Below are 144179 nucleotides of genomic sequence, written 5' to 3'. Positions count from 1 at the left end.
TATCAATATGAACTTATGGTTTCTGATTTTAGTCAATGGTTTATAATGCATTACTTTATTTATTTATTCTTAATCTTCCTGCAGTCCACTTGGCTTTCTTTGGTGTACAGTTCCATGAGTTTTAATATAAGTGTAGACAAGTGTACCCAACCTAAAAATGAAGGTACACAGCACTTCCACACCCCCCAAAATTCCTTCATGTTGTCCCTTTGTAATAAAATCCTCCCCCTCCTCCTAGCCACTGGAAATCACTGAACTTGGTCCTAAAGTTTTGCCTTTTCTAGAATGTCCTATAAATAGAATCATGCTGCCTATAACCTTTTGAGACTTGAGTGTTTCATTTGGCATAATGCCCTTGGGAGTCATTCATATTGTTTCCCGAATAAGTTTCCATTGCATGAATGGATACAATTTATTTATCCATTTGCCCATTTGTTATATCAAATTTTCCTTATTCACATTAATGGAGCTTTCCATCTTCAGACAGGACCCTCACTGATCGAGAACACGGGGGCGGTGATTCTTCATTTCTGACACATTTCCAGGCGATGCTGAAGCAGCCGGTCTGGGCACCCCACGTGCAGTAGCAAGGCTGTAGCCAGCTCACCAGAACATGGATCATTGTGAGGGGCTGGGCTGCAGGCAGGGACAGTGTCTTCAAAGGAGGGGATTGTGCTAATACAGGTGACAAATCATGAGGGCCTGAGCCAAGCTGGTGGCAGTGGGACAGACAGTGGAGACAGACGGTAGAGACAGTTAAAAAGAAAGAAAGGGGGACCCACAGCAGGACGGGAGTTGATGATGCGGGGTAGCAATGGGCTCCCTTTCCGTCGTTCAGTGTGAAGAGGGTGGCGGGACATCAGGTAGAACTGCTGGGTAACAAGCTGGCCACAAGTGTCAGCGGCTCAGAGGAGAGAGAGGCCTAAGCTGCAGGTGATAGTGGGTGTGGGCTATGACCCCTGGGGGAAGGGCAGTGGAGGGAAGGACAGAGCGGGGGAGAGCGTGCCTCCTCCCTGCTGCTCTCCAGCTTCCGTGAAGGAGCCCACCCCACCCCACCCCAGGCTGCCTGCCTGCCTCTATTTATTTTTTATCAACAGTTGAGCTCAGAGCCTAATCTTAGCATCTCCACAATTTGCTCTGAGACAAAAGGAGGCAGCAATGCCTACAGGTCTCCAACATTAGATGCAGAGTTTTTCAGAGGAGAATTCTGACCTTGGCCACCTCTTCCCCTGGCTGGGTCCCAGGAGTTCATTGCTCCCTCTATTTTAAAGGCAAAGATGCCGCTAAAGCTCTTTTCTGTTTCTTCTTAGCACAGGGTAATACCACAACCATGCATTTTTTGTTTGTTTGTTTTGTTGTTGTTGTTGTTGTTTTTGTCTGTTTGTTTTGAGACGGAGTCTCACTCGGTCGCCCAGGCTGGAGTGCAATGGTGCGATCTCGGCTCACTGCAACCTCTGCCTCCCGGGTTCAAGCGATTCTTCTGCCTCAGCCTCCCGAGTAGCTGGGATTAAAGGTGCACACCACCATGCCTGGCTAATTTTTGTATTTTTAGTAGAGATGGGGTTACACCATATTGTCCAGGCTGGTCTCGAACTCCTGACCTCGTGATCCACCCGCCTCAGCCTCCCAAAGTGCTGGGATTACAGGCGTGAGCCACTGTGCCCGGCCAATTTTTTTTTTTTTTTTTTTTTACCACTAAGCTAAAGGAAGCAACTACAGAAATATGCATTAATTAACAACAACAGTCTAATTTCCAAAATTACAGATTCTAATCCAATTGACACCACAAGAAAACAACGACAAGATTCCAAGGCTTCCAATTGCCTCATTCCATGAACAGCTTATTCTATGCAGAAGGGCTTGCGGTGGCCACTCGGTTTCTTCTGCACCAGTGCTGCCCTTCCAGAGTGGACAGGACTACAAAAAGGGTCACTTCATTTCCCTTCAAGACAATGAGTCTAAAGGAACATCTTGTCTGCTCCTTGGACTAACTAGTGTTAAAGGCTTACTAAAAGTAAATCTTAGCAGGTCTCAGTGGCTCACACCTGCAGTCCCAGGTACTTGGGAGGCTGAGGCAGGAAAGCTTGAACCCAGGAGTAAGAGGTTACAGTGAGCAATGATAGTGCCACTACACTCCAGCCTGGGAGACAGAGCAAAACTTTATCACTAAAATACATTTTTAAAACGTTTTTATGTAACTTTTTTCATTATATATTTTTAAGTTAAAAAACTCACAACCTTAGATTAAGTAGGGTCCCAATTTTGCAATCTTATGTTATATAGGCACTAAAAAGTCTGGAAGACTTAGTGAACATCTTTGGGAGAGTGAATTATGGATGTTTTTCTTTTGTCTTTGCTTATCTGTATTTCACTACTGTCTTCTACAGTCAATGATGATTACGCTTTGCCTCTGTAAGAAAAAGTCAATGAAGTTTTTTAAGTATTAAGAATTCATGGCCAGGCACAGTGACTCATGCCTGTAATCCCAGTATTTTGGGAGGCTGAGGTGGGTGGATCACTTGAGCCAGGAATTCAAGACCAGCCTAGGCAACATGGCGAAACCTTGTCTCTATGAAAAAATACAAAAAATTAGCCAAGTGTGGTGGTGCACGCCTGTAGTCCCATCTACTTGGGAGGCTGAGGCAGGAGGATTGCTTGAGCCTGGGAGGTTGAGGCTTCAGGGAGCTGCGATCATGCCACTGCACTCCAGCCTGGGTGACAAAGCAAGGCTGTTTCCAAAAAATAATAATAATAATAATAATAATCACACTACTTAGATTATAATAATAATCACACTGGGTACTTGTTAATTATTTGAGTGAGTGAGAGTGAATGAGAATAAATGAAAGACAAGAGAACAGTCGTGCCATAGGTCCCTGCTCATCTGATGGATGGCTACCTTATTCTGTGCCTGCAAAGCAGTGACTTCAACACAGCTCTAGGCTTGCCTTCTGTAACCCACAAACAGATCACTCACAGAAGAATAACACTGCGGAGAGGAGTGTGCTGAGAGGGAAGTTGTTTGTCATTTGTGAATCAAAAGCAAGACTGTGAAGGCCCCACCACTAATTAATTGCAGGGATAAAGGTGAGTGTCTCATAGTGTAAACAACCTGAAGCAGCTGGTAAAACAAGTCCCCCAAGGACCAGATCCCAGCTAGCTAATTAGCAGATGCTCACCTGAGCAGACATCACACTCAGGGTCTTAAGGAACCTACCAGTATTTTAAAAATCAGCTGTGTTATGAGTTATTCTTCCAAGTCAAACAAGATAGGATCAAACTGTAGGGACCTAGTTTCAAAATTCAAGCTGTACCTTTAGAAGAAGGGTGGAAAATCACACTGCAGCAGAGAACAGGGACTAATTACAGTAAGTACAGTATTTGCTAGTTCAGATGTAGTTATTCTACTTTCAGTTGTATGATTTTGTAAAAATCAAGAGCATGCTTTGATTACAGTAAATATTCTTCTAAATTCATTCATTCGACATACATATATTGGCACCTGTTTATATGTTTAATTTAATTTTATTTTATTATTATTTTTTCGAGACAGAGTCTTGCTGTGTCGCCCAGGCTGGAGTGCAGTGGCATGATCTCAGCTCACTGCAACCTCTGCCTCCTGGGTTCAAGCAATTCTCCTGCCTCAACCTCCCGAGTAGCTGGGATTACAGGTGCGTGACACCACACCAGGCTAATTTTTGTATTTTTAGTAGAGACAGGATTTCACCATGTTGGCCAGGCTGGTCTGGAACTCCTGACCTCATGATTCACCCGCCTTAGCCTCCCAAAATGTTGGGATTACAGGCATCAGCCATTGCGCCTGGCCATAAATTTCATTTTAGAAGGCAAGTGTCACAGCACTTTATGAGAAGAAACTAATCTTTTCCACTTAAATGGGAGTGATATGCAGACAGTGGTGGGGTGCTGGAGCCAGTTTGTACTAGCCCACGGGAGCTGATTGTTAAATTTTCAGGATTTTGCAAGCTGGTTGTTAAATACAGCTATTATTAAAAACTAAAATGACGGGCGTGGCAGCTCATGCCTGTATTTCCAGCACTTTGGGAGGCCGAGGCGGGTGGACCACGAGGTCAAAAGTTCGAGACCAACCTGACCAACATGGTGAAACCCCCGTCTCTACTAAAAATACAAAAATTAGCCCAGCGTGGTGGCGGTCACCTGTAATCCCAGCTACTCAGGAGGCTGAGACAGGGGAATCGCTTGAACCCAGAAGGCAGAGGTTACAGTGAGCCGAGATCGCACCACTGCACTCCAGCCTGGGTGACAGAGCAAGACTCTGTCTCAAAACAAACAAACAAACAAAACCCTAAATTGTATAAAATTGCAATTAAATTGTATTAAAAACAAAGGTGATAAATACTCAAAACATCTCTTTCTAATAATTTTACTACATTTTGTTATTACCTATGCTCTGGGAGTTATTTTCTTCTATTGGACCTGTATTGTCAAAGTACTACATAATGATATGTATGCACATCTCTTCCGGTCAATGTGCTCAGTAATGTCACGTTGGAAATCAGCCATGCAAGGAGTATTTACACCACAAAAATTGGCAAACACTAAAAGTCAGGGCTTTGTTGTTGCTTGTCTATACTTTGAAAGGTGACAGGAAAAGTTAATGATGCAGATTCAATGTAAAAGTGTGTCATAAAACAGAAAAGCTGATCTATAGCTGCTAGATTGTGAGTAGCACCAAAAATTGAGGAAATATTCTTCCAGTATGCAAAAATACTGGGAGAGCCAATTCAAAAATACTGATGATCTAATTCAGTGCTGTTACTCATACTGACTAATGAATGAAGTTTCCACATCTTGATGGTTTTCTTTCTGTTCATTCAGAATAAACAAAAACATCCATCAGCATTCATGTTAGAACTACACTCATTTGTTAATGCTTTGAGTGACTTTGCTGAATGGGATAGTAATCAAACGTTAGTTCATAGTTTGATTTTTGTCAAATCATGGTTGGATTAGAACCCCAGGTTGACTATGGATACAGTAATTCAGCAGAAATCAACAAAAGCCTTTTGTAAGAATCAATTGGCTATTGAAATTTATAATCAAGAGTATTGCCTACTTTATACTTATTTGTGAATTGTGTGCTACACACTTTACATCAGTAAAATTTATGATAAATATATGTGCTTATATATCTGCATACATATCTTTCCTAGAAAGCTAGTTGTTGAACAAACATTTACCAGTGCACCACTTTGTGTGAGGCTCCAATAAAGGCGAAGTAAGCCAATCCTGCCAACTTCAGCTATATATCAACCACCAAAATAAAAATGACTTAATATATCCTGAAAATGCCTGTGATTGTTTAAAAAATGCCAGACAACAGCCATAGATGGAACAAGCTATAACAAGGCACATGGTAGGCTGGCTTAACTCAGTCATTTCCAAGCTTTCAATATTACCTGGGTATAAGGGGAAACGTTCCCCTTCCTTCCCGGGGTATATTTCCTCCACCTCTTCATTCCTGTACACCATTGTTCTGGAATCCGAAATGTTTCCTAGTTTAAGCACTGCTGAAATCTCACATTATTGTACGCCTAGTGACAACCTCTGCTTGTTGGTGTTGGTCATTGTTGCCAATAAAACAAGCAGAGTTATCTGGGGATGCTGGAAAAAGTGTTAGAAAAATGTGTTCTCAATGTAGTGGGTGAGTTATAGGGTGGAAAAGCCGATTGCACAGAAGGCCCAGTACCAACTGTTGCCTCCCTAACTAGCTGTATGATCACAAAGAAGTCACACCAATGGAGGATAGCTTGGCCTCCTACTAGAGGGCAAGGTGCACATGGGCAGGGACCTGGCTCTGTTCACTGCTCTCCCAGAGCCTAGCACAGTGCCAGCCCACAGTGGGCACTCAATTAGTGAATGCTAAACAAATTGGGTAATATAATTACAAATGCTACCTTTCATGGCTGGTGTGAAGATCAAATCCATTTGAATGCATGTAAAGTGTTCTGCAAACTCAGTTCTTTAAATTATTATTTGATGAATTACACCCACGAAAGAACTGCTGTTTGGGTATTGCTGCCTCACTCCCTACTTTGATTTCTTCTTTCTAACCAGGAGCATCTTTGTGGACATGATCGCTTCTGTGCTCCCAAAGCAGCTTGAGCCTCACACTGCAATGGAACAGCTGATTGACTCATCTACCCTTTTCATGAACCCATGGGCTCCTTCAAGGCAGCAATCGAGTTTATTCATCTCAGTATCCTTACCTCCCAGCACAGTGGCTGGAAGAGGCTGTATGCTCAAAGAGTGAGCAAAAGACAAGTGGACTCTACTTGATCCAGCCCATTCATTTGGACCTAGAATGTGTGCCAGACCAGTAGGGATAAGTGGGCCGGGGATAACCCTTTCCAGAGTTCAGAGGCTGCCACTGCTACAAAACAAATGATATAGAATGTGTTTCCAGTAGACCAACGAAGCAGCAGCTGTGCGGCTCAGCACTGCGTGGGTTAAATAAGCATTATGGGCTAGGCTGGGAACCTAAATACACTTTAAACAGCTTTTTCCGGGCATTTTGCAAATAACTCATGTGAAAGACACTGCCTGTTCTACTAAAAAGCAAAAACAAAAAAACTTGCTACCCCACCCAATCAACCAGGCCCAAATACAGATATTGGTTGGCTTTGAGTGGTTCAAATCAGAGGGTTTCAAAAATGTACATTTTCACTTCCTGGTGTGCAGAAATCTGTGTTTAGTTAACTAAATAATAGCACAGCAGAAAGAAATCCATTTGAATTCAATGCAATAGGTTTTCTGGGCATTATTTTCTTCCATTGAAATCAACATGCCCATTAACAAGCACAGGTTCTAGGCTCTTCTGACATTTTTGGGCAGGAACGCTGCAGGGGAGTTATAAGAGCCCCAGCTGACATGGACAGGATCACCCTTTCCCCAGGCAGATTCCCAGCTCCCTGACTCCACCCTCGATTTCTTCCATAGTGCTTTGCTGGGACCTTCCTGAGCTCACTCAGTGAAGCATCTTCTGTGTTTTGAGAAGCAGGGAGCTATTGGAACAGCCTCCAAAGAGAGGAAAGGTTGGCTTTAATTAAGTATTTGTATTAACTTCTCAGAGCAACAGAGATGTCTGCCTAATGACAGAGCACATAAAAGGCAGAGCCAATAATTAATCTTCATGGACCGTCCAATTCTTGGCAAGTTTAATGAGCTGATGTCCACCCTGCACAGCTACATGGCACTCTCTAATTCCTCCACACATCAAATAAAAACTACATGAAGCCAAAGTGTGGGAAATGAGCATAGTCCATAGCTCAAACCTGCAGGATTATGAGTACAAGGATGGAAAGCCCCCAGGGTCTCCTGAACAGGTGCTGCAATAGCAGGAGGCATGCAAACTGAAAGAAAATGGTTATATCGTTCTAATTGTGTGGCAGAGCCATTTGCTGCCTGACCAGCAGAGCAACTGCACAGAGATAGTTGTTGTTTGCTTTAGCAAAATGGAGTCCCTTCACTTCCTACCATTTGTTTGTGTGTGTGTGTGTGTGTGTGTGTGTACAGTCCTGTGCAAGAGATCACCCAGGTGACCACAATCTACACACGCTTTCTTAGCTCTGCTTCCCTGCAAAACCTAGGATATCAGAGGATTGATAGAAAAGAGGGCATCTTCTTATATTTGCAGATGTTCACCAAATCCCCAGGTCTAAGTGTGAAGAAAGCTAGGGTCTATGGTAGAAAAGGAAAGCCAGACTCCCTTGAGAGCCCTTCTAGGGAACAGATTGAGTCCCATCTGCACGAGCAATGGTGAATCAAAGGTGGGACTCAAGTTCCCAAGTCTGCTCCTTCACTCTGGGCAGCCTATTAGATTCATGTGCTTCTTGACAGCTTTGGACAAAAATGATCATGCCCCTCCTGATAGCACCAGACAGGTCAATGTGACATGCAGCCATCATGCCTCTGGATTTGGAGGCTCCCCAGAAGAAGCAGCTCAAGCCCGGCTTCGACATCCTGAAAGTGTTTCTGTGCCACCCCACAAGCTGCTGGTTGGTCCATCTCAACTCCCCTCATTCACCTGCTCTGCCCTGCACTGTTTGGTAATCCAGCATTCTCTGCCACTCATTCTACATGCCTATCCACCCAGCCCAGCAGTCTAACCATGATGCTGGTGGTAAGGAAAAGAGAGAACAGGGGCTTTCAAGTGGAACTTGTATTGCTGTTAAATAAGAATCACTCTCCCTTAGATGTGTATATATGAATCTGTAATATGGACATAGATGGACAGAGATGTCTCCTTCTCCCTGTTCTAGCATTTGAGGCCACCTCCAAGCCCCACCCATGGTAAAGTGGAGAAGCACAGGGCCAGCAGTCTACAATGGACGTCATGGGCATGACTATGAGAAGACTGAGCAGGAGAGAAACCCCAAAGACAACGCTGCTCCCCGCAGCATAACTAGATGGCACAAGGAAGCACTGAGTTAATACTGGGTGTTGGGGAAAAGGTACGAAGGTGCAAGGGAGATACTCTAGAAAGGATACTGACTCTCTGAGATACTCACCAACCCATGTCAGCCTAACAAACTCCTACTTAATCTTTGAAGCCCAGTTCATAATGTCCTTTCTACACATTTCTGTAGCCCCATCTACCAGGACCTTCTCACAGATTTTTACTTTCTCCGTGTTCCTAAAACAGAAACAGCCATGATGTCTCAGTCAACAACAGATCACATATACCAAGGTGTCCCCATAAGCTTGTAACAGCATATTTTTATTGTATCTTTTCTGTATATAGATACACAAATAAGTACCATTGTGTTCCAATTGCCTACAGTATTCAGTACAGTAGCACGCTCTACAGGTTTGTATCCTGGAAACAATAGCCTATACCATATAGCCTAGGTGTGTAGTAGGCCATACCATCTAGGTTTGTGTAGGTACACTTTATGATGTTCAGGTAATGACAAAATTGCCCGACGATGCATTTCTCAGAACATATCCCCATCACCAAGTGATGCATGACTGGATCTTGATTACCTGAATTTTACCAACATCTTAAACGCTGACCCTAGAACTAAGTCCACCCTCAAATTATCCCCTAGTTATTTTTGTGGGTCCCCAAGGGCTCTCATAAAGGAGCTCAGCAACACCTCCATGGGTGAACTTCAGTTTTTGATACCCATATCTCCTTGAGGAGGTGCCCTTCTCTGCCCAGTGGCAGATGCCCTTGTGAAAATTCAACACTTTCTGGTCCAAATTGCTTCCCCGGGCTGCTGTGGCCTATGGCAGACCATGGGAAAATGGCTCTCCTTCTGCTCTGTGCCTTATTAGGTTGCAAGAGCCTTGAAACACTCCACTATGTGTACTCCAAGTCTTATTGACCCTCCTTTACCTCTGGTTGTATTTCCTCTCACTGTAGGTCCAGCCTCTCAGACCAGGCAGCGAAGGGAGCCATGCCTTCCCCTCCACACTCCTGTCTTTCTCTTCAGCATCCTGGGAACCACGCATAAGCCTTTCCTCCTTCTTCCAGTCTGAAACAAACCAACAAAAGCAACAATGCCCCAACCTCTGTAAATTAATGACCTGGTCAGGGAAAGGTAACTAGCCCCATTCATACAATCTCTGGTCAGACTGGGTTGGAGACACACACCTTTGTACATTCCCCTGCCACATGCCCTAAGAACCTCTAATATAACACTTGTCACATTCACTGTGATTACGTCATCAAGGCTAGACTCCGAGATCTTTGAAAGCAGAGACCATAGACTATTCATCTTTGTGCCACTCTCCAATTCTGCACTCAATAAATAATCATCACGTCTAATATTTAATGAGTACTTAAAATGGATGAGTCAGTGCAGGCTAGGACTTCTATAATAAGAGCTCCCCATTCCTCCTCGTCTGAGTTCCTAAATAAGTGTTTTTAGCTTTAAAAGCTTAGAAGGGTGAGCAATTAACCTTCAACTCCTTTCCCTACTCCTGGTATAAATTGTCAAACCTCCCGCAAACAAAAACAGTGCATAAAACCATCAGAGCTTGTGAGAACTCACTCACTATCTTGAGAACAGCATATGGGAAACAGCCCCCATTATTGAATTACCCCCCCACAACATGTGGGGATTGTGGGGCTTATAATTCAAGATGAGATTTAGGTGGGGACACAGCCAAACCATATCAGTTCAACAAACATTTCATTATTTGATAATTCTCCTTAAAAGAAGTTGACCGATTATTTCAGTTACCTCTCCAAGTGCTCTAAATTAGAAATGAGATATGTAGAAATCATCACTACAAATTTGACTACAATACAGCAATTTGTAAGGTGGGGTATTTGGGTGTGGATATTTGAAGGTCAATCATTTCTACCCTCTGCAGGGTGTAGAATGCATGGAGTTTTACCCTATGTTGCTTAAAACATCTGCCAGACTCCCATGCCCACCTTCTTGATTTGGTTTTCTAGTTTGGTAGCAGTCCCAGCAAAGACCACAATGACTAATATTACCATTATTAAAAAGAGAGTTCCATGATCTTCTGGAACCATAAAATCTTTTTTTTTTGTTTGTTTGTTTGTTTGTTTGTTTTTGAGACAGAGTTTTGCTCTTTTTGCCCAGGCTGGAGTGCAATGGCACAACCTCGGCTCACTGCAACGTGCGCCTCCCAGGTTCAAGGGATTCTCCTGCCTCAGCCTCCTGAATAGCTGGGGCTACACGCACGTACCACCATGCCCAGCTAATTTTTTATATTTTTAGTAGAGATGGGGTTTCACCATTTTGGTCAAGCTGGTCTCAAACTCCTGACCTCAGGTGATCCATCCACTTCAGCCTCCCAAAGTGCTGAGATTACAGGCGTGAGCCACCATGCTGAGCGGGAACCATAAAACCTTATGGTTTCAGATCATTTAGTTCCACTACTCCTCTGATACCTGAGTCTCCCAGTCCAATCCCTAATTCTCTAACAACAGTCTGCAGACAGCTGCCTCTGAATCACCAAGGAGCTTATTATCAAATAGAGATTCCTGGGACCTCCTCCTGGGGACTCTGGTTCAGTATGTCTGAGAGAGGACTAAGGAAAATTAGTTTTTATGATTAAATGCCTTCCATGATGTGCAAAGCAATCCAAAACTACTTCAGACAATTCTGAGATTTTTGTCAAGCTGAAATTTTTGCCTCCTACCTTCTACCAATTGGAAAGTTCTTTGGAACTAAACTGAACTAGTCTAATCTTTCTTCCACAGACAGCTCTTCAAATATTGAAGATAAGTGTGAATGATTTCCTAGGGCCAGTGTCCTCTAGATTATAAAGGGCTAGTGTCAACAGTTCTTCCTTCAGTCATGGTGCTTTTTGGTCCAAATCTAGATTATGAACTTCTGAAAGGCCGGGACAATGTCTTATTAATCTTTTATCACAGTACCCAATTCTTAGATATGCTTGATGCCCATTCATTTATTCAGCTAACATTCATAAACCACCTACTGTGTGCCAGGCATTCTTCTAGGCCCCCGAAAATACAGCAGTGAACCAAACAAAAGTTCCTGATCTCATGAAGCTCACCGTCTCATCAGGGCGAGAGACAAAAGGCAAATAAATAAATACGGATGTTCCCCAACTAATGATGGTTCCATTTACAATTTTTTTTTACTTTGAAGTGTTGCAAAAGCCATACCCATTCAGTAGAAACTTTACTTTGAGTACCCATACAACCATTGTTTTTCACTTTCAGTACAATATTCAATTAATTACATTCGATATTCAACACCTTATTATGAAATAGGCTTTGTATGAGATAATTTTGCCCAACTACAGGCTTGTAGAAGTGTTCTGAGCATGTGAAGGTGGGCTGAGTTATAATGTTTAGTAGGCTAGGTGTATTAAACGCATTTTTGACTTATGATATTTTCAACTTATGATGGGTTCATTAAGTCAAGGAGCAGGGATGGATATATGTCAGATGGGTGCTAGGAAGAGAAATGACGCAGGTAAAGAGTGAAGAGTGCATTCATTAAAAATTTGTTAATTTGAAATCCAAATAAGCCTTTCATTGGTGGGGGGTCCAGATGAGCATAATGTGCCCATTGAATATTTGTGCATGCAGGTCATTATTCTTTGGTCCTCGGGGAGAGAACGATCCATGTTCCAGCCAATAGAGGGAGACTGAGAGCAAGACATAGCTCCGCGGTGCCGAGCTCCTAAGCAAACACCTGACAGGGCAACGTGGAGTCATCCCCAACAATTGCCAAGTGAGTAAATTACCCAGTAACTCTCAGCCAGGAAAAACTTCTTAATAGTATTTTTTATTATTAATTATCACCAGGCCATAGAATACTTTTTCCGTTGAGGATTTTCTTTCCTTGCTCATGCAGAAACAGTACTCTTGAGTGATGGGCAGAGTTCAGTTGGGGCACAAACGTGTATTTTTTTTCCCCAGGACTTATCAGTGAGGCTGAATCAATGAGCTAGCCATACAGAAATAAGAATTCTGTGACTTCTCACAGCATAAAGAGCATTTATTTGGAATGTTTGCATGATGATCCTCTCACACTGAATTAACCAGTGATTTGGTTCATGAAGTAGTCCATTGCTTTAACATAATGTACGTCCAGACACAGTAGTTGTTGAGAAAATGGGGTCTAAGAAAAGAAAGTTTGTTGCTCAGGGGCAGGGAGGAAATAATAGATAATAAAATAATAAAAATAATATTTTTTTTGGCCGGGTGCAGTGGCTCACACCTGTAATCCCAGCACTTTGGGAGGCTGAGGCGGGCAGATCACCTGAGATCAGAAGTTCCAGACCAGCCTGACCAACATGGGGAAACCCTGTCTCTACTATAAATACAAAATTAGGTGGGCGTGGTGGCGCATGCCTGTAATCCCAGCTACTCGGGAGGCTGAGGCAGGAGAATCGCTTGAACCCGGGAGGTGGAGGTTACGGTGAGCCAAGATCATGCCATTGCACTCCAGCCTGGGCAACAGGAGCGAAACTGCATCTCAAATAATAATAAATAATAATAATAATAATAATAATATTTTTTAACACCCCCAACCTACAGCAGTGACCCTCTTGTTTAAAAAAAAAAACTCTAAAATTCAGAGTAGATATCTAGCCCTATCTGGTTCAACCAGCATAAATGAGGCTTCAGTAAAGCTCAAGAACCAGAAAATCACTATTTACACAAGTGCCTCATGCCCCCATATGGCCCCCATAATGTCTAATACACATAGGGAAAGCTCAAAACCTATTTTTTGCTGCCAGAAGTGTAGGGTGGGCATCCAATAGGCATTCTCTTAACAGGCTTGCCCTTTTCCTGGGGTAGACAGAATCAACATCTCAACAGTTTGCCATCCACAACCCTCACCCAGAGTCATTACTGTTGCCTACTGGCTTTACCTCACCGCAGGTGCTGGATAGAAAACCCACACCTCTGGCCAGGTGCGGTGGCTCACGCCTGTAATCCCAGTACTTTGGAAGGCCAAGGCTGGTGGATCACTGGAGGTCAAGAGTTCGAGACCAGCCTGGCCAACATGGCAAAACCCTGTATCTACTAGAAATACAAAACATTAGCTGGGCGTGGTAGTGAGTGCCTGTAATCCCAGCTATTTGGGAAGCTGAAGCAGGAGAACTGCTTGAACCTCGGAGGCACAGGTTGCAGTAAGCAGAGATTGCGCCATTGCACTCCAACCTGGGCGACAGAGCAAGACTCTGTCAAACAAAAACAAAACCACCTGCACATCCCACATTAAAGCATAACGATAACTTCAGAGCCACGTATTGAGCACTCTCTATGTACTATTTTACATCATTCACACATTGTACTATCTAGTTCCCCTCCCTCCCTGCCTCCCAGTTAATCACGTGGACGTTCAGACCCATCTTAATATGATAGAGGTTCAGAAAGTTTCAGCAAGTGGTTGGAGAGGTGGCAGAGCAGAGAATTCAGGCTGTACATAAAAAGTTGTAAGCCGTAGACTTTAATCACTTCCTAATTCTTATTTGGCAGAATTTTCATAGCAGGAATGTTTTGAAATACATAGCTTCTGTGGAAAATGACGGGCATTATAATTTGAAGAGAGTTTTTGTTTTTATGGTTTGGGGCTTTTTAAAAATGCTTGCTTTTATCTACATAATGTACTCATTACTAAAACCATGCTTCAGAAAAGAAACTGGCAATCCACTTAATGGTAGGGTATTTTGTGTCATTTTTTCTTTTCCTTTCTGAACATAAAACAACCATTGATGACCTCTATTTGTTCCCAAGACTTTATATTTCTCACACTGTACAGGAAAATAGCATCAAAGGCCACTAGACCATGTGAGCACCTCGAGAGCTAGGAAGCACGTATTGATAAGACATATATAACATCAGCATTACCCCATCTCATCTTCCCAATGTCCTGCAACACTTGAGAAGGCTATTTGGAGCGAGTTGCAGTAGACAGAAGCTTCCTTGGCCCCAGGGAACTGTCCAGGGAGAAGCTGGGAGGAATCTGTGTTTGGCTCAGTGGCACCCCCATCTGGAGACCAAGAGAAGCGCCGGCTGACTGTCCTGGCTTCCTTCCTTAAAAGGATTCATTAGGCTGGGCGCGCTGGCTCACGCCTGTAATCCCAGCACTTTGGAAGGCCAAGGCGGGCGGATCACGAGGTCAGGAGATCGAGACCATCCTGGCGAACACGGTGAAACCCCGCCTCTACTAAAAATACAAAAAAAATAGCAGGGCGTGGTGGCAGGCGCCTGTAGTCCTAGCTACTCGGGAGGCTGAGACAGGAGAATGGTGTAAACCCAAGAGGCGGAGCTAGCAGTGAGCCGAGATCGCGCCACTGCACTCCAGCCTAGGCAACAGAGTGAGACTCCATCTCAAAAGAAAAAAAAAAAGAAAAAAAGATTCATTAGTAACTGGGGCAGAATCTATTCCCCAGGGTGCGCACAAAGCCCTTTTCACTTTCACAGCCAACAAACACTTTGATGTCCAAAGCCTCGCCAAAAAAAAGCAGCCATTTCCTCTCACAGCAATAATATCAATTCCCCACGTTTTAATGGAACTCTGCACTTAACAAACACTGTCACACCCATTATCATCTCATTAGACTTCAGTGAAAGAACGAGTAGAGCAAAAGCAAAATAATTCTTTTCTCAGAAATAACTGTGAATGAGCCAGTGGTTTATGTTTGCCAGGACATTGCACCGTTCATAATTAACGTCATCTCCGTTATCAGCCTCTTGTGGTCCTCAGTGCTTCCCCAGGGAGAAAGTGAACTGTAAAGAAAACCAGGTTGGGGAATCGAGCCCAGCTTAGTGTCACCTCATTGATGTGACTCAATGCCTGGTGGATACACGTGTTTCTCTGGGTCACCCAGATTTGGTCAAATGCTCTTGCTGGGGGTTCTGCCTTCAGCAATCAGCAGCAGGGTAGGACATAGAACTCCCTGAGAAAACAAACAAACAAACAACAAAACCTGTTACATGGTATATGGAAAGATATATTTGAGAGATTTGGTAAAGAGGCTCTGTTGCCGACCACACCAAGGTGCCGATGGGCTTCTCCCTGGTCTATGTGCCCTTTGGGCACCAGCTGCCTCCTGGCCCACCACCCATCCTCATGCAGGGACTCCTGGCCTCTGGCCTCCCGTATCCTTCCTTCTGGCTCTCTCTACATCCCATCCTTTCCTTTTCCGGGCCTTGCAGTTTTTTCCTGCTTTCTCCAACCTTGTCTCCTCACACTTATTCATTCGCTCGCATTTATTGAGCAGCTGCGATGTAGCAGACGCTGCTCCAGGGGCTGGAATTACAGCAGGGAACAAAGCAAAGCCCCCACCCTTATGTACTTTATGCTCTAGCCAGAGAGATGGATGGCAAACAGATATACAATGCACTGCTACTAGAGAGTGAACAGGGGCGCGAAGAGAAATAAGACAGAAATAGGAAAGAAGAGATGGGAAGGGGAGATTTGAGATAGGCCAATGGCTCTCATCCAGGGGAGATTTTGATTGGTGTCTGATTCATAAACACCTTTTGGCTAAGGCTTTGCACAAAAGTAAAATTAAAAATCCTCACATAAAAGAGTGCCTTGGACATCTGTACCTGGATGTGATTTCAGTTCTGCCACTTACTGATAGTTCCTTTACTTCTTCAGTCTCCATTTTCTTAACTTGAAATGGGAACTTGGCCTCTTCTGCAGGGTTATGGTACAGATTAGGTGAGATGATGTGTCCTGTGTGCACAGTGTCCGGCACACAGGAGCGCTGATGTGTGGTAGCTGTGACAACAGTGATGGTCCAGATGATGGCAAGACCAATAATCCAATAATAAGCAGGTACTTATTAGACATATTCGGGGCTCTCAGCCCCATATCAGGCACTGTTCAAAAAATGGTGGGGAAACTATGACCTTTGACTTAAAAATACTGCCCCCCCCCCAACACGTGTGACACAGCTTTCTAGGCGCAGAATGGGGGAGAGCTACCTTTGTCCCCGTCCCACCCACTTCAGTTTCTCATAGCCTCAAAATCAAAATCATAGAGGTAGGAAAGATCTTAAGATCAAGTCTCACCCATCCATGTTATAGATGAGGAAGATGAGGCCCTGAGAGCAGAAGTGATCGCATCCTTGGTAGAAGTCTGTGGATAGTGGCCTGATTATTTCTTTTGGGCATAGTGGTGAGGAATGCTTAAGAGTAGAGGCCACCGGGCATGGTGGTGCATGCCTGTAATCTCAGTTACTCGGGAGGCTGAGGCAGGAGAATAGTTTGAACCCAGGAGGCAGAGGTTGCAGTGAGCTGAGATTGTGCCACCACACTCCAGCCTGGGCAACAGAGCAAGGCTCTGCCTCAAAAAGACAAAAACAAAAAAGTAGAGAAGTAGAGGGAGACTGCATAGGGTGGAGGGCTACTAGAAGATGGAGAGGCAGGAGATGAAGGGGGTCCAATCAGCACTCCCTCCCCAGGTAGGTTCCTGGCAGTGGACTACCCAAACACATCTTATTTATGTACTGTTTCTTTCTTCTTTTCTTCACCTACTAAGATAGAAGCTGTGTGAACTCAATCAAGCTTCTTGTGTATCTGGTTCTCCTCTATAGCCCTAGTCCTTAAAACTTTCCCCACACTCCAACAAACATATGAAAAAAAAGCTCATGATCACTGGTCATTAGAGAAATGCAAATCAAAACCATAATGAGATATCATCTCACGTCAGTTAGAATGGCGATCATTAAAGTCTGGAAACAACAGATGCTGGAGAGGATGTGGAGAAATAGGAACACTTTTACACTGTTGGTGGGAATGTAAATTAGTTCAATCATTGTGGAACATAGTGTGGCAATTCCTCAAGGATCTAGAACCAGAAATACCATTTGACCCAGCAATCCCATTACTGGGTATATACCCAAAGGATTATAAATCATTCTACTATAAAGACACATGCACTCGTATGTTTATTGCAGCACTATTTACAATAGCAGACTTGGAAACAACCCAAATGCCCATCAATGATAGACTGGATAAAGAAAGTGTGGCACATATACACCACGTAATACAATAGTATACAATCAGCCATAAAAAAGAATGAGCTCATGTCCTTTGCAGGGACATGGATGAAGCTGGAAACCATCATCCTCAGCAAACTCAAGCCAAACACTGCATGTTCTCATTCATAAGTGGGAGTTGAACATTGAGAACACATGGACACAGGGAGGGGAACATCACACACCAGGGCCTCTCGGGGGTTGGAGGAAAGGGGAGGGAGAGCATTAGGACAAATACCTAATGCATGTGGGGCTTAAAACCTAGATGACGGGTTGATAGGTGCAGCAAACCACCATGGCACATGTATACCTATGCAACAAACCTGCACATTCTGCACATGTATCCCAGAATTTAAAGTAAAAATAATAATAATAAAACTTTTCCCTACACTGAGCAGGTGCTCAGTAAACCCAGAAGAAGTGCTCACCACCTGCACAGGCTCAACTGCTCCCTCAGAGATCATGATGAAAACCCCATCTCTCCCTGCCTGGGAACCTCGGTACCTCCAATCCAGACAAAAATCCCCATGACAGTCAAATCACAAACACTTTTAAACAGCAGCTACTTATTTTTATTATGGCTTTTATCAGTAACAACAGTAGTATTTTAAAAGTATATGGAGGTTGAGCGCGGTGGCTTATACCAGTAATCCCAGCACTTTGGGAGGCTGAGGTGGGCAGATCACTTGTGGTCAGGAGTTCAAGACCAGCCTGGCCAACATGATGAAACCCTGTTTCTACTAAATATACAAAGATTAGCCAGGCATGGTGGTGGGTGCCTCTAATCCCAGTTACTTGGGAGGCTGAGGCAGGAGAATCACTTGAACCCAAAAGGCAGAGGTTGCAGTGAGCAGAGATCATATCACTGCACTCCAGCCTTGGCAACAGAGTGAGACTCAGTCTCAAAAAAAAAGTGTATGGAGATCAACAATAAGCCAGTGTTTTCATATGCGTTATTGGACTCTTTCCAATGTATCACCAAACTCTTTTTAAATCATGAACATTCTCCTGTTAACCACCCTATTGGCTGGGCCTTTTGTCTTATTCCATTTCAAAGAGTTGGGCTGAACCTGGTAAAAATCTCCACCAGAGGGGGCAGAATTAGTTTAAAAGGGTCTTGGGACCAAATATAATCAGAATGATGTACACTCAGGTGACTTGAAGGTACAGCCAGGAGACAGCCAAGATTGTTATTCCAAGGTCACAGCCAAGAGCTTGCAGTGCTTTGCATCAAATCCCAAAGAAGAAAGGATGTCAATCAGAGAATGAACAGCACTGTTGGTGACTGAGAGGGTCCAAATAAAATGTCACAACTGAGCACGGAAAAGGGTTCAGCACGGATTTGTCAACGTAGTAAAGCAATCTGTTTGGTGCCTGTACCAAAAGTCTCAGAATGCGAGCTTAAAGGAGATTATGGAGTGGGCCCCTGTGGGTCACTTCCCACTTCTCAGGCTCCAGGTTAAAGGAACGTGGAAGAGATATGTTTTGGTGGAGGATTAAGTCTGACGGGAGCATGTAGCCTTGGTCTCTGCAGCTCTGTCATCATTTGCTTTTAATTTCACGAAGAGCTTTAATGTGGGGTGAAAGCAGTGTAAACATTCAATAAGTGGTGTGTCTTTGTCACTTTTAAATAATGATACTAAAGCAATAAGCTTCTTGCTACGGAAAATGGAGATGATATAAAACGGGCAGTTGAGATGATTCCCTAAATAATTTGGGAAGAAACAAATAACCAGCTACTGGGAAGGAAGTGCTTATTAAGTCTAAGGTGTATTGTCCAGTTTTGTACACCTGTCCTTTCATTCAACAAGTATTGACAGTTCTCTAAACACCTGCCTCCACTAGATAATTCTATTGCATTTCTCTATTCTGCTTGTGCAGACACAATCCTTTCTCTCTCCACAGCCAAGAGACTTGCCAATTGCCAAGTTCAGCTACAAGGAGGTCTACGCTGGTGACTGAGGCCCTCGGAATTACATTCTCACTCACTATGGGCAGTTCTCACTCACGATTTGGTGAGGTGTCCAGCTCCTTATCAGTGCAGCCCAGGAGGCAAGATGGAGATACTCCCCCAGCCCTGGAGAAGAATCACCAATCAGAATGGCTTGAAAGCATCTCTCAGTTGCTAAGTAATAAATGCTTCTGTTGGCAGTGCCCTCACTCTGATTTTGACATAGGGAAGAATGAGAAAATCAAGGCTCCCACCCTGGTAACAGAATTACTGCCCATGACCCCAGCTATACTCAAGTAATTGGTTTTTACACAACCTGCTTAAAAGAGGACACATGACAGATCTCTCAAAGGCCCGTGGAAACAGGCACAATCTGTTTTAAAACCTCAGCAAAGAAGAAAAAAATGCCTTGGAGTAAGAGAACATGCAAGATTAATGATCTCCCTGCACTGTAGGGAGAAGTCAGCACCAGCTGGGGATAGATCTGTCAGAGGCAATGAACGCGATGAAAAAAGGCAGCTGATAAGTTCATTCAGTGTAGAATTTCAACTATGATCTATGGATACACACTGCAAGTACAGGAGCATCATTTTTTGCAGAGTATAAATACCCCAGAATACACACGAACCAGCTCTAGTTCTCATTTTGTCCTGACCCTGCATCCTGTTGTAAGTCATATTAGTCAGAGGCAACAAACAGGACAATTATGAATATTCAGTTTTTTTAAATGATGGTGGAGGAAATGTGTCTGTAATATGCATTTTCATAATGAAACCAACTCAAGAAGTCAACTTCTTATTTACAAGGATACTTGTTTATTCTAATATTTTACAGGTATAAATATACCAAGTGTGGTGGGGTGTAGTGGCTCACATCTGTAATCACAGCACTTTGGGAGGCTGAGGCAGGAGAATCACTTCAGCCCAGGAGTTCAAAACTGCAGTGAGCTATGATTGCACCACTATTCTCCAGCCTGGGCTACAGAATGAGACTCTGTCCCTAAATACCAAGTATGTATTATTTCCATGTAATGCATAATATTTTGAGTATATTAAAACTGAAGCTCATGAGGGATTCTGGTTTAAGCTCAGTTGTTATGTTGGACGGCACATGGCCCCAGCTTCCTCACTATGTAGGGCAAAAATTTCTACAGTGACGACCGTAAGGAGAAAAGATAATCAAATTATGTGAGCGGGTCTCATTTCAATGATGTCAGACTCATGTAGCTGATTTTGTAACATTTTTACTAGATGTTTGATTGAATTAACTTTAGAATTTCAACCCACAAATAATCTAATAAAAGTAGGGTTTGAATCCATAAGTCATCTAAATTCAGGCGGCATTGAATTTGCTTCCCCAAACCTTTTACAGAAGCTTATGTCTTCAACGCAAGGCTCAGCTGTCGCTTCCCATCCTCTGCAGGTGATCACAAGCTGTCAAGAGATAGAGGGGCCATTGCCTAAAAAGGACAGTGAGCAACAGCAAGCTGACAAACATACCCTACAAATTAGGGCGGCTCTGCCCCAGTGAGGGTCAGTCAGTGTCCAAGAAGCTTGGAATGCAAGAACTAGGTGATCATTTGGAGATTCAGTCCAGAGCTGCAAAATTCAGGGATCCAGATCACCCAAATGGTTGATGGATTGAAATCCTCTTCTGCTAATTCCTCTCCCAAGCTCTATTGAAAGATGCTGGGTTTAAAAACAAAAGCAAAACAACACAACCCCAAACTGGAAATATGTAGCTTCTAAACCATGAGTCAGCTCTGGTTCCAACTACCGCCCATCTGGCATACAGAGCATAAATCCACATGTTTCAGAGGCTTTTCTAGTAACAACACACAAAATTTAAATCCCAAATCTGTGATTTTAGCCTGAAAAGTTTTTTAAAACCAGAAAAAGAGAGAACGACTTTATACTTAGAAATGAGGAGTACCACAGCTCATTTATATATACACGGGTCGACTAAAACCTGGAGCTGGGTGTTTTTAACCTGAATTTTTTATCAGAAAATGAGAAAAAGAGAAACTTTCCAAAGCACCTGCGGTTTCCAGATCTTGGGGAGAAGGTAAAGCATTTTAGAGACGTTTCAGATAATATTTTCTCATTTTAAAATATGAGTTATAGCTTTAGGGCATGTGCATAGAGAGAGAGAGAGAGAGGAAGAGAGATTGAAACAAAGAAATTGAGAGAGAAAGAGGAAGGGAGACAGTGAGAGGGGCTTTTTCTTGCCATCATTTCCCAATTCTTTTCCATCTCTGTCTCGACCGGGCCAGCTACAACTCCCTACCTCTATACCAACAGGTCCACATCTATTTCTCTTACATGGCTATGAACTAGAAATAATGAGCTTTTATAATTTATTTTGGGATGTGAATAATTTTTCAAAAAATCTTATACTGTGGTCGGGTGCAGTAGCTCACGCCTGTAATCCCAACACTTTGGGAGGCTAAGGCAAGTGGATCACTTGAGATCAGAAGTTCAAGACCAGTCTGGCCAACATGGCAAAACCCCATTTCCACTAAAAATACAAAAAAATTAGCCAGACTTGGTGGTGCACACCTGTAATCCCAGCTACTTGGGAGGCTGAGGCACAAGAATCACTTGAACCCAGGAAGTGGAAGCTGCAGTGAGCCGAGATCACACTACTGCATTTCAGCCTGGGCGACAGAGTGATATTCTGCCTCGAAAAAGAAATCTTATATGGTGATTTTTTTTTCTGCCTGTGGTTTCAGTGGCCCTTCATAGAAACAGGTTCCCCACCCTTCACTCTGCTGAGGATACATCATGTAAAAACCCTTCAGTGGTGACAAAATTAACTTCCCTCCCTTAGAGAAGAGAAAAATTGTCAAGTATTGTAACTTCAGTCTTCTGTTTACATACACAATGGTTCTGATTCCTTGCTTTTGTCTCTGGTCATCTTAACCTTGAGTCCCCACTGCTTACATGCTGACACTTGAGCAGGGAGGGAAAGATATGCCAAGCTGTCCCCGTGATCATGGTGACAGGGGTGAATATTTAAGGTACAACAGAAGTCGCTCCCACCAAAAGAGAAGTACTGAGATGAGGGTTGGTTTGAGGGTATGCCCCATGAGGGGTCATCATTATACTTCCAATTCTGAAAAAAAATCCTGTCTGGAAGCACACAGATTTTTTGAACTCTGTTTTTCTTGACTGTGGTCTAGTATCTACAAATTCCTTCGAAGCATGTACTTGTCAGCCAGTGCATACTTCAAGAATTAGCTTTAGAAATATGTCTGGGTGCATATACACATTAAAATATGTGCATTCTGTTTTCAAAGTAGTACAATGAGAGGCTGATGAGCTTAGCTAGAGAAGTTGTACGATGTCCTGTCTGTCCTCTCATGAGCCCATGACCCAGCAGGCAGTTTTAATACAGAAAATCAGCAGAAGAGAGGTCTTACTGTCATAGAAGAACAACTTGATGTTAGGATAAATAACTGCAACAACAACCCCCAAATCTCAGTGGCTTGGTACAATATAGGCCTATTCCTTACTCAAATCACATAGAAAGCAGCTTGGTAGCTCACTTCCAGGAGGTGACTCAGGAATCTAAGTTCCTTCCATCTTATGCTGCCACCATCTTAAACACGTGGACTTCCACGTTGTCACAGAAGGGGAAGAAGGAGCATGTTCGGGTTTTTATGCCAGGCCCAGAAGCAGCTTGAATCTCTCCCAGCCACATTCCACTGGCGAAAACCCAGTCATCTGGCCCCAGCCTAAGTAGAATGGAATTTGGGAAATGCAATCTCCCAGGGTGCCTGGAAGAGAAAACAGGATTGATATTTAGCCAACCCCTGCCATAGGTGATTTTTCTTCAGTCTATTAAGTTTTTAAACTTTGAGTGTGCTAAATAAGCAAAGGTAACAAAGAAAAAGCTAAATAAGAGCTTTGTATGTCTGATAAAATTAGACCTCTGATCGGACCCAATTTCCCCAAGTGGCAGACCAAATGGAGCTACACCAGGGTAGAACATCCAATATACAGACCTCAAAGTTACTTTTTATTCCAACGTGTATAGACACCACACCTTGCAGGAGCTGTCTTACCCAAAGGGCATCCCAAGATAGGGAGTCCCGTTGCAACACTACGACGATCCGGCCTCGAGGTGGGTGTATCCATTGGGCCCTAGCTGAGGAAGGAGGGACAAGCCACTCCTGAGAATTATTCTACAACTGTGCTATTCCCTAGTGAAATGAGGACAAGCGAGGGACAGAGGGCTATCCAGTGAAGTGGGGGGTCCAGGACCATTCTTAGCAGGGTGGGGGACCCCAACAGGAACCAGATCATACTGTGCACCTCCACACACACCATGTGCCCATGCTGTGTTCCCTACCCCAGGGAATGCCACCACCATCCACCCATTTCCCCAAGCCAGGCTCCTCTCTCTCCTACCTCCTACTACACAACATTGCCACTCTGTCGACCTCACCTCCTGGCTCTCTCTCCAAGGCATCCCACCTTCTTAATCTCACTGCCTCATGACCGCTCCCTGGTCTTCTGCCGCAGCCTCCTACCTGGCCTCCCTGCCTCCAGAGAGGCACCAACGCTTCAGGGGGCAGAGTACTTGCTCTAAAACATAAAGCTGCTCATGTCATCCCTGTTTAAAATCCCTAATATAGCTGAAGTTCCCATTGCCTTTAGAACAAAACTCAGAATCCCTGGCATGACCATCAAAACCCCACATAATTGGTTTCTTGCTTGTTCACCCAGCCTCGGCTTTCTCCATTGCCCCTTCTCCCGAATGCCCCCATGCACGCTACAACCAGCCAAGCATTACCACTTGCAGTTCCCAATATGGGCTCCTGCCCCTTCCTCTCCCTCAAACTCTCACCCTCTCACCTTCTCCCTCCTCGCCAGGTGACTTCCCACTTGTCTCCAACAGGACAACGAACAAAATATTCCTCTGTTCCGACTCCAGAAGGAATGATTGGAACATGGTACCATTCGTATTGAAGAGGGAATCTGACTAGACGTAGCATCATAGCCCCAGGTCATTGTTTGGCAGAGATTTGGGTCAAAGTATTGTTATCAGAAGAAATCTGCCTTCCTTCATGCAAACTAGATTGGGAGTTCAGCCAGAGAAGCACTCTCCAGGGTGGACTCCAAGTCTTCTTGTATGCACTTGAAAAGCACCCATGGCCCCACATTGCAGGTGAAGAGGAACCTCCCTGAAATGGAGGTGCCCACAGGCACCTTGCTGTTGTTCCTCTCTCTGACCCCATCTCAGTCCTCTCTCTGGAGAAGTCATCAGGAGCCAGGGCAGACAGAGACAATATGGAGTCTCGTCATGTTGCCCAGGCTGGTTTCGAACTCTCAGGCTCAAACAATCCTCCTGCCCCAGCCTCTCGAGTAGCTTACAGGTGAAAGTCACCATGCCTAGAAGGACAGAGACACTAGTGACATTGACTGGCAGAATTCGTAGCTTCTCGAGACAGCCTTAGGACTGGAGCTCATCAGTTATTCCATGGGGGAGCTTGTGAGCTGATGGAGAATGCAGGGACACCAGGCAGCCAGGGTTAAAGGGGCTGTAGAATGGCCACGGGGAGGACTGGGGGAATGAGAGTACTCTGAAGGTGTAGTCAGTGAGTCCTCTGCTGATGCCCCAAAGGGGAGATTCAGAGGCGGCAAATGCATCTGCACTCTACAAAAGGCGCTGCACCATCTACGGAGGACTGCCTATGGGTCCCCTAAGCCAAGTGTGTGACCTCGAGCCCAGGGCTGCCTGCAGGCTCTGCGCCAGGGGTGAGAGTGATCAGGGAGCAGGTGCAAGGCAGGATTCCTGATGGTCTGGAGGGCTGGGTGTTCCCTCACCCATGTTACGAAAAGGACGGGGGTTCCTGAAGTCAGGTGAAGGGGTTTTTAGAGAAATACTTGCAGAACATGATGTGGCCCCTGGAATCTGGAGGACCCAGAGAGAGAGGGTGCCTGATCTCAGCCTGTCTGTAGCATTCTGAAAACAAAAGTCTGACCTGAGGCCCCCTTGGGTGTAGGGTGGGAGAACAAAGTATGAGCAGCCTGCTTTTCCGAGTGCAGAGGGGTGAATGTGTGCTCCCCATGAACCAGAGCAATTGCTGCAGAAGGTCATGAAGCTTGAGCTGTCTTGAAAGGGTCTCTCCCAACAGGTCCACCTGCAGCCGGAAGTGACCACAAATGAAGAGACTGTGAAGGGTGGATCTCCAAAAGTAGAAGCTGTGATGCCTGTGAGGCACCACCTGCACAACTGCACCCGTGAACCATGCAGGGGGCATCACCTGCACCATTGCACCCATGAACCATGCAGGGGACATCACCTGCACCACTGTACCCATGAGCCATGCAGGGGGCTTCACCTGCATCATTGTACCCATGAACCATGCAGGGCATCACCTGCACCATTGCACCCACGAACCATGCAGGGGGCATCACCTGCACCATTGCACCCGTGAACCATGCAGGGGGCATCACCTGCACCATTGCACCCACGAACCATGCAGGGGGCATCACCTGCACCATTGCACCTGTGAACCATGCAGGGGGCATCACCTGCACCATTGTATCCAGGAGCCATGCAGGGGGCATCACCTGCACCATTGCACCCATGAACCATGCAAGGGGCATCACCTGCACCTCTGCACCCATAAGCCATGCAGTGGGCATCACCTGCCCCATTGGACCCATGAGCCATGCAGGGGGCATCACCTGCACCTCTGCACCCATAAGCCATGCAGTGGGCATCACCTGCATCATTGGACCCATGAGCCATGCAGGGGGCATCACCTGCACCTCTGTACCCATGAGCCATGCAGTGGGCATCACCTGCACCTGTGAGTCATGCAGTGGGCAGGGGACTCCAACGGGGTTCCCCAGGGGGACACTTTCACAGAACTCACCATAATCAGAGCTAGCATTTGGGCCCTGTCTCCCCTTCCTGCACTTTATCTCCCTGCTCTTCCTCTAGGTAGAGCAGGTCTCCCCATGGAGAACAAGTCAGCCTAGGGGGTGGGAGATGAGTGTAGGGTGGGAGACAAATCCTGAAGAAGCAGACCACTCTGCTATCTCCTCCAATGTGGGTTTCCAAGACTAATGCAGGTCAACACTGGACTGAGGGCAAGAAGCTTTAAATGGGAGACCCTAGAGCTTTCATATTAGATTAAATTAGACTTTTTTTTTAACCCTAAAAAAATGAGACTGCTTATTAGGACCTAAACCTGGTCAAGAAAGCTGTTAATTGGATAGATATATGTGTTGGTGAGTTGAGGTAATGATGAGGAGCATCAGTTTTTTTGTTTGTTTGTTTGTTTTTTTGCTTACTCTGCATCAAGTCTAGCTCATTTGATGAACCAGTGATGTCAGCTACACTGGGGCCACATTCTCCATCACGGAAACCTTGGACCCACGCATGGATAAGGGAGCTTTCAGAAGTCTTGTGGGCTTTGGGTAAACTAAAATTTTGGCCAGCAAACAGACACAAAGCTGCACCTTAAATCCGTCTAACCTTTCTTAAAGGTTGGCCATCCTGAGTGAAGGGGACCACTCTGGTGTTGACTCTCCTGAAGCCACCAGGGCTGCTTAGGCAGGATTTATGATCCTGCTCAGGGAGTACTCATCTGTTCACGTGGAGCCTGGCATCACCCTGCACTGGTTCCAGGGGCGGGAAGGGAAGCCACAGCCAGGCAGCCCAAGGGCTTCTGTGCTGACATCCTGGGAATTCATTCTGCCTTCCTGGTGAGGGCTGTTGATTCCAGGCACAGACCCAAGAACTGGAAAATGTCAGGCTTTGCTCGGCAAGTCCCTTCTGTGATTGAGAGAAATGGATGAGTTGGAAGGGAATACAAATGGGGGAAGCACGTAAAACAGCTGAATAAACCTGACAGCCTTTCTCCAACCTTTTAGAGGGAGCAGAGAAAGAGAGTAGGGAGGCAGAAATTCCTTCCAAGGGTCTCGCCCTCGAGTAGGGGAGACGTTACTTTTCTGGGCATATGAATACTTCAGTATTTCTCCCCCTTAATGTTGTTTTCATCTTCTTTTTTTTAAAGGTGGAAGAGTGTGTGTGTTGTGTGTGTGTGTGTTAGAGAGAGAGAGAGGGAAAAGGTATATTAGTTTTCTAGGGCTGCTGAAACAAATTGCTACAAACGATGTAGCTAAAACAACAAATTTATTCTTAAAGTTCTAGAAGCTAGAACTCCAAAAATCAAAGTTTCAGCAGGGTCATGTTCTCTCTCCGAAGGTTCTAGGGAAAATTTCATTGTTGCCTGTCTAGTTCTGGTGCCTCCAGGCATCCCTTGGCTTGTGGCAGCCTCACTCCAATCTCTGCCTTCGTCTTCACATGGCCCTCTCCTCTGTGTGCCCCTATCTTCTCTTCTATCTCTTATACCGATACTTGTCATTGGATTTAGGGTCAACCTGAATAATCCAGGATGATCTCATCTTGAGGTTTTTTTTTTTTTTTTTTTGAGATGCAGTCTCATACTGTTGCCTGGGCTAGAGTGCAGTGGCACAATCTCAGCTCACTGCAACCTCTGCCTCCCAGGTTCAAGCGATTCTCTTGCCTCAGCCTCCCTAGTAGCTGGGACTACAGGCATCCGCCATCACGCCCAGCTAACTTTTTGTATTTTTAGTAGAGACGGGATTTCACCATGTTGGCCAGGCTGGTCTCAAACTCCTGACTTTATGATTTGCCCGCCTCGGCCTCCCAAAGTGTTGGGATTACAGGCGTGAGCCACCGAGCCCAGCCTTTCTTAATTATATCTGAAAAGACTCTTTTTCCAAATAAAATTACAGTCACAGGTTCCTAGTGGATGTGTTTTTTGTTGGGGAGGAGGACACCATTCAACCCACTGCAGAAGACCAAAAGACAGCAATGAAATGATAAACTGTTTAAGGTCCAGGAATAAGGAACTGGGGTTCATGGGAAAGCTCTTCCATTTTAGGGATATGTGTCCAGCCCCTCCTTATCTCCACACAGCACGTGCCAGGCGGGCCTCCATACCATTGCCTCTCTTGGAATCTCTGGTCTGGGTCAGGTGGGGGCATTGGGACCAAGAGGAGATAGCTGTGCTCTCCCCAGGGCTTTGTACCAAGAGCATGCCTCTGTTTAGTGGCACACAACGGAAGCATCAGTGTTAGTAAGGAGTAAGAAATGACTTATCTTTCTTAAAATAAAAAAAATCAATTGCCTGTAAGGAAGCCAAGGCCTGTTTCTCCAGGACCAGCTCTTTAAATGCATACGACTCTCTTGAGGATAATTAAAAGTCCTTTGTAAATTTTGAAGAGCTATATAAACATAAGACTTCTTCATATCATCACCATCATTATTCCAAGGAAATAAACTCTAATGACAGCAAGTACCTTCTGTATATTGAACACATTCCACATACTGCACATGGACATGCATCACGCTCCACATTTTACTCCCATAGCCTCAGTTAGTCTCATGTCTCATTTTTCCTTTTTTTTTTTTTTTTTTTGACAGGGTCTCACTCTGTCATCTAGGCTGGAGTACAGTGGTAAAATCATGCCTCACTGCAGCTGTGACCTGTCGGGCTCAGGCAATTTTCCCACCTCAGCAATTCTCCCACCTCAGCCTGTAGTTGAGACTACAGGCATGCACCACACTCAGCTAATTTTTGCTTTTTGTTTTTTGTAGAGGTTTTGTCATGTTGCCCAGGCTGGTCTTGAACTCCTGGGCTCAAGCGATTCTCCCACCTCTTTGTAATACCAAAATGCTGGGATTACAGGCTTGAGCCACTGTACCCAGCCTCATTTTCCTTATTTTTTAAATGGAAATGAAAACACCTCCTTCTCCAGTTATTCTGAAAATCACGTAAGTAAAACAGCTTACCCAAGGTCATACAACCAGAGAATGATACACTGGGGACTCAAATCCAGATTTTTCTGATTCCAAAACTGCTGAGCTGAAATCCAGTGTTTTTTTCCCATTTGTGTGACTTTTTAAAAGGGGTAGTTTCTGCCACAGGGGCCAGGGATGGGGGGCGGGGGGGGGGGTGCTTTTTGGCACTCTTGGGAATTATCTTCTCCTTTCTTCACCTGTGCAGACTTGCAAGCACCTTTTAGAAAAATGAGGGACAGGTGGATCCTCAGAGGGTTAGACTTGGTGTGGAATGGCCTATTCTGGGCTAAGGAACTGGGCATTTTCTGACTTTCTGATCCCAAGTCTCTAAGCTATGGTTCTGCTGTACCTCAAATAGATCTTGTGGAAAACCGCAGGACTATGGCATCAGGCTGCTCTTCTGCAGGTATTTATGGAAATCCCGGTAGAGGAAGGATGCCTTCATGGAGGTTCAACCTGGCTGGGGAGAGAGAAATCTGAGCATAATCAGAAGAGTGTAAAATCGAGTGTTAGTAGGAGAGCAAACTGTAAGTAACAGGGTGCCAGGGAAGTGGACAATCAGAAAGATGTAAGGATGTGCTTTGTTCAAGTCATAGCTCTGGTCCACCCACCTCCGTGAAACTGACTTCAGGCCTGCGGCTGGCCCCCTTTCTGATGGCAGGAGGCAGGAATGACGTCCTGTCCCCTTTCGCCAAGAATCTGAGCCAGTGACTGTAGGGTAGTACTGTGAGCACACGGAAGCGTGAAGAGTGGCTCCATGGATCTGCCTGACACCGAGGTGTCCCAGACTCCTCCACCCTTCAAGGCTCACATGCTCAATAATGCCCTGAAAACAGCGGTCCAAGCCCGGTACTCCTGGGACTCCCCCAGGAATGCTGTCCTCACTGTGAGGGTCACCTCATCAGCCATCTGGCTCTCTGCCCAAGCTTGAACCCTGCACTACTTGTTAGTTCTAATTATAGATTGTAATGATTAAGTTTTGATGACATAAATACGTTTTGATGGGGATAACAGGAGGTTTGGCTACTCTTGGAGCCCAGGGGACAAGCCTTCTTCAAGGTCCCCACTAGACACCATTCTCTGTGGTCACAGTGAAGAGGCCAACTCGGCTCCCAAAGAACCATGTCTCTCCAACTTTGAGTCCAGGCAGATATTTTCTGAGGCTCCCATAGAAGAAGAAAAAAAAGTTGTTTCTAGGAGAAAAATCATCTGAGATGTGCAATTCTGCCCTCAATGAAGACATATTAATTTCACAAAATTTGTATATCCTTGTTGTCTTAAACCACTCTATTCCAGAAGATGGTCTGGGGTATACGCGTTTCATAACCCAAAGGTTTATTAAAGTGTTATTCTGCAATTAATGATGCCTGTCCTCTATCTCTAAAGAAACAGACACATAATAGGCAGGTTTGGAAAGAGCAGTTCCTTCCTATGTTGATTTTTTTTAGGAAAAAAAATAAAAAGAACTAGAGCCATAAGAAAAGAGTAAATAAATGGAAAGAAAGAAGAATGGAGGGAGGGGGAAGGAAATAAGAGGGGGAGGGAGAAAGCCTCCTTAGATGCTGGCTTTTCAAACCATTAGCTGTCAGCTTAGTTACAACTCCTTAAAGCCCCGGTTCCCTCATCGTCTTGGGGACAGATTAGAAAAAAAGAAAAACTTCATCCCTGAGAAGTGCAAATTCTCTATGAGACCTTTGAGGTATCTGAATAAGGTTAAAAAGAATGTATCTATCTAAAAACTCCTTAATTCCTCCAAGACATGGAGTGTTCGCTACACCAGGTGGCTGGTTGTACCTGATACAGTGGCATAGACCTCACAGTTAACTGTTCCTCATCGTGAGTAATTTTCTTTTAAATTAAGAATTTAAGGCATGCAATGATCCAATTGCGATGGCTTTCTCTTAAAGATAATATCCCTTAAAATGGCATTACAAATTAGGAATCTAATTTGTAGCAATATTTTTAAAAATTAAACTTCTACACTCAAAATTAGCATCTTCTTACATTAAACTATCAAATGTGACTCAGCTTAATCTTGGCTCACTGGTTTACGTTATTATCCCGAATCTTTAGATCTGTAATTTCTTAGTAGTACCATTTCTTTGAGGCTCCATAGATTTATATGTTTAAGAAAAGAATGAAAGGAAAAGGGAAGTGAAGGAAAGGGAAGCGAAGAGAAGGGAAAGGAAGGGTGAGAGGAGAAAAAAAGAAGAAAAGGAAAATAAATGGAAAGAGAAAAGAAAAAGCAGAAAAGAAAGGAGAAACAAAAAGAAAAGAAAAAAGCCTCTTGATTTAGTAGGGTGCTATGTTACTTCTGCTTCCAAGTCCTACCAATTAGCTCCAGCACATGGTTTTTCTTGGCAGCTTTCTGCTTCCCATCCCAGATGGTATGGAAAAGTCTGGCTGCTGACTTTCTGGCTCTTCATTCCTACTTCCTCTCCACACAGCTAATTTAAGAAAGTCTACACGATACCAGGACAACTGTCGGCCCTGCCTCATTTCCCCTGCCTCTGCCTTCTTCAGCCACCCACAGCCACAGCCGCGGCTGCCCCCCTCTAGCACCTGAGCCTGATTTGACAGCAACAGGAAATAAATCAGCATCCTTGGCCACATGGCGTGGAATTCAGCTGCACCCCCTTCCCCATGAGGATCGAGTGACCCATATATACTTCTGGGCTCCGGCAAGCTCCAGCTGCCCATGGGCATTTTCTTTGCTGCCAACCATATCTGGGTGCTAGTCAACGAGGCAAGACCTACAAGCTTTCATACTGAGCATGCCTCGCCCTTCCAGTGTGGGTCCACTCCATGGACCTAGGCTACTGCCTGGGCCTGATTAGCAGGACAGTCCTAGTATCTACTGTTCATAGCCATATCCTGGTTCTTCCCACCACGCCCCATGGGGGGACCACTCATTTCTCAATGCCTATCGAGGATAGGCAGGATTTAACAGGCCACATATGTGGACCCCATTATGATTATAGGCCCTACTGGGGCCAGCATCTCTGCCTGGACATACTCCTAATCCACATGCTCACTTCCTGCACTTGGCTTTCGGAACGCATGTGGAGGCAATGAGACAGGGACTCCCTACTGATGGCTGATGTGACAGAACCCCACTGCTGCCAGGGAACAGCCAGGCACCCTGCAGTTGCTGGGTACTCAGGAACTCAGCTGTAACTGGGCCAGGAGTAGAACCTGCTCAGGTCAAAGGAGCCTTTGTGAAATTCAGCTCTGACCTATCACTCCCTGGCTCCATGATTTCTGATGCTTTCTTATTGCCTGCAAAATAGCTTGACCCACAAATTCCCTTACAATCTGGGATCATGGTTTTCCAGCTTCACTTCCCAATGCACCCCTATACAAGTCCTTCCTCCAACCACCCAGAGACTAGCAACTATTCCTTGCACACACCAGGAACTTCAGTAGCTTTGGGCCCTTGTCCATCTCTGCGTACTCCCAGAATCCTGTTCCTGTGTCTTAGCACATTTCATTGTAATTAGCTGTTTACCTGCCTGGATTTTTGATGTCCTCAAAGACACATTCAGTCTCTTAATCATCTTTCCATTGCCAATCTCTGCAAAGTAGTGGGAACACTGTAAGCCTTCAATGCATATTTGTTTTTAAAAAGTTGGTCCAGAAAGTTGATGACCCACGTCAAAGATGAGGGCTTAGGGTGTGAACCATGGTCAGGAATGAACAAGGAGACACAAGTTCAGAAAGTCATAATGAAGCTGCAGAAATCACGAAGGGCTTCATCAAGAAAATCACATTTGCATTGTGCCCTGGAGGACGATGAGATTTCAGCAGGTAGAGATGTGGAGGGTATTGCTGTGGTAGAACTCCTTAAGGAAAAGCAGAGAAGTGGGAAGGTGCAGAGAATGTTCAGGAAGAGTGGATACAGTTTTCCTAGAACAGAGACTAAGTGAAGGTGGGGTGGAGCAGGTGCTGGGAAGGCAGCAGGGGCCAGATCATTGCAAGTGGCAACGCCAGCCTCAGCGCCATGGGTGTTTTCAGATGCTGTGGTAAGCCGTGGGAGGCGGTCTATGTGAAAGGGTTGGGGAGTGATGTAATGATTGAGGTTGGGCTGTCACTTCTGCCTTTGCCAGGAAAGTTATTAGAGTGAGGTTGCTAATGTGGCAGTTGTGAGGGGTGAGCTCACTGACGCAAGAGTGAATTAAACATCCGGGATGGGCCCGGGAAGCCACCTTCACTATCATTCATTGCCAAACCCTAAACGGGGCCACAGATCTGACTGCTTCAGTTTCACTTATTGGTGTCATTTAGATACTGTCTGATAGAGGAAGTAGAGGAAAATATTTCAAAAGCTGAAAGACCAAGACAATGGCTATGCCTTAGTCTTGGCAGCAAATGCAAGCGAACCCAAAGATGGGCAGGATGTCATCAAGTTAGTCCTCAGTGTGAGTAGAAAGGCTGTGCTCAGGCTGCTGGGGCTGCGGTGCACACCTTAGCAGGGACCCGAGGGCTGAGCTTTCAAAGGCCCCTCTTCCGGAGGCTGAGGATCAGTCTGTCCTACAGCCCTGCACTTCCAGCCTCTGCATCACTCCTGTCAGTGTCTGCAGAAACCTCAGGGAAAGGAAGAGCCGGGGCCCCTGTAAAGAAAGCACTCACTGAGAGGCAGAGGGCTCGCAAATAGGGCTGCTGCCTACTTTGTTCTTCTAACTCCTTCCCTTCCCCACCCTTCATTGTTTTTCTTCCCTTAGTTCAGTCTCAGATATGATTGTGAATGCAGAGCTCCAAACAATGCCCTTTTCAAGTGATTTGCCTCAGCCTGGAGCATCCAGGGAAGAGCAGATCCCCATCCCACCACTCAACAGCTCCCCTACTTTCCCCAAGCCTCACTCACCACAGCTGTTAGCAATGCGGTCCCCATGGCCTCCCATCTAAGGCCTATACCTTCTCTGCAGATCAGACTGAGAGCTCCTGCAGGCAGGAGCTGGGCAGGCTTGTTTTCTGGGCTCCCCACTCCTGATTAGTATGGTCTTCAGGCACTGGTGGTCCAGTTTTATGGACCAGGGTGAGATGCAGGCAGAAGTGTGCAGGCATTTGCATAAAGCTCTGCACATAGAACACTCAGCACCGCTGTTTTGGGATCTAGGACAAAGCCTGCCCCACCGTGTACAGCCCCAGGGAGCAAAATGGCAGCGTGGTGCTCCACTCTATCCCGGTTTTATTCCCAGCTGGGTTCTGAAGCCCCGGCTGCAGCCAGTTTGATATGATTGAAGCAGAGCTTCAGGGAGGAGAAAGGAGGCAGAGGACTAAATATCCCATAATATTTCTTTCATTAAAGTCTTTCAATGAGGGAAAAAATCAACAAAATGGTTTTTCCATTTTGAAAAAGAAAAAGACAAAGACAAACCCAGCAGGAGATTGAGAAAATGAATGAAAGGCTTATTAAGCAGGGAAGTATTTTGTTTACTTCCTGCAGGCTGCATTCCACAATTACTACCTTTCTTCTATTAACAAAAATCACGGCCAAATGATGGGATAAATTGTCTGCCTGAGCCTCGTAAGGATTTACTGAGGCAAAACCTCAAAAAAAGAGCATGTGGCGGGGTGCTGCTTCTTCCAGCAACACTGTAGGTGGCAGGTGATTCCAAGGGCTATGCTGATCCCACTGCCCAAGATAAAGCATTTGGGACATTACAGCCTCCCTCCATCGAAACGAAAATAATGAAGACTGATGAAAAAACAACAGCAACAACAACACTGTATTTTGACCCTTAAGAGCCAAGGAGGTGCCGGGCACGGTGGCTCACGCCTGTAATCCCAGCACTTTGGGAGGCCGAGATGGGTGGATCACCTGAGGTCAAGAATTGGAGGCCAGCCTGGCCAACATGGTGAAACCCCATCTCTACTAAAACTACAAAAATTAGCTGAGCATGGTGGCAGGTGCCCGCAATCTCAGCTACTCAGGAGGCTGAGGCAGGAGAATTGTTTGAATCTGGGAGGTAGAGGTTACAGTGAGCCGAGATCATGCCACTGTACTCCAGCCTGGGTGACAGAGAAAGACTCCGTCTTCAAAAAAAAAAAAAGAGCCAAAGAGGGATGCCTACCTTGTGAGCAGTAAGGCCACACTGGCTCTGCCATTCTGAAGCCAGGAGCTCCTGGGGCCACACTCTGAGGACGGCCCATCCTGGGTGCTAGAACAAGAGAAGCGGACCCTCCCCAAGGTCTGCCATTCACTGCACTACCCGATTCAATCCTCACTCCAGTTCGTTCTCACACTGCTATACAGATACTACCAGAGACTAGGTGATTTTTAAAGAGAAGAGGTTTAATTGACTTACAGTGCCACATGGCTGTGGAGGCCTCAGGAAACTTAAAATCGTAGCAGAAGGTGAAGGGGAAGCAAGGCACATCTTACATGGCAGCAGGAGAGAGACAGCATAGGGGAAGCTGCCACTTTTAAACCATCAGATTTCGTGAGAATTCCCTCACTATCACAAGAACAGCACAGGCGAAACTGCCCCCATGACCCAATCACCTCCCACCAGGTCCCACCCTCCAAACGTGGGGATTCCAATTCGAGATGAGATTTGGGTGGGAACACAGAGTCAAACCATATCAGTGATTATCTCCATTCTTCAGATAAGAAAACAGAAGTCCAGAGAGGTTAAGTAACCTATCCAAACTCACACAGCTAGTAGAATTTGAAGTCAGGCCTGTCTGAGACCAAGGCTTGAGGCTCTGACCTTTTTCAAGCCCTGCCAGTTGCTCACTTCAGGGTGAGGGACCAAGGGGAGGAATATCAAAAGCTAGAGCCTAAGTATTGGGGGAAAGCATGGACACAAACCATATCCTACCCACAATTCCAGAGATATCCCAACCCAAACCCCACCTCTCCCAGAACTCTCAGGAATGATCCCACATCCTATAGATCCATCCAGCCATGGATAAGCTTTTGCCCCAATATTCTGGATTATTACAAATATAAAACAGAAACATCAGGCCTCATGACTAGCAGCTAAGACAACAAAATTAATCTTCATGGCCTCTTCCTTTCCCTCCTTTTTGGTCTGTATTGGAACGAGCAGGAGGAAAGGCAAGCATATTTACTAATGATGGTGTGTTTCTTCACCTACTCTATTATTCTGTATTCAGCTACCTGGAAGGTTAAAGGGGTGAGAAATGTCAGGGACAAAGTAAGTATAAGAGGATGGCATTTTCAAATGTCTAATCATTTTTGAAAACCAGTTGCAATGTCCAGTGCATAGACCTACATGCCTTTGCTACACTGCACCACACACTCCATTCCCGGAAACCTCTACCCAGAGACTGGCAAAGCTTGGTCTCAGCTTGGTGACCTACTGGGCTGCCCCAAGAGGGAGAAACACCTTCTCCCACATTGCACAAAATACTCACTGTTAATGGTGTGCCCAATTTGACACAAAGGATTTATGTAAGAAATCAGACTTAATGGCTGGGTATGGTGGCTTACGCCTATAATCCCAGCAGTTTAGGAGGCCAAGATGGGCAGATTGCTTGAGCTTAGGAGTTCAAGACCAGCCTGGGCAACATAGCGAAACCCCATCTTTACAAAAAAAAAAAATACAAAAGATTAGCTGGGTGTGACGGTGTGTGCCTGTGGTCCCTGCTACTTAGGGGGCTAAGACAGGAGGATCACTGAAGCCCAGGAGGTGGAGGCTGCAGTGAGCTGTGATTGTGCCACTGTACTCCAGCCTGGGTGACAGAGTGAGAGAGGAAGGAAGGAGGGAGGGAGAGGGAGGGGAGGGGAGGGAAGGAGGGAGGGAGGGGAGGGGAGGGAAGGAGGGAGGGAGGGGAGGGGAGGGAAGGAGGGAGGGAGAGGAGGGGAGGGAGGGAAGGGGAGGGGAAGGTTAACTAACACAAGGTCTCACACTTAGCATTTTTGTTTTCATTGGTCGAAGGAGTAATGAAACATGGTTTCCTCATTTGTGTGATTAAACCCTAGCAAAACTTCTTTGTAATCTGTCTCCTGTATGACTTTCCAAAAGCTTTGAGAGAAGGCTCCAATGATGCCAAACCTTTCATCAACTGTCTCGGGCATTGGTTATACAGTGCTTGGCAGGCTTTGTTCGGCAGGGTGGGTGGGAAGACAAACAGTGGCTTCTCCTTCCTGGGGGCAGTGGAGTGTCAGGATGGCTCAGTAGCTGGCTGTACTTCCACCAAAGACCAAAGCCATAAAAAGTCACCTTGCCTCTGTATGCCATTCATCCCAAATAAGAAAACACAGACTCTGGGAAAACCAACTACAGAAAAGCTCTCCGAATGCACAGAACCAAGAAACATACCTCCTTCTGAGCAGCCATATCTTATCTGGTGGTAAGCTCAGCTGCTCCTGCAGTCCTGCACGCTGCCTCTGCTTCTTTCCAGTGAAAACATACTAGGACACAGTGATGCTCCCTCCCTGCTATACATTCAAAAAATTAAAAGAGCACCAAAGAAAGGAGAATTTTGGAAAGGAAGTAAGCAGCTGTCAGAATAAATTTATATGAGACAAACACTCAAATATTGATCTACTCCCAAGATTTCCAAAACCTATCTATAAGCCTGCAGTTGAATTGCTTGTGAAAGCTTTTTGCACAAATAAGCGCCGAGTAGGAATGTCAGTTGGCAGTAGAAAAAGATCCTTAAGAGACAAATGATGATCTACAGATAGACAGAAATAATTCACAGCACTATTTTTATTAGAACTTACCCTATGCAGCCCTCCTTGAGTCAGTTGGTGAGGAAGTGGATTGCAGTATTTATTTGTGGCAGACACACACTTTTGGTTTGCACTGCATGACCTTTTTTTTGGGAAATGCCCCTCTCCACCCTCTGTGATTTCCTGGAGCTGTTGTTCCTGGGACTTTACCCTCTATGTCCAGCAGTGAGCACAGACTGCGTCCTTGTTGTCTAAGGGAGGCAGCTTCTGAGTGTGCCCCACAGGGGTCCTGCCTCCTGGCATTCACACCCTCGTGGAGCCCCTGCCTACAATTGACCACAGCTGCTCTAAAGTGACCAATAATGGCAGAAAGGATGGTATGTCATTTTCAAGGTTAGGTTTTACAAGACTGCAGCTCTACGATGGGTTCTCCTTGTCTCTTCTCTTTCCCTCTTGGATATGCCATTCTGGAAAATGCCAGCTGCCATTTGAAGAGGACACTCAGGCAGCCTGTGAAGAGGCCACATGGCAAGGTGCCCAATAGCCAGTGAGGAACTGAGGCCTGAAAGCAGCCATGTCGGTGAGTGTGGACGAGATCTTCCAGCCCCCATTGAGCCTTGAGAAGCAGCCCTGGCCAACAGCTTGACTGCAGCCTCATGACAGGCCCTGAGCCAGAACCACCCAACTAAGCTGCTCACAGATTCCTGACCAGAGAAATTGGTTTAGGTTATACATATTTGAAGTTGCTAAGTTTTGGAGTAATTTGCTCAGGAGCAATAACTATACATTGACCAATCACACTCTGGCAAAGCCCTTTACACATTAAAGACTGTGATTGGCTCAGGGGTGGAAACATAAGCCCAGCAGAGCTCATCAGAATCCTTTTCAGGAATTGATATAGACAGTAGGTGATAGAGAATCAGGCCATCTTCTCTGGGATCACAACCGTGGGTATAAAGTCAGCCTAGAGTTGTGGCTCTCAATTAGAGGCCATACTGCCTCCCTAAGGGGCATTTGGAAATGTGGGGGACGTATTTAGTCCCAATGTATGAAGGCGCTGCTGGCATTTGATACCCGGAAGCCGGGGATGCTATATATCCTGCAATGTATGGGACAGTCCCACATAACAAAAAAGTATCCATTCCACATGTCGTTAGCATTCACAATGGGAAACCCTGGCATAGGACCTTCTGTGGCTTTATTATTAGTCCATATGGAGAGAGCTTTCATGAGAATGACACAAATCTAGGTGACAGAAGAACCAAGACACACTGAAAGATCAAGCCCCCATGATAGAATTTGAATCCCTGCATAGACATGCCTGAAGCTAGAACTACCCTTAGAATGTCCCAATTTTCAGGAGCCCAAATATTTTCTCTCATGCTTAAAACCAGTTAAATTGGTGTAATGGACTGAATGTTTATTCCTCCCCAAATTCGTTATGTTGAAAGCCCAACACCCACAGTAATGGCATTAGAGCATTAGAAGGCCCTTTGGGAGGTGATTAGGTCATGACATTGGAGCCCTCAGGAATGGGATTCATGACCCTATAAAAGGGGTTCCAGAGAGTTCCTTGCCTTTTCCCCCACAATGGTATGGTGGAGGTTATCATCTATGGACCAAGGAGGTAGCCTTACCTTAGATGCCAAACCTGCTAGCACTTTGACCCTGGACTCCTAATCCTCCGGAGCCGTGAAAAATGTTTATAAGCCACCCAGTCTGTTATTTTATCATAGAAGCCCCAGAGCCATAACTATTTCACCATCCAACTACGTGTAGAATTGATAGGTCCTTGATCTTACTGACTTAAAGAATAAAACCACAGATCCTCACAGTGAGTATTACAGTTTTTAGAGGCAGCGTGCTAAGCATTCAGTTCCTTCTAACGTTTGTATGTGTTCAGTTTTTTCCTTGTCTGTGGGTTCATGATCTTACTGGTGTTAACAGTGAAGCTACAAACTTTCCCAGTGTTACAGCTCAATAAAGGCAGTATAGACCTAAAGCGTGAACACCAGCAAAACTTATTGCACAGCAAAAGAACTAAAGCTTCCTCAACATGAAGCAACACTTAAAGCAGATTACTACTGCTTGCTCTGGCAGCCTGCTTTTATTCTCTTATCTGGCCCCACCCACATCCTGCTGATTGGCCCATTTTACAGAGAGCCCATTGGTCTGTTTTACAGAGAGCTGATTGGTCTGTTTTGACAGGGTGCTGATTGGTGCATTTACAATCCCTGAGCTAGACACAAAAGTTCTCCACCTCCCCTCTAGATTAGCTGGATAACAGAGTGTGGACTGGTGCATTCACAAATCCTGAGCTAGACACAGAGTGCTGGTTGGTGTGTTTACAAACCTTGAGCTAGATACAGAGTGCCGATTGGTGTAGTTACAATCCCTTAGCTAGACTTAAAGATTCTCCAAGTCCCCACCAGACTCAGGAACCCAGCTGGTTTCACCCGGTGGATCTCGCACTGGGGCCGCAGTGCCTGTTAGTCCTGAGCTCTGCGCCCGCACTCCTCAGCCCTTAGGCCATCAATGGGACTGGCCGCTGTGAAGCAGGGAGCGGCGCTCATCAGGGAGGCTCGGGCCACGCAGGAGCCCACGGCGAAGGGTGGGGGGAGGCTCAGGCATGGGGGGCTGCAGGTCCGGAGCTGTGCCCCGCGGGGAGGCAGCTAAGGCCCGGCGAGAAATTGGGCACAGCAGCTGCTGGTCCAGGTGCTAAGCCCCTCACTTCCCGGGGCTTGCGGGCCGGCCGCTCCGAGTGCGGGGCCCGACGAGCCCATCCCCACTGGAACTCGTGCTGGCCTGCAAGCGCCGCGCGCAGCCCCGGTTCCCGCCCGCGCCTCTCCCTCCACACCTCCCTGCAAGCTGACGGAGCCGGCTCTGGCCCTGGCCAGCCCAGAAAGGGGCTCCCACAGTGGAGCGGTGGGCTGAAGGGCTCCTCAAGCACGGCCAGAGTGGGCGCCAAGGCCAAGGAGGCGCCGAGAGCGAGCGAGAGCTGTGAGGGCTGCCAGGGCTGCCAGCATGCTGTCACTTCTCACAACCATCCATTCATTCAAACAATGTTTATTGAGCCTTGACTATGTGTAAGGCGCTGGTTTATATCCTGAAGATACATAGTTAAAAAAGACATTCCAGAATGACAAAGAATTAACTAGCAATTACAATACAAGATACTCTCCACGCTGCCCTTTAATGCTATGGAAATACAAAAGAGGAACATCAGCTGAGTCTAATGGTAGGAGGTAGTCAGGGAAGATCTCAGATTAAAAAAAAAAAAGGAAATTGATAACTTATAAAAGATTGTCCAGAAATGCCAGCAAAAAGAGTAGAGGAGTCTTGTTTGATAAACAAGTGACTCGTTGCCCAGGCCAAAGCTTTTAATATATACTACTTCTGGCTATTGAGACTGAGATCACAGTGATTCAAGAATCACAGGCTATTTGGGAAAACACAGATTAATAAGACAAAGAGGCATTGATCCAATAAACTGTCCCTTATAAAGCACTCGGGTCATTTTCTTTCTCTACTTCCTTATGATCTCTAGTATTTCATCACAAGAAATAAGTCTCTATTATGAAAGGAACTCTGCTTTTTAAAAGTGATGAGGGAGGAAGATATTTTTCCCCCAACCAGACTCAGGTCAGAGCAGTCAAAATCATTTTCGTTTGCTCCTAACATTTTTACATCTCCTTCACCAGTACACAGAGTTACAAGAGGGGAACTCCACACTATTAATTAGTGCTGTTGCAATCACACTATTTCATAGCACCAGAAAGGATATAAACAGTCCTCTGTGTCAGGGAGGCTCTCAGTCTCCAGTGAGCACTGGGGTCTAGGGTATACGTGGAGAAAGGAGTAGCCACTGAATTTCTTTCCAGATATCTCTAAACATTTCCCAACTAGCTCCCCTAACCCTGAAATTCACACGCCATCAATCGATCACATTATAATATCGACTAAGGCATTATTCCAGGCATATAGGAAAACAGAGGGAAAGAGACACAGTCCTTGTTCTCAAGGAAGCTACAATCTAATTGAGGAGACACTCAAGAAGTGACAAGAATTCACTGTCACAGAGCTGGCTGAACTGCAACAGAAGACTAAATAGGAGGCGGTTCACAGATACCTGCCTGGGCCCTGCGCTGGGCCTGCAGAATGGGTAGTGTTTGATCAAGAAGACAGAAGGAAGAATGCTTTCTTCAATGGAAGTGAATAGAATTCCTTAATAGAATGAGCAGAGCCTGGAGGGAGCCGGCCAAAGCAGCCAGACTGACAGAACAGAGAGCGAGTGCTGGAAAACAGAATCCGGGAAGTGGGGTGAGCCGGACTGGGGACGCAGGGAAAGGCCGGTGTCCAGCTAGCAATCCGTTGATCCCTTGCCTCTCGGCCCCAAATCTGCTCTGTGACAAGAGTTCGGGCGTTTCTCCTTTGCACCAAACACAATATTCAGCTTTGTCAGTAGCGTGCTCTGAGTCTATGCAGGAGGAAGGGGCTTCTCCTCCTGGGTCTGGCTTGCTGCTGTCTTCTCCTGCCTCCAGCTGTATGGCTCTTATCACTGCCCCAGCCGTGTGCCGAGTGTGCAGTCTTCAGGCTCATGGCCCAGCCCCACCTCTTGGCCACCCATGGTGACCACCTCACCACGATGTTCCTAATGTAGGCCTGGCATGCCCCAGTCTTCACTACCCTGCTGGAGAGCAGGCCCCTGACGCCTGCAGCCCTCCATGCACTCTTGCACCAGCCTCAGCCTCTACCCAAGACTGTTGATTTCTCCTTGTCCAGTAACCATGGGCAACCCAGGGAACCTTTCTGCCACCCAGTGGGCTACAACCACACCTCTGATGCAGTCCGGATTCCGGATCTCAGCCTTGAAGAGGGGTCTTCTTTAAACTTGTCCTTCCCCAGATGCTCTCCATCAGCCTCAGGGTCACCTTCAGAGTTTTCTTTACATCTTCTTATCACTTCACTGTTACAGTTAAGTAATCTTTATATTAAACATCCCACATTCAAATTACTGTGTGGTTTCTGTTTCCTGATTGGACTCTGAATGACACGGCCAGGTAGAGAAATCCAGATGATGTGGTAAAGGGGCCAGGCAAGTGGAGGTGTGAATGTGTGTGCTAAAGGCTGGAGTGGAGGTGCTGGACTAGGAGAGCAACAGGTGCCAGAGCTGTTTTGTTCCTGGTCTATCTAATAATCTCAGGAAAATGAAGAAGAGTGGGAGGGATGAGAAAAGGAGAGGAGGAGAGACAGCAGAGGAGTGGAGGAAGAGCAAGAACCACAGTCATGGAGATCTCCTTCATCCAGCGTCCCAGCCACCCGTCCATCCATCACTGGCTCTCAGGAGATGTTTCTGATCCTGCTGACTCCCAGCCTGAGAGCCAGCACAGTGATGTGTTTGAGAATCATGAGCCTGGGAGGAGCTTGGGGAATGGACTGGAGTGAGTGGCTGACATGGTCTGAATGTGTTCCCCAAAGTTTATGTGTTGGAAACTTAATCCCCAATGCAACAGTGTCAGGAGGTGGGGCCTGATGGAGGTTGTGAGGGCTCCACCCTCATGACTGGATCAATGCTGCTATAAAAAGAGCTTGGAGGAGTGGGCTCACTCTCTCACTCTTCTACCATGTGAGGACACAACATTCGTCACCTCTTACCCTTCCACCTTCCACTATGTGAGGACACAGCAAAATGGTCCCCACCAGATATCAACACCTTGATCTTGGATTTATCCCATCCTTGAGAACTGTGGGTACATAAATTTCTGTTCTTTATAAATTAGCCAGTCTGTGATGGTTTATTATAGCAGCACAAAATGGACTAAGATAGTGGCAAATAGGGTGGAGGAAAAAATGCAGAAGTGTGGTTGCCTGTCTGTGGGACCAGACAGTCCAAAGGAAGAATGGACAGGGATTGGTAACAGGCTAGGTCTAAATAACAAAGGATTCTGGGAACAAACAAGCAAACCAAAGAAGTAGATATTTCCAGGAAACCTCCCTTAAGAAAAGAGGAAAGGAGAGGATTGGCCTCTCCCATGTTTGCATTCCTTGGCTAAGTCATTGGCCTTTCTCATCTCAGTTTCTGTACATACACAGTAGGGATACTAACACCTGCTGCAAAGGATGGTCTTGGGATTAAATGGAATGCACTTGGTACTACATCTGGAACTTGGAAATTCTCATCATTTTGGAAAGTGGAGAGCGAAGGCTGAGAGTCCCAGTGGGTGAGCTTAGATCCCGGTGTGGGGCATGTGAGGTTGGGAGGGGCTGCCAACATGAACAGGGCCCCTCACATTCTGGGAAATGAGGAAGCAGCAGGACAGCGTCTGGCTCCTAACACAGGGCAGGAGAATTCCTTGAGTGAAGAGAAGAATTCAAAAAGAAAGAGGGAGGAAATCACACCTTCTCATAACTTTGCTGGAACTAGGGCTTTTAAATTTGAAACTAATCATTGTGTCACATTTATTGATGTTCCTCACTGGTTTCAGCAGGGCAGGTATGTACTGGGCCATTTAAAGTGTATGAGTAGGCTGGGCATGGTGGCTCATGCCGGTAATCCCAGCACTTTGGGAGGCCAAGGCAGGCGGATCACCTGAGGTCAGGAGTTCAAGACCAGCCTGGCCAACATGGTGAAACCCCATCTCTACTAAAAATACAAAAATTAGCCGGGTGTGGTGGTGGCCACCTGTAATCCCAGCTAATTGGGAGGCTGAAGCAGGAGAATCACTTGAACCCGGGAGGCAGATGTTGCAGTGAGCTGAAATGGCGCCACTGTACTCTAGCCTGGGCGACAAGAGCAAGACTCCATCTAAATAAATAAATAAAATAAAATATATGAGTAAATTTTTTTCTTGGAACTGACGTTCCATGAATACATTTTTAAATGGATAATCTGCCTTATGCAGGTACATCAGAGGTCCCCCTTGCTCTGTGTGTACATCAAAAAGTCAGGAGAAAATGCATGTATTACCTTTGTAAGGGACCTTCCCACCTCTAATTTTTTTAAACCTCTGATCTTAGAAAATCCTCTAAAGGTTAATTAAAGCTTTACTTTCTAGCCTCTGGTGTATTGTGCTAAATTTATTTGTTGGTGTGGATGTCAACAGCAACTGATATTTGTGAATAGCTTATGCAATATCAAAGAGTTGAGTAAAAGAAGAGAAAAAACCCTCAAGTACTATATGTCAGGGCTGAATAATTGCTTCACCTTCAATGCTTATTAAAGTAATCTAATTCTACATAAGAAGTACTTTATTAAAAGGCTATAGGTAAATAAATACATTCAAATTATGCAAAATTTCCATTTAAATAAAGCACTTCAGTATTATTCATATTTGTCTATTAGAATACGATTGTGAATCGGTTGGGTCAAGAGTAATTGACAAATATAATGTGATAAAAATGGTTTTATCTTAAAAGTCTGATGAAACCTCTCTCTCACACACACACCTACACACACACACACACACACACACTGCCACCACCACCACCACCTGCCTTCTGATGGGAGGCAGAGCAGACCCATTCATCATACTCCATTATATACATTAACAAAAATGGCCAATATATTGGTTAAGAGCTTTAATCTCTTGAACCAGAATTCTGACCTTTATTCAGATTCTAGATCAATGATGAAGATGAGGAAGAGGATGATAACAATAATAATTTTTCAAAGGTTTAAAAGCAAAACCAGAATTTTTGGGAAGATGCACTCTTAGAATGATTTTCCCTTTGAGAGATAGCCCAATTCAAACTTACTCTAAAAAGAACACCTAATTTCCCAGGAAGAGGTTTATGCTAACTAGAGCCAACACCTTTGGATTATCAATAATTCGTTACCATTAAAAACAAATTTCATTAAATTCCTTCTCCGTCGTTCTGAACTCTCTGCTTCTATTAATTACTTAACGATTGTGCAGTGTATTAGGGACCCCCTTGGAAACAACAGAAGGAATGAAAGAGCCATTTAGCACTTGCTTGCTTGGCTTCTACAGCAGTAGATGAAGTACTTCCCTACAGCAGCGTAGGGAAGTGGAACTCAGCTTAGTGGTGTTGTTGGGAAATCAGGGCTTGGCACCTCTTGCAGGCAACTCTTCCAGCAGGCACCATGATCCAATGATTCCACCATCCCTGCCCAGTCTCCAATTTGGGCCCTGGAGTCTGCTCTGTCAAACTCCATCTGTAATCACCATGTCCTAAGGCTATGTCACCCTTGTTCCCAGGTTGGGATTTGTCCTGTGTACCCAGCCTACCCCCTGGACTCATGCAGCAAACCACAGCAGGCTGAATGTATGACTGGTAAATAATGCGTGCTTTCAAACTGGTCCAATGGCTAATTTAATGTGTCAACTTGATTGGGCTAAGGGATGCCCAGATAGCTGGTCAAACATTCTTTCTGGGTATGACTGTGAGGGTTTCCAGCAGAGATTAGCATTTGAATCAGCAGATTGAGTAAAGAAGATCACCCTCCTCAATGTGGAAGGGCATTATCCAATCCTTTGATGGCCTGCATAGAACAAAAAGACAGAGGAGAGGCTAACTCACTTTCTCCTTTTGAGCTGGGACATCCATCTTCTCCTGTCCTCCGACACTGGCACTCCTGGTTCTCAGGACTTCAGAGTCTATCTGAGACTTACACTAGCAGGCTCCCACACCACTCCTGTTTCTCAGCTCTTTGGACTTGGACCAGGACTGATATGCTTTGGCTGTGTCCCCACCCAAATCTCATCTTGAATTGTAGCTCCCATAATTGCCACATGTTGTGGGAGGGACCCAGTGGGAGATAACTGAATCATGGGGGGCGGTTTCCCCCATACTATTCTTATGGTAGTGAATAAGTCTCATGAGATCTCATGGTTTTATAAGAGGTTTCTGCTTTCACTTTGTTCTCATTCTCTCTCTTGCCTGCTGCCATGTTAAACACGCCTTTCACCTTCTGCCATGATTGTGAGGTCTCCCCAGCCACGTGGAACTGTGAGTCCATTAAACCTCTTTTTTTAAATAATTTACCCAGTCTCAGGTATGTCTTTATCAGCAGCATGAAAACAGACAAATACAAGGACTTACATCACCAGCTTCCCTGGTTCTCAGACTTACAGACTGAGACTGAAGTACCCCACTGGCTTTTCTGGTTCTCCAGCTTGCAGATAGCACATCATGGAACTTCTTAGCTTCCATGGTCCCATGAGGCAATTCCCATGATAAATCTCCTCTCTCTCTCTCTTTCTCTGTGTGTGTGTGTGTGTGTGTGTGTGTGTGTGTCCTATTGGTTCTGTTTCTCTGAAGAACCTTGACTCTCTGACTAATATAGCTGGGTAATTGGATAGGCTAAACCCACCATTAGCCACCTCCCTGTCCATGAGTGAATCTGAGACCCTATAAAAATGGGTAAATAGATACCCTGTGGAGAGAGGAGAGAAGACATAAGAAGAATCAACTATAAGTGGGGAGAAAGTCAAAAGAAATCATAACTGATTCTTGTCTGTCAAGATTTATCACCTTAAGGCACAGTGGCTCACACCTATAATTCCCATAGTTTGGGAGGCTGAGGAGGGAGGATCACTTGAGCCCAGGAGCTGGAGACCAGCCTGGGCAACATAGTGAGACCCTGTCTCTACAAAATATTTTTTTTAAAAAGCTGGGTATGGTGGTGCATGCCTATAGGCCCAGCTACTTCAGAGGCTGAAGTGGCTACTTCAGAGGCTGAGTGTGGGAGGTCGAGGCTGCAGTGAGCACTGCACCCCAGCCTGGGTAACACAGAAAAACCCCATCTTAAAAAAGGAAAGAAAGAAACAGATTTATGACCCTAGACTCTGATTGGATGGAACGCTAAAGGTTACTGTATTAGCTGAGGTAACTGCTAGCTGCTAAAACAAGTAAATACAGAAAGCTCAGTGATTTCACAAAATAAGAGTTTAAAACTGCAAGGGAGTTTGGGAAGGGTGATCTAGTTGATGCCCAATAAGAAGAGAAAACAGCAATGAGCCAAGCTCAACCACAGTTTCCTAGTACAACCTTTCACACTTTCCCTTAACATCTACACAAGTGTTACATACCTACCCTTGAACACCTCCAGTGATGGGCACCTCATCCCCAGCTGGCAACCATGGAGCATACTCAGGGCCCAAACAAATGAGCAAGTGGAAAATCTGACACTTGGGCAGGTCCTGCCAGGGCCTAAATGGCTCTCCTCATCCTGTATTAGAAGACACACACCAACCAGGGCTTAATTCTCAACTGATTCCAGTATTATTGGAAATGCAGGCTCTACAATCATAAGACAACTTGAAACTTTGAAAGTCTGCCCAACAAGCTTCTGGAATAGAGCAACAGAGATTCAATAGTGGTAATGACTTAGAATGTTTGTTGAGTATCTAAGACTGAGTAAATAATGGCAGGTCATTGTTAAAAATCATTGCATAATCAGTTATTCTCTACTCATTTGGTTGACAGAGGTGTTGGGATGTTTTGTAATCTGTGAAACTCTATATACAGGTAAGAAACTGTTAATGCTCATTTATACTAACAGGTAAGTATTAATTCAAATATTTCACACAATAAGTTTTTAGTGTCATCACTATTCCTTGAGAACACTGAAGAAAGAAGTGCAACACACACACACCCTGTGTGTCCTATTTATTACTTCTATGGACATGTATTTCTGCCCCTTTAGGTGTTTTGTGTGCTATACATCAGTCTTAAGCACACACACACAAATGCTGATTCCTCATACCGGTCACAATAGTTCAGCGTAATTGTACTGTGATGCCTGGCCCCTTGTTCAGAGCCAGGTTGATCTGTAATAGAAGAAGTGGTAATTCCTGACGACATCTGCAGGTTGTCAAACACTAGCAAATAGTAAAACACTGTGAAAGGACATGAGGAGAGATTTTTAACTATTAATAATTGATTGTGGGTAGCAAGAAATAAAAATGGAATAAAGGGCTTTGGTGTAAAGAGGGCAGAGTGTACTAGCCAGAACCTATTCTCATAAGATGCTTTTTTCTGTCCTAAATTCAGGGTAGTCTCTAAACCTTACCCTGCAGGGCCCCATTTTCTAGAGGACATTCAAAGACGGTCAATGTTTTTTGTGAGAGGGCAACAGCAAAGCTTGTATTTGAGTGGACTCTCTGTTCCTGAAGTCTCTGCATGTTTCCATTGTGTGCAGGAGCTTAACCCAGAAAGGCCCAGCAGGGGCTTTGGAAATGCAGCTGATGGCATTTGTGGGGTGGAGACAACAAACTCACACAAGCCCTGAGAGGGGAACAGCAATGGGAGGAGTTAGGATTGGACATGTTGCTGGGGGTAAGCTGTGTCTTCCAGAAGCAGCCAGTAGGACTGACGACAGCCCTGCCAGCAGATGCAGGAAAAGAGCTGAGGCCATCACACTCAAAATTAGCCCATGCTATCTTCTGTAGCACTTAGCAGGTTGTAGAGAGGCAATGATCTTAAGAGTAATGTCATCATGAACATCTCTCGGTGCTACTGATAGATTTTTCTCTCCTCAAAAAATAGATTCCAGCATTTATTTCTCTAGCTTGCAATGCGGTATATTCCATGAAACCAGAAGTGTCTTTAGCATGCTATTGAGGCTGATGGCTACTTCAAAGATCTTGTTAATGCCAGTGTTGTAAGATTCATATTGAGTGCAGAGGCATAAGGGAATGCATTTGTTCTTATCAGACCCACAACAATTTGTAAAATAGGAAAACAGAAAATTTGTTTTCTCGAATGAGCTCAGAGCATTTTAAAGCACTCCCAGGTAGCCTAATAACAGATTCATGAGGCAAGGGAGGTAGAAATTAACATGTGCAATTTATAAATGGTGAAAGGGGCACTCATAAGAGAGTTGTGCAATAACATAAAATGTGCCATTTATAACATGTGTATAACATATAACATGTATAATTTATAACATACAATATGTGCAATTTATAACATACATGTGCAATTTATAACATACAACATATGCAATGCATAACATATAACATGTGCAATTTATAACATATAACGTGCAATTTATAACATACAACAGTGCGATTTATAACATACAACATATGCAATGCATAACATATAACATATAACATGTGCAATTTATAATAACATATAATGTGCAATTTATAAATGGTGAAAGAGAAACCCAAAAAAGACTTCCTAAAGCCCTAAGGCATGCTGCACAGAGAAATGGGGACAGTAGCCCAGGGTCCACCACAAATCAGTCCCTAACAAATGTTTTTGAGTGATGATGGAAAATCAGGCCTCTAACACAAGGCTGAGACACTTAACACCCCTCATTTTCTTTTCTGACTCCCTAAACTTTATCTGACTTTATCTCAGAGAGATGACTAAAGGAGCTTGCTATTAAGTAAAAAATGGGCATGGAGCAAACATCCAATTAGAAAAGGACCTTTATGATTATTTTACAGGCAGGGAAACTGAGATAGAGAAGGCCAATGGCTTCCTCTGAACACAGAAGTAGTAAGTGACAGAGCCGGATAAGATCTCAGACCGAATTCCTCTGCCATGCTATCCCCCCGTAGAGACTTAAAGCTCAACCCATCCTTTAAGTCCCCCTTCCACAGAAAACAGACAGGCAAGACTAATCGCTATTTTGGTAAAGTCTGTGTAATAACTGATCAAACTCTGCCAGGAGATCATCTCGCTGACATTTTGATTTCTAGAATGTCAAAACATATAAAGGATCATGAAGTTAAAATTAGATCTCAGGTGGGTTGGAGAAAATTGTCAGGTTTTTTAAAAGAATATAAAAGAAAGAGAAAAAGAAAAAACTTCATCTCTCTCCCATAACAGTAGGAATCACAGTCAGCAGTATACTGTTTTCAATGAGAAGATCAAGGCAGCCACCCTGAAAAAGTTTCCACTGGCTTTCCAGCCACCAACAAAGCATCAGCGTTCTGTGAAGAAAGTTACCAGCGACAGGCTCTGAAAAATGTCTGCAGAGGATGCAGAGAGAGGGAGAGTCCTCAAAATGGAACTTTTTTTTTTTTTTTTTTTTTTTAAGACGAGTCTCACTTTGTTGCCCAGGCTGGAGCGCAGTGGCAGGATCTTGGTTTACTGCAACATCCGCCTCCCGGGTTCAAGCAATTCTCCTGTCCCAGCCTCCTGAGTAGCTGGGGCTACAGTCACATGCCACTATGCCCAGCTAATTTTTGTATTTTTAGTAGAGACGGGGTTTCACTATATTGGTCAGGCTGGTCTCGAATTCCTGATCTCAGGTGATCTGCCTCAGCCTCCCAAAGTGCTGGGATTATAGGCATGAGCCACCTCGCCCGGCCAAAATGAAACTTTTACATTGGGAAAATTCAACTGAGAGTGCAGGACAAGATACGGATAAATCGTCTATAGAAATTCAAGCTGAGTACAGTAGCTCATACCTGTAACCCCAGCACTGTAGGAGGCCGAGGCAGGAGGACCACTTGAGCCCAAGAGTTCAAGACCAGCCTGGGCAACATAGGGAGACCCCCATCTCTACAAAAAAAATTAAAAATTAGCTGGTTGTGGTGGCATATGCTTGTAGTCCTAGTTACTTGGGAGCCTGAGGTGGGAGGATCACTTGAGCCTGGGAGGCTGAGGGTGCAGTGAGCTATGATCACACCACTGCACTCCAGTCTGGGCAACAGAGCAAGACCCTGTCTCGAAAAAAAAAAAGAGAGAGAGAGAGAGAGAAAAGAAATTAATTCCCTCCATTCTAATAGAGCCATGAATTCTGATAAGCAGTTATTACTTGGAAGAGAGGAAGAAAGCGAATGAAATGGGCGGGGGTGGGGAGGAAAGGGAAAGGGGAGGGATGCGGAGGGGTGGGACGGCAATTCACTAAATGATAGACTCGATATTTCGCTAGAAGGACCTTCCCAAGGTAACTGTTGCACCTGTTCTTTCAAGCACGGCTTAGACACAGAGGAAATGTGGTATAATAATCCGAAAGAACAAATCAGCAAATCTTTTTGTATTAGAAGAAAAACAATAGACTAGCAAAATGAATTTTGACAACCTATTAACAAGGTGTGAGTTCTGAACTCTGTTTCAGTAGGGAGCAAACATCCTCACTGTCAGAAGAGCATATAAGGGATATTTGGGTGTGGAAATGCTGATGTCAAGTTGATAGCAGGACAAATGAAATGGGGTGTGCAAAGGAGGGTATCAAAGTGCGGCAGGTCCAGGAGGCGCCTTTTCTGAAACTCCACGCAGGGCCAGTGTTGACTTCCACTCTGGTCCTAAATTTTCAGATCAGTTTAAAGATAGAAATGGATATTTTCCTGTGTGAAAAAAGCAAATGGTATTATTCAATAAAATCTCAACGCTAAGGTGCAAATTACCTCCTCTACTCTAGGCTTTAACTCCATGACTGTGTAGTCAAAGTGGGATACACCCCTCACTTGGGACAAAAAAAGCCAATTCTGTGACATTCTGTGTTCCACAGAAAAGTCCTCATTGGAGTGATTCAAGAAAAGAACCCGGCTGGGCGCGGTGGCTCATGCCTGTAATCCCAGCACTTTGGGAGCCCGAGGTGAGTGGATCACGAGGTCAGGATATCCAGACCATCCTGGCTAACATGGTGAAACCCCGTCTCTACTAAAAATACAAAAATTAGCTGGGCGTTGTGGCACGTGCCTGTAGTCCCAGCTACTCAGGAGGCTGAGGCAGGAGAATCATTTGAACCCGGGAGGCAGAGGTTGCAGTGAGCCAAGATTGTGCCACTGGGCTCCAGCCTGGGCGACAGAATGAGACTCCGTCTCAAAAAAAAAAAAAAAAGAGAAAAACCCAATTTTCTACTGGAAATGCTTTCCTCAAATTTAGGGCAGCAGATGTGTGTGGTCCTTATTTTTATGCTGCATGAAGGATGCATTCAAGTAGAACAAGGAGCATGTCCATGTGCCCATCATCATTAATGGAAACACCTGCGTCTCTCTTACCACTACTCTGAGAATTCATCACTAGAAAGCTCTTGGCTACCCATCTAGATGCATTCTTGGAAGTAGCCTGGGGTCCTCTGGTTAGGTCACAAAATAAAAATCTTGAGGAGATGAATTTCCATTTTCCTTGTGTTCAGAACAGTTTACTGTGGAGTTCCTCAATGAGGGCAGGAACAGAAGGTTTTTCTGAGAAAAGTCGTGGCAGCTGGGTAGTGTCTTAATGCCCTCAATGGCTCTTTATCAGTCATACCTGGGAGGCCCACCTATTTCTGTTGCTATGAAGATTTGCAATGGGTTGAAGGAATGCACTGACTTTTGCTTTCGTGCTGGAATTTGAAATAATAAAATGTATTCCAATCTGGGCCTTAGTTATCACACAGCTCTACATAAATCAAGCAAGAGGGCTGGTCAGGAAACTAGGCTCAGTCCTATCTCCCTCCGCTCATGTTCCCCCAGTTTGTTGGTTTCCAGTTCCAAAATTCACAAGTTTCTTTTATGGAAACAATTTAGAAGACTGTAGCCTGTGCAACTGGCTTCCATCACTAGCAGCTCTCTGGCCCTCACCTAAACTCCTCTTTTCATCTAACCTTGGGCTGCTGAACACAACTTCATCATGACCTATGGAATATGACATGCATTGGAAGTGTAAATTGGATGAGAAAATGAGATAAATGGCCATTCTACATTATCTCTTATACGAAACTCCACAGCTCAAACCACCTTTGTTCTACAGCTATTCAACCAGTTATTGAGGGAACGTTTTCAATTATTGGAGGGCTGAGCCCGACGGGTTATATGACACTTTGGAGGAGCAGGAACTTCTATCCTTGTGCCTTCATCAACAAAAGAAAGAGAAAGGATAGAAGAAACACAGGCAATTGAAAGACATCTGAAAAATACTGGCAAGTAGAAAAGAAAAAAATTAAAATCACCTGCATTGTGATCCGCTGATAACCACTGTTCACACGTTCCCTGGAGTCCCCACAGTTGAAATTATACCGGATATATGAATTTTCCTATTTTTCTTGTAATATGATAAGAAGAATATTTCCATTATTACCAGAGAAACTCTGTGGACAAGATTTTGTCCTAATTAGCTGTCCTGCCTTTGATCTCCTGTGATGGAATCATTCATCTCATTTGCAAAGCTTTTGTTTCAAAGTTTCATTACGTTCTGATTAAGGAGGGATTGGAAAGTGATGTTCTGGTGTTGCTGAGGTTTGTCGGGGTTTGTTTTAAATCCTGAGGGATCATCCACACACCCTCACGGTTCAAAGGAAGAAAAGCGAATGTTAACGGGGGAAGCATCCCCCCTTCAGATGGGAAAAAGTCAGCTCTAGACCCAGCTGGTAAATGCAGACACAGAGAGCAAAGGGATTAGTGGGAAAATCAAATGAACGGGTGATTTGAAGGCCAGATTATACTTCTATTAAGTGCAATCAAGGCAAAGAATCTCTTGTGGGAGGCAAGCAGAGGCGCAGGAAGTAAGTCCTCCATGGAGCTAATGGAATGTGGACAGTGAAAGGTCTTCTGAAAGGAATTCAGGATAAGAAAAAAAACACACGTTCTCTTTAAGACCAGACACGTGAATGCCAAGTTTAGATGCGCAGTTAACTAAAAACGGCTACGAATAGTGTAAATGGGTGCTTATTTTAGTTATACTTGTATATGTCTTTATTCTGGTCAATCAAATTGCAGAGTTGCAGAGTTGGAAGGTGTTATGGGTTAAATTGTGTCCCCTGCAAATTCGTATGTTCAAGTCCTAGCCCCTCGTACCTCAGAATGTGGCCTTATTTGAAACTTAATTTGAAGATAGAGTTGTTGGACGTGTAGTCAAGATGAAGTCATGCCAGAGAAAAACTAATCCAACGGGACTTGTGACCTTGTAAGGATAAATTTAGACGCAGACATACATACAGGGAGAATGCCACGTAAAAGCTGGAGCAACACCGCCACAAGCCAGAAAACTAGAAGCTGGTAAGAGGCTGGAGCAGAGTCTTCCCTGGGGCATCAGAGGGAGCTTGTCCCTGCCCAAACATTGATTTCAGCCCTCGAGCCTCCAGAAGAGAAAATAAATTTGTTGTTTAAGCCCTGGGTTTCCACTACGTCACAGCCAACTTCAGGAAAATATAGAAGGGGTCCTAGACACTATTTGGTCCAACTTTCATCCGTAACATAGACCTCCTTCCCAACGTGGATATATGCTCCCTTTGTGTCCAGCATGGGTGGGTTCTTGGTCTCACTGACTTCAAGAATGAAGCCACAGACCCTCACAGTGAGCATTACAGTTCTTAAAGGTGGCATATCCAAAGTTTGTTCCTTCTGAGGTTCAGATATATCAGGAGTTTCATTCGTTAATTGGTGAGTTGGGGGGTTTAGGTGGTCCCGCTGGCTCACGAGTAGAATTACAGCAGGTGAGAGTTACAGGTCTGAAGCTTAAGAGTCTGAAATTGTTCCTTCTTCCCACTAGGTTCAGTGGTCTACACTAACTTCAAGAGTGAGGCTACAATACCTTTCCCAAAGGTATTACAGTTCAAAAAAAGCAGTACATACCCCCCATAACCAGCATCAACAAAATTTACCACAAACAATTAAAAAACAAAGTTGTCACACAGCAAAAGAGAACACAAAAGGGTTACCACTAGTGGCGGGGGGGGGCAGCCTGCTTTTATTCTCTTATCTGGCCCCACCCACATCCTGCTGATTGGTCCATTTTACAGAGAGCCAATTGGTCTGCTTTACAGAGAGCTGATTGGTCCGTTTTGACAGGGTGCTGATTGGTGCGTTTACAATCCCTGAACTAGACCTGAACTAGAACTAGGAGTTCTCCACCTCCCCTCTAGATTAGATAGATACAGAGTGTCCATTGGTGCATTCACAAACCCTGAGCTATACAGAGAGTGCTGATTGGTGTGTTTACAAACCTTGAGCTAGATACAGAGTGCTGATTGGTGTATTTACAATCCCTTAGCTAGACATAAAGATTCTCCAAGTCCCCCACCAGACTCAGGAACCCAGCTGGCTTCACCCAGTTGGTACCCCAGTGGGGCCGCAGGTGGAGCTGCCTGCCAGTCCTGACCGTGTGCCTGCACTCCTCAGCGCTTGGGCAGTCGATGGGACTGGGAGCTGTGGAGCAGGGGGCGGCACTCGTCGGAGAGACTAGGGCCGCGCAGGAGCCCACCGCGGACGGGCGGGAGGTTCAGGCATGGCGGGTTGTAGGTCCCGAGCTCTGCCCCGTGAGAAGGCAGCTAAGGCCCAGCGAGAAATCGCGCACAGCAGCTGCTGGCCCAGGTGCTAAGCCCCTCAGTGCCCGGGGCCAGCGGGGCTGGCCGGCCGCTCCGACTGCGGGGCCTGCCGAGCCGACGCCCACCCAGAACTTGCGCTGGCCTGCAAGCACCGCGCGCAGCCCCGGTTCCTGCCCGCGCCTCTCCCTCCACACCTCCCTGCAAGCTGAGGGAGCTGGCTCCGGCCTTGGCCAGCCCAGAAAGGGGCTCCCCCAGTGCAGCGGTGGGCTGAAGGGCTCCTCAAGCGCGGCCAGAGTGGGCACCAAAGCGAGGAGGCGCTGAGAGCGAGCCAGGGCTGCCAGCCCGCTGTCACCTCTCACCTTCAGCAGTCTCCGTGGGACACGTCCAGTGATGGGACCTCACTGTTCTCGGGGCAACACCTTCCGTTACTTGAATAGCTCCAATTATTACACTTCATGAAGTACCAAGCTTTTGTAATATAGTTATTAGAAAAACCGACTAACGTTAAACTTCATTTTTCTTTCTTTAAAGTTCTATTTTGCATTCAATAAAAGGGTGCTGTGTGGAAAAGCATGCATGCATCTGCCTCTTGGCTCATAATCAAGGCACCATCATTCACCTGGGGCAGCAAAAGTATGAGGCACTTGGATGGAAATAAACAGCCTCTGAGTTCTGACCTTGCTGATGGTGGTGAGCGCATACTTCACCCTCGCTTCTGTGGTTAGCAGGGCCTTCTGCCCAACGGTGTCCACCAAGAACAAATCAATGCTAACAGGCTGACCGACTGAGTCATAGGAAGCACAATTCATGAGTGAAGCACAGCATCTTCCTTTCCTGCCACAAAAGGGCAGGGAAAGAAGTGGAGCCGTGAGTCATACAGCAGCGCTGGTCATGGGAAGATCCCACCAGAGTTGTCAAGCGGCCAGGAGAGACATCTCCTTTGATATGTTCCTTTACATTCCTTTTTCTCCAACCAGCCATATTTGAGGAGAGATTGACAGCTAGACTCCCTTCAGTCCAATTCAACAAGGATTTGTTGTATATACACTGACCATTTTCCCCGAGGGGAATGACTGCAGTGATGAAGCTGATTAATTCTTATGAGCCAGCTGGGAGGAGGTGCTTGGGGGCTAATGACTCATGATCAGAGATCAATGCTTTGGGGAGAGGTGGCAAACAGACCTCATTTCCAGAATGCCTGGCTCCGGATGTGGATGAGAAATTCAGTCTCTGCTCTGTAACGTGGCCTCCTTCCAATATTTAGTGACGAGATCAGGCCACTTCATTGGAGGAAGCAGATTCTGTGTTTCCACCCACCGGGGCTGTTAATATTCTGAGACCCTCTCTGCTGGGTGCATCTAGACTTCTTGTCTCACACATTCACATTTAGTTAAACCCAATAAATGTTTACCAAGTGCTGTTTCCTCTGGACAGCCCCATGCTGTAGAAGTTACAAAAGTAAGACCCAATGCACTAAAGGAGCTTGGGGAGAACAGAAGACAATTACGCTCTCCTGGCTTGCTAGCAGCAGCTCAGAGGCAATGCTGCTTCTTTTCCCCATGGGAATCAGTATCCTAGGCTCACATCCTGGCACTGGTAAGTGCTTGCTGTGGAGCACTAGACAAACTTCTAAGATGGACTTCATAAAACTTGATAAACTGATTGAGAAATTCATAGCAAAAGCAAAATATTGGGATGAGCAGAGACAAATTTACTCTTTGTAGTTTTGTTTTGTTTTTTGAGACAGGGTCTTGCGATGTTGCTCAGAACTGCTGGGCTCAAGCGATTCTCCCATCTCAGCCTCCTGAATAGCTGGGACTACAGGAGCATGCCACCAAGCCCAGGTAACATCGTTTTAAAGGAGACAGTCAGGTTAGGGGTCTCTTACTACAAGAAATCAGATTAATAGCTGCATGAAGCTCCTGTGATTAACACTGGGGAGTCATCAGAGAACCGAACGAGTAGAACAATGACACAGAAGAGAAAGCCAGAAAAAAACTCACACCAACCTGAAAACTTGGTAAGTGACAGGTGATGTTACAGACCAAGAAGTACTGGAGATTCCAAAAATAGCTGATGCTATTGATTATTTCCATAAAAATTAATTTCTTACTTCAAAGTTATGAGTCATTATTAGGGCTGTTCACCAAATGCACCAACTGTATCTGCCTTCTGGGCCCAGGATGGGGTTGTGCCTCTTTGTGCCCTCTGAAGCTAGACCTGGTCCCTGTGACTTGCTTTGGCTGCTGAAACTGATCAGAAGAAATGTGTGTTACCTTCAAGCAGAACCAAAGCACCATGTATGACTCTCCACACCCCCTCCTTGCTGCAGGCATTTCAGATGCCCCTGTCTAGAAAAGCATCCTTCAACCTGCATCCCTCAGGGACTCTGATGAGCAGAGACCCCTGCAAACCCACAGTGGACATGCAGTTTGTATAAATGAGACACAACTTGGGGTTAAACCTCTGCGATTTGGGGTTGTTTCTTTGGTATAACCTAGTCTGTCCTACCTAATACAAAATAACTCCAGGTGATTAAAGACCTGCATATAGAAATGTGTAAAATTTGAGGAAATGATATAGGAAAATTTGATAACCTCAGAGTATAGCAGGATTTCTTTTAAAGTTTTTAAAATTATAAACCATGAAGGAAAAGATGAATGCATTTGACTGCATCAAATTTGAAGTCTTCATTTCACCAATAAACACTACAAATTGAAAAGACAAGCCACAAGCTGGAAATGATATTTGCAGTGTGTCTAACTGACAAAAGATGAGCAAACAGCTCACACAATAATACCCTGAAGACCAATGAGGAAAAGACAAACAAGCCAAAAGAAAAATGAGCAAATTACATGAAAAAACAAGAAACATACGGAAAAACTGCTGAAATCAGTTAATAATTGGGGAAATGCAAATTAAAGCAATTTAAACCATTCCACACCCATCAGTTTGGTAAAAAATTAAAATTTGATAATACCCAGGATTGTCAAGAACATAAAGAAACAGAAACTGGTTTTGGGTGTTTGTTTGAGACAGGATCTCGCTCTGTCATCAAGGCTGATGATCTCGGCTCACTGCAGCCTTAACATCCCAGGCTCAGGCCATCCTCACGCCTCAGCCCCCTGAGTAGCTGGGACTACAGGTGTTAGCCACCTCACCAGGCTAATTTTTGTATTTTTTGTAGAGCCAGAATTTTGGCATGTTTCCCAGACTGGTCTCAAACTCCTGGGCTCAAGCAATCCTCACACCTTGGCCTCTGAAAGTGCTGGGATTACAGGTGTGAGCCACCGCGCCTGGCCCTGAAACTGTTTTGATAACATTGGTGGAAGTGAAAGGTTGGAAAAACCACATTTGTGGTATATGCAATGGAATACCACACAGCTACTTGTGTCAACATGGATAAATCTCAAAAACATAACGTGAAACAACAACAAAAACAATCATGTTACAGAAAGTTGTGTGGTATATGTACCATTTACACAAAGTTAGAAATCACCTACACTTTAGTAAATACATACATAGTAAGGCAATACAGTGCACAGAAGAATGATAAATAACTCTGAAGAGAGAGGATAACAGGGTAAGAAAGGGGTACAAAGTTAATTATTAAGAGAAATAAACTAATATAGCACAACTTTTGACTGAGATTGGATATAGCTGGGAGGTAAGCTGTTTTCTGTAATTTTCCATTTATATACTTTTTTTCATTTATAATTTCCCAAGGCCTCTGGTATATTAATAGTTTGGGTATTTGTCCCCTCCAAACCTCATATTGAAATTTGATCCCTGATGTTGGAGGTGGAGCCTGGTGGGAGGTATTTGGGTCATGAGGTGGATCCCTTATAATGGCTTGGTGCCATTCTTGTGGCATTGAGTGAGCTCTCACTCTAGTTCCTGTGAGATCTGGATGTTGAAGAGTCTGGCACCGCCCTCCCCTATCTCTTTTCCTTCCTCTCTTGCCACATGATGCCTGCTCCCTTTCTTCTTTGTCAGAGTGGAAGCTCCCTGAAGCCCTCCCCAGAAGCCAATGCCGGCACCATGCTTCTTGTACAGTCTGCAGAACTATGAGCCAAATAAACCTCTTTTCTTTGTAGATTACCCAGCCTCAGGTATTTCCTTTATAGCAACAAAAACAAACTAAGCTTCATAATGAGCAAATTGCAAGATGAACCCCAGATATTCTAATTAAATTGGTCTGGTGTGTGGCCTGGGTAGGAACAGTATTTAAAGCTTCCAAGTGATTCTTATCTGCAGTCAAGGCAAAAAACCACTGCATTAGGAGAAATGCAGGGAAGAACCCAGGTTTTAGAATCGGCCAGCTGTGGGGAAGAATCCCAAGTCTGCCACTGTTTTGTAAGCTTGGCCAACCGCACAATCAGTGTTTCCATCAGTACAATGGGGTAATAATACCTATTTTGTTGAATTGCTAGAAGAATTACAAAATAGTGATGTGTGTGAATTACCCAGTGTAGTATCTGACTTATCACACTAATAAGTAATTTTTCTCCTTGGGGTTGATGTATACAATTCTGATGTATTTTCTTGAAGTAAAACTTCATTACTCTATGGTATGATCTTACAAGAAACGAACAACAAACAGATTGCTTAGGTCCTAGGAGTGGGCTGAACATCTCAACACCGTCTCCCACCCGATGCCCCAGTCTCCCTTCTCTCTTCTCCAACCCACTTACTATATTCTAGAACAGCTTATAATCCTGCTGCTTTCTCGGCCCATCTTATTGAAATGTGTGCTTGTTATTTTGAAAGCCATAATTGCATGTTTACACCCAAAACATAGCTCTTCATCCAACGATTTGGTCTGTTGGATTCTCAATATTTCTTTTTAACTGGTATCATTATCTCAATGTGTCAAATAATACCACTGAAGTGATGAATGGAAAATGCTTTTTCTTTTTTTAATTCTTTACAATAGAAGGAAAGATGCCATATTACCAAGCCACAGTCTTTTAAACTACTTTGCTCAGAATTAGACTTCTCTTAACCTCAGAAGAACAGGCTCTGTTTTCAAGGTCTACTGATGTTGCATATCATGTATTACAAAAATAATTTTAGGCTGGGAGCAGTGGCTCATGCCTGTAATCCCAGCGCTTTGGGAGGCCAAGATGGGCAGATCACGAGGTCAGGAGTTTGAGACCAGCCTGGCCAACATAGTGAAACCCCATCTCTACTAAAAATATAAAAAAATTAGCTGGGCGCAGTGGTGGGCACGTGTAATCCCAGCTACTCAGGAGGCTGAGGCAGGAGAATCACCTGAACCCAGGAGGTAGAGGCTGCAGTGAGCTGAGATAGCACCACTGTACTCCAGCCCAGGCAACAGTGCAAGACTCCGTCTTAAAAAATAATAATAATAAATAGGTAAATAAAAACAATTTTAAATACTCATCATTTTCAAAACAACCTACTAATTTTTCAAATCTCCCCTTTATGTGTTTGAGAAAAGGGTTGATGAGGAGTTTAGGTATCCGAGAGAGAGGACTGTAACCATATAGCCTATCAGGGGACTGTGCTGACCAGGTGCCATTCTGTGTCTTAAGCAAACATTCACTGTGTGTCTACCTTATACTAGATGTGAGAGACAAGCAATGCATAAGACATAGCTTCTATGCACAAGACACTCGCAATAGATTTCTGATGAAAAGATACAGGCTTGAAAACTCATAAGACAGTAAATGATTTAAGGCTAGTAAATCATTTACAATTTACAAATCATTACATAGAGGCAATACCTGTGGGAATTCTGTGAAAAGAGAGACCATGGCAGTTGGTGTGGTGAGGAGACAGTTGGGGTAGGGGATGGTGCCTGATCTGAGCATTGAAGGATGAATGGTCTGTGCTATGGTTTGAGTGCTTGTCCTCTCTCAAACTACTGTTGAAACTTAATCCCCAATGTGGCTGTACTGAGAGGTGGGACCTTTAAGAGGTAATTGGGTCATGAGGGTCAGCCCTTATAAATAGATTGATCCATTCATGGACTAATGGGTTAATGAATGAATGGGTTATCATAGGAGTGGGACTGGTGGCTTTAAAGAAGAGGAAGAGAGACCTGAGCCAGCACTCTCAGCCCCCTCCCCATGTGATGCTCTGCACCATCTTGGGACTCTGGAGAGAGTGCCCACCAGCAAGCAGGAAGGCTCTAGCCAAATATAGCACCTTGACCTTGGACTTAGCCCTCATAATGTAAGAAATAAATTCCTTTTCTTTACAAATTACCCAGTTTCTAACACAGGAACAGGAAGCCAAACACTGCATGTTCTCACTCTTAAATGGGAGTTGAGCAATGAGAACTCATGGACACAGTGAGGGGAACGACACACTGGGGTCTGTCGGGGGATGGGGAGGGGAGAGAGAGCATCAGGACAAATAGCTAATGCATGCGAGGCTTAAAACCTAGATGATGGGTTGATGGGTGCAGCAAACCACCATGGCACACGTATACCTATGTAACAAACCTGCACGTTCTGCGCATGTATCCCGGAACTTAAAGTAAAATAAAAATAAAAATAAATTTAAAAAACACAAATTACCCAGTTTTAGGTATTATGTTATAAGCAACAGAAAACAAAGTCTGGCAGACCCTGAAGTTTCTCCCCAAAGTCATTCCCCCATTCTCGATGGCTTTCAGATCCCCAATTTTGTTTAGACATCAATGTGCCCACTTCTGGAAATAAATCATGTCTATAACAACCCTGATGCCTGCAATTGATGGACCTGGGGATGGGTTTAAGGTCTACTTCTGCCCACTTGAATTCTGGGAAATATTTTCTTGCCTTTTGCTCCCACTCCCTTTCTTTCTGCCTGGATTCCTGTCCTATGAAGACATAACTTTTTTTCTTTTCTTTTCTTTTCTTTTTGAGACAGAGTCTCACTCTACCACCAGGCTGGAGTGCAGTGGCACCATCTCAGTTCACTGTAACATCCGACTCCCTGGTTCAAGCGATTCTCCTGCCTCAGCCTCCCGAGTAGCTGTGATTACAGGCACACGTCACCACACCCAGCTAATTTTTGTATTTTTAGTAGAGACGGGGTTTCATCATGTTGGCCAGGGTGGTCTCAATCTCTTGACCTTCTGATCCACCGGCCTCAGCCTCCTAAAGTGCTGGGGTTACAGGCGTGAGCCACCACGCCTGGCCAAGACATGACTCTTAAAGCTGAATCAGCCTTCTAGTGAACATATGGGAGATACCACCAAAACTATGAAGATGACAAGAATACAAAGAGGAACAAGTGTGGGCCATTGGTAACACTGAAGAGCCATTCTGTCCATCCTACGACTGTCCACTACCAAATTTTCTGTTATGTGACATAACTAGGTCTTTATTATGTAAGTTGCTCTGGTTGGCTATTTCATTACTAATGCAGGTGAGTCAGGCATTCCAAGGATAACAGCAAAAGCTAATAGCATGTTTGGGGGACAATGAATAGACAAATTTGACTGGACTGGAATACAGGGCTCGATAAAGGGAATATACATTAATCTAAGGAATAAAGTAGTCAACCAGACAGACCTGGGATCAAATCCTGGCTTAGTCATTTATTATCTGTGTGATTGTGGGCAAGTTACTCCAGTTCTCCACACCTAGTATTCACATCTGAAAAAATGGAGACACCTCTACCTTGTAGTGTTATTGTCATACACTTGTAAATAGTAGGTGCTCAATAAATGACAGCACTATTATTTAAAGAGAAAGCTGAGAAGTTAGGTTGAAGCCAAAATCTGGAGGCTTTTGGCTACCAGGCTAAAGAGCTCAAACTTAATCTTATTGATAATAGGAAGTCCTTGAAGGTTTGCATTTTGCAGCTTTTAATATTATCTATATGTTTATTTTAAAATTATTAATGTTAGCTAGATTAACACAAATTCTCACACTAAAGGCCTATCTACCCCAGTTCTCATCACATAGTACAAAATGTCCAGCTTCCAACTGAACTACCAAAATTCACATGAGAAAAGCTAGATAACCTGAATAACCCTATATCTACTAAAGAAATTGTATCAATAATTATAGCCTCCCAAAAGAGAAAGCACTACGTTCAGATGGTTTTCTGGTTAATTCTACAAAACATTTAAAGAAGAAATTATACCAATTATCTACAATCTCTAGCAGAAAACAGAAGCAGAGGGAACACTTCCTAAGTCATTCAGTGAGGCCAGTATTACCCAAATAACAGAACCAGATAAAGATGTTACAAGAAGGAAAAACTACAGACCAATATCTCTCATGAACATAGATGGAAAAACCCTCAACAAAATATTAGCAGATCAAATCCAACAATACATAAAAATTATACATCATAACCAAGTGGGATTTACTCCAGGTATACAAGACTGGTTCAGCATTTGGAAATCAATCAATGTAAGCCACTATATCAACAGGCAAAAGAAGGAAAATCATATGATACTATCAATTGAATTGGAAAAAGCATTTGACAAAATCCAACACTCATTTATGATAAAAACTCAGGAAATAAGGAAAAAGGGGAATTACCTGAACTTGATAGTGAGCATCTATAAGGCAAAATTCTATGGAGCATCACACCTGCTGCTGAAAGGCTGAATGCTTTCTCCTACAAACAGAGGTACACAAATACAGACAACTGATCTTTCACAAAGGAGCAAAGACTATCCCTTTCTCCTACAAATGGAGGTACACAAATACAGACAACCGATCTTTCACAGAGGAGCAAAGGCAATTCCGTGGAGAAAAGGATAGTCCCCTCCATGATGTTGGAACAACTGGATGTCCATATATCAAAAACTGAACCTATATACAGACCTCAAACTTCTCCCAATAATTAACTTAAAATGGATCATAGACTTAACTGTAAAGAAAGGGAAGAGAACAAAGGAGAAAAGAAAGAAAGAAAGAAAAAGAAAGAGAGAGAGAGAAGGAAGGAAGAAAGAAAGAAGGAAGGAAAGAAAGAAGGGAGAAAGAAAACAAGAGAGAAAACCTAGGCGACCTTAAGTTTGGTGATAAATTTCAGATACAACACAAAAACCACAATCCACAAAAAAAGTTGATAAATTTGATTTTATTAAAAATTGATAAACTGGACTTTAATATTTTCTTCTCTGAAAAAGACATTGTTAAGTCAATGAAATGATCAGCCACGGTCTAGGAGAAGATATTTGCAAAACATATCTCTGATAAAAGGCTTGCATCTAGAATATACAAAGAACTCTTAAAACTCAATAAAAATCAAACAACCTGATTAACAAATAGGCAAAATATCTGAACAGACACCTCACCAAAGGAGATATATATCTATATCTATCTATCTATCTATAGAACTTCTTGTAGTTCCCAAAGTAAGAAAGTGCTCAAAAAGAAAAACAATATAAAAATCCACCATAATTAGCACGTGTCAAAAGGAAATACAAGCCAACTGAAAACTTCTCAATGGCCAAAGCTGGAAGAATTTCAGCAACAAAATAAATAAAGTAGTACTGGATTATATCCCAAAGTATAAAATGTGTACCCATGAGTCCATGTTGAAATAACTAAAGATTGAAAACATGAATAAATGAAGGAGAAGAGACAAATCTCCCATATGGAAATATTCCAAATAATTGACTAGATGCTCTATGCTCAAGAAAATGGAGCATAACCCACACTCCTTAAGTGCAGGCTGCTCATAGTGACTTCCTTCCAAAGAGTACGGTGCAGAAAGTGGGGAAAAGAGTAGCCTTACAGAGGAGAAACATGATAAACACTGTGTCAGCCAGATGACCAGGCCATCAACCATGATGAGTCACGTTGATAGTCTGTATCATGATATGATGCAAGAAAATGGCACTTAATCTCTGTGATCTTGCTCCCAAGAACCCATAGCCCCTGTCTAATGATGAGAAAAACATCAGACAAGTTGAGAGACATTTTGTAAAATACCTGACTAAATCTGCCAAAGTCATGAAAAACAAGAAAAGCTGGCTGGGCACGGTGACTCACACTTGTAATCCCAGCACTTTGGGAGGTCTAGGCAGGTGGATCACTTGAGGCCAGGAGTTTGAGACCAGCCTGGCCAACATGGTGAAATCCCATCTCTACTAAAAATACAAAAACTAGCCAGGTTTGGTGGTACTCGCCTGTAATCCCAGCTACTTGTGAGGCTGAGGCAGGAGAATCGCTTGAACCCAGGTGGCAGAGGTTGCAGTGAGCCGAGATTGCACCATTGCACTCCAGCCTGGGCAACAAGAGTGAAATTCCAACTGAAAAAAAAAAAAAAAGTCTAACAAACTGTCACAGCCAACAGGAACCTAAGGAGACAGGACAACTAAATGTAATGTAATTTCCTAGATGGGATCCTGGGACATAAAAAGGACATTAGAACAAAACTAAGGAAATCCAAATAGAGTATGAACTTTCTCAATAATAATTTATTAATACGGGTTCATTAATTGTAATAAGCATACCCTATCAATGTTAGATATTAATAAGAAGAGAAACTGGGTGTAGGGTATATGGGAATTCTCTCTACTGTCTTCTGAATTTTTCTGTAAGTGTAAAGCTTTTTCTAAATAAAAAAGTTTATTTAAAAAAATATTTACTTCAGGCTGCTTGCAAGCATAGCATTTGGCCTTTTTCAGAGTTTCCATTCCAAATCAAAAAAAGCTGAGATCTCAGAATCGGAGTTTAGGGAACAAAGAGAGGCATCCAGACATGGAGACATTAGATTGAAGTTGAAGTATAAGACCAGTTTGGTAGAAGAATTACAGATAACAAAATGGACAAAATTTAAGAGAAGAGAAAGTGGAAAGTAATGTGAGTTAAGTATCTCCACTCTCAAAGACTGGAATCTAGAGGTACTATGTAAAGTAGATACATTTTAAAAATAATAATAATAAAACAGCTTAAAGGAAATACCTGTAAGGAATAGAGCTGTGTTTGGGAAAAGACAACTTTTCTTTTTCACCTGGTAGCATCCTGAATTTAGTCTCTAGATGAGCACAACAGAGTTGCTACGGTGATTGACTGAAATATGCATTTTAAGACAGTTACCCCAGGCCAGATGCGGTGGCTCACGCCTGTAATCCTAGCACTTTGGGAGGCAGAGGTGGGTGGATCATTTGAGGTCAGGAGTTCGAAACTAGCCTGGCCGACATGGTGAAACCCCATCTCCACTAAACAAAAATTAGCTGGGCATGGTGACGGGCACCTGTAATCCTAGCTACTACAGGAGGCTGAAGCAGGAGAATCACTTGAACCCGGGAGGCGGAGGTTGCAGTGAGTTGAGATCGCACCACTGCACTCCAGCTTGGGCGACAGAGTGAGACTCCATCTAAAAAAAAAAAAAAAAGGCAGTTAGCCCAGAACTAAGAATATGTAAGTGCTCAGTAAATCTTTGACAGTGCTATCATTTGCAAGTCTCCCATGCTACAGATGCTACAGGAAGAGGGAACAAGGCCTTACATTCTTCAGAGGATTTACAATTCATAACCATCAGTAACTTAAAAAGTTCAGAAAAATACTTTGTTGCTCAACAGAGCACATCACTTCAGGTTTGTTACTCCTTAATATATAGCACGTTATAATTTCACAACCCAAAGTTATGCAGTAGTTGGCTGATGTACCAATGTCAGATGCTTGTAAAGACACAACAGACTCTAGTCCCACATTTACCTGCACAATTGAAAACAAATGATGCCTGACAAATGTTTAATTATTTCTGAATTTTATATTAGAACAATGTCAGCATCTTGCAAAATAGATTTTGATACATAACTTGGCCACAATAAACCTTTTAAAAGAAAAACACTGGCTTTTATGATCTGAGATTTTCAGATTATGAGATCATTAATCACTCCAAGTGTTACGTCTCATTTCTACCCGAGAGTTATTTTATACCCTTAGGGCCATGACATGTTTATTAGACTTAAGTTAAAACAGAGAATGATTTCTGCTCATGGTTATTCAAATTCTATTAAAAATAACTTCTAAGCCAGTGACCATTTTTCCATGTCTCCATTAAATATAGGAAATGTTAGAGCGAGTTGGAAAACAAGTCTACCAGACTCCCCTGCACATTTTTCACACCCTGATGTAGTGAGATGATATTAACAGCCATTGATAAAGAATCTCTCTCTTTGGTAAGATTGCTACTGAGGATGTGTGTCTCTTTTGCAATTCTGAACTCCAAGTGAACCCATCCATGCTCCAAGTAGAATGGGTACATGGCACTGCATGTGCTTTGGGAACATTTTTAACTCTCACTGCATCGCGTGTATACATTAGAAGAAAAAGTTCTAACATTTCTGGAACCCATGGGAGCTCATTTTGAATCACTACAGCCAATAAATGTAGTAGGCATATATTTTACCGCAAGTTGCCCCCAAGCCTGCAGTAGGAGCAAGTGGAAAGGCAGGGAGGAGAGGAAGGGTAAGCTAATTCTTGCAGAACAACCTTGGAAAAGCTGGAGAATTAAAGACACCAGCTACCTGTGACTCTGGAGAGGACCAGGCCATTGAGAGTTGGCACCCAGAAAATTCGCCTCCCAGATCCCCTTGTCTACTCCTCCATGAAGCCTGGCAACTGCTCCTCCCCTGCCCTGCTGAAGACCAGAGAATGTCTGTCCTCAGAGACACCACATGCACCTGAGGGTGGAATGAGCCCTGCTGAAAACAAAGGTATTCAATGACAGGCTGCATATTGAGAAGGGAGTCTGACACCCTCCTTCCTTCAGCTTCCAAGACACTGGCAGCCAAGATTATCCTCTGTGGTGAGATTCGTCAATATAAAAGAAAGACCTACATGGATTGAGAATTGGGCATCTGCCAATAAAACAGGAGACACCTCCCCGGAGGCCCATCAGTTGACAAGCCCCAGCCATGCATACACAGCTTCCAACTAGTTTGTTTAGCTCCTCACTAAACTGAAAAGACAGCTAAAGATCAGATACTTGAAGGATCGTCTCCATGAAAGATAGAGACCAAAATAAACAGACAATATGACTCAGAGGAAATAGCGCAGGGAGCAAAAGAACACATAAAAACTCTAAAATTAATATTCTCACAAAAGAATGAGAAGAAATAAGAAGACAGTATCATTCAAAAAAAAAACAACAAAAGAAACATTCAGAGGACAAGAAAGCACGCTAAGAAATTAAAAATGATGGCAAGCATGATAAAGTTAAAGAGAAATGTTGATAGATAAATTTGAGGTAAATTCTCTGAAATCAGATTAAACATGAAAGATGAGAAACAGGATAAGAAACTCAGAGGATCAACTCAGAAGGTTCAAAGGCTGACGGGCAGGAGTTCCAGAAACAAGAAGAAAGAAAACATAAAGCTATTTTGTAAAAAAATTAAAAAAATTTTTTAAATGCAAGAACATTTCTAGAACTGAGGGACATGAGCTTCCCAATGGAAAGGGCTTATTGAGTCCCTAGTAAAATAAATGGGGGAAAACAGCTGCACACTAATTTTTTTATTGCGACATTGTGGAACACTGTGGATAAAAAGAAGACCCTAATGGTTTTCAAAATGGAAAAGAAAAAAAAAGACGTATGAAGAAACAGAGATTCGAATGCTAAATAACTCCTCTGCAGCAAAGTGGGGATTGAAAGGCAACAAAGCAATGAGGGAAGATGATTTCTAACCAAATCATCGATCAAGCTTAGGGCTAGAGGAAAGACGTTTTGAGATGAGATCAGGCACGTTCAGAGTGGTAGAGCTGTAGACGGAAAGATATTTTCAGACATGCAGGGTCTTAGCATTTTTACCTCCATGCATCTTTTTCTTCCAGCAAGCTAGTAGAGAATGTGCTTTCTTGTCAAAAAATGAATAAACCTAGCAAAAGACGGCAAGGGACTCAAGAAAAGGGGATCAGAGAATTCTCAGGATGCGTGGCTGGCAGCTGTGCAGAAAGTAACTAATCTGGATTAAATCAAGAGAGTGAAGGGCTCCAGGAGGGCTGTCGCCATGAGGGTAAACTGGCACATTATCTACCACGTTTGACAGAAAGGAAAGGTTTTTTCAATAATCATAGACTCTGGGGATGCTTCAGTTATACATACAAAGAAAACTAAGCAAATTCTAAAATGAGGCAATTAATTCCAGGGAAAACAAAAAGTTGTATATGAAAGAAAATGTATTCACAATACATTAGAACCTCAGCTATGAATGATATTAGATAGTCATAACAATCTAAACACCAAATGCTGATTTTACCAAGAATTGTGATATAATTATATTGGGAACATGTAAGAAGGGAAAGAGTGTGTGTGTGTGTGTGTATGTGTGTGTGTGTGTGTGTGTGTGTGTGTGTGTAGGGAAGGTCATAAGAAAATAAAGTCATTTTCCACAATAGAATATCGATAGATAATGGCTAAAATTGAAAAAAAATTAAGAAATTATCATATAAGTACAATTTTCAGAAATATGGAAGTAAAGAGAAAGAAATATTTAAGAGTAGAAAGTGGTTGCCCTTAGGAGGACAGGGAAGGATGGTTCAGAGGCACCTGTTTTTCATTAAAAGTGCTTAATACTATGTAACTTTTAATAACATGAAGATGTATAATTTTAATAAAAATAGAAGTTACTTTTTTAAAGAGCTATCAGTCCCTCTGAGAAAGCAGTTTCAATGAAGTTGTAAAAGCCAAAATGCGAGCCACTCGAGAGCATGCATGGGTGATGAGAGCGAGTGAGTGAGAGGACGGCGTCGGGACCCATCACCAGAGTGGAGGTCCATGCACTGAGGGAGCAGGGCATGCAAACATCATCTTCCTGGATCTGATCATGATCCCAGGTACCGAGGAGGTCAGAATGGCATAGGGTGCTCTTTACACGATGCAGTAAAATTGCCTCAAAGATGATTGCAACTATCCAGGTAAGGGTCTAGATTAGGCTGCTGCACAGGGTAAGGAAAGATTATGTGAAAGCCTCCTGATTCTGATCATTTGTCACTCACGTACTGACCTCTCACCTCAACGCTCTTCCTTTCCCTAATGACTACAGCTGTCTGCTTGTATATGATAAAGCTCTGTGTCTGTTTATGAATAAGTTTTCTGTTCTCACATGCTTTGACCTTACTTCTCGAGAACAAAATGGGATGTTGAAGAATGTAGGTGATTATTTCATATCTTCATTACATATTTTTGTAGCTAGACATAGCTTCTAGGCATAAAATAATCTCTGTCCCACTGCATATTTTGTTGTCCATAAAATTCAGTAACCCATGTGGGAAAAATAAATTGACGGCTATTGACAAAGAGACAGGGGAGTGTAGGGTAAAAAGCAGACTGGGACTTCAGTGGTCCTTATTAGAACCTATCTCTCGCCTTTGTGAGAGGGATCATTTCTAAGTGTTGGTTTCATCATTTAAAACAAGGCAGCTTATAAGTGTGGGTTTTATCATTTAAAACAAGGCAGTTTCTACGTTTTGGTTTTATAATTTAAAACAAGGCAGTTGGCCTCTGATATATAAAATCTTTCCAGCCCTAACGTTCAATGACCAAAACTTTAAAAATCTGGTACATGTTTTCCAACAGTTGGAATATTAGGTCTATTCTGAGAATTAGCTGTGGAAGTTTCATAGGCTCAAAAAATAACTAGCACTTAATTATTCCACTTGAAATCCCCTTCTACATATATTTAGATATTTAGTAGGGGCTAGAGACAAAGCTTGAATATGTCATTCCATGAAAGTCTGACAAGAATTGTTCATTGTAAATTGTTTTATGTTGGGAACAAGTGTAGGGATCAATACTCCTTCACTATCCATGCTCCTGGTGGTCTGTTCCTTTGCCCCTTTGCACTTTGCCACTCTCCTGGGATGCACTGCCTAATTGTGACTTTTTGACTGCCTTTTAGATTCATGCACTGGTTTCGTGATTTATGTCTGCCTTCAGATTCTATATTATGACTGTTTTATCAATTCTGTATTGCAGAGTTCACAAAATATGCTCCACAGAACACTAATTCCACAAAATATTAATAGATGTTTTGAGAAAGATTTCCATGGTTACATAGTTTGGGGAAACATTGGATTGGACTGCTAAATAAGTTTCTTTAACCAAATGACTTCTCAGGCCCTTTCCTGCAGCAACACTCAGGAGAATCTCTAAAAGAAAGATGCATAGGCACAGCTTCTGAGCAGGCACAGCCAGGAAGTCCTCCCTTCCTGGGCCAGCTACTGAGACAGGTTTTATGTCATATATTTTGAAACTACTGCTTTAATCAGATATACCTTGGAAACATTAAACTTGTCTTTATATCCTTCCAATGAGTTGTGACATGTATGGATATCTTGTCAAAGAATCAAGAAATATTTGTATGTTATGCATCATAAGTAGTCAATATTTGAGTTAAAATAATGAATCTTTAGGTTTCGTATCAAAAACTTTGGCAAGGTTCCCATTTGGGATATAAAGCTGTAAGTAGGAAAGAGGGTTGTCTTCATCCATTTTTGCATTACTATAAAGGAATACCCGAGGCTGGGTAATGTATAAGGAAAAGAGATATGTTTGGCTCACAGTTCTGTAGGCTGTACAAGAAGAATGGCACCAGTGTCCGCTCAGCTTCTGGTGAAGTCCTCAGGCTGCTTCCACTCATGACAGAAGGCAAAGGGGAGCCTGTGTGTGCAGAGATCACATGGCCAGAGACGAAGCAAGGGAGAAGGGGGAAGTGCCAGGCTCCTTTAACAACCAGCTCTTGGGGAACCTAACAGAGCAAGAACTCACCCTCTAGCAGGAGAAGAACGGCACCAAACCATTCATGAGGGATCCACCCCATGACTCAAACCTTTTGTTAGGCTCCACCTCCAACATTGGGATCAAATATTTAACATGAGGTTTCGGGGGACAAGTAAGTATCCAAACTATATCAAAAGTCTGGTAATTAGCAGTGCCACCTTCCTCCCATTTCAAGGACAGAATTTAATATTCTTTGGTCTCCCAATGACCACTTCTCCATTCTCCACTCTGGCAACAGAAAAATCCCACAAAAGTAGGGCATATTGTTTATTCCCTCTTAACTGGTGATTAAGAGTTGGTCAAATTATAGGCTAGAAATAATTTCATAATTTTTAAAATTCTAACCAACAATAAAATTTGTAATGACAGTAAATTTAACCATAGAAATACATAGTTCAAACTGGAATCTCTTGGAAAAAAAAAAATCACGTCAGGTCAGGCGTGGTGGCTCAGGCCTGTAGTCCCAGCACTTTGGGAAGCCAAGGCAGGCGGATCAAGAGGTCAGGGGATTGAGATTATCCTGGCCAACATGGTGAAACCCTGTCTCTACTAAAAATACAAAAATTAGCTGGGTGTGGTGGCACATGCCTGTAGTCCCAGCTACAAGGGAGGCTGAGGCAAGAGAATCACTTGAACCCAGGAGGCGGAGGTTTCAGTGAGCCTAGATCGCGTCACTGCGCTCCAGCCTGGCGACAGAGCGAGATTCCGTCTAAACAAAAACAAAACAAAACCAAAAAAACCCCAAAAAACCGTCAAATGGAAGCACTGTCAACAACCATTCCATCATTTAGCTAGGAATAATCTCCATTGCTCAGCTATGGTGAATATTGCAAAAGAGGGCACAATTACCTCTGAGACAAGCAGCCGAATCCATTGTTCTACAAGAAGTCACAAACGTAGTTGTTAGTCATCACAAAAATATTTTAAAATAATACTTAAATGGATAATCCCCAGCTAGTGGAAGACTAATGTGGTTCTCTTTCACAGAGCTTTGTTTCCTGAAATATAAAGCGTGTGTGTGTACAGGAGGTGTGGAGGAAGGTGGCAGCGACTGCGCTAGGTCACTAATGTCCTAAGTGACATTAAAGAAATCAGAGGAAATGGGGGAAGAAACAAAGAGCGCAGGAGGTTTTGGCTCAGCACATAGCGAAAACAGATGTTCATTTATTGACTAATGATGTTATGTGGCATTAAAAATAACATTTCATAGCTAAAGTGTCACTTTAACTCTTTTGAAATGCTATGTTAAAAGATGAGCTCTCTTATTTGTAGGCATGGAACAATAAAAAGTTTAACTTATTCGGAACTACTGAGAAGGATTTACCATTAAGCCAACTCAGAATTATCTGACTTTAGTCCAGTATACATCTGTTAACCAAGACATAATTCGTGATTGGCTCAACCAAATTGGGACTGTATTGGCAAGAATTAGGGGCAAATGTTAAGTTTAGAATTACACAGCATATATGTACTAAAAAATAATGCTTACTAAAAGTTTGAAAACATTATCTAAAGACTACAGAATTTATTGTGTGACCTGATAGACGCCCTGCATGCATTCTACTTGCTGCTATGAAGAATGAAAAAGATCTAACAACAGGGAGTGGATATACAGAAAAGTTCCAGCAGAGTATCAAGACTGGGAACACACAGTGAATACTGTGGAGGAACCCACTGCCTGGCAGGGATTTTAAGAAGAGATGAAATGGTCAGACAATAGGCAAGAGGTTATTCTGGGCAAACAGGATCACTCTGAAAAACAGACTAAATTACTAGAATAACAAGGAAAGAGAGCTGTCTAAAGCAAAGAATTTAAGATTTGACAAAGATTGAGAATAAGGAGTACATAGTCTTCAAGGAAGTAATGATTCAGCAGATGAACAGAGAGCTGCCTATGAAATGTTCAACAAGAGATTGGTTGAGAGTGGACAGTTCAAGGCTAGAGTCCAGTGAATTATTTAAAGGTTAAAAAAAGGTACTTCACAGATGATTTGGGTTTCTTTCTCCTCTGAGATCATAGAAAGTACATTGGAAGATAAAAGACTGTGATTTTCATTCCAGTTTATGCCTTCGATACTTGGGTAACTATAACAATGCATTCAAACCTTAAGATTTACTGAAGCTTTAGACAAGGGTTGGCTCCTATGGTTCTATTTCCTCCATTACACAGCTGACAGTCGAGGCAGGAGTTAGTTCTCACCAGAATAACACTCCAAATCTTTGGAAAACGAAGTACCTGTAGTTGATTCGCGCAAGGATCATTATTGGCTGTTAAAACCATCAGGTGAAAATTGTTAGGGAAGAGAATATTTGCATGGATCCAAAGTGTCACCCCATGGATTTTTTTTACAGTTGCACAGGGGAAGTAGAGAGACCACCTTAACTGAGTGATCAAACTGAGTGTTTTGAATGGGAGGGCAACCTTTAATTTTATGCCTCCAAATGTGATGTGATACAAAGGTGACTAAGACAACTTGTTGCCCAAAATCTGAGTCCAATCAAGCTTCTAGATTTTCAGCTTACAGAAAATACAGGTAACAGAAATTAACCACCACCAAATACAGAATGCGGGGCATCATACAAGGTAACTGGCTTGCTTTCTTCAAGAAGTCAAGGTTATGGGGAAAACAAGGTGGGGTGACTATTCCAGAAGGAGAGAATAAAGATATAAAAAAATCAAAGGCAATGTGTGAGACTAGACCAGATCCTGGTATTTTTTTTTTATTTTTGTTGGTTGAGTTTTTTTAAGTTACAAAACATATTTGAGAATAGAAAAATTTGAGAAAAATGTATACAAAATGATATTAGAAAGGTATTTTTAATTGTCTGAGATAATATAATAAGTTCTTTATTTTTAAGGGTGATAGAAAACAAATATTGCAAAAGGTTAACAATTGACTCTAAGTGATAAGTGTACAGGTGATAATTATTCTATTTTCTCAACTTTTCTGTATCTTTGAAAATCTTCATGTTTAAATAAGCTTGAAGAACCTTTCTTTCTTTCACCATCCAATCTACTTCTGTTGTGTTCACCCAATCATCCTAACTCCCCGCTCATCCTTGCTCCCATGACCACTGCCTCTGGTGTCCATTCTCCCCCTCTGGCTGCACCATGACAGGGGCTGTGCCCACTGCCCTACTGAGCATTCAGAGTTATAGCCTGGAGAGCTCAGCCTCTCAGTCCTCTCTGGGCCTCAACATTTCTCTACCCCCTCACCTTCAGCTGCTATTGAAATACACTGTTGGTGGAAATATAAACTAGTACAGTCACTAGGGAGAAGAGTACAGTCGCTATGGAGAATAGGATCCTCAAAAAACTAATAAGACTGTGATCCAGCAATCCAGAGCATTTATCCAAAGGAAAGAAATCAGTGTATGGAAGAGACATCTGCACCCCATGTTTACTGCAGCACTGTTCACAATAGCCAAGATTTGGAATCAACCTAGGTATCCAAGAACAGATGAATGGATAAAGAAAATGTGGTATAGTACACAATGGAATACTATTCAGACATAAAACATAATGAAATCCTATCATTTGTGGCAACATGGATGGAACTGGAGGACCTTATGTTAAGTGAAGTAAGCCAGGAACAGAAAGTTAAATACCAGTGTTCTCACTCATCTATGGAAGCTAAAAAAAAAAAAAGTTGTTCTCATAGAAGTAAAAAGCAGAACAGAATACCAGAGGCTAGGCAGCGTAGAGGGAAGGGAGAGATGGGGAGAAATTTGTTAAAGGATACAGAATTACAGCTCGATGGGAGGAGTAAGTTCTAGTATTCCATAACACTGTAGGATGACCCTAGTTAACAATAGATTATATAGTTTTAAATAGCTAGAAAGAGGATAGTGAATGTTCCCAACAAAAAAATGAAAAATGTGTGAGATGGCTATGCTAATTAGCCTGATCTGATCACTATACATTATATGTATCAAAACACCACTATGTACTACATATATACAATTATATTTCAATTTAAAAATTTTAAAAATAGACTATAAAAAAGAAGAACTGCTAAAGACTCCCAAAGCTATGTCTTCAGGCCAGACCTCTTATCTGAGGTAATAAGAATGTAAATGTAATGTGAACGTGAATGTACAAAGAAACTTTCCTTAAACTTCATGGGAAAAACAAGATCTAAAATCACCTACTGTCAGAGCATATTCTTTCTCCTGTGAAATTCCAACCCTCTCAATTTAAAGTGTTAATATGTTACAAATCTAATAAACTCTTAATTAAAATGCTTGTGACTTTTCAGTTAATTGATGTTTTAATTAAATCAAGGTTTAACCACTTTTAAAAATACATTAGCACAGATCCCTACTTAGTATACACAGTGTTCAGGATGTAATTTAATTTTTGATTCTTTTATTCATAAGCTTAAAGCACCTTCATGTCAGAACCATAAATGTCTGTACACTGAGTATATGCAGATTTGGAGTCTACCACAGTATGAAATGATATCAGGAACTGGGTTGAATCTGTATTACCTCCAGGACTCATTTGGAATTTACTCAAATTTCAACATTCACATTTTTAAAATCTCTTTTACACAAAAGTAAATGTGTAAGGAAAGACCCAATACTAAGCCTATAGTTCCTCACACAGGAGTAAAAATTCATAAAGGGTATTGAAGTAAAGAGAATAATTTCATAAAAGGGCAAAGATGTAGAAAGCACACGAAACTCTAACTTGGAGAGCAAATGGTTAAACTCTTTCAGGGACCACACCAAGACTCTCATAGGTTTTGAGTAAAGCTCTGGAATAATATGTGGTGTTTCTATGGCATTTCCAAGGAATCAAGGCAAGTGGAGGTATTTTTTACCAAGAAGAGTAGGCAAAAAGAGCAAGTCTCAAAAAATGCAGAAACATAAAATCGTAGTTTGCTTGCATTATACTCTCTCTAACTCATTTGCATCTCATCTGTATCTCATGAACTATAAATATGAGCTACTCCAGAGCTCATATTCATAATGGCTATATTCGTTTGCCTATCAATACCAGGATTCATTTGGCTTTGGGACTACCTGGTTGATATACTAAGACATTTCTTCAAGGTGTCTTCGAAGCCTAGTATCTGTTTACAATCTGGCAAATACATATCACTTTCAGGTCTCTCGGCAGATATGCATGAGTTCACTCTGTAAGTTATGACCAATACAGGTAACTGCTTTCTTTAAGCTGATTCTTTGCTCATTTACATAAACATTTCAGAAGTGAATGAAACCATTATTCTTGCCAATTCACTAATTATCATAAGCATAAAACTGCTGCATATTCCCAAATTATTTCTACTTTGCCTAACAATGGTCATAGTTAGATGCCATGTGATTTTTAAAATTTTCCCAGACCATACAAGGTAAGTGATTTCCCAACTAAATTGGATTCTATTTTGTTGAGTAGTTAGGCAAAAAACCTGGAAATGAAATCAAACAAACTAAAACCGAAGAATTTATTTATAAAGACGATATTTTTATTTCATCTCCCCTAATTTTTCTCCCCTGCTTTAAAATAAATAAATAAAATAAAATAAAAAAACTATGAAGGCCTTTTAAAAGTGTGATGGGTTGGGTCCCCTTTGTTGGAAAGTTCTGAAGTCTTCACGGGCATGATAAAGGCATTAGCTGAACCAACGTTTCTGAATGTTCATGTTTGCCGTTATCTGAAGCTAACAGAGGTGCAAAGTCATAACTGAATTTTAACCATAAGTCAGAGAAATCAAACTTCTAAATTTGGAAACAATAACAATTTAATAGACAGACAAAACAGTATCACAGTGAATAAAATATTAAAGCATTATCTTTTTTTCATTCAATAGCATGAAGAGTTTTCTGGTGTCATACAAAGATTGCTCTCTAAAGCCAAATTAACTAGAAAAAAGACTGCCACAATATACGGAGACACAAGTTTATCACTGTAGACATTATACAGATAAGCAAAACACATCGTACCCATGTCCAGAGCTTTCTAGAAATCTCATTATATAACTCACCAATTTACTCAATGTTACATTTCAAACAAAACGAACATTTTTTAAAAAAAACCTTACAAATATATAAATCCAAACCACAAAACATCTTCTAAACATGGTATTTACTCTAAACACAAATGTATTTCTGGAAATTGCATCACAATGCTATCTAAACTAGATTTTATGAAATCATAAATGTATTTAGCTGTATCTTGGGGCTTAAATTCATTGGACCATATCCCATGTATACTATTCTCATCCTACTTACTTTGGGCATACATATTCCCGAAGTTTAGTTTTACAATTAAAATCAAACTGCTATTCCAGTTGGAATGGGCGCACTGTACCTGCATCACACAACAAAGATTTCATAACAAGTTAAAGTCGTCTTAGTAATGCCCCCTTTCTAAGAGTTACAAATATTTTAATGTTAATCATTAGTAATGGGTTTTAGAGACTAGAATGTTTTTTTAAATTTTTGTCTAGTTTCTGTGAACAGTCTATTCTGCCAACTTGTAATCTGCTAAACAAATTCTTCTTAGAAATATATACATTCAACTTTCCCTACATCATGAAAAGAAGTTCATTAACTCAAATCACCTAGGTTATGCTTGTATTCAAAATAAATTGTGTAAGAACTTGAATCCATTCCAAAACCAACTCAAAAACAACAGGGATAGCAACATGTTAAGCTGCACTCTGCCCCTGCCATTTTACTTCCTTGAAGGGTCTTTTCAAGCAGGGCATCAGCTTTGCATGTCTCTTGCCCACCCCTTTGTCTAGACTACAACACAAAGTCTTGCACATAAACCTAAACCATCATATTTTGGTACAGCTCAGTACCGTACAGCAAAATACTTAGGTTCTCAGCACTTCAAACTGTGAGCTGAAGCATCTCATTAACTGTTTCTGGTTTTCATTGCCACAGTTCACCTCGAATTGTTATAAGATTCAGTTAAGTAAATCCTAATAGAACCAAAAATATAATGGGGAAAAAAGTCTTGATGAATTTATAGCAACTAATTTAAATGGAACCTTTTCAGGACAAGAGGTGAGGCTGATTGGGCAATGTGGTTTAAAAAAACCAAAACTAAGATGTTATAAGGAAAGACTCAAATGAAGGTTTTCATCAATAATAACCGCTGTATGAGAAGTTCATTCTCCTCCATTCTTCTCAGATAAGACTGAGGAGAGAGGAAAACAGACATGGAGGAAAGAGTGTGTCTCAAGGACAAATGGCCACATTCTGCCACGAAGTTGACTGTGATGCAAATTCCTCACTGCTTTTCATTCTCCTTAGTAATGTGGCAAAACAGGTATTCAGTTGAAACTACCCAAGGGAATGGAACCGAGTTTCCTCTTGGCAAGGGAGAATGCGCAGGGAAACAAGTATCTCAATGGGATCGCCGACCACAGAGTGACTTAAGAGAGAAAACACCTGAAGACAATTCTAGGGTGTTCCAATACCAGGGGTATGGGGAGGGAAAGGAGTACACACTTTGTGTCTCAGAGCAACTTTCCTCTTGTGTCCAACTGCCATCATAGAACATCCATGAATACGAAAGGAGGGATCCATGCTCTCCCTATAGCATAACACGCCGCACCCCTGCCGTCTGTCTGGCAGTGCTGAGAGAAACCCTGCCCTTTCTCTGGGAAGACTCACTGCTGTCAGTGCTCCATGAAGTGTGAGCTTATACAATTTTGCTAACCCCTAAGTAGAAATGAACATTTTTACTTCCAGCCTACAGGAAAACCAATCAAGTCAACATGTGGCCAAGGGTTTTGTTAATGTCATGGATACTAATCATAAAGAACATAAAAGAAAATAAATTATAAATTATCAAACTTCACACTCAAACAGGGCAATGTGTGTCCAATTTCTTATTTTGCATATCAATTAAGAAGGAGGTGCCATACAGTCTAGAAATTCATGACAAACACACTGGCAAAAACCATACACCATAAGAATAACAAGGCTCGAAGGGACCAGGCTGACAAAGACGACCCCAAGGGTGACTTTCTTAGACACCAGTAAGTAGATTCCTAAGGGTAAGGAGCTGAAGTAGAGCAAACCTAGCAACCACACTAACACCCGGATGGATGTCTGAAACAGCAGGGACGTGCAGTTCCACACAGTCCAGTTGTGTGACACAGTGGTGACAGAGTCGAAACTCGCAGGCCTATAAAATTCTACCACAGGAGTGGAGCTCAGGGACGGGGAGCTCTCTCTCTGCACCTCCATGATGGTTATGACCAGGCAGTTGGAGGACGTGTGAGAAGGACTGACCAGAGAGGCCAGCCTCTTGGGGGTGAGCAGCAGCTCAGTAGGATTCTCTGGCAGGCACTTCTTCCCTTTGCCTCCACAAGTCAAGTTTACAAGGATGTTGTTGTCATCGGGCAGGCTACTAACTTCATCATCTGGCAGGCACGTCTCAAACCTGCAGAAAGGACAGACAATGACACCTTGTGGGGAGTCCCCAAAGTCTATGATCTTGTAGAGGCATTTGGCACAAACCCTATGACAACACTCCAGCACTTTGGGTTTCCTCTGTTTCAGATTGTATCGATTGTAACAGATTTTGCACTCCAGCTCATCAGAGGCCTGAGACTCCGCAGTGTCTTCGGGAGGTTGACTGGCCATCTTGAATTATGTGTGCAATCTTATGCCAGGTGGGTCTTGTTGAAGAATGGCTTTGATTAAGGTGCCCCTCTGAATATCATATCATCCAAATCTGGCAGCGATGCAAAAAGGCAGGACAAGTAGTGAAAGAAACCAGAAATCTTCCAGGCATTTTCAACTTCTGCATATAACTCTGTCTCAAACGCATATTTATAAAGGCCACGTGAAGGGTCTGTAAAGAAGAAAAGAGATTCTGATATAATGAACAGTTCACTGAAACAGTGTTTCTGAAAAGTGCTTTATGGAATTCTCTGAGCTTCAAGGATTAGAAGCAATAAACTTAAAAGGTTAAATCCCCTTCATCTTTTCACACACTTCTGTTCCTAGAACAGAAAAGTGTCATCTCCATGCTTAGCTGTTTCAGTCAACAAGCACGATAGTGAAGAAAGAGTTAAGAATCCTAATGGGTGTAAAGGCCAGTGCAGAGCTAGCTATGTGCTCTAGAACATACTTTAGTCTAGATACAAGAGATTTTCACTCTGAAACTTGTAACAAATTCTGGCCTCTGAAAACAGAATGGGACATGTATCAGAAACAGAAAACTAATTCAGAGTATTGTTGGTGTAAATACCAGGTGTCTAAATACCGTCAATAGTGCTTAGGAATACACAAAAGGGAATATTAAGGACAAATGTTAAAAATGTGTTTTCAGAGACTGCTTTGATAGAGATAAGAGCATATTTAAGTAGAGCAGACTGTTCTTACCTTCTCAGTGTAAAGAAATATGTTATATAAATGCCTTTATTGTTTGACTATTCCATTTCAATTTTTTTGTTTCAATACCAGTCTTGAAAACCACAGCTGTGCATATACATTCACTAAAGGAAGAATGAGGCATGTAACACCCGATATAAGCATTATGAACAAGTCAAGTCTAAGTCCCAAGAAAGAGAAGTAAACACAGATAAAACATGCATAGCTATGTCTCTAGACATGAAGAAATCACTTGTGCATGGCTATGAAGAAATACTCAACATTCACTTACTCATCTACTTTATTTCATGCAAACTCTTTCTTTAGTAAAAGGAAAGTGTAATACAATCTACAGTCCTTGCTATTACTAATTACTATTACTGGTTATTACCAGCTTTGGACAAATGGTTGAAGGTTAATTTCATATGCACAGTCAGTTCTCAATTTTCAGTACTAATGGAAGGGAGCAGTAATATAGAAAATCTCAAAATTATTTTTAATTAGCTTTAATATATGTAGTATTTTTGGTAGTTGATTCACCTTAAATTATGTTTGGCTTAGAAAAATATCAAAATGTATTTGATTTTCTGAGCACATCTCCAAGCAATAATAGCAGAAAGCTGTCATAACAGTTCTGAGGGCAGAGAGTAACTGTGCTAGACATTTAAATTTGCTATGGACCATACTGCACTAACAGAGAAAGGCAGTGGGTAGCTGAATCTGGATAACTTTAAAAATCATGAATAGTTGACTTATTAATACATATTATCTTCATTTTAAGACTTTAATTTTTAATTGACTTCCTATTCTACAAGAATGTGTAACGGATAGCAGTGGCAAGATGTATAGTTGGTGGCAAAAAGAAGTCAATCTATAGAATCTCTGGTAGCCAAAAATGTAGGTAGGATTTTTTCAAATACAGTATATGTATGCCTGTATTTCAAAACTGCTACCACGAACCAAGCTCTATGTATCTAGCCTAACACAAAAAAAAGATATACAGACACAAACATCAACTCTTCTCTCTCCTTTCCTTCCATGTGCCCTAATTTTCCTCATTCCTGATCCTGATCCCATTCAGGATACACATGCCCATGTCACTGCAAAATATGACTATGTCCTGCTCACAGTTCCACAAGGCTGGCGTTTTTTTTCCTCCTGTGGGATGAACATCTTCAGGATGACAGCCAAAGAACAAGAAGGAGTTCTATCCTGGTCACCACACACAGTCCTAGCTCACTTCATGGGACAGTCCCCAGCCCTGGGCAGTTCACTGGTGATCTGCCACCTGGAAAGCTCCCATTCATTCCCTGCTGAGCACAAGGCTCTTACAACAGTACCCCTGGTAGCCACACACAGACTTCAGCCCACCCAAATGGAACATGTCATTTGTTCTTTGCAGCTACATGCCCACCCAGATGTAATGCTCTCCTGAATCCAGAGGTTAGGAAGCTGATGGTCCCAGTAGGGTTAGCAGCAGTGTCTGTCCCCATTGCCATAGAAAGGACTGAGGTATGTGAAGTCATGTGGAAAAAGGAAAAGAAAGTATGTAAACACATGCATAAAGACATCAGAAAAAAAGTAAAACAGCCAGTGAAGATAACTAGGCAAAATTACATCTAGAAATTTTGTACAGAAAGCTAGAGTAGACATGTGAGTGTTTATGAATACGTGAGAACACATTAGAACATCAGCATTTGACAGTCAGCAGGTCACATTCCTACTTTCTGTACCAAGCTTCCAACCATTAGAAGAGTAGCAGTAACACTTTATGTTGGGCCAGCCACAATTTCTAGCTGATAATTATGTGAACCTAAATTATTTCCTTGAAAATATTGAGCTATTATTTGAAACAAAGCTTTGTTTTGTCACAGAAATACTCTATCAGATTACTGAGTATGTTAAGATAGAGTGTTATGTGATTATAATGTTCATATTTATACAAATTATATAAGGGACTTCTTGGTAACGTGCAACGAAATACTCAATATTCAAATATCCAATAAAAAATATACCTACTCTAATTCCAAGGCCAGCTCTAGCAAACCTATTCCATCAGCAGGAAAGCCTTCATCAAGTCCTGCCTCTAAGAATGGCTCTTCTGGGCAAGACCAGGTGACAGCCTTGAGCTCTGGTAGCATCCCTGGAAATGCAGCCAACACAAGTATTTCTTCCTGGAATGGCAGAAAAGAGCATGGTGATTGTTCCTCTTGAAAAGCCAGGCTACCAACTGCTAGAGTTAAAAAAAAATTTTCATCTATCTTATTATGATTTTAAGATCCCTCAAAGAACTTGAATAATAACCAAAAATCTAAACCTTTCTAGGGTTATAATTAGTCAGAGTTGTTCTCTGGGTCTCTAAGAGATACTCATTCCAGCCCATCTCCAACCTGCCTTCACTTCTGTCAAAAGCTGTGGACAACAATCACGATGTTCAGTGAAAGCCAAGTCCAAAAGAGTAATACTGTATGAGTCCATTAATATAAAGTTCACAAACCAGGCAGAAACAAGCTGTAGCATTTAGGGGTGCAAGCTTAGGTGGTAAAGCTATGATGAAAACTCTGGCGGTGATTAGACTACATGTCAGGTTTATTAGTCCATTCTCATGCTGCTAATAAAGACATACCCAAGACTGAGTAACTTATATAGAAAAAGAGGTTTCACGGACTCATAGTTCCACATGGCTGGGGAGGCCTCACAATCATGGCAGAAGGTGAAGGAGGAGCAAAGGCATGTCTTACATGGCGGCAGGCAAGAGACAATGAATGCCAAGCAAAATGGGAAACCCCTTATAAAACCATGAGATCTTGTGAGAACTCACTATCATGAGAACAGTATAGGGGAAACTGACTCCATGATTCAATTATCTCCACCTGGCCCTGCCCTTGACATGTGGGGATTATTACAATATAAGGTCAGATTTGGGTGGGGACACACAGCCAAACCATATTATTCCACCTCTGGCCCCTCCCAAATCTCATGTCCTCACATTTCAAAACCAATCGTGCCTTCCCAACAGTCCCCCAATGTCTTAACTCATTTCAACATTAACTCAAAAGTCCATAGTCCAAAGTCTCATCTGAGACAAGGCAAGTCCCATCTGCCTATGAGCCTGTAAAATCAAAAGCAAGTTAGTTACTTCCCAGATATAATGGGGGTACAGGCATTGGATAAATACACCCATTCCAAATGGGAGAAACTGGCCAAAACAAAGGGGCTACAGGCCCCATGCAAGTCCAAAATCCAGCAGGGCAGCCAAATCTTTGACTCCATGTCTCACATCCAGGTCATGCTGATGCTAGAGGTGGGTTCCCATGGTCTTGGACAGCCCTGCCCCTGTGGCTCTGTAGGGTACAGCCTCCCTCCTGGCTGCTTTCACAGGCTGGCATTGAATGTCTGCAGCTTTTCCAAATGCACGGTACAAGCTGTCTATGGATCTATCACTGTGGGGTCTGGAGGACGGTGGCCCTCTTCTCACAGCTCCACTAGGCAGTGCCCCAGTGGGGACTCAGTGTGGGGGCTCCAACCCCACATTTCCCTTCCACGCTGCCCTAGCAGAAGTTCTCCATGAGGGCCCCACCCCTGCAGCAAACTTCTGCCTGGACGTCCAGGCATTTCCATACATCCTCTGAAATCTAGGTGGAGGTTCCCAAACCTCAATTCTCGACTTCTGTGCACCCACAGGCTCAATGCCGCATGGAAGCTGCCAAGGTTTGGGGCTTGCACCCTCTGAAGTCATGGGCTGAGCTGTACATTGACCCCTTTTAGCCATGGCTAGGATGTAAGGCACCAAGTCCCAAGACTGCACAAAGCAGCAGGGCCCTAGGTCCGGCCCACAAAACCATTTTTTCTCTTAGCCCTCTGGGTCTGTGATGGGAGGGGCTGCCATAAAGACCTCTGATATGCAGAGACATTTTCCCCATTGTCTTGGCAATTAACATTTGGCTCCTCATTACTTATGCAAATTTCTGGAGCCAGCTTCAATTTCTCCTCAGAAAATTGGTTTTTCTTTTCTATTGCATCGTCAAGCTGCAAATTTTCTCAACTTTTATGCCCTGCTTTTTTTTTTTTTTTTTTTTTTTTGAGACAGAGTCTTGCTCTGTCACCCAGGCTGGACTGCAGTGGCACAATCTCAGCTCACTGCAAGCTCCACCTCCCGGGTACACACCATTCTCCTGCCTCAGCCTCCTGAGTAGCTGAGACTACAGGCGCATTCCACCATGCCCAGCTAATTTTTTTTTTTTTTTATTTTTTAGTAGAGACGGGGTTTCACCGTGTTAGCCAGGATGGTCTTGATCTCCTGATCTCATGATCCGCCCGCCTTGGCCTCCCAAGGTGCTGGGATTACAGGCATGAGCCACTGCACCCGGCCGCTCTGTTTCCCTTTTAAACACAAATTCCAATTCCAAACCATATCTTTGTGAATACATAAAACTGAATGCTTTTAACAGCACCCAAATCACATCTTGAATGCTTTGCTGCTTAGAAATTTCTTTCACCACATACCCTAAATCATCTCTCTCAAGTTCAAAGTTCCACAGATCTCTAGGGCAGGGGCAAAATGCCATCAGTCTCTTTGCTAAAACATAGCAAGAGTCACCTTTATTCCAGTTCTCAACAAGTTCCTCATCTCCATCTGAGACAACCTCAGCCTGGACCTTATTGTCCATATCACTATCAGCATTTTGGTCAAAGGCATTTAAAGTCTCTAGGAAGTTCCAAACTTCCCCACATCTTTCTGTCTCTGAGCCCTCCAAGACTCTAGGAAGTTCCAAACTTGCCCACATTTTCCTGTCTTCTTCTGAGCCTTCCAACTGTTCCAACCTCTGTCTGTTACCCAGTTCCAAAGTTGCTTCCACGTTTTCAGGTATCCTTATAGCAGTACCCCACTCCTGGTACTAATTTACTGTATTAGTTGATTCTTACACTAATAAAGATATACCCAAGACTAAGTAATTTATAAAGAAAAAGAGGGTTAATGGACTCACAATTTCACATGGCTGGGGAGGCCTCACAATCATGACAGAAGGTGAAAAAGGAGCAAAGGCACATCTTACGTGGTGACAGGCAAGAGAGAATGAATGCCAAGTAAAATGGGAAACCCTTCATAAAATCATCAGATCTCATGAGAACTTACTATCATGAGAACAGTATGGGGGAAACTGCCCCCATAATTCAATTATCTCCACCTGGCTCCACCCTTGATGTGGGAATTATTACAGTTCAAGGTGAGATTTGGGTGGGGAAACAGAGCCAAATCATATCATCAGGACAGCCAACGCCTTGAAGGGAAGAAAAAACAGTGTCCAAGCAGACTTAGTGCAGGCTACGGAGTGGCTGACAATGCTCTCTTCTTGACCGGGGTGGTACTTACAAGTGTTCATTTTGTGCTACTCCATCACACAGTACGTCTTCTGTACTAGTGTTATCTTTCACAGTAAAAAAGGAAAGGAAAGGAAATAGAAAACGAGAAAGGAAAGAAAGGGAATCTATGACTGTTTTGGCTATTTTTATAGATACAGATTTTTCTACATTCAAAATGTATATTTTTCTGCCAACGCATATTTTGGATCAACTTACTTTTTCCATATGATCTGTATGTAAGTCCATTAATTTTTTTCACAAAATTGAAATGTCACGTATCTATCACCTTAATATTCATGCATTACTATAAATCAATACTGGTGGTAAGAATATAAATTAGTACAACCACTATGGAAAACAGTATAAACATTTCTCAAAAAACTAAAAATAGAAATACCTTACAACCCAGCAATTCCTCTACTGGGTATCTATCCAAAGAAAAAGAAATCAATATACCAAAGGGATACATGCACCCCCATTTTTATTGCAGGACTATCCACAATAGCAAAGATATGGAATCAAGCTATGTGCCCATCAACAGAGGAATGGATAAAAAAATGTGAACTACTATTTGGCAACAACAAAGAATGAAATCCTGTCATTTGTAGCAACATGAATGGAACCAGAAGTGATTATGTTAAGTGCAATAAGCCAGGCACAGAAAGACAAATACCTCATGTTCTCACTCATATGGGAGCTAAAAAACTTTATCTCAGGATGAGGTGGGAGAGGGAGAAAGAAGAGAGGTTGGTTAATGGGTACAAACATACAATCAGATAGAAGAAATAATTCTAATATTTGATAGCATACTAGGGTGACTATACTTAGCAACAATAATGTGTATATTTCAAAGTAACCAGAAGGCTTGAAATACCAACATATAAAAATAATAAAGAGTTAAGGTGATGAATACCCTAATTACCCTGACTTGACCATCATACATTCTTTATATGTTACACTCACATGTACCCCATAAATATGTAAATTATTATATATTAACAAAAGAGGGAAAATGGATGAATCTCTAGGATGGACATATCTGTAGCATGCCTTGATAAGAACAAGTGCTAAAGTATGTCTCACCAGACACTGAGGAAAGAATCTGGTATGCTGAAATTGCCTTAAAAATAAATACAAAGTTTTCTTTTCCTAGAAAAATACATACATTTTCAAATATATGAAGCTGGTATTCCTAACTAACCAATTAACAATCTTTCATCCTTTTATAAGTCATCTGGGGATAAGACTATACAAATAAATAATTACCTACTATTATTCTCATAAATTAGCTTGAGCTCCTGGACTATTGGGCAAATGATTGTTTTCACAGCCCTAAATAATAAACCACTTATTATTAGACTCAAATCCATCTTACTCTGCTACTTAATTCCCTTGATGGTGAAGATGCAAACTTGGCTTATATTTTAAAGCAAAATCCCTCCAGTGGACACCTGTTGTTATTGTCTACCTAGGATCTTTTTTTCTCCTTTAGATCACATTGCTCCCTTCCCAACTGCCCCCACTTCTTTGGGGTAGTGTTTCCTACTCACTCAAATTACAAAATAGTGGGTGGGCTGTGCTAATCACAGTACCTCCCTTCTCTCCAAAGGTGTGGACTTGGGACCAGGCCTGGCTGATCACATACTCCACTACTCCCCTACTCACAAGGATTAGTCTAATGGGCATGTGACCCAAACCGGACTTCTCAAAGCTCCTGACTGCAACTCTTTTTATTTGAAGCTAGGGACAAGACAGGACAGGACAGGGACCAGGGGAAGGGATACAGAACCAGAAAAAGATGTATCAAGGAACTGCCATGGAAGCAAGAGGGAGAATAAGAAGAATAAAGCCAAAAATATTAAGACAGTAAAGGAAAACAAGAGGCAGAGGTAAAAACAACAACAACAACAACAACAACAAAAAAACAGAGACAAGCCTGATGAGACCTGAACTGAGTTTCTGAAGTCAATAATGTATGAAGGTTTCTGTGAGCCAATAAATTCCTTTTTTTGCTTATGCTAGTTTTCTGGATGGATTTCTGTTACTTACAACCCAAAGTGCCCTAATACAGTTACCATGCTGTACTTGACGTTGAGAATTTATTGTGTTTTTAGATCTAGGTTCCTACTTAGTATTACAGAAATTTATATAAATAAATAATTCAACAAAACTCACAGGCAATAGGCATTCTCTAAGATTTCATTTGCACACATGTGCACACATGCATGCACATGTACACATAAACACATTTACATATATAAATACACAAAGGTCATCAGACATATTTATTTATTTATTAGTGGCCTTTGTGTGTGTGCATTCTTTTTTATTTGGTTCTTTTCTCCTCCACCAGTATCAGCCTGAATACCACCCCAAATGAAATCTTAGAGAAACTTTACATCTGTACTGAAAATTAAATTGGTCTCTAGACTTTTTTGTGCTGTTAGGTTTTGGTATTAACTGTATGCTTATTTTATAAGTGAAACAGGAGCTATTCATCTTCTGGAACAGTTTAAATACTGATAAAATTATGTGTTCTTTAAAAGTTACATAAAACTCAGCTGTAATTTCATATGATTCCATTGTCATTTGCAGTAGTAGATCTTTAATCATTTTTCCATCTCTTTTAGGGTTACTGTCCTATTCAAATGTTCATTTCTTCCTCAGTTAAATTTAGACATTTATATTTGACAAAGAAAAAATCCATTTCTTCTGGGTATTCAAATTCATTGCTGTAGAGTTCCGCAAATTCTGTTATTGTCTTTGCATCACCTCTGCCCCTGATTGTTTCTTTTCTCACTTATAGTCTTCTAAATTGTTTTACTCCTTATTAATTACCTAATCAAACTATTTTACTGTGCTTTTCAAAGACCAGCTAATATATGTATTTATCCTTTCTGTTACTTTTAATTTCATTAATTTCAGCTTTTATCTTTATTATTCCCTCTAATTTATTTTTGTTTGTTATGATTTTTTTCCCAATTCATACTAAGAGTACACTTTGTCTTTATGCTTAAATACTGAAAATAGCTAAAGACTATAGTGTTTCCACTGGCTACAGCTTTCACTCTATCCCATAGCTTGTGGAATAGATAGTGTACCTTTTATTGATTTCTAGATGGCTTGTGATTTGACCTTTGATTTCTCCTTTGATATAAAGGTAATACAGGGCCAGGCATGGTGGCTTACGCCTGTAATTCCAACACTTCAGGAGGCTGAGGGTAGAGAATCACTTGAGCCTTAGGAGTTTGAGACTAGCCAGGGCAATATTAGACTCCATCTCTATTTTTTTAAAAAAAATTAATAAATTTTAAAAAGGTTATATACTTTTCTTAAATTTCTAAATAAAATTTATTTTTTATTGCCATATGTAATTTCTAATAGTATGGGATTATGATCAGAGAACAAAATCTATAAGAAAATCTTTTCCTTTTAATTTATTATGGTGCTCTTTGTGGTCAAGTATATTTTTCTAAGTAGTCTAGAAAGAAATATTCTGTGTGGTTCTAGAATATCTATTAAACCTAACTTTTTAATTTATTCAATTTCTGAATCATCAAGGTATGTGCAAGGTTATCACAGGTCAAAACAAGTGAGAGAGGTTTATTTAAGTGTCTCACTATAACTATATTTGCATTTCTAACAGTTTTGTTTTACAGAGTTAGTGGCTATGTTAGCTTACATATACAGCTTTATTTTCTTCATAAACTCTGCCTCTTTTTGTCATTATATAATGTCTTTCCTTATCCTATTTATGCCTTTAACTTAAATATCAACCTTTATACCTTATCTAAAGCTTATATTACTTGTTCTATTGACTCCGCATTTGCCTGGGATGTATGTGCATCCTTTCAACTCCATCTTCAATTACTTTATCTCGAATGTTTCTTATAAACAGCTGCCAGAGATGTGGTACACAGCCTGTAATCCCAGCACTTTGGGAGGCCAAGATAGGTGGATCACTTGAGCCCAAGAGTTGGAGACCAGCCTAGGAAACAAGGCAAAGCTCTGTCTCTACAAAAACATACAAAAATTAGCCAGGCGTGGTGGTGCACGCCTGTGGTCCCAGCTACTCAGAAGGCTGAGATGGGAGGCTCACTTGAGTCCAGGAGGTCGAGGCTGCAGTAAGCTATGATTGCACCACTGCACTCCAGCCTGGGCAACAGAGAGAGCATGTTTGAAAACACATACACACACATGCGCACGTGCACACACACAAAACAGCATACTACTGGGTTTTACTTTTTTTTGGTGGGGAGGTGGGGGGGTGGGGACAGGTTCCTGATCTGTCGCCCAGGCTGGAGTGCAGTGGCATGATCTCAGCTCACTGCAACCTCCACCCCGCAGGGTCAAGCAATCTTCCCGCCTCAGCCTCCCAAGTAGCTGAGATTACAGGTGTGCGCCACCACGCTTAGCTAATTTTTGTATTTTTAGTAGAGACGGGGTTTTGCCATGTTGCCCAGGCTGGTCTCAAACTCCTGTACTCAAGCGATCCACCTACCTTGGCCTCCCAAAGTGCTGGGATTACAGGTATGAGCCACCATGCCTGACCTGGGTTTTGGTTTTTAACTCAGTCTGACAATTTTCCGATTAAAACATCTAATGAATTCTAAAAATTTGTGAATTTTCCAAGTTCATTCACCTTTAATGTAAAGGCTGTTATATATTAACTCATTCTTTCCTCCTCACTTGATTTATTTGATTCAATTCCAAATATTTCCCTCCTGTCATCTTCCTGTATCTCAAGGTCTGTGTTTCTGGTTAACTTTTTGTTCAGTTACTTTTTCTTTGTATTATTGAGTATCTTTGTCAGAAAATAGGTGATGATATTTCTAAATTCTTATGTAGTAATAAATTTCCTCCTGACAGGGAAATGTATGGGATTTTCCGGCTGCTGTCTTTTTTCTCTCTGAAACCAACCCAGTAGTCCTATAGACTATTCTTTTGTATAAACATAGATTGCCCTTTCTTGTCTTAAAGCTTAAAACTTGTATTTGTTTTATCTGAGCTCCGTCCTCAGGAGAGGACTTCCAGGCCACTCAAAAAAAAGTATCAAAGAACTGAAACTCACCAGATCACCACACCAGATCCTCGAGGGGCCCCTCATTGATCATGATTGCTTCCTTGCCCCTCTCTAGTTCCTGTTTTCTTATACATTGTTACATTTCTTCCCTGCTATATAAGCCCTCGGTTTTAGTCTGTCAGAGAGATGGATTTGAGAAGGATCTCCCATCTCCTCAGCCCCAGCACCCAATTAAAGCCTTCTTCCTTGGCAATACTCATCATCTCGTGATTGGCTTTCTGTGTGGTGAGCAAGTAGGGCCTAGACCAAACCCTTGGTATTTTGGTAACATCTCCATGGCCTGCGGAAATTACTATTTCTAGTTTTCTGTGTCACAGATGAGAAATCTGCTGCTAGTGTGATACTTCTTCATGGTAAGTAATTTGCTCTGTCTAGAAGCTTCTAAGATTTTGCCTCTTATTCTTAATATATAGTTCAAGAACTTTTCCAATAAATCCAGAGTGTCTTTTTTCATAAATTTTGCCTGGAACTTAATAAGCTATTTGAATTTACAGACTCAAGTCCTGATTTTTAAGCTCAAAAAATTTGTTTCTTATATTTACTTAATTATTGCCTTTCCTCCATCTGTTCCTTTTTCTCTTTCTGGCTTTCCTGTTACTCACATGTTATATTTCCTGGATCTATTTTCTTTTGTGGTTTCCATTCCTTTATATTTTTGTTCTGTACTTTCAGATTCTTCTAGCTGACCAACTAGGCTACCAAATCAAGCCCCAAGAATGATCATTATCACCTTCAGTTCATTTACTAAAATGTTTGATGGGGAAATCATGCATTTCATCTCTAGAAAGTCTTCTTGTGCTGCATCTGCATCTCCTTATGTGCTCTTTCTATTTTTTGTCAGGTTGTCATCTGTCTCTGGCTGCCGCTCCATCACATTCAGCGTGAGTTCTGTCTGTTTTCATAGACTGCCTTCCCTTTGGCTACAGTGCCAATATTTTTCTTTGTTATATCACTGGGGTTCAGGTCTGATTGTTGAAGGACCCATGGAACTGAAGTTCTATGAGTAGGGGGAAACACAATGGTCTCTTCTCCTGTGATCTAGCAGTGTGACAGCAGGTGGGCTGCCAGGACCCTTCCAAGGCCTCCTGCTCCAAAGGACGCCCCCAACTATGGATTTTTCTCCTTGGTCTCTTGTGGAACACACACACTATGGGGTGAGGGTGAGTTTCAGTTTTCCTCCCAGGAGTCCCCACCCTCTGTAGGTGAAGTTCATCACAGTATCCAGTGCATCCTGATCTTCTGGTGGGACTCATCCAATGGATGCCAGCCCTCGGTACCAGCCAAGCCTAGGAAGGAATCCCCCATCTGCTCCCCACTTCCCACCCTCAGCTTTCACAAAGCTTGGGGTTTCACTTGCACTCAGGGGTCTGCTGGCTCCAGGAGTCGTTGGGATCAGGAAAGGCAGATAGAGTAGAATTGAGAGAGCAAGATAGCAAGCCACTTTAGCTTGCTATCTTTCAAGAATCCTTGCCAACTATAATTCCTGGAGTTTTCCCCAAATATTTACCTAGATGGAAAAATGGAAATTTGTGATAAAAGTTTAATTTGGGCAGAACATTGGCAATACTAAGCATGTTCAGCAGCTATTACATAAAGATATGTACCAAACTGATACTCATCCCTAAGTTAACTGTTTTTGAAATTCACTTTTTAGAATTCTCCTTTTTGCATATTATTATTTTTTACTTCCTCTATATCAAACTGTCTCATTCTAAGAATCCATAAACTGGACACTCAAGGGTATGAGAATCATTTTCCTTTGCCTTTGGCTATCTTTCCTAAATAATGCCTTTCAAATTCTACCTTTTAATTCAAAGAGCTGTATTTCTATATACTAGTTAGATAATGATTCTTTTTTTTTTTTTTTACATTTTAAAAAATTCGTGTTTTTCTTAACTGAGATTGTCTTGAGTCTTTGCTGTTTGGATCTTGAACTGTTTTCGGGTCTTCTTCCCCACTTTTTCATGATATTACCCTTCAATTTCAAATTTTTTAATTTATTACTAGACCATCTCCCCTAAATACTCTTTGCCCTAGCCCCTATCATGTGTGGCAACTTGTCTGCAAATATGGCTGCAATAATTCTCCACAGACCTGTACAAATACTTTCTACAATGTGATCTTCTTTTCCTCTGATCAACAAGTAGAGGAATCTGTTTTTCCCCACCCCTTAAATCTTGGCCTTGTGACTTGCTTTGACCAACATTAAGAGTGTGAAGCAAATTTCTGACCTCAGGGTGTCTTGAAGCTTCTGCTCTTGCTCTCTTGGAATTCTGAGACCACCATCAAAGAAGCCCAGGCTAGCCTCTCTGAAGATGAGAAACCACAGAGAGAAAGGCCCAGACAAAAGCCAGCACCAACTCTAGTCATGTGAGACCATTAGAGACCATCCAGCCTCAACTAACCACCAGGGACAACACCTGTTTGAATGAGTGGCACCATGAAAGAACAGCTGAAGAATGTGCCCCACTGAGCCCAGTAGAAAATGCTGAGCCACAGACTCATGAACCAATAAAATGGCTGTTGTTTCCAGCCACTAGTTTTGAGGTGCTTTTGTAACAATAGATAAGCAAAATAGAATGCTATTTCTTTCCAAATTAATCCAAAGCCAATCTCTGCCCAAAGAAATTATTTCCCTCATTTATCAATGAGTATCATGCCTACCTAGAAGACTCTTTTATGAACTTTGAAGCTGTCCAATCCATACATCTTGCAAGTTCTGTCAGTCAAAATACAGTTTCTATGTATTCTTCCATGCATAAACTTTAATAATTTGTATTATGATAACTTCTATTAATTCAAGTCTTTTTAAAAAGCTCAAAAATTTTAGAAACACTGCATAAGCTCTACTACAGTAAGGGGAAATTATAATTCCCACTTAATAGGCATATGAACATCCATTGAAGTATCTTTCCTAAGATTACATAAGAAGTCAGGACAAAAAAAGTCAAAATAAGTAGAGCTCAAAAAAACAAAACAAAAAACAGAGCTGTCACTGTGATCCTATTATCTATCCAGGGCTCTATGCTGTGTATTACTCCACTGTCCATATGAATTAATTGTATAGGTCTTAGGGTAAGTTGAGTTTCTTCAAAATATTTCATATACAGTTTCATGTAGCCTGAATCATTCTTATAGAATCCATCAACCATTTTAATGTGGCATCAACAGGAGAGATTATATTTTTCCCCTTATGAAAAGACAACTGTCAAATTTCAACTCTCATTTCCAAAATACTCCTCCCATCCTGGAAAATAAATGTTGTAAACACTGCTTTCTAGATGATGAGACAATATATTTTAAATGGCTCTGTAACAAGAAAACTGATAGAAGTTAAGGTATTGTCATTTTCATTAACTGTGGTTTCTGTTTTTAGAAATGGTGCTAAATACCTGCTTCTATGTTCAATTTATTTTGTGCAAAATGGAGAATCACTCTTCAAACACTTTCACTTCTTGATTATCAGTTTCTATGATGTCTTCAATTCTTTGACTAATAACTCTATCTTCAAAAACATATGAGAGATTCTGGCACTTGTAGCATCATTTTTCTTTGTGACTATCAAGGCAGAACATTGGTTTTTACGCTCAGCTATTGATAAAGTACACATGCTTGCCATCTCTCTGTCACCCAATTGCTCATTCACAAAACCCGATGTTCCTAACCTCATTATTTATGGAGCTTGAGTCTCAAATTAAGCTTAAACCACACATGTGGCATCTACCTCCAAGAAAGTCCAGTTTTTCCACCTAGAGATTCAGAAGCTGGATTCTAGTTAGAGCTTAAAAGACTCTCATTACTGTTAATAATTACTAACAATAATATGTTGGTCTCAGTCCCAATTATCAGTTATCCCTTAGTGAGCATTAACAATAGTTGAACTTTGTAGAGACGATGGTCTCAGAATTAAGGGTTTTACTATGCCTTTCATTAAAAACTATGCCTTTCATTAAAAACTATGCCTTTCATTAAAATGCCATTCAAAAAAATCCTTCTCACTATAATAAAAGTCTCCAACTCAAAAATCCTAAAAAGAATAGGCTCAACAAATGCCAAGTACTCATTCTTGAAGGACCATCAGTTGACTCTAGAAGAATTTAACCCACAATACCCATAACCCCTAATGGTTGTTTGGCAGCATAAGGAGCAATTCCAGAAAGCCTCCCTCAACAATTAAAACTCTTACCTCCCCCCTCCTCCAAGAACAAGCAATTTAATTTGATGGAAAGTCATAATCTATTTATTAGGATACAGCCAAGTTAATAACCTAGCAATCTAAGTTATTAATTTTGGAAGAGAGGCCACTATTTTTATATATGGAGTTGTGATTTATGCTGTGCTGTTTGCCAGCAGTTTTAAACCAATAAATGTTCAGGAATAAGAGAGAAAAAAAACCAGGTACTCCGCACCCTATATTTAGGTATCCACATCTGCTTTCTTCTTCAAGACTCTGGAAGTGCAGCCAGGAGTATAACCATCCCTTGCAGGCAGTCTACAATGGAAGCACATAGCATCTAGAGTCAGGAGACCGAGATTTGGGACCTGGCTCTGACACTGTGATCTTGGACTAAAAGATAACACCTGCCTCACAAAGTGGTTGTGAGGATTCAATGGAATCATTTAGGTGTAAATACTTTACATACATAAGCACTATATGGATGCGACTAGAAATTTAGAAATAATGGATCCATTGATATGGTACTTCAGCATTCTAAATTGGTAGTAGACAGAATATGCATTGAACACAGTATCAGAAGGTATACAGGTTTTCTGTCTATAGATAGAGCAGATAGTAAGTACAGCAAGTAAAGCACAATTTATCAATGTTGTAATAACTTCCGCTACCTGATAAGCTGAGAGGGAAATGTCATTATTTCTCTTTTGTTTATATTATCTATATGGAATGCCAACAAATAATATATAAAGCTCATAAGTCTAGATTTTTGCTTAGTACCTTACTCTTTATTTGGAAGATGCAAACAAAGATATAATTTAAGATCATGATTAATAAGAATATGGCCTGAAAATTAGATTATTAAGAATGACTGAATCTTCTTCCATTAGACTAATTTCTTTCCTATTAATTTCTTCCTTCATAATTTCCCTTGGCCAAAGTTTAATAAAACTCTCTAACCTTATCAAGAAAAACTAAAATGTCTAAAGAAATTAGCATAGGTTATATGTACCATTTCTACAATTTCAAACTTAAGTAGATTATTTTGATGCCTATTTCACTAAATGTAACTAATACTGTACATCACATGCATGTGCACGCGCGTGCGCGCGCACACACACACACACACTCTCTCTCTCCACCAAAAAAGTACATATTACTCCCAAAGCCATGGCCGAAAATCACCAACTGTCCTTCATCAATACATTTGTGATTGACAGAAAAGTCGTCTTCAACTGCTATAGAATTCACTTAAAAGAGTAACAGTTGGGTTTGGTTTTTTGTTTGTGTTTGTTTGTTTGTTTTTTGTAAAGACGGGGTCTTGGTATATTGCCCAGACTGGTCTCAAATTCCTGGCCTCAAGTGATCCTCCTGCCTTGGCCTCCCAACGTGCTGGGATTACAGATATAAGCCATTGCACCTGGCCAAGTTAGGTTTTAATTCTTGATGGACTCATGATGTAGCCCTCTTTTGATATATTATCACTTTCATTTAATAATTCAGCAAGCATTTACTTAATATCTATTAAGTGTCATACCATGTGCAAGATGCTGGGGATGCAAAGACAATCAAGACAAGGTTCCTGAAAGCAGAGGCTGATTGTAAAGGCAAATGGATCCTTTTCTGTCTTCACCTTGTCTCACCTGTCCTTCACCTTCTTCCCAATGACTATACCCTTACTCTTGAAACTATCTATTCTCACAGGTTCCATGACATCACAGTCTTCCAGCTTTCCTCGTAGTTCACTGATCACTATTCTCAATCTTTTCTGCCAGCTCCTCTTCTATCAAATCTCTAGATGTTAGAACTCCCTAGCCCTTGCTTGCACTCTTTCCCTTGGATTGTTCCATCTCCTCCAGTAGCTTTGAATACCATGATATGATGACTGCCCCCCAGTTTGTGTCTGCAGCCTATCCCTTCCCTCTGAGTTCCAGAGGGCTTACAGTACCTCCATTTGTATTAACACAAACATTTCAAATTTAACAGGTCTAAGACAAATTTCAACCCTCACCTCTCACTACCACCAAATTGTTTCCTGCAGTTTTCCCCATTTTAATAAATGGCACCACCATTCTCTCAGTTTTTCAAAAACTAGGAGTCACCTTTGATTCTACATTATACCTCACTCCTCATGTCCAAGCCATTGGCAAGCCAGTCAATTCAACCAAATTATGTTTCCAATCTTCCAATTTCATTCCATCTTCATCATCAACATCCTAATCCAGGTTTTGACCTTGTTCATTGCAGAACCTTCTAATTTATCTTCATGCTTCTAATCTTGCCCCACTATAAATTATTTTCATTGCAATAACCAAAGTAAGCTTCTAAAAATGTAAATGGGATTATATCTACCATCTGTTTATTACACTTAAATCATTTTTCATTACATAGAGATTAAAATCCAAACTCTACACAGCAAGGTACCGTATAATCTGGCCTCTGCCTTCCCTCCAACCCTGTCTTGAACATATTGTTTTCCTGCCGCCCTGGCCTTTGTTAAGTTCCATGAACAGTACAAAGTCTTTCATGTTTTAGGCTGTTTGCTCAATGTGAAATGTCATACTAATCTCATTCCTTCTTAGAGATCTTGCCTTAGTCTGTTTTGTGTTGCTATAAAGGAATACCTTGACACTGGGTAAATTATAAAGAAAAGAGGTTTATTTGATTCAGAATTCTGGCTGGCTGGCAAGTTCAGGACTGGACATCTGCATCTGAAGAGGATCTCAGGCTGCTTCTATCCATGGGAAGAAATGAAAGGGAGCCGATATCTGCAGAGATCACATGGCAAGATAGGAAGCAAGAGACAGGGGAGATGCCAGGCTCTTTTTAACAATGAGCTCTCAAGGGAACTAACAAGAGTAAGAATTCATTCACCCCCAAAGAAGAGCATTAATCTATTCATGAGAGATCTAGTCAAATTTCAACATGAGGTCTAGAAGTAACAAATATCCAAAACCACAGCAGATCTCAATATGAAGTCCTCAAGGAGGTCCTCTCCAATTACTCGTTTTCAAAATCCCTTACCCCTTATTTTCTATTATGGCACTCTGTTTACTTCCTTCAACAAACTTCAAGAAGCCCAATTTCACTTATTTGTTTGTTCTAAATTTCTACTACTAAAATGTAAATTATAAGAATATAAGAACCACTAATATGTTGCTTACCATTCTAGCACAAGCACCTATCATAAGCTAGCACAGAGTAGATAATAAATACCTGCCATATAAATATATTGAAATGTCTCCAAGACTCCTCCCACCTCTTCCTATCCATGAATGGTATACCACACCCTTCTGAGTGTGAAGTCAGCACTTTGTCTTGATAAATATTCTTGAATGCTACACATTTTATAATGTAGATTTTCAGATTATAGATTTTATTATTATTATTATTATTATTTTGAGATGGAGTCTTGCTCTGTTGCCAGGCTGGAGTACAGTGGTGCAATCTCGGCTCACTGCAACCTCCCTCTCCCAGGTTCAGGCGATTCTCCTGCCTCAGCCTCCCAAGTAGCTAGGACTACAGGCGCACACCACCACACCCAGCTAACTTTTGTATTTTTAATAGAGACGGGGTTTCACCATGTTGGACAGGATGGTCTCTATCTCTTGACCTCGTGATCTGCCTGCCTCGGCCTCCCAACAGATTATAAATTTAACACTCTAAAATGTCCATAAAAATATCAAATCAGATGAACTTCCCAAGAAATCTATAAACATTAAAAAATACATAAAAGACTTATAAGTCATAGCATCTAGGAAGCTCTCAATACATGTTGAAAAAATAAAAGAATTCCATTCTTTGTCTTCATCATTTAAAATCTCCAATTGATAAATATTTGTCCACAATCAGCTTCAGGTTTAGGCTCACCAAAAGTATCTATTAATACAATTCAGAGAATAAAATTCTCATAGGATTGTTTCTCTGTAAATGTCCAGATATCAACCTGAAGAAGTATACTTTGCCCTTAAGGCTTTTAAATTTTCCACAAATGTTTCTTTACATACTAGCAAAATAGTTATCACTACAATATCTCAGTATTCACAGTGTTCTAAAAATTATAAATACAGTTAAAGCCACAAAGGTATTATTTTTATAATATTATCCTAAAATAAAAACAAAGTCACAAACCAAAACGTTTTGCTCACTTTCCATAATTCTAAAGAATACACCATCTCCTCTCCAGCATTAATAAAAATGGCTACAACATCTCATGAGATGAAGCAGATTTCTGTTCACCAAGGTCCAACCGTACTCGGACTCAGCAAAAATGTCACCAATCCAATTAATGAAATGCCTCAATTAATAATGGGCAAAAAGGTTTTAAAAGGAAATTTAAAAACTTTCTATATTCTACCACACTTAATACATGCCTTAATCCAAGCTTGACAAGAAGAAAAAGAACTATAGATTAAATTTTATTGAATTTATTTGCCCTCAGTGGCTTTTCTCAATAGGCCTTTTAGAATCAATCTTAATGAATGTGTCACTTTGCAACACAGCCACATAATGTGGCATTATTGATTGACATATATTCAACTGTGAAGATTAGGATAAAGTAAAAGCCTGCAGTGTTTTTTAAATGAGACAAAATGATACTTACATAAAAAGAAGATTGCTAGGAAAGATAGTTTTATATTTATTGTATATTAAGTAGTTTTGTCGTGTGACAGACATTCTAAATACTCTATCCCAAAAGGCACCTATGCAAGATGGAGTCACTCTAGTTTGAATACCTCTGACAGATTCCTTGGTGTGGAAACTGTGTGGCATTTCATTCCATTCGGTCACACAGTGGACAGGTGAGTTACTAGTGAAGATGTAGAACAAAGGGATTAGTACTGCCCTGGGTGTGTGTGTATGGTGGGGGGCGGGGGGTGGTGCTTGTTACTGACTATAGAGCAGGAAGAAAGTAGAGCATGGCTTCCTTTCATATCAGCCCAGGAAATGATGAATTTGGGGAAGCTTTTAAATTATAAATAAATTCTTCCTATATTTGTGGTTGAGAGAAAAAGAGCTCAGCCGTTGGTATCCTTGAAGATGGTCATAATTAGTCTGGAAAACCTCCATGGAAAGAAGTGAAACTTATGACACTTTTGTAGTGAGCCAAGATACATTAAGCAGAGAAAGAACATTATAGAGTAGTCTAACGCAAAGGACAGGCCGGGAGCATTGGCTCACGCAGGTAATCCCAGCACTCTGGGAGGCCAAGATGGGTGGATCACCTGAGGTCAGGAGTTTGAGACCAACCTGGCCAACACGGTGAAACCCCATCTCTGCTGAAAATACAAAAATTAGCTGGGTGTGGTGGCATGCATCTGTAATCCCAGCTACTAGGGAGGCTGAGGCAGGAGAATCAATTGAATCTGGGAGGTGGAGGTTGCAGTGAGCGTAGATCACACCATTGCACTCCAGCCTGGATGATGGGAGCAAGACTCTATCTCAAAAAAACAAAAAAGGGAAAAAAAAAAAAAAAGCAAAGAACAGTCAGGATATATTAGGCCAAAGCAGAGACAGTGTGCAGCAGAAGCTAAAAACAGACAGCTGGTCACTATTACAATAGCCAATAGCCAAGATTTGGAATCAAGTGGCCATCAACAGATGAATGGATATAAAAATGTGGTAGGTATACACAATGAAATACTATTCAGCCCTAAGCAAGAATGAAATCTTGTCATCTGCAGCAATATGAATAAGTCTGAACGACATTACGTGAAGTGAAATAAGCCAGGCACAGAAAGAGAAGTACTGAACGTTCTCACTCATATGTGGGAGCTAATAAAAAGTTTTAGCCCATGGAAATGTTAAATATTATGTAAAACTGTTGGAAAGAATCAAATTTCTGAATTTGAAAACCATATATTTTCATACCTAATAAAGGTATGAAAATGGGGAGGGCATAGAGATAGGGTCTTGCTGTGTTGTCCAGGCTGGTCTTGAACTCCTGGCCTCAAGCAATCCTCCCACCTCAACCTCCCAAAGTGCTGCAATTACAGGTGTGAGCCACACTGTACCTGGCCTAATAAAACTTTTAAAAAATGGTACCATGGTGGATCATAAAGCTGCAGACAGAGACCACTCATACAATTTACAATAACAGTACAACTGAGACATGGAAACATTCTGCCATGGAGCACATAATGCATCAAGGGCCCTGTGGTTGCTGTGCAACTGTTAACCAACACCAGCCATGGGGCTCCTCCTGTGTACCCACAGGGCCTAAGTCCAGAAAGACTGAAACACCAAGTATGTTAAAAAGCCATTATTTCATGGTGATACTTAAAAAACAAAATGAACTCCTTTGGAAGATGTGAGGAACATAACCCACTCTGAAACCAAATAACCAAGGGAAAGACACAAGAATTTATTCTGCCTTTTCTTTATATGCAGCTTCCTTTCTGTTATGCCTTTAAAGTAACCAAATAATTGATGAGGTAAAATTCTTTTTATAGAAGCATTTCAACCAATGATGGAATTGTATTACTGTGTAATCCTTAGTACAATAATCAATCTAGATCAAGAGTTGGCAGATAACTCCCAGTAGGTCCAAATCTAATCTGGTAAATGAAGTTTTATGGGCACGTAGTTGTACCCATTCATGCACATCCCGTCCAACGCTGCATTCCTACTACAATGACAGAGACCATATTGGCCCTCAAAGCCAAAACTATTTACTATCTGGCTCTTTACATAAAAAGTTTACTGACCCCTAACCTACACAATAATTATCAATGGCTGCCAAAATCACAAAGCAAAAAACAGATAAGGAGGCGGATGACACACAGGTCAGGCTTACAACACCTGTGCTCACTGATGGGGCTTCACACAACAAAGGGAGGGACAAGGCAGCAGTTGCCTCCTGATGCCATGCAGCAGGAAGCGTAGAGCCCCTCCACCTTCACAGGCCTTCTTGCCAAAAATCTGAAAATATGATCAAACCTCAGGTTCTCATTACCTGTTCACAGGAAATACAGGGGACAGAAAAATGAATTAAAGTACATGGGGATGTAGTTAGTTAAAATTCTGACTGTGAGAAATTCTACAGGACAAAGGATCCAGTTTCTTCGATAAATAAATTGCAAGGAAAAAAAGAAGGGTGAACCCACAGACCAAGGATGCCCAATCTTTCAGTTTCCTGTGCCACACTGTAAGGGAGAATTGTCTTGAGCAACACATAAAATATACTAATACTAATGATACCCAAAGAGCTAAAAAAAAAAATTTAATTTAATTTAAATTTAAATTTAAAAATCTCATAACGTTCTCAGAAAGTTTATGAATTTTTGTTGCACCACATTCAAAGCTGTCCTGGCAGCATGTGGCCCACAGGCCACAGGTTAGAAAAGCTTGCTATAGACTAAAAGCCTAAGAGATTTATTAGCTAAATACATGAGTAGTCCTTGTTTGGATTCTAATTCTAACCAACCAATGGGGAAGGGGAGAATTTACAAGACAATAAGGGAAATTTGAATACCAATATTTCATGACAGTAAGGAATTACTCTGCAATTGCTTTCTGGTGTGATAATGACATTGCAGTTATATTATTTAAAGGCAAGTCTCTTCAATGTTTCGAAGATACATACTGAGGTTTCACAGATGAAATAATATGACATCTGGGCTTTGTTTCAAAATAATCCAATGGGGAGGGGGGCAGATAAATGAAGCAAGATTGGCCATATGTTGATCACTGTTGAGGCTGAGTGATAAGTAAAAAGGGATTCATTATACCATTTTCTCTACTTTTGAATATGTTTAAACTTTTTCCATAATAAAAAGATAAAAATAAAATCATTAGCAAAGCTTTCTCTCTACTTTCCAACATCTGTGCTCATGGATGCTTTGTTTCTCCCCCTGCCCATCCACCATGTATATTCATTCATTAACCAAATGCCTACTGAATGTTTAGTACAGCATAAGCCCTGGGCTAGGTGCTGGCGATGGCCTCACCTTCAAGAAATATACAGTCTAGAGTGGGAGCCCGTAAGGAACTCAGCCATTACCACGCTTGATGGTCAATGTCGCATGAGCAGGACCCACAGAGTGCTAAGGAATGCAGAGAAGGCGCATCTATGCCTTCCCATGTTCCTCATTCCCACTCCTTAATATTCTTTAACAGTATGGCTAATCTCTCCTGATTGTCTACTTTGCTCTTCTAAGGAGAAATTTCCTTTCTCTAAGTGGCCCTGACTTACGCCACTTTATAAGCCAGAGGCTTCACACTGCCTATTCCATGACTCGTGAATATAAAACACTGGACTCTTCCTCCACTCTGTTCCCTGCATGCCTTTGACTTCTGTGATAACTACCCTGACAGCCCCAAAATCCCATCCTCACCCAGTGCTCTCCTACTTACCTCCTGCTCTATAGCCAGTAACAAGTGCCACCACCCCTCTGCCCCCTGCCATACACACACACCCAGGGCAGTACTAATCCCTTTGTTCTACATCTTCACTAGTAACTCACCTGTCCACTGCGTCACTGAATGGAATGAAATGCCACACAGTTTCCACACCAAGGAATCTGTCAGAAGTGTTCAAACTAGAGTGACTCCTTCTTGCCTAGGGGCTGGGTAAAATGAGGCTGAGACCTACTGGCTGCATTCCTAGGAGGCTAGGCATTCTTAGTCACAGGATATTAACAGTTAAGGGAAGAAGTTAATAATGTTTATTGAACAGACCCAGGACTTAACAAACCCAGTAAATAACAGACCCAGGAAATGTCCTGATGTCCTGTCTTATGAACAAAAGCATTCTTAGTTTAAGTTTTGCAGTAACACTCCATCTCAAAAGGAAAAAATAATAAGTTTTGTTTTAAAAATAATATTCCTGTGAAAGTAGTTACACAAAGATTAACAGTCCTTTGTCACAAGCCGTTGTAGTAGAGCACATCTCCCTACTACTTTTTGCTTTGTTATCTTATATATAAACAAGCATTGTACCTAACTAAGACAGATGTGTTCCTCCTCTCGCTTTTGGGAATGCCCTGGTCTCTCTGTGGAGTAGTCACCTTTTTATTCCCTTACTTTCTTAATGAACTTGCTTTCACTTTATTCTGTGGACTTGCCTCAAATTGTTTCCTGTGCAATATCTGAGAACCCTCTGTTGGGGTCTGGACTGGGACCCCTTTCCAGTAACATATTCTGTGATGAGCCATGAAGGGATGATACTGGAGAGACCCCCCTTAACCAAAGGAAAATGGTCTGCACAGCACCAATTGGCCGACTTTGGATAAATCGTAGGATACATTTCATCCCAGGTAAAGGACAAAGTTGGGTTAAAGACCCAACTCAGAAGGGTTAGCGTCCCTCCTGAGACGCAAGGGGTTAGAGGGTCCTCTCAGTAAGGCCTCTTTTGGTCAAAAATGGATTTGACACTACGGGATGTTGACCGCTTTTCTCTTTGGACTAATCTGCCTTGAACTGTTTGCTGACAGCTGTGGGTGACAGGATTAGGCATGTACAGGATAGTGGGACAATGAGGAGCTTTCTCTCCTGCAAAGGGGGAAATGTGAGAGCTGACTGCCTGCTGGAGAAGATCTCTTCACAACTGACAAGCAGCTGCCTAGACTTTTGATTCAGTGTTGCTGCACCGGGTGGGTCTTTCCCTGGTCTCCCTGAGCTCCTCGCCTCCCAGCCCCACAACAGACAATGCTTTTCGCCCTTCCCTTTCCTCTCTCTCTCTCCTGTCTCTTTACTATCTTTTCTGTCTTGCAGGGCAGCTGTCTGCTTTTCCATCTTGCCCAGAGACCACATGTTGAAACTCCTGGTTAGAGGTTATCCCACCCCACTTTAAGTGGATCAAAGATGACAGGCAGGGGCCAACAGGGGCAAGTTTGAGCCTTGCCAGGCTGATGCTGGGTGATGAGTGGGGTGACTAGTATCTCTGTTTGTCATGTGTATTTTGCTCTGGACAAAATGGAAAATGTTCATTTGTTTCCCCCACATAGCCTGTTGGGTGGCATCTTGCAAAACTGAGAGGCTTTGCCTATGGGTTCACGAAATGGAAAAAGATGATTTTCTTTTATAATGTGGCTTGGACCCCACAGCTATGGGGCAACAAGCAAGACTATCAAAGCCACTCAGAGAAAGGTAACCCAGAAACCTGGCATGCTGGCAAAAAGGTAGGAATTTCCTGCCAGTCAGGCTTCTGGCCTCTCTGTCTGTGAAAACTGGTTAAATGAATGGTCAAAATCACTTGCATTATCAGAGCTTTTAGGCTTGGTGTGTAATAACTAGGTAGGACATATACTTTTAGGGATAGCTAATGGCAGCTATGAGGGAGGAATACTCTGCTCTTGGCACACTGGGATCAGAGAAGCATGTTCTTGACCACCTGGAAGGTATGGAAATGTCCCCACCCCAACTGAGAGATAAGACTCCCATAGGGGATGGGCTAATTCTCTCTTTTTGGGGATCAAGGATCCAGTATAAAAATGGGACTCTTAATTTTGGAGGATCTGTTTTGCCTTCCAACCATGCCTGCTTATTAGGCCCTAGAAACTGCATGCTTTCCTGACCCTGTTCCTTGAAGGGCTTCTGCCTGAAGCCAGTAATCCAATTAAGAAACTTAAAACTGGCAAATAAAAAATATTATAATTATTAGATCTTCTTCCATCTCTCTGTGTATTTATATGTGTTGTGTGTGTGATGTTTACATATGAAAGAGCTCTGGTTAACTGACTTAAAGAAAAATAAGTGGCTGGGTACAATGGCTCACACCTGTAATCTCAGCACTTTGGAAGGCTGAGGTGGGCAGATCACCTGAGGCCAGGTGTTCAAGACCAGCCTGGTCAACATGGTGACACCCCGTCTCTACTAAATATACAAAAGTTAGCCAGGTGTGGTGGCACACGACTGTAGTCCCAGCTACTCAGGAGGCTGAGGCAGGAGAATCACTGGAACCCAAGAGCCAGAGATTGCAGTGAGCTGAGATTGCATCACTGCACTCCAGCCTAGGTGACAGAACAAGACTCTATCTCAAAAAAAAAGGGGGAGTGCAGGTGTGGTGGCTCATGCCTGTAATCTCAGCACTTTGGGAAGCCAAGGCAGGCAGATTACCTGAGGTCAGGAGTTCAAGACCAGCCTGGCCAACATGGTGAAGCCCCATCTCTACTAAAAATACAAAAATTAGCCATGTGTGGTGGTGTGTGCCTATAATCCCAGGTACTCGGGAGGTTGAGGCACGAGAATTGTTGAACCCGGGAGGTGGAGGTTGCAGTGAGCCAAGATTGTGTTATCACACTCCAACCTGGGAGACAGAGCAGGACTCTGTCAAAAAAAAAAAAAAAAAAAAAAGTACCTGTTTTGTCAGAAAAATAAAAACTTTAATGTCATTTAGTTCACATGACTTTTAGACATTTAGTCTAAATTAGGCAAGCTGAATACTGCCCTTGGTAAATGTGTTAAGGTCATAAACTGCTTCTATGACATTTTTAATAATTATTTGACTTGTCTGCTTTACAGCAAATTCCAGGTAAGGCCTTGAGATGTATGGAATTAGCCTGGTCCCCTGACTAGGCTGGGAAGGTCAGACTTTACAGCTCTGTCCTTGTCTTGGGCTCTACAATCAGATACAAGGTTAAAATCGTTCACTCACCAGGTTTTTCACCCAAAATAAAAGTTGCTACGAGTTAACATTGTAACATATGTAATTGAGACTACTGGAGCAAGGTATGTAAGAAAAGTAGAATGTATTTTTTGTAAAAGCTTATAAAAAGACATGGGAATGTGAGGAGTTTCTTGCCTAGTTCAGAGGGCTGAATAATTATTTTAAGTTAGATAGAATAAAGCTAAAAATTTGAGCAAATGGTGGAAAGTTTGTGAAAAATTAATCTTGTAAAAGAAATTCTGTGTGTGAACAAATTGACTAAAATTAAGAGGGTATTGTTTAGTTTTTCCATAAATTGAATACTGGAAAAATGCACAACAGGGTTTTCTTAGAGCACTGATCTACTCTTCAGCAAAATTTTTTTTAAGTTTTAAAACTTTTATAAGTTTAACGTTGGCACTGTATGTTTACCTAGTCATTGGTACAATTTACATCAAGTTTCATACTTACCCATTTTTGTGAAGATATCGTACACAAAGATACATATTCAATAACTGAGAAACAAGTAAAACTTCTGATCTATACTTTCAGGTTTGTTCGATCATGATAACTTCTGATAAGAATCATCGTCATATCAGTTTTTCGCCTCTTCCACAAGGACATCATCATTTTATCTAAGAGTTCACTCTGGGTTTTATTGCAGAACACAGATTTCCTCAATTGCTTTTTTCTTGCAAGTGTCTTTTTCCGTAATTTTTTCTTATAACCAGCCTTTCTCTTCAACCAAAGGCCAGAATGAAGTCGAAGAAACCTATAGATGACAGCTTTCACAGTCTTTCTCTCGCCTTTTTGTGTACAAATGAATGTTAGAGATCTGACTGGCAGCTTCAGGACACTTGGAACCAAGGGGGCCACTCTATTAAAGATTACCGCAGGATGCCCACATGTCAGGTTTCTGACAGATGTGGTAAGTCTGGGAGCAGAGGAAACAACTGGTGTCTGAATATGACTAAAACGTCCAGTGGACAATGCAGAAATGAGAGGCATTCTTGACACAGTTTTGGTAGGCTGAAGATGCCAAAATATTCAGGGGCTATAAGATTCCTGAAGCTGCTCTCACTGCACTGGCAAAGGCAGAGGCAGCCATCTTGCCATCAACAAAAAATTTAAAGGGTTATAAAAGGTTTATGAGAATCTTACTTTACAGTCAAACTGATTAGGAGTGAGTAGATTTTGTCCGAATGATTTTATTAAAAATTGGATTTGACATTAATAGTACATTAATGCAAAAGTGAAATTTGGCTTTCTCTTTTGAACAAGATTTTCATGTAATATTAAAAGATAAAAGATTTTTGTTTGTCTTTTGAATAAACTAAAGAAAAAAAAAGAAAGGAGAGAAAAGAGACATTATTTGGAAAGCTAACTCTTCCCTCTATCAATGGGTAAAGGTTTTTGCCTTTTTAAAATCTTTAAGTTGTCATTTTGGCTAAATAAATGACTTACAGTTACCTGAGATTCTATTTTATAACATAAAGTGTTTTACACCTTTGCTATTTAACAAACATTCCCAAATCAAACTAGGACTTAATTAGGACCTAAAGACTTAATAAGTCTTTCCTGACTTGATAATCCTTTTAGATATTAGGTCCCCTGAAGTCCAATAATGGCATATTTGACTCATTTGACATACTAAAATCATATAGGAAGTATTGTCAAATACAAAATGGCATCTGACATTTTTTGGGTTATTTATATGTGTTATTGGTATGTGTTCCAAAATTATGCAAAACTACTATAATTCTGGTATAACTTAGTATATGTTATCATTAATAGTTATAATTGTTATCTTAAATTATTGTGTGCCACAAGGGGCCAAATTTCCTTGTCAATTGTGTCTCTGACTATAGCTGCCCTAAGACTTTTTGTCATCCACAAGCAATTGTCTCGTTTTGATTCTCTTCAAAAGGCAGTTTATAATCAGTTATAGGACTCTGACAAGTACTCTTATAAAGCAGGACTTTCACAGCTTTGAAGTGTATGCCATTAAAACGAAGAAAAACTTCCAAGACTCTTGGAAAACTAACGTATTCATAAATATTGAGAAAAACAGGAATTGCACAGACAACTAATAGAAGACCAAAATAATCTATTCATGACTTTTTGCCTTTGTTTTGTTTTTCAGAGTCAAGAAAACTTATTTTGAGCTATTTACAGCTTTCAACAATTGAGTATAATATACTACTGTAAACAAAATTTAGAGCACATTTCTTTCTCTCTACCTGATTTCTCCCAAATTTGGAAACTATTTGTGAGTATTTTTAACTTATGGTGATATAGCTACTTACATAAGTCCAGTAAGAATTTTTCCTTTGTGACAAGACACAATTGGAGACACTGGTTATTTTACCAAGGCTTTGACTGGAATGACTGACATGCTTTCAAATGTAAACAAACTGGTTTAAGGAATCAAAATTCATTTATAGAGACAATTAAAGCCCCTAAGAAAACTGACCTCATATCTTGAGCCTTGTACAGGGCTCCTGACCTGTGGTAAGTAAAGAATGTCACTTTCTGACAGGCCCACGAGCCCCAAATATCTTGGGACATCCAGAGGAGAGAAACTTATCCAACTCATATTTGCAGACACACATAAATCATGACTGGTCTCAAGGCTTTAAAAAGTCTAATCTAAGATTAGATTATAGAACACAGTTCCATCAAAGCCAAAAGAGCCTATATGGCAAATAATTATTCTTGCTTCACTTTATACAAATAACCAGGCCACATACAATAAGACTAAAATTTATTTTGCCAACAAATCAGTCCACATACAATAAGACTAAAATTTATTTTGCCAACAAATCAGTCCTACCATGGTTTGTTTAAATAAAAACAGGGACTGGAGAGAGAAAAATTATGTTTCACAAACTATGGTACACCTGTTACTAGACTCTAGTCTCATCCATTGTTTTTGAGTTTTTTCTGCAATTTAGACTGACCCTGCTTATTCCTGTGAACCAACCAGTGAGCTCTGGCTGCTGCTCAAAAGAAACATGAGGCATGATTAACATAAAAATCTGAATCACTATTCTAATTCTGGACACATAATGAAATCAGCTAGCGACCCCATATCAGCTTGGTTCCCACAATTGCCCAGTTCATAGAAAGCTGTCTTATTTAGTTGATTTGAGACAATTTTACTGATTTCACTTTACAGTTGTAGAATATATTGCTGTTGTACTCTTTGTATATAATTCAGGATAAGCTTACTCAATGTTTTCTTAAATACTTACTAATCTTCCAGGTATCATCTTTCATCAGGACTCAGAGTTTTGAATGACCTTCACCATACTAACACTTTATGACTAAACTCCTCCCAACTCTAAATACAAGAGACCCTAAATATTGTTAGGCAGGAATATCATTGCCCCTGTTCAGCCTGAAGAAGCTACAGAAGATAAATTTCTATCCCTCTGCACCCTTCAGGATTAAGGGTCCCCTTATAAATGGGAGGGGGGAAATGTGTCAGAGGCATTCAAACCAGAGTGACTCCATCTTGAATTAGGGCTGGGTAAAATGAGGCTGAGACCTACTGTGCTGGATTCCCAGGAGGCTAGACATTTTTAGTCATAGGATATTTACAGTTAAGGGAAGAAGTTAATAACGTTTACTGAATAGACCCAGGACTTAACAAACCCAGGAAATAACAGACCCAGGAAATGTCCTGATGTCCTGATATCTTACGAACAAAAGCATTCGTAGTTTAAGAATAAGTTTTGCAGTCAGGTACGGTGGCTCATGCCTGTAATCCCAACACTTTGGGAGGCCAAGGCGGGTGGATCACCTGAGGTCAGGAGTTTGAGACCGGCCTGGCCAACATGGTAAAACCCCATTTCTACTAAAAATACAAAAATTACCCAGGCATAATGCACATGCCTGTAGTTCCAGCTGCTCAGGAGGCTGAGGCAGGAGAATTGCTTCAACCCAGGAGGCAGAGGTTGCAGTGAGCTGAGATTGTGCCACTGCACTCTAGCCTGGGCAACAGAGCAGGACTCTATCTCAAAATAATAATAATAATAATAATAATAATAATGTTTTGCTTTAAAGATAATACAGATTCTTTCCAAAGTAGTTACACAAAGATTAACAATCCCTTGTCACAAACCCTTGTAGTAAAAGCACATCTCCCCATGACTTTTTCCTTTGTTATATATAAATAAGCATTATACCTAAGGCAGACGTGTTTCTCCTCTTGCTTTTGGGAATGCCCTAGTCTCTCTATGGAATAGCCACCCTTTTATTCCCTTACTTCCTTAATGTACTTGTTTTCACTTTACTCTGTGGACTCACCTCGAATTCTTTATTGCACAAGATCCAAGAACCCTCTCTTGAGGTCTGGTTTGGGACCCCTTTCTGGTAACAGATCCACTGGTGTAATCAGAATGAATGGGATGCCAAAAAGGCAGAGGAAAACTGTCAAGATGAAATTAAGGCACAGCAGTAATGGAATATAACAAAGGAATAAACATTTTACTGTTTAACACTAAAAACAGCATAAACTAATAGGTCTTAACACAAGTAAGAGAAGAGGTCTATGTCAATCTTTGAAATTGTTAAAACATTGTAATGACAAAAATTTTTTTAAGGTTCATTTGTTTATCCATGTTGGTTGTTTTGTTGTTGTTGTCATGTTGCTGTTACTATATTTTTGCCTAACCTATAGCATCACACTAAACACTTCAGACAGAAGTGTTTAAAACAGAAAGCTCTGCAAAATCATCTAAATGGGCTCTGAGGGGCACTGCTGAAGTACCATCATCTCCTCATAAGGGCAATTCCAACGTTTAAGGTTATTTGCTAAAAGAATGCCCTGGCAACGAAGTGGCAGTTTCACATTTGATACATACATTTTGTGATGACAACATCTGAGGGTAAATCCCCAAAGTGGGCCACAATAATTTTTGGCTAAATCAAGCCCAGCTCTCTCTAATGCACAGACTCTGAGGTCTTGAGTAAATCACTTAAACTTTCTGGGTCATGGTTTTTTCATCTGAGAAATTAAGATTCTGGGCTTGATGGCTAAAGACCTTCCAGCTCCAACATAACAGGGCTCTATAATTAAGAGCAACCTTTCCACATGTATTGGGGTGTTAGCAGGAATTCAAGTGACAACTGAGGGCATTTCCACCCTAAGAAAGCAAATCTCTAGTAACACTCTTATGTTCTCACTCCTCAATGTTTATTAAGCCCGGCTAAATGTTCTTCTTAGGATCAGGCACTTAGTAAGCAGCTTAGCAATCTTAACTGTTATTAATGTAAATCACTTCTGAGGAAAGCAAATTGCTATATAACAATATTAAAATACATACTGATGATCAGAGTCATTTGAAGTAAAAAAAATCAGGGTTGGAATCCCAACTCCACTGATCACTAACTATATCACCCTGAACATGTTATTTAAAATATCTGTGCTTCTGTCTCTTGATTGTAACATAGAGACAGTACTGACCTCACAGGTGTATTGAAAGGATTAAGTACAAATAACAGATATAGCACACCTGGTTAACTAAACATTAGTTCTTTCTCAGCCAGTGCTGGACATTAAATTCTGATAGGTATGCCTAATTTCCACCCCATTTCTGGTTTCATCCTGAATTTCCATGTATAAATTACCTTTCCTTGCCCTGCATTATTGACAAGGACCCTCTCCTTGACCAAACTTTAGTCAGGCTCCTCTGAGTCCTCTTTGCAACTAGGCCTCCACTTTGACCTATACAAACTGCAACTTTCAGCACAACCCATTTCATCAACCCTCCACACTAAGACATTTGAACAAACACTAGCTCAGGTTCTATCAGCCCAAGGCCATGTCCCTAGGATGACAAAACCACCTCCTTAACATGCCTACCTGAGAAAGCTCAGAGCTTTCTCAAATTATTTCTTAAGCCAAAATAACTTACTGTTCGTTCTAGCCAACACCTGATAATAGGTCCCTGACCTTCCTTTTCTAGAGCATTTACTCCTGAAAGCTTGCAACTGTAAATCTTTTCCTTGTACCTTTGAGATGTAAATCCTCTACCACCCAGAAACAGTTCCTCAAGGACCTGGGAGCCACCTCTTTGAAATGTAAACATCCAGAGAGATACCTCTCCTGTTGCCCAGTTCTTCTTGTAGGAGGGTTAAGAGCCTAACTGGTGGGCATCTTGTCCCAAATTGCAAAGCTATATTTCCTGTCCTAAAGACACAAGAACCAATTTGCACAACTATATTTCCTGTCCTAAGGATACAAGAAGTTTGTTTCTCCTCCAGATAAACACCAATTAACAAACCCACACTGCCTAACTACACATACAAATCACCCTTAATGTCTTTTAGTACCTTTTGTTTAGTACATCCCAGCATTTAAAAGGGCTCCTGTCTTTTGTTCAGTTCAGTTAAGCTCTGGTAACACTGAGGTCTCTCCCCTACTGAAGTAGTACTGAATAAAATATGTCTTATCATTTTTTAAAGTGTCGGCTGCAAAACTTTAACATTATTCACTTAGCAAACATTTGTTGAATACTTCCCATGTTCTAGGTGCCATACAATGATACTAACAATGAGCAAGACATTGTCACCTTCCTCAAAAAATTTGTAATTCACAGAGGGGGACAGGCATGCATGCAAAATATAGCAGTTCCAAGGCAGTAAGATAAGTACCAATGGTACAAAGTTGTAACTAGCATCTCAAAATTCACTTACCCAGTAGCATACATGATTTACTGTTAAAAAAAAAAAGTCCGTTTTTATATCTCCATCAAAAAAACATGGACTTCAGCCAGGCACAGTGGCTCAGGCCTCTAATCCTATCACTTTGGAAGGCTGAGGCAGGAGGATCACTTGAGCCCAGCAGTTCAAGAATAACTTGGACAACACGGTGAGACCCTATTTCTACAAAAAGAAAAAAAAAAAAAGCAGGAACCACCTCTATGCACACGGTAATAACACCTTACATTGTATAGCATTTTATTTTTACCAAGGGTTTTGATATATATGTTATTAAATATTTTTTATTTGGATGAGTAAAAGTATACATTAACAGTACTTTATAATTTAGAAACTACTTTCACCATTTAGATAAGGTAGCCATTAGTATTCCCTGAATGTAATTAAATAACTATAGCTCTATCAGGGCTGTTTGTATCTACTAATCTACCAAATAAGAATTTCAGAAAAGACAAAGAATAAGGTAAGATTTTCTTTCTCTGGTTGCAGAACTCTGAATTTAACTAACATCATTGAATGCCACACCTACAATGGGTGAATTTTATGGCATATAAGTTATACTTCCATAAAGCCCTAACAAAATAAAATAAAAATAAGAACTGAACAGAAGATGAGAACATTAGTGAATTGAAACATAGGTCATTAGAAAATTTCCAAACTAAAGAGGAAAAAATACAATGGAAAATAGGAAAAAGAGTTTAGGAGTCAAATAGAACAGGGTGAAAGAGTCTAAAGGATATAAAATTGTACTTCTAGGAGCGGAGAAAACTGATCAGACCAGAAGAAATACTATTTGATGAGATAGCTGCTGAGAATATTCTAAAACTGGCCAGGGGTGGTGGCTCACACCTGTAATCCCAGCACTCTGGTAGGCTGAGGCAAGTAGATCAGTTGAGGACAGGAGTTTGAGATCAGTCTGGCCAAAATGGTAAAATCTTATCTCTACTGAAAACACAAAAATTAGCCAGGTGTGGTGGCACGTGTAGTCAGTCCCAGCTACTCAGAAGGCTGAGGCAGGAGGATCACCTAAGCACAGGAGGCAGAGGTTGCAGTGAGCTGAGATCACACCACTTCACTCCAGCCTGGGCCACAGAGCAAGATTTTGTCTCAAAAAAAATTTTTTTTAATTAAAGAATATTCTAAAACTGATTCAAGAACCTCTATGATCCCCAAGCAAGATAGACAGTAAAGAAAAAGTGTATCAGCATATCTTAACAGAACCCTTCAATACCAAAGACAAAGAAAAAATTTTTAACACACGGAGGAAAAAGGCACATCACCTCTAAAGGACCAAAGTGAGACTGACAGCCAATTTCTCAACAAAAACAATGGAAAACAGAGGACAATGAAATTACATCTTTAAAGTACTGAAAGAAACTGACAACCTAGATAGAATTCTACATGCAGCAAAAATATGCTTCAAAAATTAAGACAAAATAGTTTCAAACAAGTAAAAATAGAAAGAAATACTAAAGGGAGTTCTTCCAGCAGAAAGAAAATAATCCCAAAGGGAAATACAGACTTACATGAAGGAATGAAAATAAATGATAAATATAGATAAATACTAACTGTATAAAACAGCAATAATGTATCATGTTATTTTATTCATGTGTGGAATTAAACTGATACAACCATTCCAAAAAGAGCAAGGGGTTTATAGAGTCAAAGTATTCTGATAACACTACACCATCACGGAAGGATTAAAATACTAATTTAAAGTATATTCATAAGTGAAAAATAGATGCTATAATCTCTAGGATAAGTCAAAAGAGTAAAACACAATGTATAACTAACAAGAAAAGAGAGAAGAAAACTGAATTAAAATTTATTAATTTTTTTAAAGGCAAGAAAGAAAAAAAGAACAAAGAACAGATAGGACAGTTAGAAAACAAATAGTACAATGGGAAGTTTAAACCCAATTATATTATCAAGTACTTTACATGTAAATGAACTATTAGCTGCTCCGAAGACTGTCAGGTGAGATAAGTAAACAAAAGCCAGCTATATGCAGCTTATAAAAGAAACAACTAAAAATAGAGTCAGGAAATTTAAAGTATATAAGAATATATACCATGCAAACACTAACCAACTAACAAAGGAGAGTTGGTATATACTACTATAAGACCTGTAGACAGTAAGTCAAGAACCATTACGAGAGCTACAGAGACGAAAGGTGTCCAATACACCAAGGAATTATAACAATTATAAGTTTGTATATATCCAATAACATATCCTCAAAATATATACTTAAAAACTGACAGAATGAAAAGTAGAAAAATTCATCATCTCAGTGAGAGATTTTGCTTATCCTTCCCAATAACTGACAGAACAAGCAGCCTGAAAAATTGTAGATAGAAACTTTGATCAATACAATTAATGAATTTGACCCAATCTATGTGCACCAAATTCTGCAATTACAACTACAGATTATATTGTATAGTCTATTCAAGTGCATGTCTATCACTCAGCAAAAATGATCATATCCAGGCCATAAGAATAGTCTCAAAAATATCAAAAGACTAAAATGTTAATAGCGTGTTCTTTGACAATAGCTGGATTAAGCTAGAAATCAACAAAAAGATTTTTAGAATATCCTAAACCATTGGAAATTAAGCAATAAATGTCTAATAACTTATGGTCAAAGAAAAAACACATGGATATTTTTAAGTATTTTGAGCAGAAAAAATGTGACAGAATTTAAGAGGATACTATTAAAGCCATGCTTGAGGAAAATGCAGAGCTTTGAATGCATATGTTAGAAAAGCTGAAAATCAATAATCTAAGTAGCATTTTCACAAAGTTAGAAAAAACAGAAAACCTAAAGCCAAAAATATTAGGAAAGAACAAACTATGAACAGAAATTAATAAATTAGAAAATAAGCATACAATAGCAAAAAAAAAGTCAAAATAAGTTCACTGATAAAATAATAAATTTGATAAACCCCAGGCAAGACTGATCAAAGGGGGAAAAAAGGCACAGATTGTAAATATCAAAAATGAAAAGGGAGGCACTATTCAGCTACTTACACCAATCTCTCTCCTAAACACAGACAAATTCTCAAACAAAATATCACTAAATTGAGTCCAACAAAACACTAAAATAATAGCATATCAGTTGGATTTATGATAGAAACGCAAAACTGTTCTAACATTTTTTAAAAATGTGATTACCATATTGACAAAATAAAGGAGGAACAAATCATATGATCATCTCGATAACTGCGGAAAATCATTTGCTAAAACTCAACACATGTTCATAATTAAAATATCTATTAATTAGAAATAAGAGATCTTCTTAATCGATAAAAAGGTTTCAACAACACTTGTAAGCAAGAGCCATATTTTAAATATTGAATGCTTTCCCCCTGAAATTGGGAATAAGACAAAGTACATGCTATCACCATTTCTATTCAAAATTATAATTGAGGTCCTAGATAGAGCAATGAGGCAATAAAAAAAGTGTAAGATACAAGAATCAGGCAAGAAGGAAACAAAGCTCTTTATCCATCACATACAGTGATGTACACAGAAAATCCAAATCATTCTACAAATAAGTTATTAAGATTAAGAAGTGAATGCAGCAAAATCCCTAGAATCAAGGTCAAGATACAAAAATGCATTTATGCCCGGGCACAGTGGCTCACGCCTGTAATCCCAGCACTTTGGGAGGCTGAGGCGGGTGGATCACGAGGTCAGGAGATCAAGATCATCCTGGCTAACAAGGTGAAACCCCATCTCTACTAAAAATACAAAAAATTAGCCAGGCGTGGTGGCAGGTGCCTGTAGTCCCAGCTACTCGGGAGGCTGAGGCAGGAGAATGGCATGAACCTGGGAGGCAGAGCTTGCAGCGAGCCCAGATCGCGCCACTGCACTCCAGCGTGGGCAACAGAGAGAGACTCTGTCTCAAAAAATAAAAATAAAAAAATAAAAAAAATACAAAATAAAAAAATAAAAACAAAAATGTATTTATATACACAAGAAACAAAAAATTACAAGGTGAAAAGATGGCATTTGCAATAACAACAAAAAGAACAAATCTAATGAAAGAAGTACAATACTACAGAGAGAACTTCAAAACGTTACTTAGAGAAATTAAAGACAACATAATTAAATGGAGAGCTATATTGTGTTCATTGATTAGAAGACTCAATATTATAAAAATGTCAACTCTCCCAAACTGATCTACACAGTCAATGCAATTCCAATCAAAATCTATCAGGTTGTTTGTGGAAACTGACAGGATGATACTAAAATTTGTATGTAAATGCCAAACACTAAAAATGGGCTAAAAGAAAATCAAGACAAAAAACAAAACTGAAGAACTTATACTACCTGATATCAGGATTACATCAATGTAAAACACTTTTTGGTTTTGTTTTTTTGAGACAGGGTCTTGCTCTTGTTGCCCAGGCTAGAGTGCAGTGGTGCAATCTTGGCTCACTACAACCTCTGCCTCCTGGGTTCAAGCAATTCACATGCCTCAGCCACCCAAGTAGCTGGGATTACAGGCGTGAACCACCACACCTGGCTTATTTTTGTATTTTTAGTAGAGACGGGGTTTCACCATGTTGGCCAGGCTGGTCTCAAACTCCTGACCTCAGGTGATCCACCCACCTCGGCCTCCCAAAGTGCTGGGATTATGTAAGACACTTTATTAGACAAATACATCATAAGGACAAAATACAGAATCCAGACAGAGATTCACAAGCATATGATTACTTATTTTTATGAAAAGAATGCCACTGCAATTTAATGGAGAAGAGATAATATTTTCAATAAATAACGCTGGGTCAACAGGATATTTACATAGATAAAAATCATTTTGACCCTTACCTCACACCCTACACAAAAATCAATTCAAAGGGGTTATAGATCTAAATGTGAAAAGTAAAACAATAAAACTTCTTGGTAGCATAGGAGAATATCTTCATGATATTGGAGCAGGCAAAAAATTCTTAAAGAAGACACAAAAAGCACTAACATTAAAAGAAGATGTATAAATGAGTTCATTAAAATTAAACACTTCTCATGGAAAAATTATAAGAGTTAAAAGCAAGCTACAGTGTGGAAGAATTCTGTAACACATACATCGCACAAAGGACTTCTATCTAGAAAATATAAAGAACTCCATAAAAATCAATAAGAAAAAGGCCGGGCGCAGTGGCTCACGCCTGTAATCCCAGCACTTTGGGAGGCCGAGGTGGGCAGATTATGAGGTCAGGAGATTGAGACCATCCTGGCTATCACGGTGAAACCCCGTCTCTACTAAAAAAAAAAAAAAAAAAAATACAAAAAATTAGCCAGGCATGGTGGCGGGCACCTGTAGTCCCAGGTACGCGGAGACCGAGGCAGGAGAATGGCGTGAACCCGGTAGGCGGAGTTTGCAGTGAGCGGAGACTGCACTCCAGCCTGGGCGACGACAGAAACTCTGTCTCAAAAAAATAAAAATAAAAAAAAAATCAGTAAGAAAAAGATAATCTTTTTTAATGGACAAAAATATTTGAACTGGCATTTCATGGAAGAGGCTATCCAAATGGCTAATAAAACATGAAAAAATGCTCAATATCACTTATTAGGAAAGTACAAATAAAAACTACAATGAGATATCATTTTTCATCTGCCACTATGACTGGCAATACCAACTATGAGCAAGAATGAGAAACAACTAGAACTTTCATACACTGATGTTGAGAATGTCACCGATATAACCACCTGGACAACTGTTTGGCAAATGTTTGATAGCAGTATCACAGCTAAATCATACATATAACCCATGACCTTTCTACTTCTACACAGATGCACAACAGAAATGCTCACATACACATGTATAAGAATGTTTATAGCAGCACTATTTGTAATAGGTGAAAATGGGAACAACCCAAATGTCTATGAACAGTAAATGATTTTAAAAATTGTGCTACAGGCAGCAATGAAATACTATACCAAAATGAGAGAGACAAAAAACAAACTATTACTACATCCAGCAGCAAGGATGAATATCCCAAATAGTTGGTGAAAGCTATCATACGCACACACATAAAGTACACACTGCCTGATTCCATTTGTATAAAGTTCTAAACTGGGCAAAACTAATCAACAGTGTTAGAATTCAGACTATGGGTCACCTTTGGGGGCAGGTAATAACTGAAAAAGGCAAAGGAAGGATTTGGGGGTAATAGTAATCTTCTATTTTTTGATGTGAGTAGTAGTTACACAGAAGACTCACTTGAAAATGCATAAAAGCTATATATCCTTACGATTCGTGAACTTTTCTATATGTATGTTAACCTTCAATAACAAATGTATTTAAAAATAAAAGTAATGCTTCCTATGTCTATACAAGATACGTACAACACCAAACAGGTAATGTGATTGTGAAGTCTATATGCAACACCATGAGAGACTTTCTAAAACTCAAATCTGATCATTTACTCTCCTGCTCAAAATATTTTAACGTCTTCCTAATCTGGCCTCTGTCTACCTCACCAGCCACATCTCTTACTCCTTTCTCCTCCTCGACCTCACTCCACCCCCTCCCCAATTCTTTTTACTCTCCAAAAGAAGCCACATTATTTCAAATGGATTCTAAGCTTTTATGATGCCCTGTTCCCTCTTTATAGCTCTTTTACCCACACTTACCACCCCAAACTGTCCCATATTTGCCTGCTTTCCTGGGACATCCTTCATCCAGTATAGACATCAATTATTCCCAAATCCCAAATCTTGCTTGGATGCCTCTCCTACAGACTCCACAGGCATCATACATATGCCCCATCGTGGCACACACTTGTGTAATGACCAGACACTTATCTGTAATTTCTTCTGTTAGCCTCAGGAGGGTAGGGCTATACCTGATTTGTTCATCTTTGAGTCATTAGTGCCTAGCACAGTGTTACTTCAGAAATTTCCCACTCTACAATGTGAGATTTTTACAAGAGCTGTCTAAATGTTCCCCTTTTTAAACTGCCTGTGAAAGAAAAATTTATATTTATAGACCAATCAACCACGACCATGTAAATTTACTGTAGACCAAAGAATAATTGAATCTCAGTAGAGATATTATCCTGAGTTCTAAAATGCTTTAAGCTTCTCCTAATTATGTGTCCAATTGTTGACATAAAGCTCTTTAAGGATTTCTAACTCTTCCATCATTGTCTATAAAGATAGGGAAAGGGAAAACATTAAATTTTTTATGATGCTAGTTCCTTACTGATATGGTTTGGCTCTGTGTCCCCACCCAAATCTCATGTTGAATTGTAATTCCCAATGTTGGAGGTGGGGCCTGGTGGTAGGTGATTAGATCAAGGGGCAGTTTCTAATGGTTTAGCACAATCCCCATAGTGCTATCTCGTGACAGAATTCTCAGGAGATCTGGTTCTTTGAAAGTGTGTGGCACCTCTCCCATCTCTCTTCCTCCTTCCTGCTCTGGCCATGTAAGATGTGCCTCTTTTCCCTTGGCCTTGTGCCATGATTGTTAAGTTTCCTGAGGCCTCCCCAACCATGCTTCCTGTACAGCCTGCAGAACTGTGAGTCAATTAAATCTCTTTTCTTCATAAATTACCCACTCTCAAGTAGTTCCTTATAGCAATGTGAGAATGGACTAATACACTCATCAAAACTGTATCAATAGCATAGCCCATTTCTAATGCCCCATTATAATAAGTGATGTCTATCTCAAATGAATCATAGTAAGATGTCTTATTTTTAAACATCTTTTGTATGTATTCAATGTAAGATACATTGCTGAGTAACTTCTATCCATACATTATCATGATTAAGAGATCATAACAATTTCAACAATTTCAGTGACATCATATGGTTATAACTAATGTGCTATCTTTTTGGATCATCAAATGTTCTGATTTCCTGTGAAAACATCTTCTACTTATTAATATGTAGCTTGTAAGTCATTCCACTGTCAGAATCAGAGTGAAGGACTTCCAACTCTAATCTGCATATATGAATAAAGGCCTTGATATTCTGACTTTAGGAATACTTTCCTGCCAGCTACAATAACTTATTTGGTCATGATACACACACATATCTTCTGTGTGTGAAATATGGAAAATGCTGAATTGACAGTTAAGTCAACATACGGGGACTACATCTGGGAATACAACACAGGGATTACAACTTTAGGCAAAAAAAAAAAAAAGACATTGTTTCTGCCCTGTTGGAGCTTACAGTCTAGTGACGATGGTATCAATCTATCACATAAATAAACATAAAATTAAAATTGTGGTAAATACACCATCTCTCACCTGGACTATTGAAATTGGCTCCTAACAAGTCTCCCTGGTACCAATCTTGTCCCCTTGCATCTTCCATGTAGATCCATTCTCTACATGGAAGAATATTTCTAAAATGTTAACCAAATTACTCCCATCTTTCCCAGACCATCTCTACAAAAAGTCCTAGAATGGCTTCCTATTCCACATAGAATAAAACCCAAGTCCTTACCCTGAATAACAAAGTCTGGAGCAATCTGGCCACCCCTTTTCTTTCTAACCTCATTTCATATGACTCTCCTGTCTTCTCTCTCTGCCTCAGAGCCTTTGCACTGATTCTGTCTGAAATGCTCTGCTCTTGATCAAATCTTCTCGTCACTCAAATCCCTATTTAAATGTTACCTTACCCTTTAATCTAAGGTACTCATCCACTCATTTGCATTATTTTAATTATCTCAATTTTATTTATCTCTGCTAATATTCTTGTTTATTTATTTGGATTTTGTTTGTCCAGGACAGGAGAATAATGAACAAACTAGAAAAAAGGAATGGGGCTGCCAGCCAGCATTAAGAGCTCATGCGTGGATCACAGTTCAGTCTTCATAATCCTATCTAAATGGCAAACTACCTATGACAAAACAGAGATGGCATAAGCTTACCTCACTGCATCACCTTTGGAACTATTACAACTGTTGTAAACAAATCAAAAAAACATTGTTGGAGAAGTCACTCAGAAAAATAGGCGAAAGTATAGAATATTTGGATCTAATGAAATTACATTAAAATGCCTTTCAAACCCAGCAGATGTCATTAAAACAACTAACATAACTGTGAGCGACGGAAATGAAGAATCCAACAGAATGAAAGGAGATATCTCAAACACTGGTGGGCACGGCCTAAAGCTGACATAGACAGGCTTGGCCCTCCTGTATAGTCATCATAACAACAGGAGACTCCGTAACAATAAGAGACAGGGTGAGGAGTGACTCTGAATCAAGTCTAGGACTACACTATTCAACATGGCAGCCACTAGTCATGTTTGGCTATTGAGCACTTGAAATGTGGCTGGTGCAACTAAGAAGCTGAAATCTACATCATATTTAATTTCAATTAATTTAAATTTAGAAACTGAAACAATGAAAAATACTTTTCCTGCAAATACATTACTTTTTTGGTAAGGCCACATTTCTTTTTTTTAATTTTTTTTCCTGTTTTTGAGACCGAGTCTTCCCCTGTTGCCCAGGCTGGAGTGCAGTGGTGCAATCTTGGCTCACTGCAACCACTGCCTCCCAGGTTCAAGCGATTCTCCTGCCTCGGCTTCCCGAGTAGCTGGGACTACAGGCGCGTGCCACCAGGCCTAGCTAATTTTTGTATTTTTAGTGGAGACGGGGTTTCACCACATTGGCCAGGTTGGTCTCGAACTACCGACCTCAGGTGACCTGTCCACCTCAGCCTTCCAAAGCGCTGGGATTACAGGCATAAGCCACCATGCCTGGCCTCACTTTAACTGCTGAAAATATATCCTCCAAATTGAGATGTTCTCTAAGTGTAAAATGCATAACAGATTCGAAATAGTTTGTGCAAAATGAAAATGTTTAAAATCTCATTAATAATTTTTATATTGATTACATGTTGAAATTATGGTAATTTTGATATATTAGGTTAAATAAAATCTACTACTAAAAATAATTACTTCTTACTTTCTCTTTTTTTTTAAGGGGCACAGTCTCACTCCATACTGGAGTGCAGTGGAATAATCATGGCTCATGGAAACCTGAACTCCTGAGCTCAAGCAATCCTCCTGCCTCATCCTACCTCAGCCTTTGGAGCAGCTGGGACTACACGTGCGTACCACCATGCCCAGCTAATTTTTGCATTTTTTGTAGAGGTGGGATCTCACTATGTTGCCCAAGCTGGTCTTGAACTCCTGGCCTCAAGTGATCTTCCTGCTTCGGCCTCCAGGTGTGAGCCACGCACCTGGCCAATTCTTACTTTTTAATATAACCCATAACTTAAAAGTACATATTGGACAGCACTGGTCTAAGGATTAAAAAACCAATACTACCTGAAAAGAAGGGTTTGGAGTCTCCTATTGTTATGATGACTACACAGGAGGGCCAAGCCTGTCCATCTGTGTCATAGGAAGAATTCTCCAGAATGTGTGCCATCCAGATGCAGCATTCAAGCCTTAAATGTGTGATCAATAGGCAACCATATTTTAATTAAAAAATGCTCGGACAGCAATTTCAAATCAATATGGGATGGTAAGATAACTAAAGTTAACCTAGAATGGCACCTTCAGTTTATCTGAGATTATAAACTTCCTTCTAGTGGGTAACTAACTCCAATCTAGAGAAGGTTTAGCATTCAATATAGAGATGAGGAAAATCAGACTTGTATTATTACTTTTTAGAAAAGTTTAGAAATATGTCTTATATTAATTGGAACAGCCTGTGCACAATTGTCATGTTTTTAACGTTTAAAAGAATCTGACATCAAACTGACAGATGAGCTTTGTGATTCTAGTTCAAAATGTGTAATAGATTTCAGATATGATTTATTTTGATTGAAATATTTAGGAGTATTTGACTATGTCTATACAATATTAATTTTGTAAGTGACAAAATATTCAAAGGAACTTAACCTAAGTATTTGGTAAGGTTTTACTTACTTGAGTCATAAATTTGCCCAATAAACATATGATTTATCTAAACAGAAAAATAAATACATTAAAGTAACATGCGATTTAAAATATTTAAGGTTTGAAATTTAACTAAGTTCATAAATGAGGCTGATAATTTAAGAAATCCAATCTGTTCAATTTGAATTAAAGCTTAGTCAAAGAAAAAGTGAAGATGATTGCTCATATTTACCAGATATATAAACAGAGTATTAACATATGCAAGTTGAACTTAAAGGCCTAAAGAAAATTAGATTTTTGTTTCTACCTGAAATAAATTAAATATTAATTTTCCTTTCTCCACACAAAACTTACCCTTAATAACTAATAATTAAGTACATTAGAAATGTTAATTCATTTAATCCTCATAATCACCAAGTGAAGTAATATTATTGTCTCCACTTTACAGGTAATTGTCTTAGTCTGCTCAGATTGCTCTAACAAAATACCATATGCTAAATGGCTTATAAACAACAGAAATTTCTTCATCACTGTTCTGGGAACTGGGAAGTCCAAGATTAAGGTGCTGGCAGATTAGGTATCTGGTCAAAGACCACTTATTGGTTCACAGATGGTGCCTTCTCACCGTGTTCTCACATGGCAGAAGGGGCCAATGACCTCTCTGGGGTCTCTTTTATAAGGGCACTAATACTATTTATGAGGGCTCCACCCTCATGGCCTAATCACCTCCCAAAGGCCCTACCTCCTACTACCATCACCTTGGGAGTTAGAATTTCAACATATGAATTTGGAGGGGACATGAGCATGCTGTCCATTGCAGTAACGAAATGAAGGCACAGAGAGATTAAGCAGCTACCTCAAGGTCGTATCACTAAAAGGTGGCAGAGGCAGTATTCAAATCCAGGCTGTCTGGCTTCTCATACTGGCCTTGAACATTAAAAAAAAAGAGAGAAAAAAAGGTCACAGTGATCTATATAATTAGATGATCATAAAAGTGGGTTTATTCCATACTATTCAGATTCTAAGTCTCATTCCTTTTTCCCCCCCAGGAGTTATCAAGGAAAGTATGCACCAGGAATTCCAGGAAAACCCCATGTCATGCAGGAGAATGACCCAAATGAAAACATCTTTCCAAACTTCTAACTTCATCCCTGATACCACACTCCAGACCTTCAGCATCCTAAAACAAGGAAATCTCCCACTGTAGCAAAAAGCATGTTGCTCTGACCCTGAGGGAATTTAGCCTGGGGGATATGACATTTATTGAGTTACTTTTCATTTCATTTCATCCTATACCACTCATGTAGCCCTTGTCCTTGTTCATTTCCAATCCAGAACACAGTATAAAACAAAACACAAATTCAGGAGACAGAAAATAACTCCATTTAATTTTGGTTTTTGTTCCAAAGATAGACTTGAGGATAGGGGTTCTCTGTCTCTTTCTACTCTAAAAGCCCATCTGAGGTCTGCAGCAATAACTGTGAACAACGATGTCTTTTTCTTGGCTACCTCCTGAGAACTACCTCCTCCTTCTCAGCCAGCCATACCTGCCACTCTGAATTTGCTCCACCAGGCAGTCCTCAACTGCCACTCTTTCCAAAGTAACATAATCCCAAAAGCATCTTCACTGCAGAAAGGCATTCTTTGTCTGCTGGTAATTAACAAAGCAATCATAGTCAAATTCAGATTGTGGTTTATCCACACAAATCATGTTTTTAAATCTACCAACTCTGTACAATCTTGGATAAGCTATTTATTAGCCTTTTATAGATGAGGAAACAAGAATTATGGTGACAATCAAAAGAGACAGCTTGTGTGGAATACTTAATAGCGTACCTGGCACCAAGTAAATGCTTAATAAATGGTAGTTATTACAATATTTACTATTAAAAGAACCTACAGAACTATGTTTACTCACTTGCTTTTATGAACACCTGTCTCTTATTTAGTCCTACTTTTCACATAGCTTAAATAAGCTCCTGAAATTAAAATGCTTAATCATTCTTCTATGGAGACAGTAAGAACATGTGTTATTTCAGAGGAGGGACATGCACAGAGTTCTACTGGGAGGGAGTGAGAAGGGAGTATCACTTAGTCCTTAGCACATGTAAGAGGTAGCCTAGGAAAGAGCAGGTGAGCCCAGGTTGAGGATAACCCCGTGAGGCAATGCAAATGGATCAACATTTCCAAGATAGATTTACATGTATATAGCAAGGCCAATACCACAGAAAATATGTAGTCACCCCTCAATATCTGCAGGGGGGCTGGCTCCAGGACCCCCAAGGATACCAAAATCTGAGGATGCTCAAGTCCCTGGTATAACATGGCATAGTATTTGCATATAACCTATGTACATCCTGCCATGTACTTTAAATCATCTGTAGATTGCTTATAATACCTAATACAATGTAAATACCATGTAAATAGTTCTTAGACTGGGTTTCTTATTTGAATTATTTTTTATCGTTGCATTGTTATTTTTTTTCCAAATATTTCCAATCCATAATTGATAGAATCTGCAGATGTGGAAACTGCAGATATGCAAGGCTGACTATATTCTTTTAATATATGAATACAAATAATAAATTAAAGAACAATTACCTTTGGAAAACATCTTTTTCATAAATTATTCTAGTTTCTATGTACAGAAAAGAATACTGGTACATGTCACAATATGCTATGAAGAAATGCTTCTTGTTTTATGACTTTAGGTTTTGTTTCTTTTTAGCAAAAAAAGAAAATAAGATGGGGGAGGAAAGCCCAAGCATAATAATTAGTGTCATTATTTCTACACTTAGTAGATATCAGTAAACAGAAAATAAAGCTTGCTGCATTCCTTGACATAAAGCCAGGATTCTGGTATATTTTGTGTACCTTTGGGTTAACGTAACAGAAAGTGATCATATTAGTTTCCTCACTCATAAAAAAGGGATAATAGTACCTACTTCAAAGGGTTGTTGTGAGGATTAAATGAGTTGATATTTCTGAAGTGCTTAGAAAAGTGTCTGGCCCATAGGGAAGAATTCATAAAGGTTTGATTGACAGAGAAGAGCTGGAAGTCAAAATTACTGCAATCAGACTAAACAAGTTCTCAGTAAACCAATATACAGGAAGAAAAAAGGCCAGAGAAGACCACACAGAAACCTTTTATTGTAGATTTAAAATTCAAGAGTTTGAACAATCAACAATTCTTCAGTATAACTGTGCCCGGCACATCACATGGTGATCAAATTATGTAAAACACCATGTCTGCCTTGAATGACTATAGCTATAGAAGAGGGAAGATGATTCACAACAGACTGATCAGAAACACAACTTCTCACTCAAATACAATATGTTGGCCAAACACACAGTTTTATTTTATAGTTCCATTGCCATCTTGATTATCTAAATCATGTACCTGACCAATTAGATAACATTTCTCATGTGGGAAAATTTTATTATTGGGCCTTAATTTGTGGTTTACAATGCTTAAAGTGCACTTAAACCACAATTCAAGAGAGTCACATTTTAGTTAATTGGGAGGAAAAATGGAGGCAAGTGACCAGGACCAGCACCAGCAACTCTTTTGTAGGACTAGCCAGCCTCTGGAAATGGTCACTAGGTAAAGACCTCAGGTAATTTGCTTTAAAGTCTGGACCATAAAGTGTTAAAAGAGATTATTAGAGCCATCACTGTCCCCCAGCTTCCTGCCCCAGACTCCCTGACCCTGCCCTCCCAACCACCACCACTGCACCCCCACCCCTGCACCACCTTTGGCCACTATGCCAGCAGACTCTCAGTATGTACTGATCTCTTTAACACCTTTTAACTCACTGCTGCCTCTACCTCCTAGTTCTTTGGTTTTCACTTCAACCGATTATAAGATACAGAAGCAAGGATCAAGTTCAAAACATGTATGGAAATAAGCAATCACCTAACAGGATCCCAGATTCTACTATCCAACAAACCATGTCTGTAAATACTCAAAATGCGAAATATAAAGATTATAATGTGTTTTTTATGCACAATATTTTCTGATCAAATTACAAATTAACCAAATCATTTTTAAAATAAGCTCTGGAAATATAAAACTTTTTTAAAAAAATTACAAAATTAACTGGTAACTTTTGAAAAAAGGAAGGCTGAAAACAAAGGAGAATATTTCGGTATCATACATTAAGAATTACATATAAAATAAATAATCCTAATAGCTGAGAAACAAGTAAGTCCCCAACTATAAGAGGTTGGTTGACTTTCATCAAGCAACATAGAATATATAGAAGGAAGCATTTGATAAACATTTGATGACTGATGTCCAAAACCATACTCCATAACTGCTACAAACAATTGGCACATCAGGAAAACAATCGTTTATCTTGAACTATGTTTATATCACTTAAATTATGTACAATACTGTATAAAAGTATACATTTTCCCCAAGCACTTGTGGCTTACCAAACAGCTTAAGACATCTTATCTCCATTTTAATTGAAAACATGAAAAATGAAACACACGTCCACAAAAGTTTTTCAGCTTCTATCAATCACTATTAATAATCCATGTCACTAAACACCACAACCTATCACCATGACCATGTGTCTCCTGTGCCTTTTCTCAGCACAGTAGTTCTGATCAATACCCACTGTGCACAGCAGGTCAGTTAACAATACCTTATATTTACAGCATTTTGTCTTGAGGTCTCAGGGCCACACTATTCTCCCCAGCCACAAATCTAAACCTAAGTGTTTTGGTAATGAAGAAATCATTTAAAAACTACCATCCTTCACAAATGTGCTTTTATAAATGCTACAACACATTGCACTAGATGCTAAATTACCAACCAGTAATCATGTTATCACAGTGCAACTAGAAATTGCAAGAGAATGTTGACCCAGAAACAGTCAATAAAGGCTTCAGTGGCTTTATTTAGGCTGCCCATGCAGGCTTATATGGTTACAAACAACTGACTTTCAATGGCACAAACATAATGTTAATCCTAACTTAAACAGGAACATTTGTGGCTTTTTTTTTGTCTTTGGATATGCTTCATAAACTGAATTACAGAATTCTTTCAGGTAGAATACAGCTATGGTGACAATTATCAGGCCATATTTTACAGCTTATACCAAAAATTAGGGCCAATTTTACGTCATAAAATTAAAACCCGTAAGCTAGAAATGCAGGAAAAGACTCCTACTCCCGTGAATCAGCAAGAGTGATGACTAGTATTTTACACCTGGGGATATGCAGTGCTGTTGCCTGCTTCCACCAGGTGGCTAAACCATGGACAGAAAACACAATTGCTGTTTGCATTTTCTAAGGACATATTGCAGATATCATAGTATTTTTTCTTTCATTATCTGGTTATGCACATACCTCAGAACACTAGTAACACATATAAACATGCCAGATTATTGTTTTCCACTGCACTGACACAAGCTTCATTTCATGCTTCAGAGCTCTTATAAATAAGCCACTACAACCAAGCAGTGCATGCAATACATGATTGTTGATTTCCGTATACCAACTTTATTTTTTGGCAGAAAATGATGCAGCTTTGAAGAAGCCAAACTATATTGAATGTTGTGCCCGTGTGAGCTAGCAGTAAAGGCAAAGCACCAGTCCTTACTGTGCTAAATTCACCATGGATATCTCCGTTCTTCAGCACTCAGATTAAGGGCCACAACATAAATGTTTAGGCTAGAACTCACAGTGTGGGTTTCATCTGGCGGAAAGCACGGACCAAGTCCTTGAACTTGAATACTGGTTTTGCTAACAAAGATCTGAATAAAGCTGTTCTCTTGGTCCCTCAGGAAAAAAAAAACACACACACACACAAACTAATTTATTTTTAGTACAAAACATAAAACTACATTCTCTGTCTATATAATGTGCCTAGTCTTCAATATCCTATTTGCTGTTCATGCTTAAGTGAGAAAATACTTATTTTTCTCTCCCGTTTATCTTCTCAAAACAGATCTACTTCGTTTTAATCAATGTACTATTTTATTACTGTCATGAAAGAGTATTTAGCAGAGCATCTGTGAATCTTCCACAGGTAAAATTCAGTTTAAAAACAAGCCCAATTGTGAAATAACCTGCAAACTGTTAATTGCAACTTCAATCCTTTAGTTTCCAATACAATCTTCTAATGAAGTGGCATTACTTGAAGTTGCTGGCAAATATGAACAGACTGAGAAACCTAGTAATCAGCAGGCTAACAGGTGTTGAAATCCCAAAAGAGGGAAGAGGAATATTAAATAATCACTCTTTGCCTGACACCTCAAGTAGCTGTAATATGCAGAATTCCAATCAACTTAACTGCAATTCAAAATGATCAGTGGTACTGTTTTCATTAATTACTCTCTAGCAAAAATATAATTTCTTGCATTCCATATAGTTCTTTAAATGACCTATTCCAACTTATACATTATTTTACTAAGTTGGATATACAATTTTATATGTTAGATTATTTTCCAGTTATCAATATGACATCTCATATTGTTTAAATATGATTTAAAACAAATCTTATTAACATACATACAATTTCCTTCTGAATTGATCAACTGTATTTCTGAAAATGCATCTGTTTTCTTTCATATTACTACATGTAAGATGATGTCTAAGTACCAAAAAAATAAGTCTTCACAGTCACAATTTAAATCTGTGCTTCGCGTCTGCAACAAACTATCACGAAATGATTGCAAGGGTTGGGGCCACTGAGAAAGGTACCTATAACCTATCCAGTGCCCCAATGGCAACCGCATCGTGGTCCTCATCATCACACTCATAAACACCGATGCAAACACCGCCCAGCTACCTGCCTCCAGAGGTGCTTTGGATTGCCTCCCTACACATAAAAACACAAGGCACTTTCCAGTTCCTCACAGCATGAACACAATACCTTCTAGAAACAAAAGCAATGACCTCGGTGCCAAGTATCTCCTCGACAAAGTATCGGTACTGCTCTACACTCTGGTCTTGCTAGTCGGGGAAAGCCGGGCTACCCTTACCATCCAGTTATAGGTGCAACTGCACCTTCCAAAGAAAAAAGGTCTTTCGATTCAATATCCAAACGAACTTCAGAAGCCTCCTCAAAATGCTTCAGCCACAGGCATAAAAATGGGCTCACTTTTCAGAGATTTGTAAAAATCTTTCGCTTGTCCCTCTTACTACCCTCCCATCCCCTCCTCAAAGAGAATGCCATGAAACATGAAAGTCCAAAGGTAAATATTTTCATACCTTTTTTCCCCCCAAAAGCCTCGATGGCACGCCAAGAAGGAAAATAACAACAACAACAGAGGAGCAGCTCCCTGAGCAGGTGCAGCCCGCGCGGGCGCTCCGCAGCCGCCCGCCGCCGCACAGCCCCTCAAGTTGGTGCCAGGACGGCGGCCCCCGTGGTGCCCGGAGGGAGACTCCGCGCGCGGGCCCCGGCGCCGCTCGGCCCGAAGTTTGCCGCCCCCTCTCCTCGGCGCGCTTGGGCGGCCCGGCGCCGTCCAGGATTGCGGGGCTGGCTGCTGCCCCGGCGTTGGGGAAGCCGCGGGGGCGGCGGCGGCGGCAGCGGCAGCGGCGTCGGGGGCGGCCGCCGGCCGTTTCCTCGGTGGGGACGGGCCCCCGGGGACTCGGGCGCAGCCGAGTGCGGGCACCCCTCCCTCCGCGAGCCGGGCGGGCCCCGCCGCACCCCACCCCACCCCACCCCACCCGGCGTCCCGCCGACCCCTCCCCGGCCGCGGGCGCGATCGCCTTACCTGGCCGCCGGCGGCCCAGGGCCCGGGAGCCGCTCCGGCTGCGGCGGCGCCTGGGAGGGGAGGGAGGTTCCCGTGGAGGAGGAGCTCGCGCGAGGAGCTAGCGGGCTGGCGGGCGGGCGGCTTTGTCTCTACGGCGCGGAGCCGCCGACCCTGCGTCACCATGGCAACCGCCGGGGCCCCCCCGGCCCTTCCCCTCAGCAGTCCGGGTATTCGGAGAGGACAAGGACCCCCGATGGGCCGCCACCACCACAAACACGCCCCTCTCTCAGTCTCCCTCACAAACCGCCTGTTTCTCCCCAGCGAGAGGGGAAGGCTAAAGCGGAGCGAGCCCAGGGCCAAGTGGTATTCGCATCCTAGTAGGCACTCCTTTGCTTCCCCACACTGGACATTCCAACTCCCGTCGCACCACCATCCCCCGCCCAGACACCCTCCACCACTACCACCACCACACCTTTCTCCTGTGGAGCTGTACCCTCAAAATGGAAATTCACTTAAGGGAGGAGAAAGAGCAATGCAAAGTGATAAAGTGTGGAGCAACTGGTACTCGGTTCTCCTGTTGCAACTGCCGCAGCATGCACGGAGCTGCCAAGGGACGCCGTGCCGCCTCCTCCCTCTCCCCCTCCTCCTTCTCTCTCTTTTAGCAAGCTTTGCCTCTGCTGCATGTGGTCTCACTCCACCCAACCCGTGTATCTGTCTTGTTGAGGGCTCCCGTAGGAGAGAGGGGAAAGGGGGCTTTATCTCTGATGTAAACACTGGATACACTTGTAACCTCAGAAGCTGAAACACAACTTTCAGGCTGCAGTATGGATCTCAGCTGCTGCCACACTGCGCAGCTATTGGCTGTGACTGCTAAGAATCTACCATGAGCCCTGAGTGACTCTGTGCCGAGGACTGGTCACGCACTGCAGGCCGTGGCACTCGGGAGCAGAGAAAAGAAAGCTAACTTTTTCCTCTCCTGAGGAAATTCTTAGAGAGGGAGAGAAAAGTACTAGCAGACCCTTGGTCATGCTTCCTCTAAAGGACGAACTAGAGGGCAGCCTCCATGGGGGGAGTGAGTCATCCCTCCATACTGTTTTCTTGAAAGATCCGTTGCTGAATCCAAAAGCTACAGTGTCTTTCTTCAAACCCTGGGGAACATGACATTTATTTTTTGGCATTTGTGAATCACCAAAGGAATGTCAATGATTTGTAATAAAATCCACGGTAGCTGATGTTTTCTGGGTTTACTACTTGAGAAGTCACAAAGCAGAACAATGTTATTGCCATTTGAAGGTACACATATATTAACTAATGAAAAGATAAGATCTATTTCATGGTGGAAAAAGAAAACAGTTTGTTCCTCGGAGAGACTGGCCACTTTCTTGTAATGGGAATATTCTGAATGAAGTCAATAATATTCCAGATGAAGTCAAAAGACAAGGTCTTTTTGGCAGGCCATTAAGCATTTGGCAATACCTGCCAAAATTCAAAATGCACATACATTTCTCCCAGCTATCTCAATTCTAGAGATCTGTCATACAGAAACACACAAATGTGTAATGATAGATATAAAAGGATATGCATTGCAGAAGTTTTGTAATAGTAAATGTTTGAAACAACTTATATGCCCATCAATAGTGATAAGGTTAAATAATGTGGCACTTCATACCACATAATACTATGCATCCATTAATAAGAATAAAATATATAAAATTCATAGATATTGATTTCTTATTAAATGGAAAAGGGGAGCTCAGAACCGTATGTGTGGGTGATCCCATTCTGTACAAAAAAACTGGATATATAGACACAGAACAAAAACATAGGGATAAAGGTCTATAAGAATGCCTACCTAATTGCTAGAAGTGGTAACCTGTTAACTACAAAAAAAATTGAAGGGACAGTTACCTGTTACGATGTACAATTTAGTACACATATTTGGTTTGTTTGGCTTTTTCAAATGAGCATTTATTAGTAATTTATCAATGAAGAATCAAAAACAAAAAGCTTTAATAAATGTTTGTTGACCTGCATGCACATTACTGCCTGATCAAAAACTGAATACGGAACAGGGAGGGACCATTGACTTGGCCATCCCTGCCCTCAGCTGAAGGCTTGGAAAAGTCCACGTTGTGTCCCCACTTAGAGAATTGCTTAGTGACCTGGTCCTGCGTTATTCTGTGAGACATTCTTCCAGACATTCATTTTTCCTAAAGAGGTTTAGCTTTATCTTAAGGTCTGCTTCCATTCTGCCTCTTGGAGAAAATTAAAAGACTTGTCAGGAAACCATCTTAAAATGTGCCACCTTACTTACCAGGGGATATCATTTGAATAGGTTAAGTGGCAGCTTTTAGTCTGCTTAGCTAAACTGAAAATGAAGATACTAAAGCTTAAAAATTAATGTGCGGATACATGACTAGTCTTTCTTATTCTTACCATTTTTGAAATGAGGTTAAAATAATGAATTTGCTTTCCTAAAAAGATCTAGAGCTGCACAGTCTAATTCAGTAACTGCTAGCCACATATGAATTAGCTACTGAATTGATATGTTCAGTAAGTGCAAAATACACACCAGATTTCAAAGACTTGAAACAATAACTTTAAAAAAATAATATCTTATTAATAATGTTTATATTGGTTACATGTTAAAATATGTCTTGAATTTATTGAGTTAAATAAAAGATGTTATTAAAATCATTAACATTTGTTCCTTTTCACTTTTTTAATATGATTATTAGAAAATCTTAAATTATATATGTGACATTTTGGACAGCTCTGTTTTAGAATTAGTGTTTATAGCAAAATATCATTAAGAAATCTAAAGTTAGCTATTCTTCTTAACTTTTAGTTAAAATGTAATTACCTCATTAATGCTCCCCAACTCATAAAGATGCCACAGTATGGCAATTTCTGTTAAATAATTTCAACTTATTAGAATCCTATTATATGCAAGCATTAGCTTATGCTTTTATATTTTAGAAAGATTTTAGCACAGACACTAAAGTCAGATTACCTGGACCTGAATCCCAGCTCTGTTTATCAACTACATGACCTCAGCAAGCAATTTAATACATCTGTTCCTCAGTTTCCTTACCTATAAAATAGGGATTATAATAATACTTACCTCCTTGAGTTGTAAAAATTAGATGCCTGATTGTCTACAATGCTGAATAAATGTTAACTATTATTACTTTTATTATTATACTTTGTTGGTTCTGTCACTTTTTTTTTTTTTTTTGAGACGGAGTCTCACTCTGTTGCCCAGGCTGGAGTGCAGTGGCACAATCTCCACTCACTGCAAGCTCCTCCTCCCAAGTTCACGCCATTCTCCTGCCTCAGCCTCCCGAGTAGCTGGGACTACAGGCGCCCACCACCACGTCCGGCTAATTTTTTGTATTTTTAGTAGAAATGGGATTTCACCATGTTAGCAGGATGGTCTCAATCTCCTGACCTCATGATCTGCCCACCTCGGCCTCCCAAAGTGCTGGGATTACAGGCATGAGCCACTGTGCCTGGCCAGCTCTCTCACTTACTCTACTAACCTTCAATTCAAGTTACTCTATATATGTATATATAAATCTTTCATCTATACATAGAGATAAATCTCTCATTTTCCTTTAAATGGTCTGATTGGAACTGTAACTGAGACATCAAAAGTTCATTCTCTTTACCCTTGAACTGACTATAAAGTTATAAAAATTAAAGAGAGATTTTGATTCAAGTTAGTAAAATAAACCAGAAATTTCAGTAACAAGATCAGCACCTATAATAATTTCATTTTGATAAATATTAAATTTTTTAGGTTTAACAAAATGCAGCAAATGTTATCAAGTGGTTTAAAGTCAGTTAATTGTAGTCAAATTTCTAATATTTAAAGTAAATAATACATCCCTACTAAAGCATTTGTATAAGAATTTTCCTATTCCCTAACTTGAAATTTGTCTATTCAAATCCTTATTTTTTCCTCAATTATACGTCATAATCATAACTGGCATTTATTGCACACTGTGTCCAAGGTCACACAGTTATTTAGTAGCAGAATTACTAGTCTACTAACCACTACACCCTACAGCTTCAATAAAGGGGAAAATAACATTTCTTAACCTTTACTTCTTGACACAATCAAACACTAAAAGGAAAAGCAACTATCCTAAGAAATATCTTAAAATTATTTAAGAGCTGGAGCTCAAATATCTTATCCCACTAAGTCATGCATTTTGGAACAAGCAGAAGGAAAATGCAAGCTTCGATGTTTGCTCATTACTATCTCATTAAGCAACAGCTCCTTCAACCCCTGCCTTCTGGCCATGTTCTGACATTGTTTAATGAGGTGATACAAATACATTCAAAACACATTTTAAAATACTTGTTTATGTCTTAGATGTTATGTTAAAATACTTGTTTATGTCTTAAAATTAGTTTTCTTCATGGCTAGCTTTTGAATTTGACTGGAAAAACCCAGGCCCAGCCATTTAGAAGGGTTGAAAAAGAAAATACATCTCAGCTGAGTCTATAGAAGCCAGAAACCCAGAACTCACAATTTCCTGTCTTCCCAATGGCCCCCCCTTAGGGCACTGGGCAAATCTGCTCTAAAAGGCAAATATTGACTAAGATATGCCTGTAAGTAGAGAAAATGTACTTTTTTATACACTGCTCCTAAGTGGTTTGAACATCCTTGTTCCAAGGAGATATGTTGATCCCTTGAATTCAACAAACTGTGTCCATAGTGGGGAGTTTAAATCAAATTTGTTTCAAAGGCTCCAAGGGGTGCCCAATTACCCTTCTCAATTCCTTAATCATAGTGAATCTCTTTGAGAAATTAAAGATTCAGCCAAATGACAAGAATTCTACCCAACTTGAAATTAGTTCTGTGTATGATGCCTTGGTTTACAAAGACTATGGTCTACCCTACTGGCTTTAGCAATAAAGAAATTAAAGGACACCCAGCTTTCTTATCAATGCCAAACAGTCCCATAATTGCTTATAGAAGTGAAGGAGGCTATCTTCTCTCTTCAATCCATTCCACAAAGATAAGATAAATTTTGAAATATCCTTGCTACTAAACCAAGTATTGTGAAAAATTTTGTCAATAATTGATAGTGGTGATACATTTAACCACCAAGCTATCTGGCACATCAGTAGTTGCCACTGATTAAAGAAGTGTAACCTCTGAAAATCTTGGAAAATATAGCCAAAAGTAAATGGGATTGAGAAGCACTGTCTTATTCATCATTTCTTATGCCCTTGTGTTTATTGTATAGGTCATTTAAAAATATATGTGTGTTATTAACAATGGGGAAAACGGCATGGAAACACAGAGTTAAAAAACTGCAGGTCATCGAATTTTAGCAAAAGAAAAGAAAGCAACTAATACATTGCAGTTCTCTGCCAAGAGCTCTCTACAGAGAGATCCAACATAACATCTCAACTGAAAGTATAATTTGATATTGATAAGATCAGATTAAAGTAAACTTTTTATGTACTTTAACTTGATTTTAAGTAAATTTTGTTTTAAATAAATTAACTTTTGGCTATCTTGAAAAATGTATTCAGAGAGTTAGCGTAAAGATACCATTTCCTTTTCTTGGAACATTAAGTAGAGACATCTCTTTTCATGGCCCCTCCACATCCCACCTTGCCCATACTCACAGCTTATCTCATCTCAGTGGCAAAAATGTGTCAGAATATGAACTAGTTCCAACAGTATCTGTTTTAAATTTCATTATCTGTTTACTCACTTACTGATCTCTGACACAGCTGCAAATTAGCTCTTAGCAGAATGGAAATGATTTGTTTCTAGTTTCCCCATCTATAAAATGAAGGTGGTGAGGTCTGCTCTTATCTCCAGGAAAGAATTAGATCCTTCAGTAAAGTTCATTGATCAAAGGCTCTTTGAGACTAATGTTGCAATACTATTGGAGTGAGAGACTAGAAGCGTTATCAAAGGAAACTTGTATATGGTACACATCGTTATAACAGTAAAACTATTTTAAAGGCCCTCTTTGTGACTAGATCTTTTGAACATTATAAATGAAGAAGTCTACACCATCAAAGGCAAGCCAAGGGTGTTGTGACCAGACAGGCTCTTCATGGATGAGGTACTCAATGTGTCAAGGGAAAGATGCAACACAGCATTTTCCACTGACACCTGGCCGCCCAGCTGAGAGTGTACCTTGCTTTGCTGGATAGGTGCAGATCACAGGAAATACCCAGACACAGGCTTGTTAACTGCAGCCAGATGTGGCAGATTAGGCCAGAGTGAAAATCTGGAACAAGCTCTGCTCACTGGGGTGGGGTGGATCTAGAAAAGGGGAGAGTAGAGTTGCCAGATGAAAGAAAATTCATGCAATATTTGGAACATAAGGACACTAAACCATCTATTCTTTGTGTTTATCTGAAATTCAAATCTAACTGGGCATCCTGTATAATTATTTGCTAAATCAAGTACCCCTTGACAGGGAGCTCAGGGAAGATTTTAACATTTGTAGATGTGGCTCCTAGGAAGAACCTATTCTAGTGAGCAGAACCAGATCAACACAATATTAGTCAATGGCCAATAACAGATAAGCAGTCAGCAAAGGAAGTAGGGAGGCTGAGGGAGAGGAAAAGCAAGTTATTAGAAATGGCACGAGATTAAGGCCACATTAACCAAAGCAAACTGACAGTGAGGCCCAAAACAATAGGCTCAAGGGGCGGCCTCTGCCTCTTTACCATTCACAAAACCATACCCTCCCATCAGAGACACCTCATTTCTATTTCCCTGGAAATGTATCAGATTTCCCAACAAGGAGGTAGAGTCTAAGAAATCCACCCCAAATATGCACCACCACCTTGAATGCGACCTTCCCCCTGACTAATGGTTTAAAGACCACTCTATTTTATGGAGAGTGGATTTGTGGGGAGCAAGATGAAGACAAGGAGACCCATGAGCAGAATAGTTCAGGAGGTTAGGTAAGAGACAATAGTGGATGGGACAGGGGCCAAGGTGGGTAGCGGTGGAGATGGAGAGAGGTAAAACACTAAAGAAGCATTTTGGAGGAAGAACAGAGAGGACTTGGTAAAGGGCTTCCTCCAGGACATAAGCGAGAGGAAAGCGCCAAGAATCCTTCGCAGGTTTCTGGACTTCCATGAAGGATTCTTTGTTATGGGAGAAAGGCTGAGCCAATTTGATGATCATTCCTGAAAGAAGAGACTGGGATCAGTTGGTAGAAGTGGATATAGCTGAGATGTCACGATACACGAGTAAGACTAACTGCCATACTGATCCCTGGGAAGGGGGAAGATAAGCAACTGCAAAGAGAGAAACAGAGAGGCCGAGGTGGGTGGATCACCTGAGGTCAGGAGTTCGAGACCAGCCTGACCAACGTGGTGAAACCCCCTCTCTCCTAAAAATACAAAAATTAGGCGAGTGTGGTGGCACATGCCTGTAATCCCAGCTACTCGGGAGGCTGAGGCAGGAGAATCACTTGAACCCAGGAGGCGGAAATTGCAGTGTACTGAGATCGTGCCATTGCACTCCAGCCTGGGCAACAAGGGTGAAACTCTGTCCCAAAAAAATAAAATAAAACAAAGAGAGAGAGACAGAGAAACAGAGACAGCAGCTTTGTGGCTCCTATGAGTCCCAAAGGGCAGCCTTTCTTTCTTTCTGGTCTTGGAACTCATCAAATACATTCCTTTCTGGGCCCTCTGCCCTTCTGTTCCTTCCCTAGCCTGGAATGCTTTTCCTCTCAGCTTCTCACAAGACTGTCCCCCTTGTGCCTCTCAGCTCTCAGCTTTCCACTCAAATGTCACCTACTCAAAGAGAACTTTCCTGACAACCCAACCTGAAATAGCACTTAGTTTCTCATTATCACATTGCCCTCTTTTATTGTTTTCAAAATATTTACCATCTTCTGACACTGTCATGATGCTCATATGTGTATTGCCCTTGTCTGCGATCACACCCTCTAGAATGTGAGTCCTAGGGGACTTGCCTGTCTTTTTTCACACCGACAACTCAGCTTCTAGAACAGCACCAGGTACAATGATCACTCAGTAAACACCTGACGAAGGGCAAACAGACAGCTTCCCAGGGCCTGGTTCTAGTTCACAGGGAGCCAGCTTTCATTTGTTTCCTGCCCTTGGATGCTGTAAAATAGCCATGTCCTTAAAATAACTTTTTTTTAAAATCTCCTTTGAGTGGCTTCTTTTTCCTACCAACAAAAGGGCTGAATCAGAACACACATAGGAATCTAAGTGAGCAGAAGGGCTGGATGAAGGCCAGGGAATGTGTCAACTAGGTCAGCCTCTAATAAGAAGAGCCATGGGTTTGTAAATGTTAGAACAGGTATGTCAAGAGAAGGAAAATCCATCATGTGAAATGCTAGCTTACTACCTGTTGATAAACATTAGCCAATTCAAAGATTTTATTTCTTCATGCAATATTATGTGCTTCCTTCCTTCTCTGTACAATCTCTGGGCTGGGCCAGAGATCCAGAGATGAATAACGGGTGGCCCCAGCCCTGAGGAAAGGCTGTCTGCAGATAAGGAAACAGTGAAAATTAATAACAGCCTAGGTGGTATGTGCTGCGTAACCGTTGAAGATCATGCTTGGGGCCCTGTTGGGTATTAAGAAGGTAATGTTGGCACTGGCCTCTGAGGCAACAGAGGAAGGGAGGTCATTCCAGGTAGAGGAAGCAACAGATGCAAGGCGTGGAGACGCTGAGCCAGCATATCAAGTTCTGAGGCTCAATTCCCCAGGGACAGAATTTAGAATGTTCATGGGCTGATGGCAGGAAATGACACCAGGCCAGTAGCAAGGCCCCAGATTGTATGGACCTGTGTGCAGAAAAGCCATTTTCTTTAGTAAGATTAAAACCCAGGATAGTAAAATCTAGCCCTGGAAAAATGCTTTCCTGGTGACCAAGACCTCACTGGTGACCAGAATATGGCACCACTTCCCTCCCCTTGGAACTCTCATTGCTTATGCTGTCATTCTTGTGCTGGCCTGAGGGGTCCCTTGTCCTCCACACTGAGGAGCTGGGACTTTATCCCCTAGTGACCACACATATGCACACACCCTTTCTTGCAGGCTCTTTGGCATTATTTATGAAACTGCATTCAAATGAGTTTAGCAAATATTAAAGCCCAATGTGATTAATAATGAAGTATATTGGAAGTTAACAGGCCTGTTGGTTTCAGTCCTGGTTTCCATGGACAGATATCCAGTGTCGCCAAGACCAGCACCATTGTTAGCCTCATCAATGACAGCTTGCTAGAGACAGGCAGGGGGCCAGGAATCCCCCAAAGCTGCCTGTTGATTTGGCTGATGGAGACTTTAGACTCACAAGGGGCTTCAGTTAACTTATGTAACAGAAAAGACATTCACTAGAACCGTTTGATTTTAATGAAAACAAATCTTTAGTCTGGAAGGGTACCCTGTTCTTTCAGAAACTCACACTACAGATGCAAGCCAGGGTGAAACTTCTCTCCTGGCTCTAGCCATTTGCTGCATTCTTTTAATTCTATATTCAGGTTTCAGATTGACCTTCCTACTCCTTTTCATTTCCACTATCCTAGTAAGGACTTTCTGTATTTTATCTGAAATATCATAATAGCTTCTCAACTGGCCATGTGGTCTTCTGTCTCTCCCATCTTTGGTCAACCTACTCTTTGCTGCTGGCTTAACCTTCACATAGCTTTGAACATGTCATGCCCTGCCCCTAAATACTCCATGACTCCCCATTGCCTATAGAATGACAATCTTACCCAACTCTTTTGCTCTCTCTGTTTTTCCCATTGTAACACCCATTACATTGTCTTCATGCCCTGGCTAAACTAAGATACAGTATTCTTCTGTAACAACGTGTTCATTCAGCTTTGGAGTGTCCTTTTTCTCCCACTCTCCCAGGTTCAAATACTACCCACCCTTCAATGCTCACTTCAAATGCCCACACTGCCAGGAAACAATCTCTCATTCTTTGAGTGGGATGGAATCTCTCTCATCTATCATCTTCTATAGCATATAACCTTGTATCTTTCTTGCAGAGCTTACAACCTTACATTTTGTGCTCGAGTGGCATTTGCATATGTCAAAAACAAAAGTTTGGTGCCTTATCTTTGAATCCCATGTAGCCCCTAGCGTGGTGTCTTGCCCTCCCTTGGCAGTTAGTTTGTTGAATTAATGAGTTAAGTATTTTGTTTGACATAGAATTCCCACCCCAGGTGTAACTTCCATCAGGGTCACTGCTGTGGCATTATGTTTAGCTGACGAGTGAAAGTGCACATCAAAGGTTTGTTTTGTCTTTCTATTTTGTGTGGGAAGTGGTAGTTGGTTGTTCGGGGTTCTGTTTGTTTTGGGGTTACGGCAAACTGAAGAGGTGCCTGTTTGTAAAATGTGGCCTGGAAATTAACTTGCCTCATTGCTCCGAAAGCACTCTTATTGGCACAAAAGCACAGCTTTGGAATTGCAGTCTGAGCTTCCTTTCCCTAGTCCCTAATTACTCATGTGTGCTT

The 144179-nt window shown here is 41.5% G+C and overlaps 1 protein-coding gene and 1 pseudogene across 5 annotated transcripts; both read right to left on the bottom strand.

The window, feature by feature from the left end:
* Positions 1 to 78560: 78560 nt before the first annotated feature.
* On the bottom strand, positions 78561 to 133884 carry RNF182 (ring finger protein 182). 5 transcript variants are annotated; one of them, XM_054685607.2, is made up of 5 exons: positions 133707 to 133849; positions 112693 to 112815; positions 97030 to 97112; positions 84193 to 84347; positions 78561 to 81652 (listed from the first exon to the last, which is right to left on the bottom strand). In XM_054685607.2, the coding sequence occupies exon 5, from the start codon at positions 81439 to 81441 to the stop codon at positions 80698 to 80700; it is 744 nt and encodes a 247-aa protein (XP_054541582.1). In that variant the 5' UTR covers positions 81442 to 81652; positions 84193 to 84347; positions 97030 to 97112; positions 112693 to 112815; positions 133707 to 133849; the 3' UTR covers positions 78561 to 80697. The 5 variants fall into 5 exon arrangements, with proteins under 5 accessions (XP_054541582.1, XP_054541581.1, XP_016810416.1 ...); XM_054685606.2 differs by lacking the exon at positions 97030 to 97112 and having other exon boundaries at positions 133707 to 133884; XM_016954927.4 differs by lacking the exons at positions 97030 to 97112; positions 112693 to 112815 and having other exon boundaries at positions 133707 to 133820.
* On the bottom strand, positions 108813 to 109615 carry LOC471859 (large ribosomal subunit protein bL35m-like; annotated as a pseudogene).
* Positions 133885 to 144179: the final 10295 nt, after the last annotated feature.

Source organism: Pan troglodytes, chromosome 5 (genome assembly GCF_028858775.2).
Source record: "Pan troglodytes isolate AG18354 chromosome 5, NHGRI_mPanTro3-v2.0_pri, whole genome shotgun sequence".
Lineage (NCBI taxonomy): Eukaryota > Metazoa > Chordata > Mammalia > Primates > Hominidae > Pan > Pan troglodytes.
The sequence above is the reverse complement of the archived record's forward strand: the minus strand, read 5'-3'. Positions and strand labels throughout refer to the sequence as shown.

What these genes read in the sequence shown, in the direction of transcription:
- RNF182 (XM_054685606.2), bottom strand. Translation starts at nt 81,441, where the DNA reads ATGGCCAGTCAACCTCCCGAAGACACTGCGGAGTCTCAGGCCTCTGAT.